Here is a 144,179-nt window from a genome sequence, read left to right as displayed (position 1 = left end):
CAGCATGACAGTGCCCTCCATAGCCATGATGCATTCCAGATGAAGAAGTGACGTGCCACCTACTGAATCACCAACTGTACCTGTTTTCTCCTTGGAGGGTTTCCATCCAAACACAGACCCATCTTGCAATCTAGGGTCTTAGGAGATCATATAGCCCAAGGTAATATGGCTGTCAACCACAACCATGAGAAAATACATTCAGTAGGGCAAGATTCAGATGAGAAGTCTCACTCAGGTTCGTATCTGCTGGTACTAAGATGTGAAGTAGATTATGCTGGGTGCTGGAAGGCATTAGACTACGTTCTATAATCCATTTGCTGCACTTTAATTCATCTCACTCATTCATGTTAACAAAAGAATCAAGGTACTTCTATTTTAGGCAGGTTTTGAAGCAGAAGGTGGCAGGTAACTTCAGTGTAGGGAACCAGGAGTGAACAAATCCATCAAAGCTTCCAAAATATCTTTTAGTTGACCATTAATTTATTAAAGCTTGTCAGACAGAGGATAAAAAGTTTACCAGATTTTCCTCTATGAGTTGTTTGATTCAAGTGATAGTCTCATGGACTTTCTGATAACATCCACACCCTAATAAAGTACTGGTACCACTACAGAAACTGGATTAAGTTTCTGGAAATTTGTGGACTAAGTCTATTATAGAAATAAAACTTTAATGGGCTGATATGACACAACAACAGAATGCATGAAATACATAAGTTTAAAGAAAAGACTTAAAATTTAACTTTTGTTTTAAAAACCTCAGAATTTATATTCTAAAGAAGAGATTTACATTACATACTAGTAAACTGGGCTATTGACTAAGATTGGTGGAACTGAGTTATTTTATTTGAAAAATATTTTTACTATGAACAATACATTTATTTCCCTGCCATACTGGATTACTTTTCTGACAGAGAACTGGACAGAATGAATAGTCAGTCCTCTGCACTTCTGTCAAGTCCAGATCACCTTATATTCCTCTCTCCCACCTGAAGACCAATTATATAAAACTACCTGCCTGGCTGAGGCCTGTTTGGAGCACATCAGTGACAATTACTACATCAACCTGAAGATGTGACCACTGAGCAAAGCAAGGTACTTCAGCCTGTACCAGGGTCAAACAAGTCCACCCCTACATAGTACAAACCATGATCATCAAGCCTCTGGCATTTTTCTGAATTTAAAAAATCCTGAATAAAAGTTTTCCCCAATAGCAAAGTCTCATTTTACTGGCATTTTATTATGAGTTAAAGGGAATTATTGGTTTAGATATAAAAAGTACAACACAAACCATGTATCAGAACTGGTTGCAGCTGCATGCTTCTTAGTTCAAAGCAGTAAAAAATGTTAGTTTCCTATAAGACTTTACTTTTTTCTTATGCTTCAGTAGTCCATGTACATTTTAAATACGGTCTATTTCCAAAGACATCCACTTAGTTAATTACACTCAAATAGAATGCTCTGAGAAGCCAGCCATGAAAGTAGAATGAATAAAAGACTATATTAATACAACATTATGGTTGAGATTTTTGAATATACTATTCTGAAAATATTAAATTATGGCTCCCTCAGTCAGAAAAATGCAACCTCCTTGTGCCTATGGACTATTCGGCCATGTATCCTATTGTGCTCTGCATAGCACAAGGTGAATGATAGATGCCTGTTTACCAGGAGGGGGCTGGAATACTGGCACCTGAACGTTCCACAGCAGTTGAGCCAACCGGATTTGAGGAGCTGGCAGTGACAGCACCACAAGCCTTGGGGATAGCATGGAGCGAGATGGGAGAGAAAGCCAAGATAAAAATAAGGAAAAAACACAGCAGGGTCAGGGACAACACAGAGTTAAAAAATAGAGTGACAGAAGCCAGAGAGAAAAGTAGCAGAGAATGAAAAGCTGACACAGACACCTCCCTGAAAAGGTAAGTGTGGCTTCTGCATAGCCTTGTTCCTGCACTGAGAGGAATAAACAGTTCGAATCCTGACACAGCCACAATTTGTTTATAGGAAAGATGAAGTATTTAATCTGTCAGACTACTCTTCACGTGGTAGTAAAACAGCTCCAGATGACTTTCAGAGGTACTGGGCACCCGCAGCTCCCTGTGAAACCAATGGGATTTACTGGTGCACACCACTTCTACAAAGTCACAACTAATGTTTCACTTTTCCAATAACAGCTATAAACCTATGAAGAAGATTGGTTTTCAATATTAAACACACTACACTCTTGATAATTTCTTTATGGACAATACTTATTTCACCTACTCAACCACAAACAACAGACACTGTACTCAGCTTGTCAGCTGGTAAGAGTTCAGTCATGGTAGATCTATCCTTGACCAAGGGCTTGCTTTCACTGCTACAGTTAACAAGCTACTCTACTCAAGCTAGCCTAGCTCAAAGAGTGGGCACACTGTGAACCACACTCCATCAAACTACACAGAGCAAACAGATTTGCAGAGTGAGAGGATTAGCAGATAATGACTTATACTAACTCTAGCTGTAGCCTGTAGCTGCATCCTCACTGCATTACTAGCTCAAACATCAGCAGCACTTGAGTGTCAACCTTAATGGGCCAGCTAGCTCAAGTAAAGCACGACTTAACTCAAACTAGAGGTGTGTGTATGTGGAGAGGAGTCAGGCTAAGGGTGACCTGAGTTATACCTCGAGTTAACACTGTAGTGAAGCCCTGAAATTAGTTTGATGGTGCTAACTACATGTATATCTATGTTACAATCAAAGATGTAACTGCAGTGCATTCAGACATACCCGAGCTACCTTTAATCTAGCTAGCGCTGATACCAATAGCAGTGAATAGGCAGCACAGGCTTCAGTGTGGGCTAGGCACCCAAGTGCATACCTAGATTTATACATGGGCAGGTAGGCCTCACTGAATCCCATGCTGCCATGGCTTCACTGCTACTGGCACCTGTGCAAGCTAGATTAAAGCTAGCACAGTATGTCTAATCACACAATCCAAATGCAGTGTAGACATATCCTATGTGCTCATAGGCTATGTCCATTGTAGGACTGAGACTATGCTAGCAGCTTTTCTAGGATGAAAACTTGAAAAAGACATCACATACCTTCTGAAAATTTATATGTGCTACAGTTTCAATACCAAATATCACTGTAACTGAACAAAGAAGGCAACAATTATTTCTCTATTTGATCAGTTTGTTTACTTTGTACCATTTACTTCATTATGTACAGTCAGGTCCCATCTCTTCCCACCCAACTAAGTCAGTTTCCCCACTATTGGAAAGCCCAACTCCTAAAAATATATATTTTTTAAATATTCAGAATATACTATTTAAAAAATGCTGCATCGGAAACTGGATATTTTAAATTAGCTAATCACAAAAATTCAGGTTGGCTGGCTCTCTAAACAAAATCACTATTAGCACTGCTTCCCTGACCACTGTGAAGTTCTTGAGTTTCCCACGTTAACTGTTTATATAACCAAGTATATATTCCTGGGGGTTGGGGGGGGAATGGATGGAGAGTTTATCTACAGCATGGTTTTACAGCACACCTATAAAAATCCCTGTGCAGGAAATTCTTAGGCATTCTACATTTCCCTGCCTAAGACCACAGAACAGCAATAATCAGCAAATGATTGAGAAGTTCCCTGTTTTTCTCTGATCTCTTTGGGCTTACAGTCCAGCCTCAGGTTGGCTGCTCTTGCGTAAGGGTCTCCAGCTTCCCATCATACAAAAAGAACTCTCATGAAAGACAGCCAAGGTTCTAATGACCGAAGTGTCAACAGTGCAGCTGAAATTTCTCTCTCTCCATTCCTCTTTTTAGATTAAAAATCTTGTCTCTTCTGCTGCCCATCAGACAGGGAGTCTAACTCAGTGGTTCTCAATCAGGGCTTCAGGGCCCACTAGGGGGCCATGAGCAAGTTTCAGGGGGTCCACCAGGCTGGGCTGGCATTAGACTTGCTGGGACCCAGGGCAGAAAGCCAAAGCCCCACCACCTGGGGCTAAAGCCGAAGCCTGAGCAACTTAGCTTCACAGGGCCCCCTGTGGCATGGGGCCCTGGGCAACTGCCCTGCTTGCTACCCCCTAACGCTGGCCCTGGCCTTTATATGCAGAAAAACAGTTGTTATGGCACAGATGGATCGTGGAATTTTTATAGCATGTTGGGGGGGCCTCAGAAAGAAAAAGGTTAAGAGCTTCTGTTCTAACTCTCACTTTTCATTCTTTCTTGATTTCTGGAATTTTCCACTGGTGCCAAAAGCTCCACCTAGTGGGTGTGTACACTAACTGCACAGTTTGAACAGGAATTAACTATTTCCTTACCAACGGCTACTAAGCATATGTAATGTTGATAACGTTCATGTTTTAGTTTACTGTGCAACATGGCCAAATTTTCATTTATTTGGGAACCGTAACTTTGAATTTGCTGACTTGTGTTTAAAATCCGAACTAAAATGTCACATTAATCTAGGTTTCTTGTTGCTAACCTATTTATTTGACCATGCAAACATTTAAATAGGTCGATTCCTGCTTTGTGTTTTTGATGTGCCTTAGAAACTAATATCAAAAGTTGTCTGGTCTGTACAGCTCAATATAATTAAGTGTACAAGATGTCTAAACTAGAGACACCAATGGCCGAAAAGGTAAGCCACTACACCTAGTAGCCCCTTTAAAAGGAGCATTTGAAATTGCCACGGGTATTTATATATACATACACACACACAAACACACACATATACCAATAGCTGCAGTGAAATCAGTATGTACTGCACATGCTCATTATGTCATTCTCACTTGTCCATGGCTATTTCTTAAAGACTTTTTTGTTCAATGTAATAAAGCCTCAAAAGGGGTCATGATTTTCTTATGTTCAATGAGTAGAAAGAAAGGCTAAATGAATATTCCTCAAGATTTCAAAAGTAATTCTCCTCCGGGATGAAACTAAATATGAAAAATTCCAGAGCAAAATATATTGTTGGACGCTTAATCCCATATAGGGCCCTACCAAATTCATGGTCCATTTTGGTCAATTTCATGGTCATAGGATTTATAAACAAACAAATTTCATTATTTCAGATATTTAAATCTGAAATTTCACCGTGTTGTAATTGTAGGGATCCTGGCCTAAAAAGGAGTGTGTGTGTAGGGGAGGTGTTTGCAAGGTTACTGTAGGAGGAGCTGCGCTACCCTTACTTCTGCACTGCTGCTCACAGCTGCGCTGCCTTCACAGCTAAGCTGCTGGAGAGCAGCGGCTGCTAGCCAGAGGCCCAGCTCTGAAGACAGAGTCATCTCCAGCAGCAGTACAGAAAGGATGGCATAGTATGGTATTGCCACGCTTACTTCTACACTGTTGCTGGCGGGGTGCTGCCTTCAGAGCTGGGTGCTGGGCCAACAGCCACCACACTCTATTTGCCCAGCTCTGAAGTCGGCGCAGAAGTAAGGTGGCAATACCATGATTCTCCTAAAATAATCTTGTGAACCCCTGCAACTTCCTTTTGGGTCAGAACCCTGAATTTGAGAAATGCTGGTCTCCCCCATGAAATCTGTATAGCATAGGGTATAAGCACACAAAAGACCAGATTTCATGGTCCATGATGCATTTTTCATGGCTGTGAATTTGGCAGGGTCCTAATCATGTGGAATCCTGAAGTGCTCTGACCTGCTGTTTGGAGCATTCCAAGAAGCATTCTGACACTTGGTAAGAATCTAAAGAACTTACAAAGAGACATTTATTACTGCACAAAGTGGCACAGAAGTCTTTCTAAATTTAAAATACAGAAACAAAACATGTAAGCTGTACACAGGTGATCTGATGTGCCAAACCAGTAACACACATTGCTAGGGTGTGCGGGTGAATGATGAGTAGCAAAGCACTGCACAAGTGTGCATATATTGATATGCACTCTGGAACATGTTACAATCTACTCCAGCGGTTCTCAAACTGGACATGACTCAATTTTAATGGGGTCGCAAGGGCTGGCTTTAAATTTGCTGAGGCCTGGCCCCGAAGTTGAAGCTTTTGAAGCTCCACTGCCTGGGACCGAAGCCCAAAGGTAACTCAGGTTACAGGTCCCTGGCCTGAGACTTAAGACCTTGGATTTTGACTTTGGCCCCTCTGCCCGGGGCCGGTTTTGGCTCTGGCCCTCCCACCTGGGTCAGCAGGGCTCCAGCCGGCTTCAGTCCCCCCTTCCTGGGGTCATGTAGTAATTTTTGTTGTCAGAAGAGGGTCGCAGTGCAATGAAGTTTGAGAACCCCTGATCTAGTCAATACCCCAGCCAGTGTGTGATATACTCCTCAGACAGTGGAGGTATGGTGTATTAAATTGATAAGACACTAGCCAGTTGGCTAGAACTTAGCTAACAGGCTATTTTTACATTTTAACTGGTTAAATAAGAAACAACTGATTCAGCTCCCCACCCCCCCCTCGCCCCCAATCCCCATATGTATCCCAAACAAAAATGTAACTAGTCTGTGGGGTTGGACAAGACCTTATAAACTGACTCCTCTCTCCACATATTCTTATCTTTCTTCCCTTTTGTACCGAGACAATTCCCAAGCACTCCAACTCCCTGACTAGATTCCAGCACTAATCCACCTCAGCTGCTGTCTTTGGGCTGGCTCATGGACCTTTGATATTCACAAGCCTTCATGGTTGGAGCAGTGGGAATCAAAAACCATACAACACAGTTTTTAGGTATTTAAAGAAAAGCATTTTAAACTTTTCTCTAAGTAACCAAGCGATTTGTTTTAAGGCGTTTTTTTCGTCTTTCTTGCTGTTACTGATCCACATCAATACCAAAAAATGTTAATTGGCTCCACTGCAGCAGCAAAGAACTGCTAGCTCTGGCGTCACGTCAGGAATCAAGCAGCTTAAACAGAACAGGTAAAACTGGGTAAAGGCAAGAGAACAGCTGGAAGTCAGGGGATTGAAGGACAGGAGAACAGCTGAAACAGAACTGAAAGGCCTTGGCTAAAAGCATGCCTCCATATTTAAAATGATTGGCCCAATGAGGCAAAACCACCCACTGACAGTGTTAACTTCCAATGGTTGAGGTAGTTGGAGGGGTTTTATTTTTATTTTTTTAAATAATTAAAGTTTTAAACATTACCTTAGCAGTATTTTATCTTAAAAATACATATTTTGCCAGCTGATCCATTCAATCAAGAACGTATAAGTCCGTTGTGTGCACTGGAACACAATTACACAAGTTTAGAACCCAACAGCCAAAGATCAGTTTTCTTCCAAACCACTTTTAATGCCAAGTTTTTTTTTAAACTAAGGATATAAATGGTGTAACTGACAGTGACTCACTGCAGAAGAATATGGCATTTGTTCCATTCTTATTTAAAACCAAAAAATGTCACACACATCCAAAAAATTCCAATGTACGTGAGGTTAAAGTGATGCCCTCCAAAAGTGGGCCTCACATTTGGGCTTCCAATCTCAATTGCAATGCAGGTGTCAACAATATACATTTTTTTCTGAAAACATGTGCCCTTTGGGCAGGTAAAAAAAACAAACTGGTTTCCTTAATCTGATCTCAAGTACATCTTTAGATATTTTATGTCAAGATGAAGATTTTCTTCAAAGTCCAGAATGAACAATTCCATTTCCCCAAAAGGGTGGGTTTTTTACATCATGTTAGTCCAGTCAAGTTAGATTTTACCTAAACACAAAAGTTGTACCACTTTACCTATACTGGTATCGTTAAAGTGGTACAACCCTCCATACTAGTGTGGACAGTTAGTTTATGTCTACACTGCAGAGCCTATGTTGGCATATTCCCCTAGTGCATAGTATATACAGACAGGAGTTTTTCTGTTTCTGTAGGAACACCGTCTCTCCAGACAATGTCAGGTACGTCAACAGAAGCACTCTTCCACTGATACACCTGTGTCCATGCTGGGGATTTTGTAAGCATAACTATGTTGATCAGGGTCATGGTTTTCTCATACCCCTGACCAATGTAGCTGTGCTGATATCATGCCTTAGGCCTTGTCCATACATAAAACTTTGGTCAACACAGCTATGGCCATCCACTCCCCTGACTGACATAGTTATGCCAGCCTAACCCCCAGCATAGACACACATAGGTCAGCGGAAGAATGCTTCCATCAACCTACCTACCATCACTCAGGAAGGTGCAGTTCCTACAGGAGCAGAAAAATCCCTTCTGTTACTGTAGCCTGTGTCAACTGGGTCACAGCAGCATACCTATGGCACTGTGGCTATGGCACTGTAGCGCAGACATGGCCATATACCTGTATAAATGTGCTTATATTCATATAGCTTATCTTTCCTGAACAGGAAAAAGTTATACCAATATAAATATACATATACCAGTATAACTGTGTCCATGTTAGGCGTTGTACTGGTATAACTGTATCAGTCAGGAGGGGAAAAAACAAATCACACCTGACAATTATACAAGTACAAAATCTATATGTAGACCAGGCCTTAGTTTAATATGCTTTAAAAGCCCTAATGCTTGTTAAGATGTAGGCTAACATGTTTGAAAGCTGAAAGGCCAACTAACATGCCTTCAAACATATTAGCCTGCATCTTAACGAGCATTAAGAGGGCTCAACACAACTGAAATGCCAACTCAACTGAGCTAACAAACAGGGCACAAGTATCCTAAGGGGCCAGTGACTACCAAAGGACATCTCTGGGTAGAGCACATAATAGGTGAACAATTTAAATCAAATAGCTATTCACTACATTTCTCTTTTTTGGGATTTGATTTAAAGTATAAGTCCTAAAGACTTCAGATCCTGATGAGGATGATCATAGTCTAATCTTGATTTGTTCTCTCTTGCAACCTTTGTGCACAAATATTAATGTGAAGATAATTTTCTGTTTTATGAATACATATAAATTGCTAATCTGACTGCTACACTTTGTTCATTTAGAGCTGCTCCAATATAAGTACGTTAGAGTCTTTAGTTCTCATGTCTTTTCTCCTACCCAAATATTTATTCCAATTTCTTCCTTTACACTAATCAAGCCAGATGTCACCTTCCCCATTAAAAACAATAGTCATATAAAATTTATGGTTTAGGCTGTGTACACGTCTTAATTCCAACAATGTGCATGTCGCTGAGATACGGCTATGCATGTCAGAAGTATTGCTTTATAACATTTTTAATAGTAATTTTCAAAGGTTGCAGTTATTCTCATGTACTAAAGCTGGAGGAAACAGCCATCCCTTATTCATGCTGGTGTATGTTGGAAGCACAGCTTACCTTGCACAGAAAGGGCTTATATATGCACTTACTTAGAAATCTAGCTGGCATTCCTCTTCTAATTTAGGAGTCAGTTAATAAAGTGGAGAGTCTAGTACAGTATAATATCACTGAATTACTTCTATGCTCAATTAAAATGCTCTTTTAAGGCACCATTGTAAGTTAATGCAAAATAATATGAGAGTTGGCATCTTCTGACAGTTGGTACCTTCAGTCCTGCATACAGTGAAACGCTTCTGTTATTTGTGTGTCCCTGGATATCACATATAGTAACTTTAGCCATTTTGTTTGCACGCTCATGACCTGCTGAAGTTTGATGCTGCAGAGCACGCTTTTCAAAAGAAACCTAGAAGTTCTTCTAAAATAGGGCTCTTGGCCCCAAACATATTGAGTACGACCACATTCTGTTCTTAATCTACATATCCTTTTTCTTAGAGGAAATACAAGCCACCTTTCATATTTTCCTCATACATATTCAAAAGACTATTTACCTCCCAACATTTAAAACAAATGCTCTTACATTAATTTTTTTTTAAATTCTAGTAGCTTCACCCAATACACATTTAGGCATTAAAGGTAAATTTAGGCATTATGGGGGGAAAAATTTGAAGTTGTTTTCTATAGTTCTTTCTCCTGTCACCAGGACTTTGAGTTATAAATGTGAGTCAGTATTTGAAACACTGGATACTAAACAGTTAAGTGTTTCAGACATGAAAGCAAGATTGCAATAGCTTCTTAAAGCTGACTGTAAACTTTGAAGTGGTTAAACATGTCAATCACTGTTAAATGCTGAAAAGCCAAATATAAAATAAATAAAAATTACTGTGGACAGGTCAAAATCACTTTTAGTAAAGAAGTTAAAACCTGTATAAAGCGTAATAAATTCACAAGTATAAACAATCTTAATATTCTGCTTAAATATTTCTATGTAGGAACATGTTATCAACTATGTGTCAAAAAGACAGCTCCATTCTAAGGCTTATCTTTATGTATACTGGAAGCATCTTCAGCAAAGATTTAACAACCATGTTACAATGAATCAGCCTCAAGTGGCAATTTTTAGTAGCAACAGAATATGTTTCTTTCCATTTCTGTATAATACTCCAACTTCACTACATATTCTAAGGAAGATATTGGTTGGATTTGGTAATCGCTATCCAACGTCTGTAAATATATATTACAAACTGTACAAGGCATTAAATGATCAATTTTGTTTTGTTTTAAAAGCAACTGGTTTTAAGAGGATGGTTCATTTTCCTCATCCGGACGGATGGTAACTGTGATATGAAACCTTGGTAAATCTTCATAGCTGCGACAGTTACTGGTCTCCCCAAGTGAAAGTTCAGTTTTTCCAGACAGTCCAGCTAAGACCCAGGTTACTTGAATGGCATTGCTGCTACCAGGGAGCCAGGCAATTCAATCTGAATGTACTTAAGATGACCATACTGTGCTGCACAAGTAGTGACAATACTTCTTCATCTAAACACCCCCCTTCTGCCCCATCAATGTTCAAATATTAATAAACAAAGTTAATGGAAACATCATGGCATAAACTAAGGAAAGTTCTGTCATTTTTCTAAAAGATGCCAAAGCTCTTAAGTCTGTCAAATATTTTCGTTAAAACCAAGATCACAAGTCAAAATTATAGAAAAATCCCAGTGGTCCAAGCAAAGCATAGCTTACTCAAGCTACAGATAAGGCACTCAATGCTTTAGTAATGCACCATTTTTAAAGTTTCTACATTACTACTGCCATGCATTCAGACTGTGTGAAAAAGCCATGCAAGTTTATAAAGCAGATGGCACCACAAGCCACAATCAAGTTTTCCTACAATTACTACATTCTCCATGGAGGTCCATGTACAGCCTTCCAAAAGGGACAGAAGACATCCACATGCTCTACTTTTCTCATTTTTCCATTTAATCAGTGTGATTTCCGAACACAAGTATTCTGTCAACTTCAAAATGATCTCAGATTATTATAGTGGCAGAGAGTTGATCAAGCCCTATGAACTGAATGAAAGTACATAGTAGTGGTATCGGGAATGGCACTGAGAATTTGATGCCAAGAACACAATTTGGTCACTGTAGTTCCAAAAAACATATTGAAGTGATCAGATTTTTCTCTAAATCACTGCTCTATTCACTAAATCCTTTACTATGCTGCTGTCAGCTCATAAGAGCAACTGAGCACTTAGTGATAGGCCCATTTTCCCAGGTCTGTAGAAGGCGCTGTGTGGCAGCTCCTCTCTATGCATCTGGGGCCCTTCCCCCTCTCTGCAGCAACCTTACCCAGTGCAGAGAATGCGCCCCCTACTGACTTGAACACTCATCTCTCCTTTCCACCGAATTGGCTGCGGTGCATTTTGGGTGGGAGCTGGTATTTTTCTTCCATGGCCATAAACCAGATGCAACAATATAGCTTTAATCCAACCCCAAAACATACAAAAATGGGAGTCACATTCATGTTGGTGCTTTTTTAAAAAAAACAACACACCCCACTTAGACTGCAAACACGAACGAAAAGCAGCATGATGGGGTGGGTGAGGAGGGTGCAACCTACGAACGGCAGAGGCAGTAAGCAACATTTTGTGGCTTAATTTCTCCTGCCTTTGTCTGAGAATGGTTACAGTAGCTATGACCCGGGATGGAGAGAGGAAGAGGCGGGTTAGTGGCTGGGTGAATGTTACTCCAGCCTGCAGCCACTGATCTGCTCAGGGGACCAGTTATGAATCGCGCCTTTTCCAGCAGACAGACACCCCGGCTAGTGGGGGGAGGCTGCTCTAGTCTCCATTCATTGCACCGCAGCCAGCACTGCTTTCCGGCCGCTCTCCAGCGCCAACTCTGCCATTAGGGACCTTCACCAGGCAGGCGGCATGTTAAAGACAGCTCTGAGATGCTAGAGGTGATGGATCCATACATTCACTGATCCATCTCAGCCGCTTCACCCCACCATCCACCGCCGCCAATGCAGAGCGTGCAATGAAAGCCACCCTCGAGGCACATCCATGTGCAGCCCCTACCGCCAGGGGTGAAGAGGGACTGAGGGACGAGGCTGGCGCTACATCTGCCGTGCGGGCCCCGGCAAGGGAGAGGGGAAGCCGGTAGCGGTCCCTGCAGCCGGTTCAGGCGGGAGAACGGGCCAGAGCACAGAGAAAGAACTGGTCTCTTCGGTGCATGCAAGTCTTTGCCACATGTGTGCAGCTGCGGAGAGGGGTGGGAGCTGCACGCAAACTCCGCAGCCCCTGCCTGCAGCGGGCATCGCGCTGGACACTGCACTGTGCGGGGCCGGCACGGGGCTCCTGCCCAGCGGCCGAGGAGAGGGCTGCACGGGGCTCTGCCCCGGTGCTTACGGGTAAAGGCAGCTGCACCGCTGCACGGATCGGGGGGTAGGGATTGCCCCCTCCCGGCTCGGACCCGCGGACTCACCTACCTGCCTGGGGCTCTCCTCAGCAGTGGAGGGCGGGCGCTCCCCCGGCACCTCTGGCTGGGGGTGGGGATGCGCGGAGCTGCCTCCCTGGCGCCGCCCGGGTCCCTGGGCNGTGAGTGTGTGTGGGGGTGGCCTATGGTGAGCAGGTCCCGGGAGCAGGGGGCGGTGGCGGCTCCACTGCGCTTGGTCCCCGGAGGGGGGGTGTCAGGCTCCGGGCCGGGGGGAGGGGGGGGCTCCCTGGGCGCCCTGCAGACAATACAGCCGGGTCCCTCCTGCCCAGAACCTGCCCTGGCCAAGATGGCGGCCGAGAAAGAGCGGAAGTGACGCGAGACTCTCATTAGCATACGGGACTCATTGTCCAGCGGGAGGGGAGGGGGCCGCGCCCCGGGGGGGAGGGGGCCTGAGCCCCAATAGGGCCCTGTTCGCCTAGACCCCATTCCACTTCGGGGTGCGGGTCCTTTAAGGGAAGGGGGAGGGGAATCAGGTTACATAACCCTGCCGATGGAGGGGCTCTCGCGAGAGGGGGAACCGGCGGCGGGATCTGCCCCGGGTCCGCTAGGAGGCGCCGCGCCCTGCGGCTGGGGCCTCAGCGGGGTTTGGCGCCGCCTGCTTATCCTTCCGCCACCCCCCAACCGGGACTACATCCTTCCTGGAGGGGAGGAGAGGGACGTCGCTGCTGTGTCTGGAGCGGGGGCACGAGTATAGTGAGCATACTCCCACGTGACACAGAAGTGACTACATCACGTGACCTCATAATAGTGAGCACACTACCTCGTGCCCTAGTGATGATGTGCACATCTTGCACCAGGGAGCTCTCCCCGTGTCCAGGAGTGGAAGCATCAGGCACAGGGGTTGGCCCCACAAAGACAGAAGCAAGGGAGGCCAGAGATGGCTTTTGGATGTAGGGAGGTGGGCCTCCTGTTTGCATCTCTAGCACATCTAGTGTTATGAAGCACATCTGAAGCAAGCATTGCGCTGAGCAGCCACAATAGAGACCAGGTTGTACAGCATGCATAGGACAGTAATGTACAGCATACACCGAGCAGTAGTTATCACAAGTGAGCTGTGGTGACCACGTACAGAAGTACAATCACACCATGGACAGTGCAAGAGTCACCACACACAGCAGTAGCATTTACACCTCACACCATGGACAGCGCACTAGTGATCACACCGTGCACAGAGCAATAGTAACCACACCCTTTGGCTTTAAAGAGTACAGAATAGAGAAAGATGAGTAGCTAAAATATTTTGAGAGAGTTGGGTGGTTTTGATATTTCTTTTATTATATTGCAATAGTTACCTGTATTTTGTCTGACTTTCGAAAATAGCAACAACACCTTCTTGCAAACTATTCATTTGCCTTGACAGAACTTCCTTTTACACAGTTTGGACTTCTAGGAGTAGGTCACACTTTGATTTGGATAATGAACCTCCCTACTTAAAATTGTCCCTCATGGAAAAAGCCCAGAGGTGATGCAGTTTAAGACTTACGGTTAAATCATAAAGCTGGTTTCAACTGGGACAACTGGAAGAAGGAAGATTTAAAATTAAACTAAGAAAATTGTATATGTCTTATTAACTACATATATTGCAATATCTTTCATTCTAAAAGAGAGAGAGACACTTTAAACATTGCTTCTTTTTTTGCTACTTTCTAAAATTAATTTAGATTTGACAGATTTTGATCTAATGTACAGAAACCAAAGGCTTCTCTGAAACTAAATTAATATTATATTTTGTTTATTACTTAGCAGCTTTTACACAAAAAAGTAAATAAGTTTTATTTTAACAATGTTTAGGTTATATTTCAAAACCATAGTTTCTTGTATTAAAACAAGTGTCATCTCACAAACTAAGTCCCCAGTTGGGGCTACTCATGGTGCATAAACTTAAGCAAAGCATATGCAAGGTCCCTTTGCAGGACTCAGGTCTAATTCAATAACAATGCACAAAGTATCATTAAATGAGATGGGCTGGGAACTTTTATTACTTCAAAATACTGGGATGTTATAGATACAATGTAGCTCAGTTCATTCAGTTCTCAGTGTTCCAAAACGTGTTGATTCAGGATGATGTGTATAACTGTTAGGTCACTAGTATTGTACAAACAAAAGACTAACAAGTTTTTCAAACCATGGTCGGCAGTTTAAGAGCAAGGAAAACTTGTAATAAATTACTTACACTTCACAAAAGTTAAATCCCAAATTTTCAAATGCCTCTAATCTGAAACACACACACCCTTTTTTGGGAGTAGAATTTTGCGATATTTTGTAGAATTTTCTATTTTTTCTCTTGTTTAAGACTTTCACTTGTTCCTCAGATTTTAGAATTTATTCTTTGATTGTCATTTTTTGTGCAAACCATTCCAAACAACTATATGCATTTTCACAGTAAATTCACTTTAGTGGTCATAAGAAACAGTAAGCCATGAAGACAATCCTTCATTTACAATGTCACTGAAATACACAAAACTTACTGAACCCTACAAACAAAAAACAAATTAGCCAGTGCTATTTACCATAAGAGGAACTTCTAGAAAGGTGATATCTAATTGTTCTTTAATTATGTCCCTTCTAGAAAACCTGACAATAATTGTGCAACTTTAAGCAAAGCAAAAAGCTATTTTAAGTTCTTATATAACTTTCATTTGCTTTACAAAGGTAAATATTTTCATTTTATAGTGCAATATAGGAAAAAATGCTGGAAAGCATTTGTGAAGCATAGATGAATGGGTACCATATTCTGAAGCTAACCAGTTAAAAGAAACATTCTACAATGTTTGCATCTCTACAGAGCCCATGGAGGAAGACACTCTTTCCTGAGATACTGCTAAATTGACTAAAACAACAAGGAGTCCTTGTGGCACCTTAGAGACTAACAAATTTATTTGGGCATAAGCTTTCATGGGCTAGAACCCACTTCATCAGATGCATGAAGTGGAAAGTACAGGAGCAGGTATAAATACATGAAAGGATGGGAGTTGCCTTACCAAGTGTGAGATCAGTCTAAGGAGACAATTCACTTAACAGCAGGATACCAAGGGAGGAAAGATAACTTTTGAAGTGGTAATGAGAGTGGTCCATTTCATGACAGTGCAAAGGAGGTGTGAGTTACAGTTAGGGAAGTTCAGTATTGGGGAAAATAGGTTTTAGGTTTTGTAGATGACCAGCAACTTCAGTTTTTATTCAGGCCTATCTAATGATGTCCAGTTTGCAATTAATTCCAGTTCTTCAGTCTTCACGTTGGAGTCTGTTTCTGCATTTGTTGTTGTTGAAGATTGCCACTTTTTAGGTCTGTTATTGATGACCAGAGAAATGACAATATTCTCCTTCTGGTTTTTGATTTGTTATTCCTTGAGGGGTTGTCAGATTTGTATTCCATTTATTCTTTTGCATAGAGACTGGTCCGGTTGGCAAAATATTTTGTACCTTTTATGGGGCAGGAGGGGCATTGCTGGCACATGATGGGCATTATATTCACATTGGTAGATGTGCAGGTGAACAAGCATTTCTGATGGTGTGGCTGATGTTGATTACGTCCCTTGATGGTGTCCCTTGTGAATAGATATGTGGATCAGAGTCGGCACCTGGTTGTGTGCAGGTTTGGTTCCTGGGTTGGTGGTTTGTGGTGTGTGTGTGATGTTATTGTGAGTATTTGCTTCAGATTGCGCGAGCCCCTCTCTGTAAGCGAGGATCTGGCCTTGTTAGCCTAAGTTGTGAGAGTGAGGAGTTTGGACTTCTGTCCTCATCCACAACTAATTCAGATTTGGGACAATTTATACCGTTCGAAGCCAGCAGGACTGCTATGGCTACCTGCATGGCCCGATAGTTATCCAACATTTTTATGCTGACTGTAGAACAACACTCTCAGCTCTTCTTCACACCACCTACTTATTTGCATACATTATAGATCATTGCTTGCATTATCTGGATACCCATCGGGAAAAAGGGGGAGGGGGGGGGCCCCTGAGGGACTTCAGCAAGATTTCAACATTTCCACCCCACCGATCAACTCAGCCTGGACCTTAAGTCCAAACAAGAGGTCCACCTCCTAACACTTACAGTGCTATGGCATCTGTCCTCATGTCACATAAACACCACCCTTTACTGGAAACACGATATACTTCTAACATTCCTTCCATCCTTTCATCCAGACACAATCCGATTTCCGTTTGTCTATAGCATAGCTCTATGATACGACCCCATTTGCTGCAATCTCAGACAGAGACAAAACATCCTACACGATCTCTATCAAGTCATGGCTTAAAACTACAATACCCACTGCTGAGTTGAAGAAACAGAATCTGATAGCGCCAGAAGGGTAGCACAGAAATCACCTACTATCAAGACCAGGCCCAACAAAAAGAATAGTAACAGAATGCCACTAGCCATCACCTACAGCACCAACTAGAAGCCTCTCCTGCGCATCTATCAAGATCTACAACATGATCCTGTAAGGACTATCCCTACCCTCAAAGAACCTTGGTAACAGGCCAGTTCTCACCTTACAGACAGGCCCCACCTGAAGCACATATACTCTGAGCCAGGCAACTACACCCACCAACAAAACACCACCAGAAACCCTAAGCCCTTGCAACAAACCCCTAGGTGGCCAAGCTTCATGTTCTCATATCTACTATCAAAGGGAATCATCAGCTAGAGACTTGTAATTACAAATTGACATCAGGAATCATAACATTCAAAATCCAGTAGGAGAGCACTTCAGTTTCTCTGGTCACTCAATAAAAGACCTAAACATGGCAATTTTTCAACCAAAAAAAATTCAGAACAGACTCCAACATGAAACTGCAGAACTGGAATTAATTTGCAAACTGGACACCATCAAATTAGGCCTGAATAAAGACTGGGAGTGGTTGGGCCATTACCAAGGGTGGCTCTAGGTATTTTGCCGCCCCAAGCACGGCAGGCAGGCTGCCTTTGGCGGCTTGCCTGCGGGAGGTCCCCAGTCCTGCAGATTCGGCAGCACGTCTGTGAGAAGTGCGCCGAAGCCGCGGGACCAGTGGACCCTCTGCAGGCATGCTGCCGAAGGCAACCCGCCTGCTGCCCTCGTGGCGACTGGCAGAGCGCCTCCCATGGCTTGCCGCCTCAGGCACGCGCTTGGCGTGCTGGTGTCTGGAGCCACCCCTGGCCATTACAAAACCTAAACCTATTTTTCCCAATTCTAATTTCCCCTTATTGTTACTCACACCTTCTTGTCAACTGTCTGAAATTGACCACTCCTGTTACCACTTCAAAAGTTATCTTTCCTCCCTTGGTATCCTGCTGTTAAGTGAATTGTCTCCTTAGACTGACCTCACACTTGGTAAGGCAACTCCCGTCCTTTCATGTATTTATACCTTCTCCTGTATTTTCCACTCTATGAAATCTGATGAAGTGGGTTCTAGCCCACGAAAGCTTATGCCCAAATAAATTTGTTACTCTCAAAGGTGCCACAAGGACTCCTGGTTGTTTTTGCTGATACAAACTAACACGGCTACCACTCTGAAACCTGCTAAATTGACTGTACCACAGAGTGAAATATACTAATATGTACTCTACATCCAATTAAATCAATTTGATGGTTGTATATGAAAACAAAAACACCCCCAAACAAGCCTTATGACCTTTCAATTTGATAGATTTGATTTTTCCTCACTCAATCTCTTTTTAGCTATTGCTTATTAATATTGCAGTATAACAGATGCTATTATTTCCCAAACTTGGCTCTATCTGGTCAGAATGTTGGTTTTTCTTTTTATAGTCAATAATGATCTAAGTAGTGGCTTGCCATTTGCAACACATTTAATAGAGTATTGCTAGTCACAATCGTTTTGCTGAAATTAAAAACAGGACAAACTAAGATGATCCAGAGAGGGAAGAACACTGATAGGTGAGCATCAAGGAGGGAAGCACACTTATGGAAGAAAAGAGTACCTTCCATGGTATTGCAGCTAATTGTTTTGGGCTGAAACTCATAAATAGCTGGGATGCTTTACATTGTGTAGACTTGTGTAGTTTCAGATAAGTGAAATAGAAGCCACCAAGAATTAATTTAGATTTGTGATGGTAAGACAGTCCTAAAGGGTATTTGTATGTACTTAGAAGCTGTGGAAGGCAAGGAGGACTATATCAGTATAGTGACTGCTTAACTATTTACTACTATACTGTGGAGCTATGAAATGAGTTTATGACGTGTAGCACAGAAACTTCTGTTTTTATGTTTGTCAGTTTAAGTCAATGGTCAAGTCCAAATACTAACATTTCTTTTTCCAGGGATTTTGAGTGGTATTTCTACCACTTGGAAAAACAAACTGTAAAAAGATTGACACTGTGATTGCGCAAAAGGAGGATAGTACTGTACATTCTAATACTCAGAAAGTCTCTTAGAAATCAGTATTATTATTTATGTAGCAGTCAATGGATACAGCTTTTACAGCAAATAAAATATATAATAAAAAGAAAAAGAAATTCCTTGGTCAGTTTACAGTCTGAAGACATTAACATTTGTTGTAGAAAAGCACACACAGAGAGATATGTGGTCATTAGAGAAGCTAGGCATTATGGAACAAGAGATGAGCAATTTGAAGGAGAAGTAAGATTTCACAAACATGCACATAGAAGGTGACATGAAAATGTGAGCATATGAAGGAAAACAGTAGTCTCAATTCTGAGCTATTCTCTTAGGAGTTATAACCCAGGAGAGGGAGTGATGGGAGATTAATGCCATCTTTGCATCACTCGGGTTCTGTGCTTGGCTAGCAGCATCAGAGCAGCCTCTGAGCCTGCTCTAAATTTTGGTGGCTTCCCACAGGCATCTACAGGACTCTCTGCCAGCCTCTGGAGTGCAGAACGCTCTGAGAATATCCTTCCTGCCCTCAACACCTATGCTATGGAATTCCCGGTTGGAGACTGCTTCCAGTCCCTTTATGCTGCTGACTCATAAACCAGAATTGGGGCCAAAGGGATCAGTATAATGAAAAACTTGGGAAGAGTTTAGGAAAGGGGATTAGGTGTGAGAGGAAATTGTTAGATATGGGCAGAACAGAGCAGCAAACCAAGAGGAAGCTCACAGTCCATGCACCAGATGGAAAACCCATGCAGAGATTTGTGAAGGCAGGGAACACAGAGTCTAAACAACAGGAGAAGAAGATAAATTTGGCAGCTGCATTTTGCGTAGAATAATGCAGGGATGAATGGGAGAGATGACCAGTTCTTGGGCTAAAATTTTGGCAGTAGGAATAGAGACAAAAGGATGGATTTTAGCAATATTGTATAGGAAGCAACAACAACAACATCAAGGGGCTGATCTTGCTCCTATTTAATTCAATGAAAATTTTGACTATTGGCTTCAGTAGTATAACACTGGGTCAAACAGTTGCAAGACAGGAGAGCACAAGGACAGGAGTCAATGAGGACACTAAGGTTGCATGCCTTGGTGCCAGGGTTAATACTGGTGTTAAATATTCTATGATATTCTGTGATGAAAAGTGACCTGCAAAGAGGGGGGGGGGGGGAATGTTGCACCTATTTTTGCTTCTTTGTGATGTGTACAACTGCGGGAACATTTATTTAAAAAAAAATTCCTATTTTTTACAACCAAAATCAAATTTTTTTTCTACTATGAAAGCCTGTGGCAAACAGATAATTAGTGAAATTATGGCATCACACGAAATGAGAGACTGAAAGTTGAGCAACTGAGAGGGAAAGGGATGTTTAGTCATGGCTTGCCTACACACAAAAGATACGTAGGTTCAACTGAAGGTATGTTGTTGTACTGATTTAGTCAAACATTGAGCTGTGGCAAGTTAAACCAATATGAGTGTCCTCATACAAAGTTGCACTGGTTTAACATCTGTGCCATATTTTTATGTTTATTTATTTAGATTTAAAATAATAAGGATGCATATCTAAGGCTTTAGGCACCCCAAAATAATTAATTACCCAATACATACAGTTACATTACATCTCTGCAGCATTAATCATCAGTTCCACAGGAACTCACACAGCCAGCAACCGATCGTCCTTCATCATCTAGAAAGCATATTCAGACATCTCCAAGAAGCTAAACAAGTGGTTGGCTTTTGCAGTGTGCCCAGCAAGTCATCAAATTTGGGCTATTTTAGACCAAAGGAAGCAAATTCCAGAGTCTTAGCACCCACAAAGAGAATGTGCTGCTAACAGCCCTCCCTCTTTTATAATGAGGTGGATCCAGCTCAAGTGCCTCTGCTGAGCACAGTTGTGGCAGTATGGTCTAGGATAGAGATGGGTAAACTACGGCCCGTGGCCCACATGTGGCCTGCGGGACCATCCTGCCTGGCCCTTGAGCTCCTGGCTGGGGATGCTCGCCCCCAGCCCCTCCCCTGTTGTTCTCCCCCCCCTCTCCCAACAGCCTCAGTTCACTATGCCACCAGCGCTCTGGGCGGCAGGGCTGTGAGCTCCTGCTGGGCAGTGCAGTGGTGTGGCTGGCTCCGGCCGGGTGGTGTGGCTGCCAGTCCTGGTCATCTGAGTGGTATGGTAAGGTCATGGGGAGCGTGGTTGGATAAGGGGCAGAGTGTCCCGGGGGGCAGTCAGGGAATAGGGAGCAGCTGGATAGGCATGGGAGTCCCAGGTGGCCTGTCAGGTGCTGGGGGTGTGGATAGGGGTTGGGGCAGTCAGAGGACAGGGAGCGGGGAGAGGGTTAGATGGAGGGTGGGGTTCCTGGGGGGGCAGTTAGGGGCAGGGGGTTCCAGGAGAGGGAAGTCAGGGGACAAGGAGCAGGGAGGGTTGGATGGATCCGAGGTTCTGAGGGGGACAGTCAGGGGGTGGGATGTGGTAGGCAGCAGGGGCCAGGCTGTCTGGGGGAGGCATAGCCTTCCCTAACGGCCTTCCATACAGTTTTGGAACCCCGATGTGGCCCTCAGGCCAAAAAGTTTGCTCACCTCTGGCCTAGGAGGAAAGGTAATTCCTTAGGTAGGTTGGTCCCAGGCCATTCAGGGCTTTTGTAGGTCATAACCAACACCTTAAACTCAACCCACAGACCAAGAAGCGTTCAGTGCAGACCAGTGACCACAAATGTCATATACTTCCAATATGTTGCTCCAGTCAGTAAGTGAGCTCTGCATTCTGCACCAGTTTTCATCTCTGAGTGGTTTTAAGGTGTAGCCTCATGTAGACCAACAAAAAGAGAAGTCAGGTCTCAGCCCTCATAAAAGATATACCTGAAAGTCCAAAATGGCAAACTTCAGTATTTTTATGGCCTTTAAACCAATGTAAAATAATTATTCCTAGATGAGGAACTATTATGTCATGTGCCAGGTCAAACAAGCTCGACACCATAGAACTTTGTGTAAAATCTGACTTTCAGGAAGACTTGGGCTCTTAAGTGCCTATATCACTTTTGAAATGGGACATAAATCACTTAGGGGCTTCTGATAATTTTACCTTTTGACTGGATGAATCATGGGACTGGTAATGGAATAATGAGTCATTTCTAGATCACTTCAACTTAAGATAGTAGTAAAATCCCCTAAGTGCAGTTTGGTGGCCTCAGTCTTCATCCACTTCCTAGTGGACATCACTACTAGTAGTCTCAAAACAGGGACCATGGATTAAATGGGCATAGAAATCTAAGTGTCCTCCTAGAGATAAGGCATACTAGTGAGGAATCTTGTACAGCCATTAACTGAGATAAATCATTTCTGTGTATGCTGCTGAAGTTTCCCCTGTCGTCAATCCAGCACCATTCGTAAATACTGAATTTACTTAGTGAGAAACTTGAATTTAAAAAATATAATTTAAATCCTAACTTCAGTGATTTCATAATTGATCTTTTTTTCATAAATGGATTTTCTCTTTCACATATCATCTGGATCCTTTCTTGCAAATTACTTTGAACAGGGAAAGAAAAAGCACAAAAGATTTTTGGAAACATTAAAATTAACCAAAACAACATGCTTCAATTTTTCAAGCTGGAGTCAGAAGGGGAACTAGGTGCTATTCACAAAATGGAGGTGGAGTTTTGCCATTGAGTTAAATCAGACCACTATTTCACTCTATTATTGATCAGACATGACTAATTTTGTATTGTTATTTAAAAATTTGTACAATCTTGCATTGAATTTTCTAGATACTTCAGTGGATGAGTCAATGTCTGTATGTTGGCAACTAGATATGGTCTGAAGTTTGTGTGTTTTAGACACAGATTAAAGCAGTGGTTCTTAACCTGGGGTGCACGCACCCCCTGGGGATGCAAGATGTCCTTTCTGCGGGTGCGAGACATGTCAGGTTTTTTTAAAAGGTAGATCATAGCAAACACAAATTAACACAGACACGTAAGTACAACTCCTTTGTTTCAACAAACCTATGTATTTATTAACATTATACATTTTTAACTATTACTGTGTTAAATTTTAATTGTGAAATTAAAATAAATAATTTTCTCTCTTTCATTCTATAGTTATGGTATATCTAGGTTTAAAGAACTGACCTACTTCAATGATTTTTGATAAGGGGTGTGAGAACATATTTCTGAAAACCAAAGGAGTGCAGGCTGCAGTGAAGGTTAAGAACCACTGGATTACAGCTATTGTGAAACACCTATTTTTACTAATATGGGGTTATAGTGTAGGTACAAGAGTATAATGCACAAAAGATCAACATTTGGCATTTGAGACTTATGCAAAGGAAACCAAAATAGAAAGGGAATTAATCAGGGCTGTGTACACTGTCCACTAAAAGGGAAGCTCCTGTGAAACCTTTTTGATGCAGTAAGGCATTAAATAATTCTAATTCTCATAGGAATTTGAAGAATTGAAATAAGAAATTTTATTTTTTTGTTAAACAGATTGTTACCTTTTGTGTTTTGAATAGGCATAAAGTTAATAAGACTTAAAAAAAAAAACCCAACAACTTTAAAGTTAAAATGGCATCAGCAATGTCAGCACAGTTTAAGGACTTGCAGGGACAGCAGAGGGAATAAAGACTATTTTATTGTTGCAGAACCCAGTAGTAGTAAGATTTGTATAGTACTTTCTTAAAAATAATGTAGATTTAGGGTCTGATTTTGAGACATAAAATTATGTCTAATTTCCCAGGCATTCAGGCATGCAAATTAGGTAGCTGTATGTGCAAACAACTTTAGCTAATTTGTGAGTGTAATTGTGTGCCCAACCTATTAAAAAAACCCAGGGCCTTATAATCCACAGGATTTTCCACATCTAAAAAATGAATACAAATAATGTTTTTAGGTCCGAACTTTCACCTGCTTCTACGTTTCTTTCAAATGCTATTATAGGTGAGAAATATTCCAAGAAAAAAATTATTCTGGATAGTTATGCCATAATTTTGGTACCATGATTTTATATAATTAAAATATGCTTTATTTATATATTGTGATGGGGCAAGGCCAGATGGCTACAGTAAAGTACTGAGAAACAGGTATGTTAGCCCCAGGCTAAACAAATCCCTAGTACCCTGGTAACCAAATGGCAGTTGCTCCAGGTTAATCAAGGCACCTGGAGCCAATTAAGATCTTTCTAGAAGGCAATAGAGATAGCTACTTTAATTAGAACACCTGCAGCCAATCAAGGCAGGTTAATCAGGGCACCTGGGTTTAAAAAAGAGCTCACTCCAGTCAGGCAGGGAGGAGCTGGGAGCAAAAAGGCAAGGAACTGAGAGTGAACTGCTAGAGGATTGAGGAGGACAAGCGTTATCAGACACCAGGAGGAAGGTCCTGTGGTGAGGATAAAGAAGGTGTTTGGAGGAGGCCATGGGGAAGTAGCCCAGGGAGTTGTAGCTGTCATGCAGTTGTTACAGGAGGCACTATAGACAGCTGTGATCCACAGGGCCCTGGGCCTGGGGTTCGGAGTAGAGGGTGGGCCTGGGTTCCTCCCAACTCCTGATCAGACACAGGAGGAGCTGACCCAGACTGTGGGTTGCACAAGAGGGGAAGATCACTGAGGTGAACAAATCTGCTAATAAGTGCAGGACACACCAAGGTAGAGGAGGAACTTTGTCACAATATGTAAACATAATTGGTAAGTTATTGTTTTAATCATGTACAAACAACTTTCCAGTACATAAGGAATTAGAAATTTGAAGAAGCACTAGCTTAGTTACATTGATTACATAACTCCATGATTTGTTTTTTAATGGAGTGAAGTGATTTGTTTTAGGACAGAGGAAGAAGAATGAGGCGTAGTGGAAGAACTGCTCAAAGAGCAGGTCTAATTTTCACACCAAAATTTAGGGAATTTGAATTTCAGCAAGTGGACAGCCCCCAAACCCTTAAATGTTTTACCACAACTATGTAACTTTGCTTATTTGAACTAAATACCCCAATGACAGGGTTGTACTGGGCTCAGTGTAGCAAGGTGCTGAGCACCGAGCCCCAATCCAGCAACATACTTAAGCACATGCATTAACTTCAGCAACAAGTATTTCTGTAACTTCATTAAAACTACTCACATGCTTGAAGTAAAGCACATGCTTAAGTGGTTCAGTGGATTTTCAGGATTGAGCCTTCTGTGAAAGCCCTAAGGAGAGTCCATTTATTTCCCTTACCCACAGTCAACACGTCTCCATTTTGCAGTTGGCCAGATCTAGAGGCCCTGCATTATATCTGTCAGCTCCCAGTCCATGAGGCCTGACTGCCTCCTGCCTGCTATTGGAGCTAGCCAATCAGCTGTTTAGGGGTGGGGAGTGTCTCTGATAGAAAGTACAAGGCACTTCCTTTCCTTCTTACCGTTAAGCATGCTGAGCCAAATTCATTCCTACTGTAACATCCCTGACTTCACACCAGGACTTAGCATGGCCTGCTGTTCTCACAGGGCTCATGGATTCCTGAGAGCAGGGCAGTCCATAATGTTTATGATGTTGTGGTATATAAATGTAGGCAATGTAATAACACCGGAAAAGCTAAAATGTATGAAATGATAAAACAGATATTGATATCAACACTTGCAGTCGGTTTTACTAAATTTTACCCATCTTCCCCCTCAGGATTTTCAACATAAACCCTGCTGAAAATCATAGTCTTTGCAGGAGTGAACATTCATAAGACTGTAAAACAATTCACATTTTAAGCCCCTCACATGTACGCAGTTTTTTTTTTTCAATCTCCTTTTTGTCTGAAATCTTCAATGATTAGTTTCTAACCAAAAGAGAATTTTTTTAAATAAAGTTAAAAGACAAACCCTTCAAGTATATGACTTACGTAAAGGTTGGGGCGGGGGAAGCGGGGAGGCATTTTCCCATTATAGAAGAAATTATATCTTTATAATTTTGGCCTATCTACCTCAAAAACAGCATACATTTTTAACATTGTTAGTGGCCCTTAATAAAGACTATAAATGGCACTAAAGATGACATATTAGCTTTCTTTTAAAAAAAACATGTCCATTAAAGTTTTGACCAGCTGATCACAACATTGCACTATTTATCATTGACATATTGACTTTAGCGTGCACATCAGTTGCACTTCTATTCCTATCCCCCAGCAGTGCAACCAGTGTCCTTTCACTGCACAGAATGGTGATTTTGGGGTTGGTTGCAGAGCTTGCACTCATGGGGGCTTCCTATGCTGCACAATACAGTGTTTGGGACCTAAGAAGGGTCAGGAGCAGAGGATCCATTGTTGTGAAAAAGTCTTCCAGTCCCAAGAACAGAGGGTATACTAAAATTGGGGAGGCTACTCTAGCCCCTAAGCTGGAGAAGCCTGATTGGAGGGAAAAAAAAAAGGTCCAAGAGGAAGAGAGAAGGTGAGCAGCTGTTCTCCCAACAATGCTTAGGCCAGTTCTAGGACATGGATTTGGGCATGCATTCACAGTAGACAATTCTGTTAGGGTCATCAACTTTCTAATTGCACAAAACCAAACACCCCTGCCCCACCGCTTCAGAGACCCTACCCTCACTTGCTCCATCCCTCCTTCCTCCCTCTCCCCCACCCTCACTCACTTTCAGTAGGCTGGGGCAGGGGGTTGAGGGGTGGGAGGGGGTGAGGGATCTGGCAGGGGGAGCAGGTTCTGAGGTGGGGCCAAGGATGAGAGGTTTGGGATGTGGGAGACGGCTCCAGGCTGGGACAGGAAGTTGGGATGTGGGGAAGGTATGGGCTCCAGACTGGGGGTGCAGGGTCTGAGTGGGGCCAGAAATGAGGGATTCAGGGTGCAGGAGAGGGTTCTGGGCTGGGGCAGAGGGGTGGGGGTGAGGACTCCAGCTAGGGGTGCAGAAGGCTGTGTGTGTCAGCAGGGGGCTGAGGTGGTGTGGGCTCTGTGAGGGAGTTTGGGTGTGGATGGGGACTCTGGGCTGGGGCAGAGGGTTGGGGTGAAAAAGGGATCAGGGTGCTTACCACAGCTGCTGGGAAGTGGCCACCAGGTCCCTGTAGCCCCTAGATCGGGGGTTCTCAAACTGGGGGTCATGAGGTTATTACATGGGGGAGGGGGAGGTCATGAGCTGTCAGCCTCCACTCACAAACCCTGCTTCACCTCTAGCATTTATAATAGTGTTAAATATTTTAAAATGTGTCTTTAAATTTATAAGGGGGGGAGGTCACACTCGGAGGCTTGCAGTGTGAAAGGAGTCATCAATACAAAAGTTTGAGAATCCCTAGATGCATGGGCAGCCAGGGAGACACTGCCCCCGCAGGGGGCCGGCGGCTGCTTCCGGGAGCCATGCAGAGCTAGGGCAGGCAGGGAGTCTGCTTTAGCCCTGAGCCCCCAGTCAGCAGCGCAGCGGACTTTTAACAGCCTGGTCGGCCCCACTGCCATGGTCCCTTTTCAAGTAGGTGTTCCAGTCAAACACTGGACACCTAGCAACCCTACCACGTGTATGCATTTCCAGAGAGAGAGTCTAAGAACAAACATGAGCTGCTTCTTCAGTAGTGCAGGCTTTTAAGACTAGGTTAAAAGGGACTTGATTTTTTTTTTTTTTTTTTTAAACAAAATGAGCTTCTGCTGCCTAATTCTCCCCCTGCACGTGTTTTTTTTTTTTGAAATCTTAGAAATAGCAACAATGGTCATTCTTGTTTTTTTCCTGGAGAACATACTGGATAGCTACAACAACTCTGAGCTGTCACACTTTTAGAAGAGCAGTGGTGTCAAAACATTAACAAAAGTTTTCTCTTTCAAACTGTTATTCACAGTTGTATATAAATGTTAACACACACAACCACTACCCCAATGTTTTGAATAGTGACTTTCCCCCTCTTAATTGCTCCACTTTCACTCTCTTGTCAGTTGACAAGTTGTTGAGTTATCAGAGTGACTTTTATACTAGACAAAAATCAATATTGCTAATGTAAAAGCACTGCAAAATATTTATTTTTAATAGCATTCAGGCCTTTGTTATGAGACATGAAATATTTTTTTCATTCCTTTGCATGTTGCCTCTAAGAGGTAGCAGAAGGGGGCTCTCTCACACAAACCGGTGTTCTCTCCTCACTTCTCAAATTTAGTAGCAGGGCACTGAAAGGATTTTATTACCTTGTCTAATTCTACCATGAAAATGACAACGCTAATACACTATTTATAATACTTTGAAGAACTAACATTGTCTTGTCAACATACAGTGATGCAACCTAAAGGGGGTGGAATAAAAAGTTGTCTGTTTGCAAATCTCCCTTGGGTCTGCTGGTCAACAGTGGGTGACATTCACTCAATACACAAAGAATGAGTGAACAGGCTCCATACAGGATACTCCATCATAGGCAGGAGTGGAAGGAATTCACTTCCCAATTTGTGGACAGGATGCATAGCTGCAATCACTATTTCAGCCCCCAACTTAAATGGGAACCACTACCCCTCCCAACACTCCATTTTACAGGGGCCTGTTCACATTCAGCAGAGAACCCACTCTCTAGCATAGGGATGGTGCAGAGAGCCCCCACAACGTCACTGAGGGATACCATGGGACTCCAGGGGTGCAGGACCCTGGTGAACAGCCCTTCACCAAGGGGTGAATTTCACACTGGTGAAGTTCTATTGTCATTTCAAAAAGGTCACTATCTGCCCACCCACATACGGATACCAGGGGCATTTTAGTTTTTCCTCTGAGGTTTTCTTTGTTCATGCTATTCAATACCACTTTTTGTAAAGGTTAATAAGTAAGAAAAGTTCTCTATATAGATAAATGTTGCTCATGAAGCAGTATTAGAGATTTTGTTCCACCTTTTTAGATCTCTCTGCAAACAAAAACGTGCAGGCACTCGTGTGCCTAATTTGAATACACAATCACCACACTTGCACTGATAATCAATTAAACTGGACAAAGACATGATGAGTTAGACACCTACCTTTCATAAGCAAACTGTAGTAACTGTGTGTACAAGTCAGGTACACATATTTTTTAATCCAGTTACACACATTTGAAAATCTAGGCCACATTGTCTTGCAGTTGGATCACAAATAACTGACTAGTGATCTTACTGCACCCCTATTATACATTTTAGCTCATTTTAAAGCTTTACGGTGACATGGAAACGATATTTTTGGAGTGTAAGATAAAGACCTATAAAAGTAATGAAACATTTTATGTTTTAGGCCCCAATCCTGCAAGTGAGATGTCCATAGGTGGTCCCTATTAATTTCAGACTTCATTGGGCTTGCCCACCTTTGTGTACATTGCAGGATCAGGGCCTTAAGAATGCACCAACTGAAAATATATAAATATGGACATAATTTGTTAGAAATGTGATGTACAGACAAGATATTACAAGGTAGATGGCTAAGTCAAATCCAATTGCAACTAAATTAAAAAAGTTGTGACCACAAATGTTTTTTAAAAAATAACTGATTATTATTTCCTCTGAACACTTACAAAACTTTTAAACTAAGTAAAATATTGGAATATATACAACTTTAAGGAGGCTATGACATCAATAGATGGTAGATGTCCCAGTGATAAAATGCTGCTTAGAAATTGTTTATATTGTAAATATCCCAAGTGTGAACTAATCTAACATTCCTTCTGGTGTTTCATTTTGTTAACCAGAACCATAGATCAGATGTTTATATCTGCCAAGATAAAAGAATGCAAACAATTAAATAAAAATAATTATATTTAATGAAGTGTTATTTCATTCTTTGGCTGCTTTGTCTCCTTGCTGCCCTAATTTTTCTAATGAATGTATTTTTTAAATCAGTACCAGTTATATACTCTATTACAATTCACAACTAGATAGTAATCTATTTTACATGTAATTTGGTATTTGTACTTTACAGCCAATTCTTTTCTGAGGCTGAGACATACTTGTCTTATATTTAAAATTCTTAGAACAACAGCATCCTCTGCTTTCCTCCTCCCCATGGATGTTTGATTGCACACAACAAAATAGGATTATGAAGTTTTCACCACCTATAAGTCATCAGTGAAACATCGAAAAAATATAGAACTATGCTACCTATACTTCATTCGACAGCTTCTAGAACAATTACAACTTCTGCATTGAGAACTATTGGTTAGAGCCCTCCCACATGAAGTCAACATGAGGGGTCTCTACAGATTTCAGAGAGAGTGAACTGTGGCCTATGTCACCATGGGTTTGGGTGGGATGGGTCTCTTTTTTAAAAATAAAAGTTTAAAGAGTATAAGATAGTTGGAAAAAAATGATCTATAATCAGTCACAAAAAACTAGAGTAGTCCACATTTGTATATCTTTGTATTTCTGTTTTAAGGAGGCTTCTGTTTCTATCTAATAGCAGATTTACAAAAAACAAGTCCCTGGAAGCTTTGTATTAGGAAATTCCTAAGCAACCCAACACTGTGTCATTTTACACACAGTCTTACTTTTCTCCAGCTCCACTGTAAGTTTTGGAGAAATGGTCTTTCTGACATTCTATGTAGACTTTTATTGGGAAAAAGAGGGACAGCTATTGGTACAAGTATATATAAAACCCCAATTATCTACAAACCCCAAGGCAAAGATATGATAAATCCTGTGTTTTCTGTCATTACTCTCCTTTTTTTTAAAAAGCCATCTTTAACTTCAACATGAATAAGATTATTAACTTCTAATGTAAGCATGCAACCAAGCTTTACGCAAAAGATTATTTGGATTTATTTGTGCATTATTCTTAACACAGTATGTCTGACTGAAATTTTCAGTATTAGTCTGGAATAAAGACAAAATATTTTGTTAGAATATAATTTAGAAAAAACTACATCTTTCTGTATACAGTAGTATCTTGCTAATTTCAACACTTTATAATTTTCACACACATAAGGTCTCACGACACTTTTCAACAAAAATCTATAGCCCAGAACTGAAGTGTGGTCTAATTTATTAACCCCTCATTATTCGTACAAAAAAACAGTACTGTGTGGGTTTTTGTTATTATACATTGTTCATAAATACACTAGTTCATTTAATTTGAAAATAATATTCTGTGATACAGTTTATTTGCTTTCTTATTGTTGGTTCACTTAATCACAAATAGGTGATGGGTCTCCTGGTAACTAGGCAAAGCAGCAAGCTTGTACAACTGTATGTATTTTAAAAATTACATTTAACTCATGAGAATGCTGCATTTTAAATAAGAATTAACTTAGAGTAAGCTCTTATCATGTAGTTGCAAACAAAGTTAACAGTCCTTTTAAGAAAGACACTATTTCATTGCCTCCCAGTTTAGATTCTCCATAGACACGGTCCACAAATGATATTGGAACCTGTTAAAAAAAACCAAACAACAAAACAAACAAACAAAACAAAAAAGAACAATTTATTCTAATTATTTTAGGAATTTAACTTCATTAATATAAAGAAAACATAGTTTTAAATCTATTATGCATTTTATATTACATTTAGCACAATTAGTACATTCAGAACACAGCATATCAACGTTAAAAAAGTGAAACTATTACAGATTTAAATATGTAGTGTGCTGGTTGTGTTAGCAAAGCTACTGTGCTTTTCCACATGGAGACAAGAATAGAAGACGGGTTCCTCAGGTCGGCAGAGACTTAGCAACAACATCTGTAGTCTCCAAAGATGGATAGAATCTGCATTGGTGGTTCCTAACTTTTGTTGTTGGAGCCTCTCCTAGCAACTGATTTGTGGCTGAATGCCATCTTCTGATGTCCCTGAATGCTGTGCTAGGTATAGTTGTGTCTGGTCTCACTGTACTGCTTATTTTGTCTTCCATTTTTTTCCCCTTTAGCTGTGAGAACATGCTTGTAAGAGAAATGGGGCAAATATCTGGGATCATGCTGCTTTCTTTATCATCACTGTTCTACCCATCAGTCTTAACTGTGCCTCAAGGTTGCGATACTAGAGTGTATGGCTGATCACACCTAGAGACAGGTCTAAAAGATATTATTCTATCGTTAGCCACTGAGTTTTCTGAAAAAAACTGTTCTCAAAGATAGGATCAATGAAATGGACACCCAAGGGTCACAACATGCTGTGAAGTCCCAACCAACCTCCTGCTCTAAATTTCTACTGGATCAGGGCAAAAGTCCATTAGGGTGGTTTAGGCAGAGACTGCCATAACTGGAAGTGGCAGAGTTAAACAAGTACTTGCTTGATGCTCCAACATCAATTCCTCACCGTTGGCAAGAGGGGGATCATGAAGTGGCCTTTTGCTCAACTTTACTGACATAACAGACACAGTACTTGTATTCAATGCACATTTGATATGCAACATCCACTTGGGTCTATGGATCTTCAACAAGCTGTTTATGTTGTTAGAAAAAAAAGTTGCTTAAAATACAGAATTTTTAGTTCCTTCAGATATACAAACTCATTGTCCAAATTCACTTGCTGTTCATGAAGGTTATAAACATATTGCTTCACCTAGTTACTTCTGTCTGTCCATTATTTTGCCAGAATGATACAAATACACTAGAACAAGAGGAAGACCAAGGACTAAGTAGGCCCATTATTCAATGAGGAGGGAACAACAAGAATAGAAAAAATGAAGCAACGGAGGAAGTGTTAAGTGCTTTTTTGTTTCAGTTTTCTCCAAAAAGGGATAGCAGCAATGAGATGACTAATATAGTGAACATCTATGTAACTGGGATAGGATCTGAAGCTAAAGTAGAGAAAGGACAAGTTAAGAATTATTTGCACAAGTTAGATGTCTTCAAATCAGCAGAGTCTAATGGAATACATCCTAGAATACTTAAGGAATTAGCTGAAAAGAATCTAAACCATTAGCAATTTTCTTTGAGAACTTGTGGAGGATGCAAGAGATCGAGGGGAGGGATAGCTCAGTGGTTTGAGCACTGGCCTGCTAAGCCCAGTGTTGTGAGCTCAATCCTTGAGGGGGCCATGTAGGGATCTGGGGGAAAAAAAAAACAACAAAAAAAAAACCCAACTGTCAGAGACAGTACTTGGTCCTGCTAGTGAAGGCAGGTGACTGGACTCGATGACCTTTCAAGGTCCCTTCCAGTTCTATGAGATAGGCATAATCTCCATACATTAAGCAAGATCCCAGAGGACTAGAAAAGGGCAAATATAGTACCTAACCCAGGGAATTATAGACAAGCCAGCTTAACTGTGGTATTCATAAAGATAATGGAACAAATAATCAGTCTGTAAACACCTAGAAGATAACAAGAACAAATCATATCAAACCAACCCAACATCCTTCTTTGACAGGGTAACAACCCTTGTGGATGGGGAGAAGCAGCATATGTGATACATCGTTACTTTAGTAAGGCTTTTGATACTGTTTCACATGACATTCTCATAAGCACACTATGAAAATATAGCGCAGAGGAAGCTATCAAAGTGGGTGCACAACTGGTTGGAAAACAGTGAGAGTATTATCAGTGATCCACAGTCAAGCTGGAAGTGCATATTGAGTAAAGTCTCACAGGGATCTGTCCTGGGCATGGTTCTGTTCAATATCTTTATAAATAATTTGGATAACGGTAAAGAGAGTACATGTAAAAAGTCTGTAGATGGTATCAAGCTGGAAGGGGCTACAAGTGTTTTGCAGAACATGTTTACTATTCAAAATAATCTTGACAAATTGGAGAAATGGTCTGAAATAAACAGGATGAAATCCAGTAAGGATATATGCAAAGTACTACACTTAGGAAGGAATACTCAATGGGAAATGACTGCCTAGGAAGAAGTATGGCAAAAAAGAATCGGGGGGGTATAGCAGATCACAAACTAAATGAGAGTCAAAATATAATAAATACTGTTTCAAAAAAAGCAAACATCATTCTAGGATGTACTAGCAGGCATGTTGTAAACAAGACAAGAAATAATTCTTCCACTCTACTAAGCACTGATAAGTCTTCAGCTGGAGTTCTATGTCCAGTTCTGGGAACCACACTTGGGGAAAGATGTGGATAAAATAGCAGAAAGTCCAGAGGAAAGCAACAAAAATGATTAAAGGTCTAGAAAACATGACCTATGAGGAAAGATTAAAAAAAATAGTGGTTGTTTAGTCTGTAAAAGAGAAGACTGAGAGGAGACAGTCTTCAAGATATGTAAAAGTCTTGTAAAGATTATGGTGATAAATCGTTCTCCTTATCCACTGAGGACAGGACAAGAAGGAATGGGCTTAAATTGCAACAAAGAAGACTAAGGTTGGACATTAGGAAAAAACTTCCTAACTGTCAGGGTAGTTAAGCACTGAAACAAATTATCTAGGGAGGCTGTGGAATCTCCATCATTGGAGATTTTTAAGAACAAGTTAAACAAACACCAGTCAGGGATGGTCTAGATAATACTTAGTCCTGCCTCAGTTCAGGCGACTGGACTAGATGACCTACCGAGGTTCCTTCCTGTCCTACAATTCTATAAGAACTCTTAATATTCTAATACAAAAGCATGTGTTAAATAAGAATACTCCAGGGCCCAAATTCAACAACATTAACTCTGCAGAAGCATATAAAATAAAAAAATTGGATCTGCACTCAACTGGCAGTTTCAATCAGAAATCAGTTGGCATGTGTAATACAAATACACACCACACCCTTGTTATTGTGCCAGAACTGAGTATGTCTCATCTCCAGGCACAGCTGCCTATGCCAAGAGAGGCCAAGGCAATCATCTGGCAGATACAGTTCTACTTCTCACAACAAGAACAGCTAGCCGAAGAAGAACATAAACTAAGACATCCAACAAACTCCCTCAGCTTTCTCACTAGGATCCCTCCGACAACATTGATAAGCACCTCAACAGTTATATTTAGCTGAGCTAGGGAAAAAAAATAAATCAGTAACTCCATGCTGGAGAGGAAGTCAGTGAAAGATGCTTAAAGTGGCATGGCATTCCATGAATAGTGAAAAGAGAACATTTTGTATTCACAAGCCATCCAACTTCACGGTATCTCAGGGCACAACACGCTATCTCAGGGCACAATTTCCTCTACAGAATTAGAATTTACCTCCTAAACTGTTACTGGACTACATCTTCTTGTTCAAGAGCATATAAGTGCCATTACAGGAAGAAATACTGGGCACCAAAGGGCTCTTTAATGTAGTGAGGAAAGGCATAACATGAAAGAACCAATGGCTGCACATTGAGGCCAGACCAATTTAAATTAGAAATTAGGCACAAATTTTTAATAGTGAGGGTGACTAACCACTGGAACAAACTACCAAGGGAAGTGTTATATTCTCCACTTTAAATCAAAACTGAATGTCTTTCTACAAGATATGCTTTAGTCAAACAAGTTATGCTTTAGACAAGTGCAAGTTATTGGGTTCCATATAGAGGTAACTGGATGAAATGTAATGGCCTTTGGTATACAGGAAGTCAGACTAGATGATCCAATTGTCCTTTCTGGCCTTAAACTCTGTGAAAGAGGAAACTGGGACTGTTTAGTCTGCAGAAGAGAAGAATGAGGGGGGATTTGATAGCTGCTTTCAACTACCTGAAAGGGGGTTCCAAAGAGGATGGATCTNAAGGAATGGTTTATATAGGCTGGTAATTAATTTTAACATGAAAACTGATGTTAGATAATGCTTAATAAATGAAAGACAATATTATAACCAAAAGGAGATCGAGTGGTTTATTGTCCATGGGAAAGGCCAGCACAGTCTTTAAATGTAAAGGTACACACCTATGAACTTGGAAGAACTGGCAGCAGTGTTCTATTTGTGGCAAGGAAGGGAAATAGGAAATAGAAGCTAGTGTTCTATTTGTGGCAAGGCCAAAAATTGTCCCAAATTGATACACTGCAGATTTACCCACAGTAGCGTTCCAACTCTGACCTAAGTAGTCCAATTGTCCCAAAGAGATCACATGGTTTTTTCTTGATGTTTTCTTAGCCAGAAAATTACCAGGCATACAAGTTTCTATTCTATTATTAAATATTATTTTGTGATGAGAAGTACTGTTCTGTTTAAAGTACTTATACATCCCCGCATCACTGTTTTATCTTAGTGCCTCACAGCCTTTATTCTCAACATCTTTGGGAGGTAGGGAAGTGCTATCCTAATTTTATAAACGGGGAACAGAGAGGCTAAGTAACTTTCTGTGTGTGAACCTGGCAAGTCTCTGGTGGAGCAGGGAATTAAGGCCGAGTTTCCCAAGTCCTAGGCTATAATGCCTTAACCACTGGACATTATTTCCTTGTCATTTGAGATCTAGTCCTGTTCACATAGATCTGCAATTTAGACTCCCAGGAAGGGGGAGTCCCAAAGATGAAAGACATGATGATTTATCGGTTGAGAGAGCTTTTCTTTGAAATTATTGACAAAAGTTTGAGCAACAATTTTCTTATCTACAAATATATAGGTAAAAATACTAACCTGATTATTTTTCTTTTCAAATCCCAGCCGTACACACCTCCATTTCCTTTATACCGAGTTCCAGACACAATGTCAAAGTTACCTTCTTTTTGCTTTCTTCAGGAAATACAATTTATTTCAAACATGAAAAGTCACTGTATCAGTTTAAAGCAAATATATATTTTATAGACCTTCAAACAAGGTGGGATAGAAGTTGGCATGTAGGCAATAATTATGTTGGTTATAAGCACTATACATTTATATACCTTTTTAAACTACTCTCTTTAAATTCTTATAAAGCAGGACTATTTCAGAGCATCTTGTGATGCTTTTTACCATCTATCTCACAGAACTTCAAAGACTGCTTCATGAATAATTTATCTAGATCTACTTATTTAAAAAAGGCAAAAGAAATTAGACTCCAATGTAAAATGGAGATTTTTTTAAAAAATACATATTAAAATATTTAAATAAAAATACAAACTGACAGTAACAAGGAAATTAAAAGATAAGTCTGACACAATCCTGCACCCCCCACTGTATCTAGCTCTGCAGAATATTATACAGAATCCATTGTTTGAGATCTTCTGCATTACATCCCAGAAAGAGGAAAACTATAAACAGTGACACCCTTAACTTTGAAGGTACTTGCTCCCGATTATTTTTGATACAACTTTAAACGTTAAGAAAAAAAATGTTCCATAATTAGTAAGAGTTAACTCTATTTTGTAACTGAGTACTGCAACTTTTAACAGAGATCCAGAATGAGTCAGTGAAAACTAAACTTTTGTTCAGTGACTGTTATTGTAAAATAAAATCTAATTTTAGTCTTTAATTGTTTTGACTGATCTTTTAACTATACATATACCTCTATTCTCAAAATGATAAATAATAGCTATAACTGTTCTATCTAGCTATCTCACAAAATTTAAAGTCTGATTCTACTCTGATAATTAATAACTGCATTGTGGAGTTGCATGATTATTGTTTATCAGTGACTCCATATCAAATAACCTCAGTTTGCAAGTAAAAAAATGTTTTTTCTTCGAACTGGAAGCACTGCAAAAATCAGCGTAGGATCTCTCCTTGTGCATCATCACTTGGAAACTAAATTCTACCTCAATTAATCTGTGCAACCCCATTGCCTTTAACTAGTTTGCAAAGGTGTAACTTATTAAACACATCTACTGATGATGCACTAGCAGGACTAGAATCCAACTCTCTCTCTCTTCACTATCCTGGCTCCTGCAGGGACAAGAGGAATACGAAGCAGTAAAAAAAACTTAATTTAGTCATTCAACTCAGCATCTCTAATGCTAACTGCACACATGAAGCAGAACTGTAGAGTAAAAAGATACCATTTTTACTAAGTTACTTTTCAAAGTAGAACCAGTTAAAGGAGAAACATTAAGTGCTTAGTCACTCATTCTTTCTTCCTTTAAAGACATGTTCTTGTAGTCCTTAAGCAAATTAAACTTCCATTGAAGTCTACAGGAGTTTTGCCGGAGTTAAGGATTAATGTCTGTGTACTGGTACTTCAGAAATATTTGGGTCTTATTAGAGCCACCCAAATCCTTGCCCTGACTATGTTTCTTGTTGCAGTTGCTGCTTTTTTGATTCAATGAGGTAGCCACATAGTAATGGAAGGTATTCAAATGTTAACATACAACTTCAACAGCTTAAAAGTTATACTCCAAACATTAAAAATGATACTCACTTGATGAACGCTGGAATAAATTTTGGCTGAAAACAGGCAGATGGGTGGGAAAAGAAGAAAATGAAAAAACAAGTCAGTAACAATTAATTAAAAAAAAAAAAAAAAAAGAAGACCACACAAGATATAAACTTACATGGTGCGAGAGGTCCGCATCCATAATAATAATGAAATTCCCTGTGGCATGCTGCATTCCATGAATATAAGCAGTGCCTGGTGAAGACATCATAGAAATAATTTCATCACTATCTTAACATGCACACAGATCTCTAAGCAGATTCAATCTTTCTACAAAGTCTCAAAATTATATTACAAAAGCCGATTAAGTAAATGTTCCTGAGTTTGTTTTTTTAAAATAGGATAGAAAAATCATTTTAAATGTTTGAAGATTGATGTTTCTCCAATAATTTCAGTACTAGATTCCAAAAGTGTAAAACTTTGCAGGACAAACTTCACTGCAGTAGAAATCACCAGAAAAACATCACTTGGTAAATGGATAGCCAATACAGGTAAGATTTTCCACAGTGCCCAAAATACTCAAAAATAGACTTACACACCTAACTCACTCAGCTGCTTTTGAAAATTTTACCACTGATCTTAAAGATATTTCTTATTAACTTCTACTTTGTTCAATCAGTCAACATTTATGACAATGCTCCATCTGATGCCTAAGCTAAAAATCTTTCCTTCCTCAATTTAATTTTTTTTGTTTTAACCACACTATGTGAATCAGTTCATCTATATCAATAAGAGACAGAACAAGTTAAGGTATCCACGTTTTTCCTCAAGAAGGCCACTTTCCGATTTCAGTGATGCTGTTTTAAGTCCACATTTTTTCCAATAACGCTACAATGGCATAACTGAAATCAAAATCTGGCACATGCTCTTCATTACCTCAGATTAACTTTGCTGTCCTCCTAGAAATTTTCCAAAACGTAAATGTCAGTTTTTAAAAAGCATGCATCCAGATGTGGACCTTGGTGCCCATATCAAGCATTTACACAGGGAATTCTACTTCTAGTTAATGAACAGCTCATTGCTTGTCTCTTTCTCATGATGTTTGCAAAATTACAAGCCAGGAATGTTACTGATCCATGCAGTGTATATAACTAGTAAATAAACTTATTACAGGAAAGACAGGGTGCATTAAAAACCCTGAACCAAGCCAATTTTAATAAATATAAATAAATACAGGACTTTGTTCTTTGAAGCGCAGAACAGAGGATCACAACCAAGGTCAGGATAAAAATTAGGTAGAAAATAAAAAGATACCTAGGTTTCTTAGGGCCTCATATCTATATGAGAATATAAAAGGTGAATTTAAATATAGACAATTCAGTATCAAGACTTAGAATTTTGTTCCCCTTTTGGATATTGGCACATACCATAGTTAAACATTTCCTGTGGGACAAGTAGATTAACTGCACAATATTCAATAAACAGGGCACCTGAAATACTTCACCAGCTTGTGCGAGTGGGAGTGTTGAGGTTCAGGAAGTTCAACTGATTTTCATTAAGTTGTGTTCCATTGCTTTTTCCATTTCAGTTATTGGAGGTGAAGAAATCTGGCACGAGTCCGAACAGACTAATCTTCCCCCAGTATGTTTTGTGATAAATGTTTACACTTGAGTAAGAAAATTATCAAATGCTTAATTTTTGCCTTTTTTTTAAGTTAACAATGAAAAACAGACATGGTCTGCATATTCCTTGAGTAGTAGTAATTAGTCAATGGTGGAGCTACAGAAGACCCAATCTTGATCATTTAAATTCACAGCAATCTTAGAACTGATTACAGTGGTTCAGGATTGGCCCCAAAATTAGGACTATATTCTGGTATGTGATAAGCAACTCCGGTAATGTGCCTAAAAGACTTCAAATTCACAATGAACTTAATAGGGAGGATGGTGCTCAACAACTTGCATGACTTGATCCTTAAGGGAAACGTATGATTTGAATTACAGTAGTACCAACATGTCCTGTTAAATTGATCCAAGCCACAATAAGCACTGTACAAACACACAGTAGGAAAGAGTCCCTGCTCTGAAGACCTTAACAAATTAAGGTCCCAGTTCTGCAATTTGCTGCACATGGATAGACCATTACACTTGCGCAGAGCCCTAGTGACTTCACTGAGTCAATGGGGTACCATGTGAGCACAGCAGTCTGCCCTGTACAAATGGCAACCTGTCTAAATTTAAGACCCAACTGCGTAATAAGCAGGTGGAGCAGGGGAAGAAGGATGAGCATAGTAACTGTTTTCCTGCTACTATGTAGACTGGCCAAGACCACAATTGGCAGGTTTGAGGTTGTGGTGAACTTGTTGTAAGTTCACTATAATATAACGTGTGTGGTTTTTTAAATCACTGCACATTTGTTTGCTTATAATTACTTGATGAAAATGTTTATTTTTGTCTGAGGGCTCCACTATGACTCTTCCTATGGAATGTTAAAACTAAAACCCAAACAAAACAGATAGCAGGAAGTTTTACTCTAAACCAGAAGCTTAATGAGTACTTACCCAATCCCAGCTTTTTTGCTCTGGGCCTTAGAAGCTGCAAGATATTTGGGGGGAGGGGGATTAGGCCATAAATTAATAAAGTTATATTAGCTGAGACTACAGTTTCTTTCATTTTCAGTGTCATGCCACCATTATATAGCTCAAGATGTTGAACCAATATTGACAGAGATCCTTTTCCTTTAAATATCCAGATGCTACAGAGAATCAAATTCATCTAAGGAAACACAGGTTCAATGGAAACATTTATATTAACTGGATATATAAACTAGATTAAAATCAATCTATTTTAAATTTGACTGAAGAACTGCTATGTAAGGAAGTCATTTCGGCTGTTTTTTTAAGACTCTCCTCCCTCAATACCCACTGTTTGAAATACTCTCTTACAAAGCTGAATGCACAATTTCCCCCACCAATTTTGTGGGGTGACATATTAAGAGGTAATATCTGAGCAAACTCCTGGAGTGACTAAAGATAGTCAGTACTGAATATACACTTTTTACTCATAAGTGTAATTCAGCTTAATAGTCACTCATCTTACTGAAAATCATCAGTAAGATTTTATTTGGATGACCTACCACCTCCTTGATTCTGTGCTGACCATTCTCAGCTCCCACAGAAGTCAGAGGAAGCTCAGCACTTCACAAGTCTAGATTTCTAGGCCAAAGTGGGTTTTTTTGTGTGTGTGTGTGTGGTTTTTTTTTTAAAAAAAGAGTCTAACATTAGACACTCAACTCTATATTTAGTTTCCTGTCTGATTTTCAAGAGTGCTGAGCACCTCGAAATTCCCACTGACATTAATAAGAGTTGGTGGGTGCTCATTGAAAAGGGTGAACCAAATATGGACTTTGGAGCTTAACTTTAGACTCCTTGATTTGAAAATGTTGGCTTCTTCTGATACATTATAAGCGTCTGTGAGATCATGAACATTAGTGTGAAAACCAAAGGAGGACAAGGATAAACCTCCTGTAAAAAGTCAGTCATCATTAGAGCTTCTATAGAGTGGTTATTTCATTGTCTTTTCTTTTCCCTCAAAATCTTTGTATGATCCTGTGTAGGAATTTCAATTCCTCTGTTTCTCAGCCAATTTTAGTAAATCAAAAGTAGATTCATCAGCATCCAAACTTCTTGATCTTCAGCAATGGAGTTTCCTGAGACCAGGATACAGTTACTACCTAGCAAACAGGAAGCACCATCAAATTATTTAAATACAGACCTTTGTGCATCGGTCAGAACTGATTTTGCTCACTACCCACAATTAATTTCAGGAAGCAAAGAAAACTGGACTACAAAGAAATCATAACTGATTTTTATTGATACTCTCTCATTTTCCTGGTGTTAGATCAGGGTAAGCAGATGCCTATGTCTGCATGGAGTTCCACTGAATTATATGGGGCTCCACGCTGTATCAAGGGTCAGCTCACGTGGCTCCAACTGCAGGATCGGGGGCCTTAGAGACAAATAGTGACCTGCACTTGGTATAACTGTTTTATACAAAGTAGCAATAGAAAATTCAACAAACAACTCCAAACTCCATATACATATGTTTCCTTACACAATCTTTAAAAAGATTATTTTAATTCACTAACACAATCTTAAACTTCAGTCCCGGAAAATGAAATTTACAACTGCCAATTACTGGACCCAGGAGATGGGGTGAAGAGGGAGATAAAACATATTACATTTTTTGTTGCTCAGAACACAATGAAGCTGAACTTCTAGTTCTCAGACCATGGTATGCTTATGTGCTTTTATCACTGAAATGAAGCATCTTTAAATACTCAAACTTTGAATGAATTAAAGGGATATTTACCTCACCATACATACTTCCACACTGTTGTTCTATAGTAGTATAGAGAACAGAAGCCCTTAACAATCCTGTTAGAAGGTTCTTCTAAGTAAATATACTAATTAATACGAAGTAAATTATGAAGAGTAGACTAACGTCTACGTAGTTGCTCACACCTGTAGCCAAAGAAAGTGAAATTCAGCGCTGTCTATTCCTCATCTCTTCTTTTAAATATCCACAGGCCAAGTACAATCATAATTTCTTTGACCAGAATGAAGTATGTGCACAAAATACTGAAAACACTTTGTAAACATAAATTCATGGGGCTTCACAATATTCCCTGTGAGGCTGCTATTATTATTCTCATCACCATTTACCATCATGGCCCCTTAATAGCTCTTCTATTCCTACACTTCTATGATTCTATTGTATGGTAAACTGGGTCACAACAGTTAAACAGATTGCTCAGGGATATAAAAAAGGCCAGGTCTTGCACTCAGAAGCCCCAACTCTAATCCCCCATTCTAACCACTTTAAATACTTCCCAATTCAACAAAAAATAAAAGCAAAGAAAAAAAAACCATACGACTCACAATTTTATCTGAACCATATATCTTTTCCAACTGTTCAGCAACTTCCCGTGTCCCATCTGGGCTTCCATCATCTATGACTATAATTTCAAAGTTGCTTCCACTGAAATGACAATTATTTTTAAATGAACATCTGGGAAGCCAATTTCAGCCAGCTATGTTGTTTCAAAAGGCTTGAAACAGGAGAACAAAATGCAGAGTGGTCCGCTAACAGCTAGAAATACAAAAAGTTGCAGCTTTTAGAGACATGTTTTAAGGTACTCCTGTTTCACTTGCATCTTAAGATACAGTTGCTTCACAGCAAATTGAAACAGTACCAACCTGTTCATCATCTTACTATAAGATTCATTTCTAGTCCCAAGGCTGAGAGAGACTGGATATTAAAATGATCATTGGTTCCTTGATCTAGTAATTTTTCCTCATAGTGGGGCAGGGGTGATTATAAATGCTACATTTGTACTCTGCTTACAGTAATTTTGAAGGAACTCTTCACTGTTAGAAGAAAGGCACAATTAGCTACAGCACTTTCCACTGCTAACAAAAAGATTTTTAGACATTTTCACACCATGAATGACTTTATTATCCCTCTAGGCTGTTGCTAGTACTTTATAAATTCTTATGGACAGGGACCAACTAGTTATATGAATATTTATGCTCAGATTTTCAAAAATCTTGTGTGTGGTGTGTGTGTGCGCGTGTGTAACTATGCAAAAAGCCACAGAGCTCCAAAAAGCAGCCCCAGACTTAATTGTGAGCTTCTTGGGGCAAGCACCGCAGTTTTGTACTACAGGTGTGACCCCAACACAATGGGGGCCTGTGTTAGGCACTACCACAACGAACGGCCATGTTGAAACCTGACCTCCCCTAGGGCCCCGCGAAAAGCGACGCTGGAGAGGTTACTAAGGCGGAGCGCCCGTGTCCACAGGGAGGTTCCGCTCACACCGCAGCAGCTGTCCCGACGGCCGGAGCTTGACGAGCTGTAACGGCGGCCGACCCGCGACCAACCCGGGCTCCGCAGCTCGGCTGGGCTGGCCCGTCCCTGCTGCGAGCGGCCGCACCCTGTCAACGTACGTTCAGCCCCCGGAGGGATCCCGCACAGAGGCGCTGGGTTCCCGGGGGCAGGGACCCGAGCTGAGCGCCGCGACCACGCAGCACCGTTCTGGGGAGGGAGCGCAGGCGGCGGCGCGGCCGGGCCCGTGAGCAGGCGCGGAGTCAGGCCTGGGTGGGCAGGGGAAGCCGGGCCCGGGGTACCTCTCTTGGAAGCTCCGCACCAGCAGCCAGACGATGAGCGGCAGGTTCTCGCGCTCGTTGTAGGTGGGCAGCAGCACCGAGTACTTATCCGGAGCTCGGTTCCCGCTGGTCGCGGCCATGGCGGGGCCACAAACCACCCGGAACTAGGGGAGCGGTTACTACACTCGGGGAATGAGGCAGCCCTTGCGCAGCTACCCCGGCGCGTGGGCACCGACGTGTGCGGAATGGGTCGGGCTGGGCAGCCGCGCTGTCACCGGACTTTTTAGGGTGTTGGACCGGAAGCGGAAGTGTTCCTCAGCTCGCGGCGCTTTGCGGACCGGGGTAGGCGCGCGTGGCTTGGCCCTTCGCTCCGGTCATGGCTCTGAGCGAGGCGGCCAGGCTCCGGGCCGAGATAGGCCGCAGGGAACAGGAGCTGCGCGCCCTGCAGGGGCAGCTGGCCGCCGTCCTGGCGAGAGAGGCCGTTGAGGAGCCGGCGGCGGGGCCAGCGCTGCCCCCCTTGGAGGCGAGGGCCTCCCTCAGCCCGGCGGAGATCCTGCGCTACAGCCGGCAGCTAGTACTTCCCGAGCTGGGAGTGCGAGGGCAGCTGCGCCTGTCCCGCTGCGCCGTGCTGGTGGTGGGTTGCGGCGGGCTGGGCTGCCCCCTGGCCCAGTATTTGGCGGCCGCCGGCATCGGCCGCTTGGGGCTGGTAGATCACGATGTGGTGGAGATGAGCAACCTGCACCGGCAGGTCCTGCACGGGGAAGCTAGGGAAGGGCTGCCTAAGGCCCTGTCTGCAGCTGCCACCCTGCGGCAGCTGAACTCCACGGTGCAGTATGTGCCCTACCACCTGGCCCTGAGCCCAAGCACTGCCCTGGAGCTGGTCCGGCAGTACGACGTGGTGGCCGACTGCTCAGACAATGTCCCCACCAGGTACCTGGTCAGTGATGCCTGTGTTCTCGCTGGGAAGCCGCTTGTATCAGCCAGTGCTCTCCGCCTGGAGGGGCAGCTGGTCGTGTACAACTACCGAGAGGGACCCTGCTACCGCTGTCTCTTCCCAAAGCCTCCTCTACCGGAGACAGTGACCAACTGTGCGGATGGGGGAGTCCTGGGTGTTGTGCCAGGCATCATGGGGTGCATCCAGGCCTTGGAGGTGCTGAAGATAGCTTCAGGGATAGGTTCTACCTTCAACCAGTTCATGCTAATGTTTGATGCCCTTGAAGGCAGATTTCGCAACATCAAGTTAAGACCCAAGAAACCAGACTGTGCCATTTGTGGTGACAAGCCAACTATCACCAGCCTACAGGATTATGAAGCATTCTGTGGTTCATCAGCAACAGACAAATGTAGAACTTTATGCCTACTGCCAAGTGAACAAAGGATATCTGTAGAGGAGTACAAAAAGCTACTGGATGAGCAAGTCCCTCATATACTGGTAGATGTTCGTCCACAGGTAGAAGTGGACATCTGTTATCTTGTACACTCTATCCATATTCCTTTAAGTAAACTAGAAGGAAAAAATGAAGAATGTTTGAAATTTTTAGAAAAAAGAATATGTGAAGAAAAGCAAAGAACTAACGGCAAAATGACTTTCCCCGTATATGTTATTTGCAAACTAGGAAATGACTCCCAGAAGGCTGTGCAAGTTTTACAGGAGTTGTCTGACAAAGAACTTGGTTCGATATTGGCTAAGGATATCAGAGGGGGGCTTATGGCTTGGGCTAGCAAAATCGATCCATCATTTCCCCAGTACTAACATTCTACATATCAGAATAGAAATTATCATAAATTTCTACTGTTAAATGGTCTAGTTTTATACCTGCTCAGTTTAGTGACTACTATGATGCATGTGCAAAATGGGGAGAAGATACCACAAAGTTATGTGTTAAGTGCTTTCCATGTTAACTTCTAAAAATTCTGTATATGTTTGAAATTAATTTCTCTTCGTTAACATTCTAAACATTTGTATAAAAGAAACAATATACTTGGGGTTTTTTGTTTTAGAATTGTGGAAGTTTGGTCTAGTGAATTGAACATGGATGTGGGAACTATTGAGTAGCAATTTTGGTCCTGAAAGTGATGCACTTGTTGCACTTTGAAAATCTTTACCAATTCACTTATTGCTGGTCTAGCACCATTTCAGCTCCCTTGATACTAACAATGGAGAAAGCTTTAAGGGTGCAGTGGTAAAAATTGCACTAGCACTTCCACCATTGATAATATCCAGGCTGATGAATCAGTGATAGACCAGTAAGATGTCACGAAGCTGGAATGGGTTGCAAGCACTTCAGAGAACAGAACTAGAATTCAAAATGATCTTGATAAATTGGAGAATTGGTCTGAAACAACAAGATGAAATTCAATAAAGACAAGTTGAAAGAATTACACTTAAGGAAAAATCAAATCATACAAAAGGGGAAATAACTGGCTAGGCAGCAATGCAGCAGAAAAGGATCTGAGTTTACAGTGAATAACAAACTGAATGAGTTAACAGTGTGATGCTGTTTCAAAAAACACAATCGCTATTCTGGGATGTATCAAAAGGAATGTCCTATGTAAAACATGAGAGGTAACTGTTCTGCTGTGCTCTTTAGTGGTGAGGTCTCAGCTAGAGTATAGTGTCTGGTTTTGGCTGCCAAACTTTTAAGAACAATGGACACATTGGAGAGAGTCCAGAGGAGCAAGACAACAATAAGATGTTTAGAAACCATTACATATGAAGAAAAGTTGAAAGAACTGGGCATGGTTAGCCTAGAAAAGGCTGAGGGGGAACATATGTCTTCAAACATGTGTAAAAGATTGTTGTGAAGAGGATGGTGATCAGTTGAATAGGAATAAGATAGGATAGGATAAGAAATAATAGGCTTAGTTTGCAACAAGGGGGATTTATGTTGGATATTGAGAAAAGCTTTGTATAAGGCTAGTTAAGCACTGGAACAGGTTACCTAGGGAGACTGTGGAATCCCCATCCTTGGAGATTTTTAAGAACAAGGTTAGCCAAAACACCTGTCGGGAATGGTTTAAGTATACTTAATCCTGCCTCAGTGTAGAGGGGATGTACTAGATGACATCTTGACGTCCCTTCTAATGCTATATTTTTATGAAGACCGCTTTAGAAAAGTCACTTAATTTTTTATTTTATTTTTTACTTTTCACACCTATAATATTGCTTCACAGCTGCTGCTCTTTCTAGTGCTGTCTGAAAATGAAAAGTGTGATGAAAGTGTTGAGTATTATGAAAGACAGATTATCACTGCACTAGGGCAAGGACAATAGAGCTACCACACTTGCTGTAACAAAACCACAGAGGATCACTTCCTTGTTCAGAGACTGTTCCTGGAAAGCAGCCAAGTATAAAGCTAAACTCCAGGTGTCATGACATCTCTATAGTACCAACTATACTAGAACATTTGTAGACTGCTCTAGAAGCAGCTTTGAAAAACAACAAACCTCAATGCCAACTCTGCCCACATATTTACACCAGCAACACCATCACAGGACCTAACCAGATCAGCCACATCATCACCGGTTCATTCACCTGCACATCCACTNGGTACTGCTCTGAGCAGGGGGTTGGACTAGATGACCTCCTGAGGTCCCTTCCAACCCTGATATTCTATGATTCTATGATATTTTTAAATGGTGATGATTTACATAGTGCAAAAGCCGTAACCCATATACCACTAAAATGTGCATCCTGTGCATTAAAATGAATTTCACACCTGGTACAAAGGAGAAGCAAAATAAAACAAAGAAGCATAGGAGACCATCCAGTTATGGCATATGCCAACTTTGCTTCACACCACACAACTGTTCTGTTTTGAGTTGGTAGATAACTATTTTTTTCTTTTCATGGCCAAGTTTCATATTAAACTTTGACTACTATTGAATTTTAAAAGCATGCACAGAACTGAAATCCTAATCTTCGTGTGCAGATTCTGCAATGATGTGACCATACACATACATGTGCCTAATTTAGCTCCTAGCATCTGCAATCACCTAATCTGCATGCACATCTATGTGCCTAATTTTTCTGAAAATCAGGGCCTTAAAGATCTGTATCTAGATAAGCATTTCCAGGAAGAATCTATCAGAAACAACAAATATTTGTATAGTTCTAATATATATGATTTAAACTACACTTATACATTTTAAAATGTGTCATGAGCGCATAGAGCTTGAGGATTTATCATTATTAATTTTTGCATTACTGTAGCACCTAGGAGCCTCAACCATGGACCAGGGCCCAACTGTGCTAGGCACTATACAAACTTAGAACACAAGACTATCACCGCCCCAATCTAAGTACAAGACAGGAGGCAGACAGACAGAAGAGGGAAGTACAAGCAAACAAGACGACATTGTTGGTCAGCATAATCAGCAGTTATATCAGTAGCCTAACTGCTGTCAACTATTCTTTAGGCATCCTGGCAAAGGAGAGTTTTAAGAAGATTTTAAAGGAGGACAATGAGGTAACTTTGCAGATGTCTCCCAATCGTGAGAAACTACAAAGAGGTTTGAATATTTAGCAAGTGGACAATGGAAGCTAGGAGTTGGCGCAAGGGAGATGAAGGGATGGGTTGGGGACCCTGGGACAAGTGGAGAGGAGAACGGAAGAGAGCAGATGAGAAACTTCTGCATCTGTCAGGAGAGAAGGAGGAGAGAGAAAGTTACAGAAGGTGAAGGAAAAGCAAACCAAGGGGACAGAGAAGGTAATATCATATTTTGTCAATTTTCTCTTAGAAGAGTTATGCAAGATCCTGCACAGAGAGACAAGTGGAGGCAGGAGGTGAAGGTCTGAACAGTGAGTCAAAGGTAGAAAAAATATCAGCTATGAGCGCAAGTGTGAGATTTAATTACGTTGGAGAAGTAGAGTTGTGTGCATAACCCCCTTAGGCTTATTTGGGAATCCAAGTCTACAGCTGCAATGACACTTCCTATGAGTTCTTGCTCGGTAGTTTCTTTGCTTCTAATAGCCCTTACCCACATTTACAGTATAAAATTGAAATGTGATTTTCTATGCTTTCACTGTACCTCTCCAATAGTGTATCCTAACTGTCTAGCTCGAACAATCATTTCCATCTGGAAGACGTATCCTTTAGAAACACATTTTTCCATTAGTTTCTGCAAGACCTCCTTTCTGTATAACCTGTAAATTAAAATGAAATTGAAACCTGTGGCAAAACTTTGGATTTCAGATACAAAAATAACATGTACATGCATTGTACTTACAGCCTACCCACATTAATACTAAAAATAGTCACTAGAAAGTTTTATGACTCCTATCCATCTTTCTTTACTCTAATAGATTCCATAGTTCCCAACACATATTCTTGGCTAGCAATTAGGAAAATTTTAATACAACTTCATAATTATTTAAAAAAAATAAATAAAAAGAGGCAAGTACCTGAAACTTCCTGTTAAATCTGATGCACCTGGTCTCAACAAAACCTGAGTTACAAAGTTGGCACCACGACTGTCAAAGAGGATAAGCATATCAATAACCACTCAAAACAAAGTTTAGAAAGCACAAGCAGGGTTTCCACAAAAGAATTTACCATTTTAGCATAAAAAAGGCAAGCTTTTATTGCTTTATATGGAAAGTTATATAACTAAATAGGTTCTCACTGCACTAGACTTGATTAGATCAGTAAATACACATTTTGCTTTTCAATTGGAAGTGAATATACAGATAACTGAATATTCTTTAAGAAACAAAATGCTGTTTTAAAAAGCCAGATTTACTATCTTTTTACATGTTTATAGCAGAATTATCATATACAACCACACATTATACTGCACTGTAAAGCAAATTGTAATATAAAATATTTTGCAATATAATTTTAGACAGATTAGTCTTCTGCTTGGATCACGTTCACCTGTAATGGGAGGAGAATGATGGCCTAGCAGACAGGACATTGAACTTAGCTGTAGAAGATCTGTGTTCAGCTCCTGCCTCAGGAAGATTTCCGGTGTGACCATGGGCAAGTCATTTCTAAGGTCTCACAACTGTAAGGGGGCATGACTTCATGTATAACTCTGTAGCTCCAAGCACACTTTGGACTCTAGACAGTAATTCTATATAGCCAAAATATGAACAGAATCAGTACATTCCAATTCCTCCAGGCTTTTGCTCTAGTCAACCTGGTTTGGTTGGCAGGAAGAGGAAGGTAACTCATCTTGCCATTTCTGATTTTTCTTTGATTATCAGAAACTTAATAAGTGAATAGACTGGTGTGAATTGTTTGAAGTGTACAAAAAAAGATTTCCATTTAGTCTAAGGTATCCAACTCTTTCTTTGGGGTTCCCATTTAGTTTTTACCTTATCCAATTAGCTAGCAAGCGAGTAGTCCCTCTCAAAGAATGCAGCTCTTCTCTTCAGATTTAACATTGCTACAATATTATATTGCCCTGAACTCTACCACAGTTTCCTGTCTAAGAATGATTGTTCTATCTTCACCAGTTCCTATGGGGTCCGACTTAAACTCAAGAGGAAAAATCACCCACATCACCTGAAGCTTACAAGGAACTCTGTGTAAGCTCAAAAACATGGCTCTCAGCAACAGAAATTGGTCCAATAAGAGATATTACCTCCCCACCTTTGTCTCTCATAAAAATAAAATAGCATTAAAATAAAAAAACTCTAAACATAATAAGTGTGGTGCCAACTCCTTTTCAAAATTATTACAAGGGCGTCTGCTCCCAATTCTTTTGAGGACCAACAGAGTCAGGCTTGTTTTGAGTGAACAGACCTTAGACAAATTTGAGAAGAGCAAGATTTTATATGGAGAAAAAAAATCTACCCCTATTGATTCAGCCCTCAGTGACTACAAGTCCACCACAGAATTCAGAAGCTGATCTCCATGTATATATGTGACTTACAGCATTTTTATTTTATCTTCTCTTTAGAAAAAAAAAAGATTTCCAATCGTCCATAGTTAGAACTGTATTGGCCTTTCTGGCAAGATCTAAGGAATGGTTTATATAGGCTGGTAATTAATTTTAACATGAAAACTGATGTTAGATAATGCTTAATAAATGAAAGACAATATTATAACCAAAAGGAGATCGAGTGGTTTATTGTCCATGGGAAAGGCCAGCACAGTCTTTAAATGTAAAGGTACACACCTATGAACTTGGAAGAACTGGCAGCAGTGTTCTATTTGTGGCAAGGAAGGGAAATAGGAAATAGAAGCTAGTGTTCTATTTGTGGCAAGGCCAAAAATTGTCCCAAATTGATACACTGCAGATTTACCCACAGTAGCGTTCCAACTCTGACCTAAGTAGTCCAATTGTCCCAAAGAGATCACATGGTTTTTTCTTGATGTTTTCTTAGCCAGAAAATTACCAGGCATACAAGTTTCTATTCTATTATTAAATATTATTTTGTGATGAGAAGTACTGTTCTGTTTAAAGTACTTATACATCCCCGCATCACTGTTTTATCTTAGTGCCTCACAGCCTTTATTCTCAACATCTTTGGGAGGTAGGGAAGTGCTATCCTAATTTTATAAACGGGGAACAGAGAGGCTAAGTAACTTTCTGTGTGTGAACCTGGCAAGTCTCTGGTGGAGCAGGGAATTAAGGCCGAGTTTCCCAAGTCCTAGGCTATAATGCCTTAACCACTGGACATTATTTCCTTGTCATTTGAGATCTAGTCCTGTTCACATAGATCTGCAATTTAGACTCCCAGGAAGGGGGAGTCCCAAAGATGAAAGACATGATGATTTATCGGTTGAGAGAGCTTTTCTTTGAAATTATTGACAAAAGTTTGAGCAACAATTTTCTTATCTACAAATATATAGGTAAAAATACTAACCTGATTATTTTTCTTTNCCTGTAGGAGAACACTTCAATCTCCCTGGACACACAATAGCAAATTTAAAGGTAGCCATCCTGCAGCAAAAGAACTTCAGGACCAGACTTCAAAGAGAAACTGCTGAACTTCAGTTAATTTGTAAACTTGATACCATCAGGTCAGGATTAAACAAGATTAAACAAGGCTAGCCAACTACAAAAGCAGTTTCTCCTTCCTCGATGTTCACACCTCAATGGCTAGAAGAGGGCCTCATCCTCCCTGATTGAACTAACCTCTTATCTGTAGGCTGATTCTTGCCTGCATATTTATATGTGCCTCTGGAAATTTCCACTACTTGCATCTGGCGAAGTGGGTATTCACCCACGAAGTTTATACTCCAATATGTCTGTTAGACTATAAGGTGCCAGAGGACTCTTTGTCGCTTTTTAAAAAACAAACAAATTTCCAATTAAATTGAATAATAGAATCAAATATTTTTTAAGAAATTACACACAGTTGGCCAGAATCAGTCACATATATGCATGCTTATTTGATTTGGGTGGCAATTGTGGTAAGTGTGTGTAGTTTGAAAATTTGTGTAAAGACTATGTAAAAATATAAAATGGTTTGTACACTGATCTAAAAATATTAAGCACTATAGAAGTGCTACATATTGGGGGTTTTGGTCAGTTTAGTTTATGTGGAGTTCTTTTTTCAGATTTCATTCATACATTTGATGATGGCTGATGTTGCCTCTGTATGAATTTGCAGCTGGGGGTATACCCTGAAACTCTTTTGGGTAGCACTGATCTTGCTTCTCTGGGCTGGAAAGAAGAATAGGGTGTTATGAAGGGTAACCAAAAGCTCTAGTTCAAAAAGGGTGCACAACACAGAGCTTGGTAGAAGATGTAAGGAAAGGACCCTAGCGAAGGCTGGGCAGCGCTTTCACAAATTGATAGTGCAGAGTATAGAGAAGATAGAATATGAAACTCCCTTTCCTAGTCGTAGGGCCTCATATTCATTAACATTGAAAATCTCAATAATCTGTCAGCTGTAACAGTAGGTTGTGTGTTCTCTGGAGTGCTGAAGAACTTTAATTGACATGGACAGATATTTGTGTCTGAATAGCTATTCCTGTCTGACAGGGAGAAAAATAACCAACTCTAATAGCGAAGCAGTATGAACCCTCTTCACATGCGCACACAAATTGTCTTTTAAAGATTTTAATTAAGGCATGGATTTCCTTTACACTCTGGGGAGGAAAAAAGCCCACCTGTTGTGACTAATCTTTGCACAAAAGGAAAGAAAAGGAGTACTACCAATATTATAGTTGAAAAGGCATAATTTAATAGCACAAATTGCAATATACCCACACCCTATCTACTTTATTATAAGATGCCCTAGGTCCTAGTACTACAAATCTATATACTCTGTTGTGAAGGAAATGGTTTAATGAATATATAAATACAGGGCCAAACCTCTTTCAATTTAAAATACAATGAAAACTTCTAAGGCCAAGATTTTCAACAGGGATTAGTGATTTTTGGGTTCCCATCTTGAGATATATTAATGGGGTTTAATTTTTCAGAGGCTGGATGAATTCCTGAAAATCAGGCCTCTGGGGGGTGTCAGTTGTTGGGAATCCAAAAACAGAGAAACCCAAAATCGTTAGTCACTGTAATAGCAAGAAGGAAAACATAATCCACACACAAATGTAGAAGATGAGAAGGATAGAGCTTCCTCAGTACCCAAGGTCCTTCTGCATATCAAGCAATTGATTGTGTGACTGGATGCCTGCTTGATGTGAGCAAATAATTTCTCTTCAGTAATCCAAAGGCAATGAAAATCCACTACTCACAGGGTTCTCACTGCAATTCTTTGGTGGAAAATTCTTCTCTGATCTTAAATCTGGTGGTATATTAATGCAGTGCATGAGAATAGGAATTACCATTGTAAAGCACTTTATTAAATTTTCACCTCAATCTGCCATTGCTAGTCGAAATTATACATAAACTGAAAGAAATACAAGCCAAAATCAACCAAATAAAGCCTACCCAATTTGATACAGGAGATCTCTGTAACCAGAGTCTTTGCATCAAATCAGCAAATAGGAAACCAAAATGTAAACATTTGTTCTGTTTTATAGCAAACAATATTATACTTGTGTGCCAAGGCCTGGAGGGCTCCATGTGAAAAAGCAAGGCTTCAGATGAGTAAGAGCCAATCAAAAAATATTGGAACTATCCAAAAACTTAATGCATCAAATCAGCCATATGGGAAATATTGTAAGATACATCATGAAAAGTGGGAATCTTTGCTCCCAAAGACTCATTTAGCAGCCCCTGAATTTCTCTTGATTTTGTGCAGCTCTAACTGAAGAATCTTGACTCAAAAGAACCCTTTATTCCACAATATATGTGTGTGTATATGTATATATATATATGAAAAGTGTGTAGATTAGCAAGTGATCTCTGATTATAGGAAGGCTTCAGGCTTTCAAGGTGTTGTACCTACTCCATTTAGCTTTTCCCCTTATTAATGGGAGGTTGGGGGAGGAGAACATACTACATATCTTCTGAAAGGCCAATCTATCATGTCAGCCCATTGACCTCCAGTTTTTCATGGGATCATCTTAATTCACTATTCTGCTCTTGGATGATATTTCATCCTCTTAAGTGTGAGGTGTGACTCTTCAGCTTCAGTCAGACACCAGTGATTAAAGAAACAACTGCTAAAGGTTATCTGAAAACTTAGGCACTTTTTTAGACACACTAAAAAGATACAGTCTCTGCTCTGATGACTGTACAATCCAAATTTTATACCAGGCAGAGTCTGAGCTTTTTTGAATGCATTTATTGACTATTAGAATGCTGATATTTTCTAGACTGCCAACCAAGACCTGATTTAACAAAACACCTAAATGTGTGCACCTTCAAGCACATGAGTAGTCCCAGCTGAATTCAATGAGACAACTCATATGCTTAAAATTACAGCCTTACTTAACTGGTTTTCTGAATTAAGGCCTAAGTGAATACTTAGGATAACACAAATACATTTTCAGGCTCCAAAAAGTGAATGGCACTTTCTCAAGTTTCATGTGTCCGTTTGAACTTTACAATACTTTCCAGCAATATTACCAAGTAAACTAGACAAGGGCTTATGGGACTGTAACTAGCAACAAAACAGAAGAAAATATACTGCAAAGGGCAGATTTTTCAACTGCAGTTACTTAAGGTGCTCTTGCAAATTCTCCATAAAGGAACAGGATTTATATGAATTATCTAGGCGATTGCATGTAGAAAAGGGTAATTATAACAGCAACCACTGTAAGACTGTTGCATCCTCTCAACTATTATATCTGAATACTCACCACAGGAAAATCCGTGGAATGCTGAGCTTCCCAAATCACACATGGGTCTAGAAGCAAAATTCCTATCTCGCAAAGACAAAACAAGTTTATTAGATATCTTAGTGCCATGCCAAGTCAAAGGAATCTTCCTGTTGTCATCAGGTAAGGTGCTAATACTATTGTGCCTTGATATTGTAGATTTAATCAATTATGAATTCCCTTGGTTTGGGGGTTTATATAGTAAAATTACAATAATGGGATAAATTCTGCCCTGGTTTATAGCCCTACAATACAATTTCATTGAATTTAGTGATGTTATGCTACATATAAGTCAGTGGAGAATTTGGCCTAGTGCTTTCAAAATGTGAATGGTAGAATTTCAGAATCTCTCTGAGAGCTTTATTATTCCACTTATCAATGTAATATCTGATCAAGGTTGCTTTTAAAAATAAATCTTGTACTGGTTGCTTAAAATACATGCTTGCAATATTTTCATTCTCTCTTTTTATTTAGTATAACATTGTAGGCTGCTCCCTTTAAAAGCACATCAGCAAAAATGGATGTTTGTTTTTGCTAGGTGGCACTATAGGTTAATAAACCATTCTCTTATAGAGATTGGAAGTTAGCAGAGCTCAGCAAGAGATGAGATTAATTTGGTTCCTTGTAAAAAAATAGGTCTGGTCACATTTTTTTCAAAACTGTGTTGAGAGAACTTAAAATGCAATGCTGCAATTTGACATTAGATGCAACAGTCCAAGAAAATATAATGAAAACCACCAATTTTATAAAGCACTACATTTGTTTTAGATACCTAACCTGAGACTGTGTGTGCTAAACTTCATCTCTCAGGAAATTTTGTAGTCAAGTTAGAAAAACCTATAAAGGAGAGTTTATTGGAATTACTGGGACAATTTTACCTTTAGAAATTTTAGGCCTTAATTCTGCAGAGCAAAACTACCGGCAGATTTTTAACACATGGAAAGATTTTCAGCTTTAATTGTGTAAGATCAGCACTAATTTGTGTGTTAAAAATAATCCAGAATTGATATTGTGTTTTTTTACAGCATTAAGGGAACAGTTTCTGTAAAATTACAGTTTTCCTACTCGAGTGATAATTTTCTCAGAAATGTGAAACATAAGGAAATATTTATTTAATGAGCTACTGAGAATTCAGGATTTTCAGCCCTGGTTAAGACAGTTTTCTATCCATTTGGAAATGCAAAAAAGATTTCCTTTTTGTGTTCCTCTGTTTTGTAAACCTGGAACTGAAATATTTATTGTAGCCCTCATGCCCTATTTGTTTTTAAATTAAAAAAAACAAACTCAAAAATGGATGTCACTGAACCCGTTCTATTAAACAACAACAAAAAAATAGCAACAGCCCAATGTATGTAAGCAACCCTACAAATCAGTATCACAGCCCAAAATTCATGAGCAATCCTACAGTAACAAGGTAGTTTGTGATCCCCCAACATTCACATGCAACCCCAAAATAATAATCTCTGTGCTCAGACAGGTACTGAGGAAAAACTCTACAGAAGCAAACAAGGGTGCTCAGTCTAGAATTTATGAGTAACTTGATAACAATACATCAGCCCAGAACTCTCAAGAAACTGCAATAAAGCAGTGTGCTCACTCCAGCACTCCATGGAAACACTAGAGTAACAAGCCACTCTGCATATGCAATGAAGCAACAGGGAAAGACCAGTATTCTTGATTTCATATTCAAGTTTCCAAAATGTCATTAAGAGGAGAGTTGGTCTTTAGTTTAGCACATTATTATCATTATTAATAGATACAAATTTAATGACAAATCCTTTGACAATATTTTAAAAATCTTTACATCTTTTCAGACAGTTAGGTTAATGGATGGCTACCTTTCCAAGCTTTGGATACACTATTAATGCTATGATTAAATGTTCACATTACACTGGAGGTAGAGAGCCTGACTCACTTCTCACTTACCTGGGTATAAATCAGAAGTAACTCCATTGCAGTTACACCAAAGCAAAACAGCTGTAATTGGATTCCAGATGTCACCTATATATGCTACTTCCAACAATAGACTATCATGAAGCTGCTTAAACAGCACATATGCTTAAATCTTGTCATAGTTGACTCGGCTTTTTGTTCCTGAAACTGAATCATTCTATGACTAAAGATGATAGGCTCATGTATCACTCTATTTTACAAAAAGTTGAGTCATTACAGACTCAGCTAGAACTTCATTGGTGACACCTGGTTGATAAATGTCTGTGAGACTAACTGTTTCAATAGCTTTTAAACAGAACTGAGAAATCTGAGAGCATGTAGAGTAGCAGGGATGCAACAATGCTTTCACAAAGTTACCAGCTGGGTTCAGATAACCTGTGCAGTCTGCTCTAGAGGTGAAAGAGGGGAACTTGGCATGGGCAAGTTACTTGACATGTGCTTGATCTAGTTTCTCCACTTGAAGAAATGATATAATTGGCTGTCTCACAGGCTGTATACTGTTTCTAAGGACTTTGAACAACTGTGAGGAGATGTGGTACTGTACTGTAGGTCTGTGTAAAATATTATGGAACAGTGATTATCATTCCATAGTGTCAAGTATCAGAGGGGTAGCCGTGTTAGTCTGGATCTGTAAAAGCGGCAAAGAGTCCTGTGGCACGTTGTAGACTAACAAATGTATTGGAGCATGAGCTTTCGTGGGTGACGCATGTCATCCGACGAAATGGGTATTCGCCCACGAAAGCTCATGCTCCAATACGTTTGTTAGTCTATAAGGTGCCACAGAACTCTTTGCCGCTGTCATTCCATAGTTAAGATTCAAACTATCTTCCTGATTTTCAGAATGCCTCATCCATATGAAACAGATCCCTATGAAATTTAATGTGTGTCAGCTTATGCTTGGGTGGAATTGTATCTGTGACTGTGTAGGGGAGAGGAGAACAAGCAACAGGAGCCCATGAACTCTATAGTAGGCCTGGTCTACAACTTAGGTCTATCTAACTATATTGTTTTAGAGGGTGTGAAAAATTCACATCCCCAAGAGACATAGTTAAGACAATCTGTGCCCTGGAATAGACACAGCTAGGTCATCGGAAGAATTATTCCTCCATTCCTTTTGATGGGGTGGATTTACTACAGAAGCAGTAAAAAAGTAGGAAAGAACCCTTATGTTGCTGTTCTACAGTGTTCTACAGTGGAGTAGCTGCTATGCATCAGCTGTGCGACTGTAACACTTGTAGTGTAGACACAGTAAAAATTCTGTTTCATACAAATGTCCTTAGTAAGTAAGAATGCAGTACTGTATCATATCAAAAAGGAGTTAGTTCTAAATGAAAAGTGTTTCAGAGTGTTATGTGAGGTGTCAATAAATCTTTAGAAGATTCAATCAAAATTCATATTTATAACAGATGGCTATTCATTTATAAAAGCACAGTAATTACAAAGCTGTGACTATTCCAATTCAACTTTAATAGCATTTATAGCTAACATGGGTCCTGATAATAGTCTTATTGTTCTGCAAGACAGTTAAAGTAAATAAAATTTCTGGGAGTCCTTGCCTTGAAGGCACTGCCTATTTAAGTCAATGGAAAGATTCTCATTGATTTGAAGGGGCATTGGCTCAGACGTATAATGAGGTTACCAGTTGCCTGATGCTGCAATAGGTATACAGTTAGGCCAGGCATGCCTTCCCATTGTAGACTATGGGGTAATATTTGCATATGCTAATTTAAGTGTGTTGAAATGCAAGTAGGGAGCAAGCCTTTAAGCCTAAAATTTAGGCTGCATATTAGCTAAAGTTAAGCTGTTAGCATAAGTGAATAAGAATTATTAATAGAAGTGACTCAAGGCATAACCTGGGGTCATGTGGCAAACATGCTTTTGTTTTAATGTTTGTAGCCAATGTTGTAGGGGAATTTTTGGATGTTTTTAAATATTGGTAACTGAAGAATTTGCATTGATGCAAATAATAATTAGAATGATGTTTGATATTAAAAGCCAATAAAGAAGTAGAAGATATTTGGATTTTGGGGTATGGAAGAGTAAATGTGGTAATGGAAAAATAAATATGATAAAAAGGGAGATTTATTGTTAATTAGCTTATTTTAATTTACTATAAATAGGATTGCTCCCAAATTATGAGGCGCTTCATACACCATCATGCACAGCTTAAAGGAAGGACCCTACACCCATTTTTTCATCTAGGAACTGATCACCCCTTGGTGTTATTTCATAGAAATATGAGTATAAATGTAGCATTAAATTTTTATGCTGTGATTCTTTTATGCATGCTTGCTTTAGTTTTATAATATAATAAAATTCTGAATTTCATCACTCATTGTGGCACTCAAGGTTCTTTGACCAAATTAAATAAATTACCTGTAACCGAATCAAGGACCGTAACTTGGGCTTATATTATTTTTAAATTTTGCATCAAAACATATTAATGGGAATATCTGAATCAAAGATTACACCCTGTGAAACTGAAAGCATCTGTCTTTTGCTCCTCTGTGATCACTTAATGCTAATGAAATGTGGCAGCTGTTTGCTGTGGGAGAAGGCAAATGGTTTAACTTAAGCAGGTCACATTTGTCTAAGATCATCTGAGAAATGCTCCCTCTGAATGAGAAGAGACTAACGGGGGATAATGCAGTACCATCATTCTTTCATTCACAAATCCTAGTCAGTAAACTGCAGGACGGAAAATTTACCTGCCAAGACTGTATTATATGCAGAGTTGTTGTAGCCTTGCTAGTTCCAGAATATTAGAGAGGCAAGGTCGTTGCGGTAATATATTTATTATGGGACTAACTTCTGTTGGTGAGAGAGACAAGTTTTCAAGCTTACACAGAGCTCTTCACATCTGGTAAACATACTCAGGGCTTGGCTACATTGGCACTTTACAGCGCTGCAATTTTCGTGCTCAGGGGTGTGAAAAAACACGCCCCTGAGCGCTGCAAGATGCAGCGCTGAAAAGTGTCAGTGTAATCAGGGCGGCAGCGCTGGGAGCGTGGCTCCCAGCACTGCACTCTACACCTGTAAGGGATGTGGTTTACAAGCAGCGCTGGGAGAGCTCTCTCCCAGCGCTGCGGCTCTGACTACACTCACACTTCAAAGCGCTGCCGTGGCAGCGCTCCCACAGCACTGCCGGGGCAGCGCTTTGAAATTTCTAATGTAGCCAAGCCCTCAGAACAACTAAATACAAGGTGGAACAGATTGTTTAGCATAAGTAGTTAACACATATTTCAAGGGCACATTCAAGATGAAGTGGCTCATTCACATCCCTCCAGTCATGGTGGTTGGGGGGAAAGAAGAGGGAGGAAGGCAGCCGGAGGTGTTGTTAGTGGGTTATAGGTTGTTATAATAAGCCATAAATCCAGTATCTCTATTCAGTCCATGATTTTTAGTGTCTAGCAAAATTATGAATTTAAGCTCTCAGGTTTCAACTTTTGAAAGTGTTGTGCAGATTTCCTTTAAGGATAAGGACTGATAGGTCAGATACAGAGTGATGGCTTTGTGAAAAGCAAAAATGGAGAATGCAGATTCATCCTCTCTGTTCCACGGCTGTGTGGGCTTCCAAGTAAAATCGAGTTTACAGGGTATAATTCTGCAGTCATAACTCCTCCCTGACACAATGCGAGTTTTGCCTGAATAAGGCTTGTTAGATATATTTTAGATGCAGTAACTATGACAAACTCAGCAGAGACACGAACATGGCTAAACTCCCATGGTTAATGAGGCCTTTAGAGGAAGGGAAGCCACGCCAAAGCATTGAAGCTGTGGGCAGAGATAAATAGCAAGACCAGATTTTGGGCCTTTCTTGTGCTGGCCAGTCTTACGCCCCTTAGCTTCTTTCCTTCCCTTTCAGTGGGATGATGTGTCAGCATAAGTTTCCTCCTCCATTTTCCCACCAGGTGTGGATGAGCTGTCTAGTTGAGCAGTCCTGGGATGACCATCAGAGCAAAGTACTGCCCAATGTGAGTAAGGGTGGTAGAATTTGGGACATATTTATCGGGTGCTAATGCAAACCACAGAAAAGTTATATATACGCTCTGTGGGTTGTGGCATAAACCTTCTGCATTTTTCATTAGCATTAGTTAAATATATCAGGCCACACTGTTTACCTCAGCCTGTAGCTTTGAGAACTTTGTGGTGGGAAATAAATATCATAGTATCATAGAAATGGGCAAGAAGTGACCTCAAGAAGTCATCAAGTCCAGCCCCCTGCACTGAGACCTGGCCAATAAATCTAGACCATCCCTGACAGGTGTTTGTCCAACCTGTTCTTAAAAACCTCCAACTATGGGGATTCCATAACCTCCCTTGGAAGCCTATTGCAGAGTTTATCTACCCTTATAGTTAGGAACTTTTCCTACTATGTAACCTAAATCTCTCTTGATGCAGCTTAAGTTCTTACTTCTTGTCCTGCCATCTGTGGCCATGGAGAACAATTGATCACTGTCCTCTTTATAACAGCCCTTAAAATATTTGAAGACTGTTATCTGTTCTCCCTTCAGTCTTCTTTTCTCAAGTCTAAACATGCCCAGATTTGTTAACCTTTTCTCATAGATCAAGTTTCCTAAACCTTTTATCATTTGTGTTGCTCACCTCTGGGCTCTCTCCAACTTGTCCATCTTTTCTAAAGTGTGGGAAGGGATTTCCATAGCTTCCTGCTCCAAGTAAAGCAGAGTTGCACAAAGAAAGGATGGTTTTGTGGTTAAGGAAATAGACGGAGACAAAAGAGACTGGGTTCTCTTGAGCTGTGTCACAGACTTCCCGTGTGACCTGGGGCATTTCACTTATCTCCTCTATCTATTATATTGTAACAATAAATTCACCAGTGCCTGTGTGGTGGTCAGATATTATGGTGATGGGACCTCAGAGAAGCCTGATTATAAGTGTTATTCTGGAACAGCTCTTAGAACTTGAACAGGTAATATAACTCACATTCTTCATGGTGGGGTCAGATGATGGAATATTGCAGTGACTATGTTGGAAACAGAGATAAGTAGTTGGTGACTTCCAGTGCAGTTGTATATATCCTTTTATTATACAGTCAGTAAGTCTAGTCGCACGTTTGTGTGCTCTTCTTGTCTGTACAGCAACAGAAGAGAGTGCATAACATTCAAGTCCTGAAATCTGGAAGAAGAATGGATTATGTTTGCATCATTTTCAAGATCCTTTATCATCTGGTGCAATGTTTCCCAAACTTGGGAAGCCGCTTGTTTAGGGAACGCCCCTGGCGGGCCTGGCAGGATTGTTAACCTGCTGTGTCCTCAGGTCCTGCCGATCGCAGCTCCCATTGGCCTGGAGCAGTGAACCACAGCCAGTGGGAGCTGCGATCAGCCGGACCTGCAGACGCAGCAGGTAAACAAACCAGCCCGGTCTGCCAAGGGCTTTCCCTAAACAAGTGGTGTCCCAAATTTGGGAAACACTGATCTGGTGGATTAATTTTCTTTACAGTGTTTTTCATTTGATTTGGTTTAGCTGATTGTTAAAACCCATTGAAAGCTATCCATGTCATGGTGCTGCTCTGACCTCTTGGTTCTGTCTATTTTTATTGTAAGGCATTTGCAAGTCTAATATTTCATTCTCATGCCAAAGACTGCAGTGAAGAACAGAAAAATGGCTCGGTGTCAAAATCTATATCTGTCCTATGAATCTAATAAGAAAGGGAAAATGGTGTAAATTTAGCCTATTCCCTTTTCAGTGTTTTAGATTATGAGTATTAGTATTTCTCTAAATGCTGGGTATTTCAATATATGGTTTCAAGCCAACAGTGAGGCTATTTTTTATGTCTTAACAAGCTTGCTTAAAATAAGAGTACCTAATTAAGTCTAGACAGAAGCCATAGCTAAATCTATAGAATAGGGGTCGGCAACCTTTCAGAAGTGGTGTGCCAAGTCTTCATTTATTCACTCTAATTTAAGGTTTCGTGTGCCAGTAATACATTTTAACGTTTTTAGAAGGTCTCTTTCTCTAAGTCTATAATATATAACTAAACTATTGTTGTATATAAAGTAAATAAGGTTTTTAAAATGTTTAAGAAGCTTCATTTAAAATTAAATTAAAATGCAGAGCCCCTCAGACCAGTGGCCAGGACCTGGGCAGTGTGAGTGCCACTGAAAATCAACTTGCGTGCCACCTTCGGCACCTGTGCCATAGGTTGCTTACCCCTGCTATAGAATCACAAAAGCAAGAGATGGAAAGGACCTATCAGATCATCCAAGGCTTGCCCTAGGGCTCAAAATTGTTCCATGCAAAGAATTCTCCAATCCTCTATCCTCTGTCCAGTCCAATTTTAAATATCTCAGTCGTATCTCTCAAAGTGAGACTACTGCACACTCCTTTCTTCTCCTACTCCTCCTTCTCCTTCCCCACCCTGCATCATCTGGGGTTGGGTCATCGTGCAAGCATCCACCATCTTTGTGTGTCTGAGGCGGTACTAAGGTCTATCTGCTTACCATCTTTTTTGATGCAATACATCCATCTCTTCCTATGCTTTCTTCGGGGTCCCTTTCCTACTACCCTCTCCTGCCATCCTACCTTCACCAAGTCCTCTTCATTCCTCCTCTGTAGGTGTCCAAACTAGCGAAGTCATTCTTCCTGGATTTTGTCAGCCACATCACGAATTGTGACTTCCATCCTAATGCTTTCATTTCACAATCTTACAGATTAATCCAAGTCATGGAATATCTTTCCCCCTTCTCTCTCACAAAATACAGACTCTAAGTGCTGGAGAGGAAAGCGACACTTGAAAGTACCTACTTTCTCTTGGTGAAGGAGTTTAATAAAATTCCAACATCATGGGATGTGTAAAAGAAGAGCTGTTATACTTTTAAGATGGGATTTTATAAGCTTTCATCATAGGTCTTACTCTGCTTTCTTTGAAGTCAGTAGTAAAACTTGGACTTCAGCAGGGACAGAATTCAATGGGAGCAGTTAGGCCAGCATGGAGTGCTTTTGAAAATCTCACCTTTAATTCATGAGGTAGGTTCCTTGGGCAGCTTGTGGATTCAAGATACTGCGATGGTTGGTGCATCATAATTGCTTAAATTTGTTAGGATGCACAGTCTGTCTAATCTACCTATGAGACTTTGCAGAATTATCTCTGCAGTTCCCATATTCTTAAATAGGTTTGTGGTCAGAAAATGATCCCTGGTACTGTACCTCTTGGCTGTTACGGATATGGTCAGCCTTAGAGCTGAGTGAATAATTGCAGTAAAAGCAACTGTGATGCTGTAACAACATGTGCAAATTATGCATCCAGTTGCACTTTCCTCTTGTATGTGCATATGTTCAGTTAATACACTAGATCTACCCCTTTAATTCTTTATCTCTGTCAGCAAAGAGAGAAAGCACATATGTTTTCCCTAAAGCATAGAAGGAAATTATTTTCTTTCTAATCAAAATTTATTCCATCTGTGGTGCTTGCTTTCAGTAGTGCATGTTGTCCTAGGAGTTTTCTCTGCAGTAGCTCTTCCATTCTCGTCTGTAACATTTGGTATTCACCCTAGTGTTCTGATCTCTAAACTGCCTTCCTGTGGTGGGGTGTTCCGCCCCTTTAAGAATCAATCTAGAGTTTACAGCCAAGACAGTCTGGGCACAATCCAGAAGCACCCTGCCCTGTCCTTGGGCCAGGGCTATATAAACAGGAAAAGGAAGCTGAGCAAGGAAAGCATGTATGTGTGCGATGGGTGTGGGGTGGACCAGAAGTCATGCTGATGGCTACAGGTTGCAGGCCCGTTCAAGTGCTGGGACGCTGGCACACTGTCGCAGGCAGTCCATTCCCTGTAGAGTTTTGTTTTCTGACTTTAAGGGCTTGTCTACATAGTGTGTAGTCTGCACTACAGGAGTGTATATTTTAGTGCATACTAGTGTGTGTGTAGTAACAGATACATATGGACATGCTGGTGCGCACTAAAAATTCCCTAGTGTGTTTTAAGGTAGTACTGTAATGTAACATACTAGTTACGTAGCATGCTGCATGAGACGACTTCATTAATGTGCATTAGGTAACTTTTAGTGTGCGCCAGCAGGGTCTATGCAGGCCAGTGAATGCACAAATGCACAGAATAGTGCACCGTATAGATAAGCCCTACGTTTGATTGCTCTGGTTCAAGGCTGTGAGTTAAGAGCTTTATGAACTTCATTAAGCTGCTTCTTCCCTGACCTGCTGCTTATGGGAAAGGGAGAAAGTCAGCCTGCCTCCTAAAGCAATAATGGCACAGGGAACTCTGCAGCCGGGGTTGGTTTGGAGGCCTTCTTAAAGGGGCTTGCATTTGTTTATTTTTTAAATCTATGAGTTTGGTTTTGGCCTTCCCAGTCTCAGATCCCTACACTCAGCTTAAGTAAGGAGTCCTGCTCAAAGTCTCCAAACCAACATGTGTGATGCAGAGCCTTTTGTGGGATCCCCTGTAGTACTGGAGAGATCATTTTTCCCTGCATAACCATGACTGGAACAATGAAACTGTTAAGTAGTATAGGGGAGGCTCATCATGAGTTCAGGGAACAGAATTTGCCAATTGGACCTAGTCTATGTCACTCACTCCTGCAAGAGACAAGTACGTCCTTTGATTTATCCCTTCAGAACAAAATGCAAAACTAATTTTTTCAACTTATTGTTGCCTTGATAATTCACACTCAAACACAATACGCTTATAAAAATATATACTCCCTTCCCCCCATCCCCTGAAACTAATCGAACTGTTTTCCCTACAGGCTAGGAAGGAAGGAAGAGAGAAGGTGAGGAGCTCAGTTCTGAGAGTCAGTGATGGGGGAGGCAGGGCAGAGAGGCCCACATATGTGATTGAATTGGGCCTGATTATTATTACATCTTTGGTCACCCACAGGCTCAGTAACAGAATTGTAGTCTAGATTGGATGGTTCCAAAAATATATTTGAAACCTGTAATACACAGTATACATCTTTTGGGAGTGCTTCCTGTACATTCATCTTACATCTGAAAAACTACCCATGATGCCATCATATGTTACCTTAAGTATGTTTGTGTTTGTATGAGAAAAAAATGAAATCCCTTATTGTCCTTTAAAAAGTTAAAACCCTTATCTGCCTTACAGAGAACTAACCATTCCTTAGATGGTGGGGGCAAATACTTTTATCATAAGATCTGGTCTTCTGTTCAGTATTCATGGGCAGGTGAATTCCCCTTTGTGTAGGAGAATTAATTTCCTAGTTAAAGATGGGAGATGAGCCATTTTAAATTTGGAAATATTCTTTCTTCCCAAGCAGAGAGTCAGTCTCCTAGCAACGGCAGGAACACCTTGTGAATAAAACAACAGTGATTTGCACAGAAAGGTTTCATGCCAGGGGCAGGGAGAGCTGCAAGAATGTTCAATTGTCAGTTTCGTCCTTCGGTGATCCATTATGAATGATTTTGTCAGCAAAATCTGTGGCAGATGCACACCTCAGGGACACGGTGAAATAAGGAAGGAAGGGATCTATCTCCTTATAAGTACCTACACGGCCTCTATCACCACAGTATCTGAGCACCTCCCATGCAGTTATAGATCATCAGTAACAACTCTCCCTTCCTTCCTTCCTAGCCTGTAAGGAAAATAGTTTGATTAGTTTCGGGGGGTGGGGGGAAGGGAGTATATATTTTTGTAAGTGTATTGTGTTTGAGTGTGAATTTATCAAGGCAACAATAAGTTGAAGAAATTAGTTTTGCATTTACGCTATTCATGGGAATCTTTTGCAACAGGTGGGCGTTGATGGGAATAGCACTTCGCACTTTTCACTCCAGGATCTCTGAATGTAGACATTGACTGAAGCAGCATCACAACATCCATTGGGAAGTAAAATATTATCTGCAAGGGGGTGTCCACCTCACACAAGTCCTGAATGGGTCAATTAGGCTAATTAACCTTAGGCTGTACCTAGGGAGTGCTAGGGCTGAATTGCAGATGAAGTCCAGCCGGGGGAGGAGCTGGGCAGGGTTTATAAAGAGAGGAAGTTGGTAGACTGCAATGAGGGAGGAAAACCTGCAGTTGCACTTCCTGATACAAGGAGAAAGAGCAGGAAGCTGCCCAGGGAAGGGACAGAGAGAGTAAAAGCCCAGTGCTTCTGGGTTGAGGGGTCCTTGGACTGGAACCTCCCTACTGGTCACTGGGGGAGTGGCACAGACCAAGAGGTAGGGAATGGACTGCCTGCAACAGTTTGCCTCAAACAGCTTGTGATACCCTGGAAGGGGGGAGAATTTTAATATGACTTAGCCAGAGAGCTAAGCTATGAAAAGGACAGTGCTGCTGCCTCCGGTGCATCAGAGGCCATGGAGTAACTGAGGAGAATTACAGACTGAGTAGTCACAAAAAGAACAGGAGTGCTTGTGGCACCTTAGAGACTAACAAATTTATTTCAGCATAAACTTTCGTGAGCCACAGCTCACTTCTTCGGATGCATAAGCTCACAAAAGCTCATGCTGAAATAAATTTGTTAGTCTCTAAGGTGCCACAAGTACTCCTGTTCTTTTTGCGGATACCAACTAACACGGCTGCTGCTCTGAAACCTGAGTAGTCACAGGAAGTGGTGTCAGACCAGGCAGCAGAACTAATTCCCCAGATGAGCCACTAGGCATGATGAGTGGACCAGTCCCCGTCATGTACTCATTTTATAGATGGCTGAACTTGAGCAAAGGGGAGAGGTTATCTTGTGACTTGTCCTGTGTCTCACAATACAGGAGGGTTGATACTGGGAATAGAACCCAAAAGTTGTGCCTCTTAGTTCTAGAATCACTAGATTCGCTCTGACCATAGTAATGGTTTCATTGATACAGGGCAGTTCTACAGGAGTAGTGGACTTGATACAGCATCAGAGGAAGATGCTTTATGTTCACAAGTATCTCATACCTTTGTATTTAGACATAGCGGTTCTGGAGAACCTATTGCTGTTTCACTGGATGTGTTGTTCTACAGGTCCAGGAATTTTTGTTTCTGTGACAGTTTTTTATTTTCCTTTTTTCCCCTCAGAAGGCGTCAGTAATAGGAAGAGGCTGACAACATGCCTTCTGTATCTGTACTGATGTTGCAATGGCCTTGTGCAAGCACGGGCACCAGGTTTGTATAATTTTTGGTGGTGCCCAGAACAGGTCCAAGCAGAGCCATCCCATCCATAGGACAGATCGGGGCAACCGCCCTAGTCCCTGTGCTTTGGGGGGCCCTGTTCTTCAGGGGGATGTGGGGTCCAGGGCGGCCTGGGAGGTTAGTGGGGGGCCTGGCATTACCAGCAGTGAGTGACCGGGCCCTAGCCTGCCCTGCTTCACCCTGCCGGTCCCCATATCCCTTGGGGAGGGGGTAGAAGCCAGAAAGAGGTGGGGCAAAGGCTTGGGGGAAGGGGTGGAAAGGGGCCAGGGATGGGGCAGAGCAGGGGTGGGCTGGGGCCGGATCGCTTGCTGCTGTGAGCGCCAGGCCCCCCTGGACCCAGAGCCATCCTGTCCAGGGGACAACCGCCAGGCCCTGTGCTTTGGGAGGACGTGGCATCCGGGGTGGCCTAGGAGGCTAGTGGGGGGCCTGGCACTGAAAGCAGCAAGCAACCCAGCCCGCCCCTGCTCTGTCCCTCCACGCCCCCATTCCACCCAAGCCCCTGCCCCGCCTCTTTCCAGCTTCCACAGTCTTCCCTGAGTGATGCCGGGAGCCGGTGGGGCAGAGTGGGGCAGGTTGGGGTCGGGTTGCTCACTAAACCCCCAGGCCACCCTGGATTCTGCATCCTGCTGAAGCACGGGTACCCCCAAAGTGCGGTAAGCCCAAACATTGATGGAGCCGGGCCCACATTCCTAAATATTGGTGGAGCACAGGCCCCACGGGCCTATATAACTCGCCATCTATGTGTGCAAGTGCTGCTCACATCACCCACAAACTTCCACTCCACCCCCAAAATTCATTAATCTGCTCCCTTCTCCTCCTCCAGATCTCATTTCTGATGCGATGCTTACAGGGCAGTACCTATCGATTAGGCAGGTGGCAAAGCTGCACTGTGCGCACAGCCAGTCTACAGGAAAGATGCTCGTATTAATTGTTACCTTTTTCTTTTTACCCCAGTGCCACCTGTTTGTTTGTCCCATTTATCTGTTGTGTCTTGTTATTATAAGCTCTTTGGGGTGCAGAGACTGTTTTTAATCCATGCTTGTACAACACCAAAACAATGAGGCAACTTAAATCATAAATAAACTCAAACAACTTCCCAAAGCCTTGCAAATCTTAGGCACAAATAAAAAAAGAGAGTGAGATTTTACACATTGCTCCTTATTGTCCCTAACTCTGCTCCCACTGAGGTCATGGTGGGTTTGCCTATTGACAGAGGGGACAAAGCTAAGGCCACACTGAGCCCGGCCCTTTTGAAAATCTCATCCAGGATGCCTCTCTAAACTCTGAATTTCTGTACTCTTCCTAACAATTCAGAGGGTCACATTTTCAATAGGCAGACAAAAATACTCCTGCAGAATGGAGATATCACTGTGTGTGCATGGCACACACTACATAAAGCACTAGGGCATGCAAATGTAGGATTTCTGTGTGCAGCTAGACATATCCACAAATATTGTGGGTGTTTGGGGAGGGATCCATTGAAAATGTGCCCTGTTGGCCCAAGTTTTCACAATTACACAACAAATTTGCTTATGCGATTACCACAACCCACTCAATCAATTGGGTGCGTATTTTGTGTGTGCTCTTGTGTGCCAAACTTTTCTGAAAATTGAAGTCAGAATGTTATTTTCAGCATGGCTTCTTGTACATTTGTTTTCCAGTCTTCTTCCCTGACAAAGCAGCCAAGCCTCAGTGCTTTGCTTCTCACTGAAGAGAACTAGGGTGACTAGAGAGCAAGTGTGAAAAATCAGGACAGGAGGTAGGGGGGTAATAGGCTCCTATATAAGTCAAAGCCCCAAATATCGGGACTGTCCCTGTAAAATTAGGACATCTGGTCACCCTAAAGAGAACACAATAAACTGCTGATTTATGGATTAGCCCAGTAGGGGGTGCCTTGCTTGCAAGAAGGTAATTTACTGAGGTTTATGATAGGGAAGTTTTGGATACTTTACCTGTTTGGAAAGGTAAAGAGATTGTTGAAGCCTGTCATTGGATCAGCTCCACAAGTGACTGAGATTCATGTGTTCCTCACAAAGAGAAGGGGCCTCATACACAAAAAGCTGGGTTACAAATTTGTGAATTCCTTCCTCAAAGCCTAGGCATTGTTCCCTGGCTGCACTTTGAGATTTATGGAATGCTGTTGCTGAAAGGGCTTTCAGCTCAGGAAGCATCAGTCAGCAGGGCCCTTCCCACCTCCCCCTTTGAAATCTGCCACTTCACAGGTGCACCGTCAGAATGAACAAAGTGCTTGACCTAAGTCTGCTTTATGCAAAGCTGGGCTAATCAGGATGAAAAGTCCTGTTTTCATTTTTCCTCTTCCAATGTTCTAGTTTATTTTGGGTCTGGCTCAGACTGTTCTGTAGCTGTGTGACAGTTCTCTGCCAATATATGTGTACCACTAACCATTTAAATTGACTTCAGGGAGCCTACACTTACGACAGTGCCATTTTTGCTTCCTTCTTCACTTATTTCAATGCTCTACCCTGGCCTTTGGTGATATTAGTAATCAGTTTTGCAATAGATTTTTGAGGTGTCTAGCCATATAGGCTGCATTTGTGGTCTTTTGCAGTTAGCTCAGTTTAGAATCTGTAATGGCTATATTTCAGTTTATGGTGACTTCATTTCCAAACACACTTCCCAAAAGAATAAGCAATTAGGGGATTACCTAACGGTATATAGGGGTTTGTGGGTAAATGCATCTAAAATTTCACTTCAGCCTCCATATGTGAGTAATTAAAGTTATGAAAAGATGCAGAAAACTTTAAAGATCATCTCAAAAGACCATGTCACTTAGTTTGGCAAGGACAAATTTCTTATTGATGGTAGGCTTCAAACTTGCTTAAAAACTTTAAATATATCAATAAAACATTGTATTCAACTGATACTTATATAGCCAGGGAAACTAAAGTTCAGTGTTTCATTTTAATAGCCGAAAAACATGTAGTTTTTTGTTTGTTTGTTTGTTTAAATTCTCTGATTAATCACAGTAAACTAGGATCCTTGCTTATCACTAGGTTACAAACCTCTGGAGTGAAATACCATGAATGGTCTGTAGATGGCAATCTAGGATGCATAAATCTGAATCCTGAATTAGACTCATTCTTAACTCTCCACTGGTGAAGATCATTATCTATATATATCTCTCATACTGAAGCACTGTTGCAGTGTATATCTTAGAAATCACACATCCTCTAGCTTTATGCAGAACTGAACACAGCTGCTCCTGTGGTTTATCATGGATCTTTTGAGGCTGGAACTTTCTAAAATGAGCAGTGTAAACCTGTACAAACACTTACTAGAGTTTCAGCATACAGTGGAAAATTGCCCATTGGTGTTGAATATCAGTGGCATCCACTAAGCCTGTGCGAGCAGCATGGCCTTGTGAGTGTTTATGAGTTGCCTTGGTTTTAAACCAGAGTGACGTCTATAAATGGAAGGCCAGGGAACCAGTAATGGGAGAAAATATGTGTATGGACTCACGGTAGTTCCCACCTGCAGAAAAGGGATATCAGTGCAACTTTTGTGTACAGACAAGGCCCTATGGTGGGGCAAAGTGCTAACCTTAATTTATACTTCTTTTTTTTTTTAGGTGCTCTTTCCATGCTTATACCATGCCCTCTTTTACTGTCACATCCATTTTTCAGTTTATTCTCCCTATTTCCACTGCACCCTACAAGTAAAATAATTTATGACCCATTTACTTTGCCACACAATGCCTCACTGCCTTAAGCTTCCTCACTCCAATGCTCCTCTAAAGTGTACCTGCCCAATTTCTTAAGATACCCTTTATACTACCACAGCATTTGGCCTATTTGCTTTGGGTTAATGCTGCTTTTACCCTCCAAAGTCTATGGCAATTGGTGACTCTTGCAATGAATCATCTTTCCCTTGGATGACCTGATAGATTTCAATGTAAAAGCTGTAGGATGAAATACATCAGACTCTTTTATTAAGTATTTAGCTAATGAAAATATGTATGTACTACTTAGATTCATAGCTTAGCAACTGTATGTCTTAATGTCAAAACACAATATCCAGCTACCATCCCAGTATAATTAAATGTACAGGAAATACATGCATGTCCATATACTTATTGAAGTGCTTATAGCAGAAACATATACTGATCTGTGGAGCAGAAGGGGATATACATCTAAATATGGAAATACTTGCTGACCTGTTGTACTATACTTTACAGAAATTTCAAAAATTGACAACTCTGTAGCCTGGGAAGCAAGCAACCTTGGCTTTTAACTCAGATCTCCAGATGATAGTATGGAATAATACTGTGTATTCCAGGTTAGCCACTTGAGCTTTGGATTTGATGCATGCTAATGGCCAAATTTTCCAACTGTTTTTTGGATTCAAAAAATAAAAGTAGGAACAAAATGATTAACAGAAAAAGAGGCTTCGGTAAGGAGAAGCTGAAAATTTGGCCTTAAGATGCTAAGATTAGTGCCAGAACTAGTTTCAGAGAGTCATATGGGTGTACAAAGCCTATCAGCAGGGCCACAGGGTAACAATGTGGTTGTGGTAGCTTGTATACATGTAACACACATTCTATAATTAGTCTATTTGGGTCTTTGTGTTTCTAGCTAGAAGAGAACTTCATTTCTGTTCAGGTGACATTCATTTCTGGATTAGGTCTTCGAGGCAGAGAGGAGGTAAAATAGCTATTGGATGGGGAGTATGGAAAGATCCGCCAATATCATGTGAGCTTGCTAGCTTTCCTCATCAGTAAGGCCTGTAGCTCATCAGCTGTGCTTTCAGCATAGTTAATGGTGACCATGGTGATATCTGTGGAGGATTTCAGAGAATATGGGATAATGGAGCATTCCAAAGAAAGGCAAAAGAAACGGACACAATAGTAGGAAGTTGATATTTTATTGTTAATTATTTTGGGTCAGATTCTGAACTCCTTCTTTAATCAATACATAGGCAAAATGCCCATTAACTTTAGTGATGATGGTTAAACTTGCATACACTGGGGGGTCAGTGCCAAACAGATAACCAATATTGTCCCAAGGGACAATAACAGTACAAGTCAATACAGAACATTCACAGAGCCTGCATGCTGCAGTGAACTAGGCAGAGTTTTAGAAGTTTCTAAAACTAGTCTCTGTTGCACTCCAGGTTTTCAGACGGCTCATTACCATAGCATCTCAGAAGGCAATGAAGGAACAATGATAAGTAAATGAGCTGGTGGATCTAGCATTAGGCATTTTAAGCATTAGTTTAGAAATATGCCCTTACAGGCTTTTTTCCCACTGGGGGGCAGGATTTATAAATATGACTCTACTTTCGTGCCCTGTGACATTGCCTGGTCTCTGGGAATGGCTCTCTTTGGGTATGTCTACAATGCAATTAGACACCTGCAGCTGACACATACCAGCTGGCTCAAGCTGTTTTAATTGTGGTGTAGCTAGTTGGGCTTAGGCTGCAGCCCAACTCTGGGAAGCTCCCACCTCACAGGGTCCTAGAGTCTGGGCTGCAGCCTGAGCCCGAATGTCTAAACCACAATGTCTAAACCCGAATGTCTAAACACCCTTAGCCTGAGCCCATTAGCCCAAGTCAGCTGGCATGGACCAGCTGTGGGTTTGAAACTGCAGTGTAGCCATACCCTTTGTGATCTCATGACACCTCTGTTGGACCCTCCAAACTCACTGTTCCATAATGCACTCTACATCCTAGTTTTAAACACTGATGGTTTGTATTTCTGAGACAAGAGGCCTAATTCATCTCTGGGATAACTGGATGCTGGAGTCCTACAAAATCCTCCATGGGATAAGCATTGAAAAAGGCTGTTAAAATACAGCAGCTTGGACATCTGTTAATTCAGTCAGTTCCAGGCTGCTGATTAATAGTACAGCTGATTGATTGACTACGTTTATAGTTCATTATTAAAAAGGTTCAGAAGGCCAAATAAACAAGCTTAGCCAAAGTTTATTATCTAAGACAAAGTAGTACAGTATGAAACAGACATACATACCTCTCCTTTTGGGAAGAAATGTTTATCCCACAGCATTTTCACCTTACACAGTAGGTGGTCTTCAAAATATACCTCCAAACTCACTTATATTTATACTACTGTTGCTTGAAAGTTAGAATGCACTTTGTGTCACCTGAGATCCAGCCCACCAGTTTGTCGAGTTCCTTAACTTGTGGTTCTGTACCTTCCCTTATCTCTCTTTTGGACACATTTTAAACCAGTTGCCCATGAAGTTACCAGTACAAGGACATAGAATGAATGTATCTTGCCTTTGACAGCCTTTATATTTGCTAATGGCAAAAGCTACATTTAGCTTTGCAGAGTATGGTGGGATATATATCTCTTGACATAAGTGAGCAAAGTGGAACATGTGCAAAAGACGTAATACAAATTGGTTAACATAACTGCCCACATGCTGGGTATAATATGGTATTTATCTGTTTATGCCCCAGGCCTAACACACATGTGTTGGCTAACAAGGTGTAAATGAAAATGGCCATGTGGACAGTCCCTCCCACAAACCTAGAGCAAACAGTTCAGATTCTAGTTAATACCATTGGCTGATCTGGGCTCAGAGTCTGAGTTTCCTCCTCCCATCTTCTAATTTGTATTGGTCACTCTTCAATCAAAAATGAAATTTAAATATGTTCATTTCAATCTGTACAGATCTGGGAGTATGCTCTCCAGTTTTCAGTCTGTTCTGCTGTGCTAACTTCTACTGGCAAATCTGTGAGTGGGATTTGGTCTTTCTTAGTTTTATCAGAAATATTTATCAGTTTCTTTGTTTTTTAACTCATTAACTCTTTCTTTAAAATGCTCTCTTATAATATAGGGTATAGTTAATGTGTTGGTCAGTCCTGAATCTCTTAGTATCTGTTATCTGCTACTGTGTTATCTAGCTGCTCTGAGCTGATAGAGGCCATCTCCTTTCTGGGCACTACATCTGGATTTAATGGGCGCTATAATGACTAGGATGTGCAGTAAGTAATTGACTGGGGGATGGGGTGGGAACTGGTGGTACTGTACAACTGAAGACTTAAACTGTTGTCCAAGGGTTAGTTCTGCCTCACCTATGATAGGATATTTTTATTAAAGGGTCCTACAAAGACTAACTCTTATCACTAGACAAGAAGAACAGTGGAAAAGAGGTGCTGTTCCACCACAGCAATTTTTGGTTTTACATCAATCTGAACACTCAGTTAAACTCTGCCCACACGTATCATGAGTGTGCAGAACATGCCAGTTTTCCTTCTCAGACACATGTATTAGATGATGCATGAATCTATGACTCAGCTCTGCACAAATGTTTTTTGTTTAATGGGACATAGCCAAAGGTATTGAATATTCACATAGGAAAGACTGAAAGTACAATGGAATGATGGTACAGTGGGACCCAATTCCTACATCTGCCACAAAGGGAGATTTCCCTGAGTAAGGATTGCAAGATATAGTTCATGGTGAAGTGGCATTGAGTAAACCTCTAGTAAGGGAAGTATAATGCAAGTCTCTCATTCTTCCAGATGCATGACAGTGTGCAAACTGCCACTGCAGTCAGTGATCCACATCAAATGATGTTCAGTGAGGGAAAATCAAAGAAAAACTCACTATTTCTTTGTTATAGAAATGTGTTTAAATGATTTTTACACTGATCTGCTGAATTTTATTTTTCACCACTTCTGAGAAAGGTGGGAAAAAAGAAGAGATTTTCAGGAGTGTAATTTAATGTGTTGTCATCCTAACTGGAAATGCAGGTCTCTGCGGGGATTCTTCTCTTCACATGAACTCCCCATCTGCTTCCTATTCATTCCTCCAGTTTCTGTCCCTGATTTCTTCTCTTCCCATTCTTACTTAGTTTTACAAACAGTTTTAAAGCTTATGTCCTGGCTGGCAGGGGCGAATGGGTAAGTTTCTGGCCCTCGGTCCCTGTACTCGAGTTGTTGAATTGGCATTTTGAGCCTAAGGGTGCATGAGAAGTATGTAGGCAGATAGATAAATTTTGACTCCTGACTAAAGCTCTCTTCTGTAGCCAACCTGCTTCAGCTAGTGATGTTCATTGCCCAAGTCCTCTCTCCCAACTGGTAGTCACTTCCTATGTGGGACCTCAAAATGTCAATCACCCATGAAAGTTCTCCCACTTTTGCTTTCTTTGCAGCCTCTTCCATCCCTCCCTTCTTGCATTCAGGCATGAGGAATGTGTCACCAAGAGAGGATAAAGGTAGATGAAAGTCTTTGTCTGCTCTGAAATTTGCTCTACTATTGCATCATCTTCTTGCTCCCCTGATGACGCTTCAGCTGCTTGTGGTAGCCAGCCTGCACTATAAGCAAGCACATGAAAATATAAAGAAAGCCCAACTCTTTATTAATCAAAATTAATATAGCTACTACTGTTCAGTTTGAAACTGTACATACTATTGCTGTATATACCGGATAATACAAATAGCAAGCAAATCCATCTCTAGTAGGATATTTGACAAGTACCACTTTTTATCAGAGGCAATTTAAACAATTCCTATGTACTTGATGAAAGCACAGAGTGTTTTTATAGGAACTTTTTGTTAACTTCACATGCTGTTAAAAAGCAAGAAAGGAAAGATATCAGACTCAGTAGCTGTCAGCTGTGTGGCTAGAAATATTTCAGTCAGCTCTTGAATCAATCTACAATTTAATAAATTTGTCTAAAAATTGAGATAATATACCATAAAGATTTATAATCATTTAAAATCTTCAGCCTTCACAGTAGAAACTGGCACTCAGCATGTGGGTTTAATGCTAATGTTGTATTCCAAAGACATATAGCTGTATTAATTTAGCATAAGAACTACAGCATGTATCACTTTGCTGTAAAACACAAGCAATTTGTTACAATGATTCATAGTACAACATGTTGATACTCTTACAAGTTATTTGTTGCCAAGTGCAAAATTACAATGGGCTACATCCTGAAATCCTTACTTGTTTCTGACTCAGACAAATCCCCTGGCTGGCTTGGTGCTTAGTATCCTTAAGGATTTGACTCAAGGTATGACTTCAGGATTTGGCCATAATTTTGCAACAGAAAAAACAATACCTGAAATACACTTACTTAATGCTGATTTAAACATAAATTGATTACATTAGTCCAAATCCTCAGATGGTGTAAAATGGCATAGCATGTTGCTGAGCTGAGGATGTGGCCCATAATCTCTGGATTTATGTTTATTTTGACATACAGCTTCTCCTTTAGGGCCCAGTCTTGCAAACACATACAAGTAATGCTACTCTTTCAAATAGTCCCATTATCAAATCCTTTTATAATGGATTCTAATACAAAGGAATGAAGATGTGGTGTGCTTGTTGTGGTTAAAGTTACAACTGGTCAAAACATTTGGAATTTAGAATATTTTTGATGCAGAAGGGATTAGTTTTTCATGAAAAAATAGTCCCTGTTTTTTTTCAACTCTAATTAAAATACAAGAATGGGGTTCAGCTAGGAATATAACCCACTTCTGTGTCACACAATTACTGTGACTTTGGGTTACTCATTTGACTCATGATGTCTCAGTTTCATGGGAATATTTACCTATATCACAGCAATTTTGTGAGACTTCATTCATTAGTGTTTGTAAAGTGCTCTAAGAACTCTGGTTAAAAGGTGCTAAGGAGGCTTGAACTATTATTTCTTAGTAGGAAAACATAAGATGTCTATTATAATAATTGTGTATATCTAATATTATTTTATTATTTATAACTTAAACCAGGTCACTGTAACATGGAGACTTAGCCATTCAGTGTAGGTTGATACACTAGGTTTCACCTTTACAGACACAAATTCAAGTGAAGATGAGTTTTGCATTTCATCCCCAACCTCTTTGATATAAATCACAAAACCATCATATAGTTTAGCATGACTGAAAGTCCCTGTTCAAGAGAGATCAGAGACCAGAACAGGGATTCTGAAAAATAGGTTTAAGGAGAGATGGCAGATACGCTGGGAACTTTCATATTTCTTGGCTCATGATAGTTAATGAACAGGAAAGTCACATTGTTCTCTCAAACTGGGAAACTTCACCTAAAGTTAAGATTTTCAACACAATACACTATCACAAAGAGACATATCAACCAATTTGATTTCTTTGTTAAAGTTCTGGACTTTGTCTCTTGAGCTGTCACGTAGCCCAAACCTGCTCTGATTGAAATGAATGGGAAGTTTGTCATTGACTTCTAGGGGAGCCAGATCAGGACCCAGTCCTGAAAGCCTTACTTGCCCACCTGGTCTCATTGACTTAAAGAGAACAACTTGTTTCAGGACTAGTAAAGTAAAAGATGCAGGATTGCACTTCTTTAGTTGCCTTTAAGTTTCCCAAGATAATTTTTCTTCAGTGCTATGATGCCTACTGTATCAGTGAAGGAAGAGCTAATTAGCTGAAAGCTTTACACCTTACAGTCTTGAATCATGGGAGACTGACTTAGTCTCCCATGACTCAACTGATATTATTTCCTTTTTACATCACTGGGAACTTGCTGTAATACTCTTTGCTTTCTTTTTTTTTTTAAAAGAAGCCAGATGCCATACAGCCAATGCACAGCACTAGCATCAACCTGATTAGTAATGCACACTTCATCTAGAAACAGAGTCTTTTTAATTTCTGTTTTCTATCGGGTGTAAAGGGATAATATTGAAACAGACATCATTACTATGATGTTATCATGCACATTCAGTTTAATTTGCAGCTAGATATCTCTTTGTCATCTGTACTGGATGTCATAAAGCTCAAGACCCTCTTACCCATCACTGGGAATATTTTGTTGAACTATATCAGAGCTACGGTATAAGCCCATATAAGTTTAGAAGCTGCTGAGATATAAGTATTTACATCTTCAGCATATGGCTGTCCCAGAGCACCCAGAAACCAATAGCTCCTCTTCACTGTTATTGTTATTTTCAGGAAAGGCTCACAAGGAAAATGTTACGTTTGCCTGCCCTAAATGACACACACCTTGTTTAATTCTCTCTAAGGGCACAATGGGTAATTTACATATTTGGTTAATTCTACTACAGTCAATGGAGGTACACCAGGGATTAATTTAGACTTGAGCTTGTTATCTTTATATTATTTATATACATGAAGAAAATAAAGAACTTATTTAATGATCAAAATTAATACCTACATAATGTCTTGGTTGGAAAATGGTTCATCACACACAGTTTGTGTCAAGTATGTAATTTTACACTGTTCTCATTTCAGTCAGAGAACTCAAATTCCTAATATCCCACTGCATGATCTCATGGGGAAAAACTGTCTTAACTGTACATTTTGTATAAAAGAAAAAAAAGCCTTCAATAATAGGCTTTTAAAACCATATCAGCTTGATGGCTAAAATCCCCTTCTTGCTATTTGTATAAAGATTTCTTTAAATGCTTCCAACGCAAATGGTAAGATGGGATATCTGACTGCATAACTTTGCCCAGTATCAGACAGTTATGGTAACTTAAATTTCAGTCATTTTCCCTAGTCTCAGAAGAGATACTGGGAAATAAAATGTCACTCCTTTGTGATGCATTACTTAGCTGAGACTTAGTTTTTAATAAGAATTGTGCTTTCCTAAACATGATTCTTTCCTGCTCTTGCTTCAGCTCAATGTAGGAGCGTGAAAACGTGTGGAAGATGGAGGTGACTGGAAATGCCATGAGGAGAATGCCACTCAGAATGCTGCTTAAAGCCACCACCTGACCTGGAATGCTTCTGGGAACCATGTCGCCATAGCCTACTGTTGTCATGGTGATTACTGCCCACCAGTAGCATGCAGGGATGCTGGTAAACTCCTGTGAGTCCGCCATCTCATTCTCAATGACATACAAGAGCGGTGCAAAAAGCGCAATGGCCACGCAGAGGAAAAGCAGCAAGAGTCCAAACTCCCGGGTACACCTGCGAGCGGTGAGTCCTAAAGTCTGCAGGCCGAGGGAGTGCCTGGCCAGCCGCATGACATATAGAATCCTCAAGGCACGGAGTATGCGGAGCACCAGACCTACTTTGTCCAGATAGATGTTGCCAGAGGTTGGCTTTTTAAAGCCCACCGAAGTGGTATCTACTAGTAAAGTGATATAATAGGGCAGAATAGCAATAATGTCAATCAGGGTTAATGGTCTCCTCAGAAATACAAATTTGTTCTTTGCCTGAATGAATCTCAGCAGGAATTCCAAGGAGAACCATGCCACACAGACAGACTCCACAATGAAAATATTGTAGCACATCTGGGAGCATTCACCCTAAAAGAAAGAGAAGTTTATACTCAGTAAATAAACATTCACTGTTTTAGTTGGTAAAGTGACAGGAATGATTGTTTTTGATCTTTTAAACCATAATATTTAATGAATTGAAGCTGTATTAAGGGGTAAGCAGTTTGGCAAATCTGCTGAATTACAAGCTAAATACAAAACTTACCAGACGCCCAATACTTGTTTCACTGAAGTCAGTGGCAAAACTCCCATTGACTTCAGAGGCAGTGAGGTCTGGCTCCGACTTCCCGAGTTTCTATTAGTAGTTATGGTGTTCTTAAGTAGTACAAATAAAGCTTCAAAAATTCATGATATGGCTCTCCAGAATAACGCATATTTACAAAATGTTTTTCTCAGAGAAAAGTGTCATTTACAACTTTCAGTATCTTTATCTACAGGCCTTATCCTGCTCACCCTGAAGACAACTACAAAACTCCCACTTGCTTCAATGGGAGCAGGATTAGGCTCTGTATTTGCTTTACTTTTTTGCAGGGAACAATGTTTTACTATCCTGAAAGTCAACTTACTCTCTCCTCCTCCTCTCTTAAGTCGGGCATGGTGCTGATGGATAGATTCACTGCAGTAATGGTCACAAACAATACAGACAGACATGCAAATACTTTCCCAGGAAGCCCAGACTGAGGCCTCTCCACCATGTCTTGTAACTTTTTCATGCACAGGCTGGCTCTTGTCTCCTCCACTGTTTCGCCTGGGTTTTCATTCTCTATGAGGTCATCGTCCTCCCTTTCGTTCATTTCTGTAAACTCCTCCATTTTTTGCAGATACCTCCTCTTGCAGCACCATTCTAGACTGTCCTCCTCAATGCCCCAGTAGAGCAGCTCCTCTTGAAAAGAAAGAGCGCACATCTCTCGCATGAGCCGAAGCTTCCCAACCCGCAAAAATGTCAGGATTGTCCTAAACGCCCCCGGGTTACGGTCGAAAAAGAATTCATTGCACGTCACATCATAATCATCGCAAATGTTTAGAATGTCATCAAAATTATTACAAAATTTCAATTGGCCCAAGCGCGTCAGGGGAAACTCATCAAGTGTGGTCCAGGGCAGCAAGTATTTAATGCCCCCTACATTTATGATGATATGATGCTTCCGGTCCTCAGAGTGAATGCTTTTAAAGAGATCCTCTTCAGGGTGAATTAGCTTGGCTCTTTGGTAAAAGACTCCCTTGAGGGTTTCTGTTTCTGGAAAGAATGTGTGGGTGAAGGAGGTATCTGAAGCACAGCTCAGGGCGCTATAGTCATAATCAGAATTTTCTCCTGTTAAAAGAGTCATCTTGGAAGCTAACTTCACATCCCTTAGACACTCCAGCAAGAGTACTCTGGAACAAAGAAAATACAGATGTTTGGTGTTAGTGCAGGGGTCGGCAACCTCTGGCTCGCAGCTCTCCAGGGTAAGCACGCTGGTGGGTTGGGCCAGTTTGTTTACCTGCTGCGCCGGCAGGTTTGGCTGATCACGGCTCCCACTGGCCGTGGTTCGCTGTCCCAGGCCAATAGGGGTGGCAGGAAGCCGCGGCCAGCACATCCCTCACCCACGCCGCTTCCCACAGCCCCCATTGGTCTGGGACAGCAAACCACGCCCACTGTGAGCCGTGATCAGCCGAACCTGCTGACACGGCAGGTAAACAAACTGGCCTAGCCCACCAGGGTGCTTACCCTGGCAAGCTGCATGCCAGAGGTTGCTGACCCTGTGTTAGTGTATATGTTTGCCCTCTGGATCTGAAACTTGACTATCCATAGGGCTGCTAAAGAGATCACAGGGAAAGCTTGTAAGTGGCTTTATATATTTAGCAAATGCAACTGTAAAAAAGAAGTTATTGCACAAGTTGTTGCACAGACACGAAGAGTTCAAGTGTGTGGTATAGAAAAGGAATTGGAAAAAGGCATTCCAGTTTGTTTACCAAAATCTTCTTAAATATTTTAGTAACAATTAGGTATATACAAAAGAATCTGAAGCTGATAAGGATATTTAGTGAAGTTCATCATAGTCTGTTTAGGCAGTCTTAGACTACTTTCAAGGAAGTCAAATGGAAACAATGTTGACAAAACATTTGTACTGCTATTCAAATATAATGCTCATATGTTGTGTGTAACTGGACATATAAATAGCATGACAGCTTGCTCTCTGGAGCCTTATTCAGAGAAGATAGTTTAATAACTTTATACAAATTTCACACAAATCATATACTATTCTTTGGAGTCAATAATTTTGTCTGACACTGCTCTCACTGTACTGCTAATATATTTAATATAGTTGGAGCAAAGGTACCTTTCTCTGTCATTCTAAGAGTCTCCAAAAGGTTCTTATGATATGGTTCTGAAAATATGAAGGAGCAAATTCTGCTCTTAGTTACACTGGTGTAAATTTGGAGTGACTTCACATAAGGAATGGAGTAATCCTGAGTTTATACCAATATAAAAATTTGGCCCTGAAACTGCTAAACTCTCTCTCTCTCTCTCTCTCTGCCTAACTTGCTGCACTGCAACATTCACTTGAATTATTTTAGAAGGTGGTTGTGGCACAGGAGAGGAATATGCCACGCTGGTTCTCGATTTCTCATCTGTATATTCAGCCACATTTAACATGAATAGCTATTTAATTTGGGGTGGGGGGAGTACACTGAATAACAATTGAGTGTAATAAACAAATAGTAATCACACTTGCTAGTCACTGGCTCACAGAGGGGTATTAAATATTCCATTCTCCTGCCTTACACAACACTATATTTTTGCTGCAAGTGTTTGGGACACTTACTCTCTCTCCTTTAATGGGCGGGGATGGGGACAGCAGCTACAGTAGGCTCCATTAGACACAGAACTACTCTTTTCTGGTGTTAAAGATTATGAATGAAGCCATTTATTTTAAAAGCTTGCATACTTATAGCCTGAAGCACCACAAGTATCAAGCCGCAGAACAGCTGCATTTCAATCTCAGCATGATGGGCTGCTCATGCATGTCCAAATTCTCTGTACATGGCAGACTTTAATGTTACCATTATCTCAACTATTCTGTACGCAGAAGTTTAATCCCCCTTCTGGAGCTAACCTTTTCCTGGTTCCTCAAGGCAGATGGACTTGTGTTCTTGGTGGAGTGATACCTTCATGCCTCTGATACGTCTCAGTATAAAGGAATTCAACAATCACCTCCCCTTAAAGAGAAGATGGAGGATCCTGCGTAAGGAAAACCTTTGTAGAATACACAAATATAGCCAAAGCTTCATTCAACTCCTGATAAAACCAAAGCACTCTTTCCTGGCCTGAGGTAAGCAAAGAGGGCTTTGTCGTCTTGTTTGTATCACAGAGCAGGATCTCCACTGCTGCTTCTCCATGCTCCATGAACACAACTGACAGGAACGGTGCCAAAAACTCCTATACGTTCAACTTTCCCTTATTATACAAACTGTCATTCACAAAACTGAGCTCTAAGTTGTTCTGTCTTGGCCAGGAACCTACATATATGGCAATGCCCAAGGCAAGAGAAATGCATTTCTAAAAAATCTTTGGATCTGAAACGTGGAGCGCAAACAAAGGGCCAAATCCACTGGTCCTTAGGCAAGGTTCTAATGGATTTCAGGAAGTGTTTTGCCTGAATAAAGATGGAGTAATGGGCTATTGATTCACATATCATATTTTCTGCAGAAATATTAACACATGCTCTGGGAAATTCCAGACAATAGTGAGATTATTAGTGAAGCTTCATGACAAGTGATAGTTCTCTGCCATTAAAGCTGCAGAGTCAGATACGCTGATAAGTCCTGTATAGAATGATAGCTATCCCTCAAAAGTTTGCACCTGCAAAGAACAGAGGTCAAGGGGAGCAAATTTAGAGGCCATTTTTCATAGATTGGCTTCAAGGGTAGGTTGGTGTTAGCTTCTAGTTCTCAGAGAAGTGCTTTTACTAACAACCAAACTTGCACTTACCCTGAGATATAGTCCTATCATATAAAGCATTCCCATTGACTTTACAGGTAGTCTACTAGTAAAGTACTCCTGAGATGATGTTCTCTGTGAGAATGATGCCCTGGGGACTTCAGGCTATAGCCTCTGCTGAGATGTGAGAGACCCTGTAAGATGCTGAACTGACACCCACACCCTCTCCTTCAGTGTTCCCCGGTGTTCTGTTTCAAAAAAATGTTTTATTCTTACCAACCTGACTGTGTCTAGTGTGGAGTTGGGCCAAAGTAAATGCTGATACATTTACAGTTCTTGGAAATTGTGAATAACCAGGAGAGGAGTTAAATTAACCATTTCCCCTTCTGCTATATCAGATGATGTGGGTTAATAACAGCTTATGCCCTGAACTGCAGCCAGAAAAAAAATGAGGAGGCAGTTCATCTCTGTAATTGGTTTGATCCCCCAGTACATCCACTAATACAATGTGAGGAATGGGAGAAAAAATGTAAATGTTATGTGTGTATCAGGTTTACACTGTAACCCACAGGCACCAACGGTGAAATCATTAAGCTATAAAAATGTGTTCTTTCATTGCCTTCCCACCTCTGTCTTTGTATTGTGTGCAAGACGATGGGCCAAATTAATCCCTGGTGTAACCCACTGAATGGCTGGGGCTATAAAACGTGGCCATTGGCTACCCTTTTCTTGTGACGAGAGGTTGAGAAGCCTAGACAGTACAATTAGATGCTACAATGGTGGGTGCCTGGTAGATATCCATCTCTATATTCCTTTACCTCACATGCAAAAAGCACAACCTCCTAACCATCCCTATGTCTGGCTGAAGCTGAACACAGGCAAGCCACAGGTGGTAACATTTGGAAGACGGGAAACACTTTGAACAGCTAGCTAGTGTTTACCTTTGGACAGCTAGCTATCACTTTTTATTTACCCTCCATGGAAGGCGTCTACTCCAAGATGGCCAAACTGGTCCATAGCGTAAGGGTCCTCCAGATCTTCTCCATGCTGCTGGGCCACAACAATTATTTTATTTAGGACTAGCCAGAAAACTGCACTCTACCCTCCAAACTAGGCGATTAACACTCATTGTATCTAGGTGTGAATACTCCAACATCAGCAATGCTTCAGTAATTCCAGAACACAGTAGCTTTCTCTTCAGCAACACCAAATTCGCCAGGAGAACTTTGTCCCATCCGTCCCCCCCGTTCCACTCACTACCCTGGTTTCCTGTGGAATACTGGGTCAAATTCAAGATCTCTGAGCTAAGCTTTATGGCCTTACAGGGGTTTGTCCCAAAGTACCCCAGAGAGCGCTGTGACAACACCACCCTCCACAGCTGCTTTCCTCAGGAAATGCAAAACTGTCAACATCCAGGATGGAGCTTGTGAAAGCAGAAGACAGGACATTCTTGGCAACAGGGCCAGGTCTCTGGCACTCCTTGCTGGGGAAGACCAGAATGGCCACATTCAAAACCTTCAAAATGAGGTTTAAAACTCACTCCTTCCACTTGGCATTCCTGGAAATGTGGCAGAACATGGAGAAGAAGGGGGAAAAAAGGGAGGAAAATGAGATGAGAGAATAGAAGAAAATCAAAGATAATATACAAGCCCACAGTCCCTGACTGGGTGAAGCAGGAAGGCAAATGAAACAGTGCAGTGTTAGACTGTGTTGTTTGTATTATTTCTTGGGAGGCACTCCTATACTATGGTGATAGGTGTTGCCAGAAGACCAAGATGGTCAGGAGAAAGATGACCAACTGCAGGTTTCTGTTGCTAAAAAACTCATCAGCAATGAGCAAATTCTATTCACCTCTCAGGGAACTATAAGCCAGTATTAGGACTGTGCTTTTGCTTAAAAGATAGGTAAATTCAGCCCTTGTACTTGTGTAAAGTTTCCATTCAGCAACTTGACTTCTATGCCCTTCTCAAAGAACATGTTAGTTTGAAAAGTAAACATGTTCTGTGGTTATAAGGAAGCTACAGCAAAGCTCAATAAGGACCAAGTTCATCCTTGGGGTAACTCTACTGGTTGCAATGGATTTATACCAGGAATTAACTTATCTCATTTCAGCCCAACCCCAGTAGTGTATAAAAGCAATAAGCTACAACCATATTTTTATGACACACAACAGACCAAGAACCAAGCAGCACTACCATGATAGCAAATCAACCTTGTACCAGTTTCACAAAAGCACCATAAAACATCAATTTCAATTAAGAGATGTTTTAAGTCAGACACTGCATATGAACATTAACCCATTAGACAAACTAGTCAGTCCATATCAGTAATTATTCTGGGTGCTGAGACAGGTCAAGCTCTAAATGAATGCCTTTGCATTAGCCTGCTCTATGGAGACAGCTCTGGGTAATGCACAGTGATAAAAATCCACTGGCTCCTTTCATTGCCTCTGAGACAACACTCTCTCTGCTCTGAGTGGACTGGGACTTGGGAAATGTGGGTCCCGTTCCTGGCGGTGCTGCTGGCCTTTTGTGTGACCATGGGCAAGTCACTTGTCTCTGTGGCTCTCTTCCCTCTTACCCTTTTCTGTCATGTCTATTTAGCTTGTAAGATCACTGGGGGAGGGGTTGTCTCTCACTGTGTTTGTACAGTGTCTAGCACAATGAAAGCTGTGATCTTGTTTGTGACCTCTACGTGCCACTGTTATACAAGTAATACATAATAACAAGTATTCTAGTGTGTGTGGGTGGAGGGGGAAATATCCTTGGTTAACTTCTTTAGGTTGTGTGTGTGTGAGAGAGAGAGAGAGAGACAGACAGACAGACACAACCTCTTCAGAAATATCTCATGCTTAGTTTGTGTGTCCTCATCTAGTATGGTCTGTGAGTAAACCAAGTTAGAAATCCATTTGATTGCTCTGATAATCCCCACAATTGAGGAAGGCTGTCAGACTAATTAAGTTAGGGGGAAGAAATTATTAAGGATGCCCTTCTAAAGCAAACAGAAACAACTAGTTACTTGTTAAAACTCCAGTTCCAATTTTTTCTGAATGTCCTCTGCAGCATTTTGATTTCTGCAGTGCATCTCTGATGTAATCAGAAATCCTGCAAGAAGCCTTCCTACTGTTCTGTTGCAGAGACAAGTCAAAGTTGTGCCTGGATAATAACAACAGCGCGAGGGGGACATAGGTCCCTCAAAGTCTATAAGGTATCTGAATAGCTCCCCAGACTTCTATCCCATGTCTGGTTCCTAGTACATCTTATATTTGCTGCTGTTTACCATTTCCTCTGGTAAAACATGTTCCAGTGCAGTGCGACTACTTATATAATTACGTCTCCAAAAATGGCTCTGACATAAGTTTTCCTGCCATTTAAAAATTATTCCTGTGTTATACTTTTCCAAATGAAAAAAAAAAGTTCCACATGCTTCTCAGGCTGTATTACAAATCCAGCTTGTTATTCTCCAGTATCTGAAGTTCATCTATCCATCATATGCTACTCACACTATAACACCTGTCTGAGGGTACCATGCTGAAATACTTCAGACTGCACTGACACAACTACTTATGTAGTGACAGGGTACTCAAACTTCTGCTCTTCTTACAAACACAGTCTAAATATTGCAACCTAAGGAAACTCCCCAAGGATGTGTTTCCCCCACTAGACTAACTGTTATTACTTATCATCAAAACAAGTCTTGTAAAAGTTAGCGTATGACATTAAAAATCATATTAATAAATATATCCTATGAAAATAAATGATAAGCACATATCTGCTGCTCTGTTTGATTTGGTAAGCAGTTATACTAAAGGCAAGAGCATGTTATGTTATGCCAACCCACAAACTAAATGCTGACTTTCCTTTTATTGGAGCATGTTATTGAGACTAATGCTTCTGTCAATAAACAATAAAAAGAGAAGCAACTTTGCCAAAAAAGAATCCCTGTAGTCCTGGGATTATAACTGATAACTTGCTCTCTTACTTCCAGATAGATTTTTCATTGTAAGCAATTTTAAATGAGATACATTCAATAGAAATTATAGTAAATTTTAAGCGCATTTTAACAAGTAAATGTAGATTTGTGCATCTGAAGAAGTGAGGTTTTTTACCCAGGAAAGCTTATGCCCAAATAAATCTGTTAGTCTTTAAAGTGCCATGGGACTCCTTGTTGTTTTTGAGATCTGTATTATGTTTATATATATAAATATTTAGTACACTTTTTGCCATTGAAATGAAAAGTGAACACTGTTTACTAATAATATGTATAGTAGCTTTCCCCCCAGGATAATCTTTTCCGATCGATAAATAAGACTGAAGCACACTACTTGTGAAGAACAGCTTTTAAGACAGTAAACACAAAACAAAGTCATTACATGAGCAGGATGAAACAGAAAACTTAACATAATTAAAATGAATTGAATTGGCTAAAGGACACTCAAAAGCCCAGACAACCGGCACACGACTCTGAAAGTCAGCGAATCGCACTGGCCAAACAGACAGCTGAGAGAGGGGGAACGGGACACGGAGAAGGAAAGCGGATGTGAATAGAAAGCCGTGTCTAGCTGATGGATTAGCCGAGGCCGCCGTCAGCGAGGCACTCAAAGGCAGGAGGGAAGGAAACAAAAATCGGCTGGAGAGCAGCGAAAGTTCAGGAGCTCCAGGCACTTTCGCTACCTGGATAAGCAACTTTGCTGAGCCAAAGAACCTTTCTTTTAGTTCCAGGGTAGGAAACGGAGGCCGGGTGAAGGGGCAGGATTCCTTCTGTTAGATCCCTGCTATGGGCGAAAACCTGTTGCTTGAACGTGATGTGTACGAGTCTGAAATCATCATACGAATCCGCATCCTTCCGGGGACACAGTCAGAGGCTACAGCCACTGGACAGCCTCCCAGACCTTTCCGGCCGGGCGGGCGGCTCTTGTCCCCCGAGTGTTGGTGACCCAGGGACTGGAGCGAGCAGAAAAAGCAGCTTTGCCCCCACTGATAAACGGCCTGAAAGGGAGCGACCCGGGGAGGGGGGACTCGCACTCAACGCTGCTCCAAGGAGCCGCAGCCCAGGCGCTGCAGCCAGGCAGGGCTCCAGCCCCGGCTGCTCCCCGGGAGGGAGGAAAGTTCGCTAGAAACTTGCCCGGGACGTTCCCGGACGCGGCTGGGCAGGGAGCCGGGGAGCGCAGCGGTGCGGGAGAGGGGCGCCAGGCTGGGCAGGGGTCTCGGGACGCTCTTACTGTGCTGTGGCGGCTCCGGCTGGCTGGGTCCTTCCCCCGAGGAGTTGGGCTGGCGTGGAGGAGCCGGGCAGCGGCGGCTGGGGAGGGAGCTTGAGCTGCACTGAGCAGGGCACAGGCACCGCGCCCAGAGCGCAGGCGGCGGGGCTGAGGCTGCGCCCACAGGACGCTCCCTGCTCCAGTCCCTTTGACGGAGAGGGACAGAGTCATGGTAACCGCGGCTCGCAACCGGCGGCTGCCGCAGCACCCAGGGCCGCCAGGGAGCCACCGGGACGCTCCGGAGAGTCGGGCACCGGACGGGCAGCCGGCACCACCCGCAAGCGACAGGCGCGCACCCGCACATGCAACCTACCGCAGGCATTAGCCCCGCGCACGGGCGACCGGCACGTGTACACTCCTCACATGCAACAGCCCCCCCGCCCCGGCACTATGCAGTACACACACACACACACACACACTGTGAACATCAATTGAGTAGGACAAGCCTACCTGAATCCAGGTGAGGTTCAACATAGACACAGGCAATACAGGCCCACATGTGCAGCAGGCACTGGCATACACCCAGAGTGCACACACTAGACACAGGCATACACCCAACAGACACACAAACACACATTGCTTACCTGCACGCATACTCATGTTGCACAAAAGTACTTCTATGCCCATTGTAAACACCCAGAAGAGATGCACACACTCTGTGCATTATTTATTTGTATAGTGTACTGGTGTTGTGGTAGGTATTTTACACCCAACTATGAAGACAAATTTTGGCCCATTGTAAATAAACGGGTGTATGCTGATTGGAAATAAGCCCATACAACACGCATGTTCTCTGTGTGCACACAGGCGTGTACATGATCCATGTGCAGCATATTTGCACACACTGCCTCATCATGTTAAAACTGCAGAGAAATTGGCCAACCTACCTTCTGAGAATGTGTATTTTGCAGATATTTTTTACAAAGACTTTCAGTTTTTACTTTGCCCACATGCCTTTGAGGTCTGACCCGTCTGGGAGTGAAGGGAGGAGCTGAGCATATCGTTCCACAGAAGCAGTTTGTTGCTACATACATACATGAGATACTTTGCACCTTCTGCACCAAACTATTTCTGGAAGGCAGGTGACTGCCCAGAAGTGTATTAGATTGTTACAGGGATGAGGAATGTCAGGCTGTTCTCCAAGGAAAATCCAGGTCCCACTCAGCTGCCACCTCAAAGGCCTCAGGCTCTCAGTGCTAAACGATGGCAACATTTCATCGTCTCTTCTGCAAAGCCCTGCCTTCGTGGCTCAGGATACGAGAAAGGTCGCGCTGTGCCCTGCAGTTGGGCCGTTGGGCCGCATGGTGTCGCTGCACTGCTGTTTGCTTAACAGGATAACCTCAGATTGATACATTTTTGTGAAGTTGCGGGAGACGGCCGGTGACACATTGGTTGTATCAAATAATAGTATTGATAATAAACCCTTGCTTCCACCCCCCATTCTGTGCCAAGGCACCTGAATGGTATTTAAAAATAATCAGAACAAAGGACAATTAAAAACATAAACCACATCAGATAAACCCAAATAAACCAATAGAAACTAAATGAATATTAATAAATATTATTCCTATGGCAAGTCACAAAATGCTATTAAAACTAATGATCTGCTATTAAAGTTTTGAAAAATACATGACTCACCATCATTGCTATATTTCTCACAAAAGATGTATGGTCTAGCATGTAGGTAAGAATCCTTATACCATATATAGAGATTCATTTGTATGGATTTCATCTTGATTTTAAAGAAGTCTGTCTTTATGTTAAATGTTGGTTAGGTAGTTAGGGAACTGGACTGAGACTTAGGGGATATGGAGTCAGTCCCCAGCTCTGCAACAGACTTGCTGTGTGAGTTTGAGCAAAACACTTAATCTCTCCGTGCCTCAGTTTCCATCTGTAATGGAGATAAGTAGTATTATTTTTGTCCACCATCTGTTTTTCTTGTCTATTTAGGCCTCAATCCTGCAAAGAGACCCATGCAGGCATTCCCTTGGACCCGTGTGGAACTACTTGCAGGACTGGGACCTTAAAATGTAAGCTGCCTCAGGCAGGGACCATCTCTTACTATAAGTATTATGTACTGTGCCAAGCACAGTGGGGCTGTGATCTCTGGTGAGGCCTCTAGCTGCTACTCTAATACAAATAAAAATTAATATTAAAAAATCTCAGTTACAATTGTTTTAAAATATCTTTTTTTTTTAAATTGAAGTGGAGTGGTACTGAAGTTTAGAAGTCTGTGGTCACAGCAGTATAGATATACTTAACCTCTTACTCAACATTTATTAACCAGCAGCTGTGCAGAGGCTGAGAGCTAGGAATCTTGGATTCTATATCTGACTTTGCAAGTCACTTACAATGTGACTTTTAGGAAGTCAAACTTCCCTGTCTCCCAGTTGATCCATTGATAAAATGGAGGTTACTACTGACCGCACTGATGTTTGTAAAATGTTTGGAGCTCCTTGGGTGAAATATGGTAGGCAATTAAAAGTATTATTAATTATGACGTGCAAGTAAACAAACTGCAGCTATCCCTTTAGGAAGAGACATAATAGCATGGTACAGGGGGAGAATTCAGTACATAAGAACATAAAAACAGCTGTACTGGGTCAGACCAAAGGTCCATCTAGCCCAGTATAATCCACATTATGATTTTTTAATGGTCTGTGTAGAAACCTGCATGGAACTTGGAGGGAGGAGCACAGATTGCAGGAGGGAAGAATTTGGAATAGGCACCAGGAAGCCAATCTGGATGCACATATCTGGAATGCTAGCTGCAGTTGCAGCATCTTAGTTCCCTAAATAAGGAGGAAGTTTAGTTTTAGGCTGTGTCTACACTGCCACTTTCAGTGCTAAAACTTTAGTCTTTCAGGACATAGGCGCCGACTTTGTGGGTGCTCTGGGGCTGGAGCATCCATGTGGAAAAATTAGTGGGTGCTGTACACCCACTGGCAGCCAAGCTCCTCTCACCTGCCACCCCACCTCCTCCTCCGCCTTCTTCTCCGCTGGCTCCTCCCCTGAGTGCGCCACGTCCCCGCTCCTCCACCTATCTCCCAGCGCTTCCCACCCAGCCACAGCCAAACCACTGTTTGGTGGTGTTAGCAAACTCCGGGAGGAGCGGGACGTGTGGGAACGTGGCACACTCAGGGGAGGAGGCGGGGAGGAGGTGGGGCCAAGGCGGGGATTTGGGGAAGGGGTTGGAATGGAGGTAGGGAGGGGGCGGAGTCAGGACCGGCACCAGGGTTTCTGGTGCCCTAGGTGCCAGGCCATTTCACCGCCCCGTGCGTGGGTCTCGTGGCTCTGGTGGAGCTGCCACAGGCATGCCTGCGGCAGGTCCACCGGAGCCGTGGGACCAGTGGACCGTCCGCAGAAATGCCTGCGACAGGTCCACCGGAGCCGCGGGACCAGCGGACCGTCCACAGGTACGACTGCGGCAGCTCCACTGGAGCCGCCTGCTGCCCCCCCGGCAAAATGCCGCCCCCCCATAATGCTGGCGCCCTAGGCGACTGCCTAAGTTGCCTAAATGAAAGCGTCGGCCCTGGGCGGAGTTGGGGTGAGGACTTTGGCGAAGGGGTTGGAATGGGAGCGGGGCAGGGGTGGGAAGAGATGGGGCAGGAGCCTCATTGAAGGGGTGGAGTGGGGGCAGGGCCAGGGGCAGAGGCAGGGTCGAGCACCCACAGGAAAGCGGGGAAGTCGGTGCCTATGGTTCATGGGTGTGAAAAAACACTCCCCTGAGTGACAAAAGTTTTAGCGTTGAAAAGCGCCAGTATAGACAGCGCTTTATTTCTGGGATCCATGCTCCCAGCGATAAAGCTACCACCCCTCCTTCAAGGTGGGTTTTTTAATCTCTGGGATAGCTCTCCCCCGGTGATAAAGCATGACTACACTGCCCATGTCACCAAGGCTGTGCTATAACATAAGCATTGTAGACATACCGTTAGAAGCATGAAGTCCTTTCATGTTACCCAGCATGCGGCACATGAAACGTGGTGGCAACAATCAGTCTAGTGAAACTCACAGCAAGGAAGAAAGTGGGATTAACAAGCAAATGAAACAGCATCTAGAAACAGAGCAAACAGGCAGCATCTAGGGACTCAGACGACTGAGAATGCTGGATTTTCAAACAAAAAGCCTTGCACAAACCTGGAAGCAAGAACTGAGTCTGTATACAGAGCTGACCATGGAGGATAAAGATAATAAAATGAAGGTAAAGCTTTTTTACAGTCACACTGGGAAAAAAGGAGGAGAGGTGAGTGAGACACTGGTGCCAGGAATAATGTGAAGCACTAGAACAACTAATCAAGCTGTTTGCTGAGCACTGTGGTCCCAGACAGAATGACACCGTAGAGAGAGACTGTTTTTTTGCCTGAAATCAACAAGCAGAAGAGGGAGTAGAGACTTAGTTTGCAGAGCTGAGAACTCTGGCGTTCACATGTAACTTTGGAGACATAAAATACTTCCTTATTAGAGACAGAATCATTTGTGGGACTCGTGATTCTGGCTTAAAGAAAAGATTGAGAGAAACAGATCTAATCTTAAAGAAATGCCTCCCATAGCAAGGGTAACTAAACTGTGCAGGGAAAGATATACAGGCTCAAGCTAAAGGAATGCAGGAAGCAGGTCAGAGACAAACCCACTGAGGATGCATCATGGTCCATGGAAAGCAACATGAAAGGGAGAAAGAAAAATGCCCAGCGTATGGACAGCTGTTCAAGAGGTGTGGAAAACAGAACTACTTTATGTTGCAATGCTGCAGCTATCCCAGGAAGAAAAAAGTGACACTACATGCAGTGATTGAGGAAGTAGAGACTTCCACTAAAGAGAAGGATATCTGCAGTGTGACTTTAGCAAGTACAAAGACTCTCAGTGTGTATGTACTGCAGAAGAAGGCTTCCAGCCATCCAACTGCCATTTGCATCTAAACTATAAGATCAGCAACCTATTCGATTCCAGCTGGATTGTGGAATCAGCTGCAATGTAATCCCAGCAACGCTGATAAGCAGCAATATTAGTCTGGGGAAGTGCGACCAAATGTAGGTGATGTACAATAAATTCTGAGTCCAGTGAGCAAATGCAGGCTGTAGATAAGAAACCCATGTAACAAGAGATATTATCACTTGGTGTTTATAGTGATTGGCACACAGGAATACCACCCACTACTGGGCAGCAGGGCAGAGCGGGCCAGGATTTGATCACAGTATAACACCACAATATTCTCAATGTGACAAGGAGGGATAACAGTCACCCAGGACCTTGTCTAGCAGTCTAACAGAAGATATGGATTATTTCAAGAAGGTGGATACCTAGAGGCAAGCGTAAACTAGAAATAGAGCCCACATGCAGCCTGTGAGACTACTGAAATGCAGAATACGATGAGGCCTGGTGGAGCCACTGAAGAAGGAACTGGCAAACCTGCCAAGAACAGGCATCATTGCACCCACTGAAATGAGTGCAGAGTGGATCAGCAGCCTAACAATGCTGAGAAAATGTTCAGGTAAACTGAGGATTTGCATGGACCCAAAACCACTGAACAGAGCACTGAAAAGAAGTCACTACCCATTACCAGTAATTGAAGACATACTGTCTAATTTATCCAGACAGTGTGTTCAATTGTGCAGAGTTTGTGATGGAAAGATGAGCCATCCAGCTGCCTGACAAGTTTTTGGCAGGTACTGCTGAATACAAAAACCTATGGGCAGCAGCCCCACCTCAGAGGTGTTCCTAGGTAAACCAAACCAGGCACTTGAAGGACTCCTAGGCATGAAGACTGTAGCTGTTGGCATTCTTATTGTAGTAGATGTCAAGGAAGAGCCAATCCAGGATCATGATATCAATCTGCAACAACTCCTAACAGGTGCCAGGGGTGGAATGTTAGGCTTAATGCAGACACGGTTGGACTGAGGTCCCCTACATTTGATGTCTGTTGACTTCTGTGGGACTCCAGCAGGACACTGAGAAAGTGAGAGTCATTAGGGAAATGCCCAGGCCAGAGGGGAGGGGAGTCCAGCTATTGATAGGGATGGCCATCTATCCTTCCAGATTCTGCACGCACCTATCAGAAGCCTGTGAACTCTTGAGACAGTTAATGTGCCACAATGCAGCTTGGGAAGGGCCAGAGACACAAGAACTGGCATTTGAAAGGAGTAAATAAAATGCAAGGCACTAGTCCTACAGCCTGACAACCTGGAGGAGCAGCTACAGTGTGATGCCTCAGAAGGAGGCCGAGGATCAGTGCTGATGCAAAGCCAGCAGCCCACAGTGGACAGTAAAACAGTTCATACTCCAGAGTTGGCTGTGTCGTAAGGAGTAAGTGCCACACAAGGTCACCCCCTACTACTAGGTTTGGGATGAGCTCTGTATGGAAGACGGGATTGAGGGGTTGGAGAAACAAGACTGCTTCCCTGGTGGGGTAATCTCTTGGAGCCTAGCGGGAGGTCAATACACAGAAGCAGTTAAAAAAATATCAAAGTAGGCAGGCAGCCTGCTACAACAAAAGAGCCAAGAACCTGAGGTCACAATGCACAGGTAAGCAGGTCTGGTTCCAACCTGCCAATAGCCACAGAAAGCAATGGCAAAAAGCAACAGTTCAAGCTGGTCATATGCAGTAGCTACAGACTCAAGACAATGGTGGAAATGAAACGTAAGACAATTGCAAAGTAGCGGTTGGCAGCTGGCACATCTAGTCAGACATGGCCAAGGTCAGGATCAGAAGGATATAGAAACAACCTCAGCCATTAGCTGACCTAACCTAGGAGAGTTAGAAGAAGTGAGGAATATGAGCAATACCGAGGACCAACAGGACACCACCCGACAGAGTGATGATAGCACAAGGATAGAAACCCCACCAATAACAATAACACAAACAAAAAGTGAGAGACTGGTTCAAAGGCTAGCATGATTGAAGGACTCCGAGGCCTAGCAGTAAAGGTCATATCCCTAAGATGGTCTATGTACTAGTAATCTCTGGCCTCAGCAAGTCCGAAAAGGCTTGCATAAAAGACACAACAATAATAAAAATAGTAAAAGGGAATGATGTCGCAACCTGCTTGGAATGATGGAGAGAAGAGCACAGGTTGCAGGAGGGAAGAGTTTGGAGGAGGCACCAGGAAGTCTGTCTGTGTGCACATGGAAGAAATGCTAGCTGCAGTGGCAACATCTCTATGAAAAGTTCCTCTTAATAAAGATCTTGTCTACTTTTAGAAGCAGGGAGTCTTTTAATGTTATTACATAGACATGGCGCATGAAACACTATATTGCTACAATAGTATAATTCAACCATCATTTAAAATAGCTCTATATGCACAAGGGTCTCAGGGTCTGCTGCTCTTTCCCCATCAATCTCTGGCGGTTCGCTTGATCCTTCCCTCCTCCCAGCTGTCAGACTCAGTCCTGCCCCACACCGTAACACACAGCAGAACCAATGAACACGAGTCTCAGGTCTACTTGATCAGGACTGTGAAACTTTAATGGGGTTATGGAGGGAGTGGGGATCAGAGAGACACCATGATTTACTTCCCATGATTTACTTCTTGTCATCTAGATATATCTTTTTCTGGGTTATGTTTGTGCCTTTCTCCACCTCCATCCAGGGTAGGGAAGGTCAGTTATGCAGCAAACCAGAGATGCATTTAAAAAATGCAGTGAATGATTTCTTTTTTTGCACAATATTAACTAATGAAAATAGTTTTTCGTTAGCATCGCAGAAGCATGGAACCTAAACAATTCTTGTTTATTATTATTCCACCACTGAGTGTGTGAACCATTTAGTTATTGTAAGCCTGATGTTGAGTGTTGGGTGCTAACATTAAAGCTTCTGAGAGAAGAAAAAGCATCATAAAGAACTTGAACCCAGGTAAGGAAAACAAGGTAGCTTCTGTTTTGATCTTGTAGCCTGTATATCTGTTCTGTTGGTAAACAGAGGACTTTGGTCTGCAGGGTGTCATGCCAGTATCTTTCATGAGTACTGAATTCATATGTTAAACAAATTCAGATACATGCCCGTGAAGATGATGAATAGAGGGCTAATGTTTATTCTGTAGTAATAAATTGACTGCATGTTTAATTGTCTGGGGATTCCCTGAGAAAACCAAACACTCTGTGCTCCTTGAAGAATTAGCATTGCTGCAGAGAAAAATTTTAATCCCTCTTTCATTACTTTTTGTTGCTTGTGGGCTGCCTTTCCTTCTGTTCCTTTGAATGCTGAAGCTGAAATGCTGTTCTACATTCTCTCTGGCTGCTGCAGATAATTCTAGCATCACTCTGCAGTCAGGGGTGGTGCTACCTGCAAAACAGAGTATTTCAGCTTAATGGCACCTCTGCCTTCTTGCTCCCTAAATAAAATAGGAGAACAAATTCATTTCTTATGAGATAGGATTCGGATATCTGCTAAGTGAAGTAGTTAGGGGTTCCGTTCCAACACCAAGCTACAGAGCAAGAGTTATGCTCAAGAAATTATTCAGCAAACAATTTCAGCTAATGAGCACACTAAGGAAAAATGCCATCTGTTTGAGTGCACCTTTGTAAACAGAGAAGGAGGCAAAACTCTTTGACTAAATTATTCTTTACAAATTATTTACCTGGTCTTAGAAATCCCAATACTTCTGCCTCTAACAGCAATGATGTTCAGTGCATACACCAGATGTTAGGCTGAATGGTTGATTCCGTGGGTAGCACAGCCCACGGTCATTTGGAAGCTTACAACTGAGTCAACCTTTAGCTCACACTCATCAGAATGGATTGGGATTGCACAGGGACAAAGAGTTGCTTTCTTCTAATACTGAGCAAGGGTCAATTATTAGAAATAAGGAAATCTGTCCCTCTATCTCCACGCATCAGAGTTCGTTTCAGAGTCTTCCCTAGGCCCACTGCTTTCTGCTACGGTATTAAAGAAACAGCACACCTATCCTCATGCTTTTAGCCTCTGGGGATGCAACACCTGAGGCACAAGCACCCCTTACAGTCACTGTTGTGTTAAGTGGTGTTCCAGGCTCCAGTGTGTGAACCTGAATGGGATGGAAGGGGGTTAAATGGGGGAAATCAGAATGAAGAGTGGAATTATGACATGCTCTAAAACTCATGAGGCATAGGCTCAAGAAGGGACAGTCTCTCTGACTTACTATTGGCAGCAGAATACAGGGCTTCAGGCAGAGTCTGTTCTTTGGTGGAAGGAATTCACAGGAAACACAATTTAAGAAGCCCTCTAAAGGTCAGTAACAGATGTGCCTTGTACTATTTGAATTAGTGCTCACATAGAACGTTTGTATGAATGAATAAGAGCTACTGATGTGAGTAAAAGTTTCAAAATCTGGCTCCTTAAAATTTCCTCACAAATCTCCTAGTTCTGGTTCGGCAATTCCTTTGTTCTTATGTAACTGGAAGGCATGCAGGGGCCTGGGCCCAACATTTTGGACCTCCAAAAGAACTCCCACAAAACTCCCCACACGACAGGCAGACACTTCCTCCAAGCCCAGAGTTTTTGGGGTGGATTCTCCCTCCCAGCCACCTAGATGCATGCTTATCTTGCATCCTGTCCTGTCTTTCTGGATCTTTCTTTCAGGAGATGCAGCCTGCTCTGCCCCTGAAAGCAGCTAGCCAGACAGAAGCAATCAGCTATACAGGAACTCCTCGCTTAACATTGTAGTTATGTTCCTGAAAAATGCGACTTTAAGCAAAACAATGTTAAGCGAATCCAATTTCTCCATAAGAATTAATGTAAATGGGGGGGGGCTAGGTTCCAAGGAAATTTTTTTAACTTACAAAAAACTATAATATATCTAAAATACATACACACAGTATAAGTTTTAAACAAACAATTTAATACTGTACTCAGCGATGATAATTGTGAAGCTCGGCTGAGGTGGTGAAGTCAGAGGGTGGAAGAGGGTGGGATATTTCCCAGGGAATGCCTTACTGCTAAATGACGAACTAGCATTCGGCTGAGCCCTCAAGGGTTAACACATTGTTGTCAACGTAGCCTCACACTCTACAAGGCAGCAGGAATGGAAAGAGGGGAGACAGCATGGCAGACAGAGACAGAGACACACACTCTGTGTGTGGGAGAGAGAGATGCGCATTGCCCCTTTCAATATGCTGACCCCAGTCTGAGTAAACTGCCTTTTTAAGTATATCAGCAAGTTGAGACAGCAGCTGCTCCTAGCAAGCTCTCTGCCTCCTGAGCCCTGTCTTGTCTTCATCCTGCTCTATATGGAGAAGAGATAAGTGGGGGGCAGGAACAGAGGGGAAGGGGACACCCTGACATTAGCCCCCTTCTTCCTCCCCTTCTTTCCCCCCCACAGCAAGAAGGAGGCTCCAGGAAGCAGCTCCAAGGCAGAGGGCAGGAGCAGCACATGGCAGTGGGGGGAGGGACAACTGAACTGTTGGCAATTGATAGCCTGCTGGGCGGCTGCCACACAGGACATTAGGGGAGCAGGGAGCTGATGGGGGGCTGCCAGTCCACCCTGGTTCCAAGCCCCCACCAGCTAGCTTCAATGGGCTGCTCTTCCTGCAAGCCGTGGACAAAGCAGGCAGCTGCCAAACAACTTCTAAGGAAGCACTGCACAACTTTAAACAAGCATGTTCTCTAATTGATTGCCACATAACAATAAAACAACATAATGACTTTAAGTGAGGAGATACTGTACTGCCTCTGATCCACTGTTCCAAACTTTGACCCGAGGCCTCTGTCTCCAGGATCTACCTGACATAATCCACCAGGAACATATGTGCCAGATAACAAAAGGTCTTCATAATAATTGCGAGCACACTTTGCCTTTTTTAAGTGTCTTTCACTTGAGAAACCCAAAGTGCTTTACAAATATTAGTTCAGCCACCTTGCAAGATACGTGAGTGTCATATCCTCATTTTATAGGTGAGGAGCTGCTGCACCTGAGGGGAAATCACTTGAATAAGCTCACCAGGGTTCAGGAGGAGAACCAGATTTACTGCCTCAGTATCCTGAAACACAATCCCTGCTTTAACTTTTAAATAAAGCTACAGGGGTATTAGTATTGCTGGAATAAACTGTGTAGCTTCTGTTTTTGAACCTTTTCTTTTTTTTCCAGAATTAAACTTTCTTTCTGGCTCCACCTATTTTTGCTGTTGAACAAAATCAGAGTATGATCAGATAAAACTCCTGCTAGAGTTTCCCCACATCTGTATTGTGTTATCTTTGGCACTGATGGAGTACAAAGGTAATGTACTCCTCCTCATTTGTGGTTGCATAATGATTCTGTTTATGTTTTGAAAGTGGCCAATGTGACTGAAATTAATTTACAGACATCTGAGGTCTTTCTCAAATGCTTTATGCTGTTAATCTCCTCCTACCTCCCCAATGCAGATGCACTGATAAATATTCTGCCTATTTTTCTGGCTGAATACTGTGCAGCTGATGGATGTGTCCTAACATGCTGAAGTCTGACACGCTACAAATGAGATGCACATGTGGGTATAAAAATGGAGTCAGTGTAAGCACTCACTTTACAAAGAATGTGGGAAACAGTTTGAAAAACAGCAACCTGGGCACATAATGGCATGTGCAAAATCTCTGCTGAATTTGAATATGCATTTACTGCAACTGGGTATCCCGAGTATCTGTATGTGCAAATAATAATTAGCCATTTGCACATCACTATGCAGGTTTTGTGCACAATCACTGTTATTGCAAGAGCAAATTAAGCACAAATGTTAAACCCACATTTGTAAATAATTAGGCTTCCAGAAGTTCAATACAATAAATATTTCATCTATTTATTTATTGTAAATATTAATGTACATCATGTACAGGAAATAACCAATGAAAGTACTTGCAGAAGAGGAAGGCTATTCAGCCATAATGAGTTTCAGGGAAATGCTGTATAGAGAACTATCAGGGACAGTGTATTGTTTTTCAGTGTCCTGGCAGTGTTAGAAAAAGTCACTCTTTTTTTGGAGCTGCTGAGCTGAAGGAGTATTGCAAGGATCTGCAAATCACTTTTCCATGCATGTGCTTTAGCCTGAGTTTTGTGGGGCTTTGTGAGTTGGACTGGATTAAGTTCCAAATGCTCAGATGCAAAGCTAATCAGTCTGTATGAAATTAAATGAAGAAAATCATTTTCCTTATGATATGTTCGGGCACTATGAAAATACCAGTTTGATACATTTGTCTTTATGACTCTAATGGTTTTTGAATTCGATTGATGCAAATATGGATTTTAATGAGCTGTAGTAAACAATGCTGGATAGATGTGCCTATGTGTCACCCAGGATACAGTTTCCAGCCAATCCCTTCTAGTCACACTCTTAATTAAGGAAGTGAGATGGACTTACATTTGTTTTTCTAAATCTCAGTCATTTTTCAAACTGGTGACTTAATCTTTAAGATTTAATTTATTAATATAATATTTCTTCCTTGACTAGTGAGTTATTTATTTATTTTGCTGCCCTGACATTCAAAATGTACCATATTTTGCAATTCAAAAGAAAATTATTAGGCAAATATGTTCCTCATGATTATTGTAATTGCTGTTCTGAAAAGACATGGGCATACAGTATAATGCATCCTTCAAAGAATTCATATTCTAGTACTCAGAGCCATCCCTAGGGGATGGTGAATCAGGGCAACTGCTCCAGGCCTGGGGCTTTGGGGGGCCCTCTGGGACAGAGCAATTGGCTGGCACTTCATGGGCCATTGGTGAACTGCTGGCTGGGGAAAGCTACCCCCAGCCCCGCCCCTTCTACCCAACGGATAGTGAGTGGGGAGGGAGAACACATGGTGGCAACACAGCCTCCCCAGCCCCAGGAAGGTGAGTGGCATGGCCCCGGCACCCTGGAGCCTAGTGGTGCCACTGAAGCTGGGCCCTGGGGGGGGGGCGGAGTGTGAGTGGCGCCATGCCTGGCTGTTTGGGAAGGCACCGCCTCCCCCGGCCTCCCGTATCCCATCCCCGGCCTGGTCGAACCTGGAAGTGATGTCACTTTTGCCTCGACCCCGCCCTCCCCTAGGGACAGCCCTGCCAATACTTGTTCATGAACAAATACACGTAATTTACATATTCAGTAGCCATGACTGCATGTGCAATTGCACATACAGACAGCATGGTCTACTGTGAATAGGGCATTAGAGTGGGAGTAAAGAGATCTGGTTTCTATTCCTAATTCTGGTCAATACTGGGTAAATCAGGTAATCTCCTGTGGGTCCATTTCCCTCCCAACCTTAGTCTATATCATTTGCTTAAGGGGAAGATTTTTAAAGGCACATAGGGCACATTTATGACTTTAGAAATCTCTCCTCTTAGACTGTAAGTTATTTGGAGGATGGACTGTACAATGCCTAGGTATAATGGGGCCCAATCTCATTGGGGACTGATAGGTTATATTATAATGCAACTAGTTATCATTATTGTTATTAATCAAAGCATCTGACTGGTCATTTGCACACAAATTTAGCCTATGTTCACATACATTATTGTTAATGTTGTGCTCAGATGAGGCAACCAGTGTGTGAATACACTGTGTGTCTGTTTGTTGCATGGAGTTGTGCAAATGGGGAGACTTTCTTTTAATTTTCCTTCATTGTTCATGAACAGTGTTTTGCTGTTTCTATGTGTTTCAATGCTGCTTGTTAAATGTGGCGTATGAATGTTTCATTGTACCTTTCACGTTGTGCTCTGCATTTTTAACTTAAATACATGTTTGATTGGTTGAAGGCTGTGTAGAAAAAATAAATTGCCGTAATTTTGACAGTGGCAAAACAAAGGATTTAGCTGGATAATAATAGGCTAATTCCGTAGATGACATTTCTGAATCTCCACAAATGTTCTGCATATTGTGGCTCAGTGAAAATGAAAATCAGTATTTTAAACACAAAAGGTCAGATTATGAGACTCTAACTTGACAAATAGTCTCATTAACTTCAGTGAGAACGCTCAAGGATAAGGCACTATTCACTGTCTGTCACAGTCAGGCCCACAGGGATCAAACCTGTTCAGCTTACTTACACACTCATGGCTTTGATGGGATTGTGATTACTCACTTGAGTAAAGTAGGTCGGATATGAGGCTTACTCTGGGTTACACCTGAAATAATCTAGATTCTTAGCTGGTGTAAAGCTGTATAGTTCTGTTGACTTCAGTGGAGCCACACCAATTTACACGAACTAAGAATCTGGCTTACTGCCTGCATTTTTATTTCTGTACACCCTTAGAGTGCCCCCTTCATCAGGGCATAGTGTGGCCATTATTCACAGTTCTGGCAGGCCATCTGCCTGTCTCCAAGTGTTCCATGGCTCGGCTCCCTCCTGCCACATTACAAAGTACATCTCCCTTTGTGAATAACTGAAAGGTCCTAATGAAAATCCAACTAATAATTCTTCTGCCTCCTTGTGCTACAGAAATCTTCTGCTTCCACTTGCAAAGCCTCTCTCAGGGCTCTCCCCCACAGGAGCCTACTCTGCTCTCTGTGGGGGTTTTTCCATAGAAGAGTCCTGAGTCCTCTGAAATCTCTTCTTGGGTGTTGCCCCCTTTCCAAGGCCTACCACAGGGATCAGTTCTGTCCCTGTAGCATTCCTTAGTCTGCTTACTTCAGGCCCTTCCAAGAGAGCAAAAAGCACACACTTCCTGCCACTTCTCTCCTGGGCCTTCTCCTCTCAGTTGAGCGCCCTCAGCTCCTTATGCGGTCGGGTGCCTACTGGGTCTTTTGCTAGTTAAATCCCCTCTGAATGGGAGGTAATTGGTTAATCACTCTATGGATGTGGAGTATGACTCTAATTTCCACCCCCCCTTTTCTAGGAGGCAATAGAGGTTCATCACATCAGAGGACCTTCAAACAGATTTAGACTCATGCACATATGTTGTCATAATGTCTCCCATAATTTTCTGGGGCTAAAGATTTTGTTGGTGGGTGGTATGGGGCAGCTGGACTGAAGGAAAGAGCAAGCATTTTTTCTTTCCATTTTTGCATGAATTTAATGAGAACAGACATGCTCTATTTTTTCCTCACATCACAGATTATGGCATTGCAAGCTTCCTGCACATATTACTGCGTCGTTATATCTCAACCTAGAGCTGGAAAAGCCATCTCTAGAGGTGAGTGCAGTCTCCGCTATTCAGTTATTGGCCACTTTGCTGAGACTAGCAGCTCAATGGTCATTGTGATGTGGACATGTGTCAATGTATTTTATGTATGCCACCAGAAGGTGTGGCAATTTTTGGGGGGTACTGGCCTGGGTCATATTTAGACTCAAAGACTTTAAGGTCAGAAGGGACCATTGTGATCATCTAGTCTGACCTCCTGCACAACGTAGGTCACAGAATCTTACCCACCCACTCCTATAACAAACCCCTAACCTATGTCTGAGTTACTGAAGTCCTCAAATTGTGGTTTGAAGACCTCAGGCTGCAGAGAATCTTCCAGCAAGTGACCCGTGCCCCATGCTGCAGGGGAAGGCGAAAAACCTGGCAACTTACATACCAATCACCTGAGCCTTTGGGCTGTACTCAAGTGATTATTTTTTTTTAATTTCATTGCTACTGCAGTTAAGGCCAATGGTGTGGTCTGATATTAGCATAATATTCTAACATTTCAGTCTCAGGCCTGGTCTGCACTATGAAGTTAGGTCGATGTAAGTCAGCTTGCATTGACCGAGTTAGATATGTGATGACCCTAAATACTTTCTCTTGCCGATTTAAGCACCCCTTTACAGCACCATAAAAGGACCTTCTGGTAACCTGCAAGGTTTAGGTCTTGCAGTCCTTGAGATATTTTAACAGCAGCATAGGTATTATCTCAGTCTGTAGAAGGAAGAGTTATAGATAAAGTAATGTACATGTAAGTTAGATAGATCTAATGTGACAGATCTTCAGAGAGCTGTTAACCAGGCTACTCCATGATGAAAGATAGTCATTAGTCATCCAAACATAATCAGAATTTTATCCCATCAGAGGACTATTTGGTTATAATTGATAACCGCAATGCAGAACAATTTTACAGAATCATTGCGCAGGAATACTTGTTTATAATTGATATTTTTGCAGAATGTTTGCAGAACATCTTGGTACAATTGGTGACCCCATTATATAATAATCTAATAACTTTCCTAACAATTGCTTACGTTGCAGCTAGATCCCAGCTACATATCGTATCTTGTAATAAGTCCATCTGTAATGCCTCCCTTTTGTGGCTGGTAATAGCTACTGGCTAAAATCTACCTGTAAGTAGTGTCAAAAATAAATTCCTTTCATGAATTTTCAAATGCTTATCTATGGGTTATTGAAGTGTATGGAAATATTCTTCCTTAGAATATTATTGGGCCTGATTCTGAGAGGTGCTTAGCACATACCTCTTCCATTCACTTTAGAGGCAGTGTGGGTGCTTAGCTCCTTTCGGGATTGGATGAGTTACTGTGATTAAATTAGATATGGACCTTATTAGCAATTATAAAAAATGAAAATACTGGAAAGAATCTTTCCAGCAAACCATGTCAGACAGACCATTAGTGTTCCCTGTGAATGAAGTTAACAGCGGTACTTGGTATATAATTTCAAGTTTAAACAATACATAATTCTTATAATTCAGAAATGGAACCTTATGTTCAAGAAGCAAGACACACATAATGTGATTACTTTACCTAATTATTGTTCAGCCGTACATCTTGCTTACAATAAAATTGCCACAAAATGTAGACCAGCTTTCTGGTTAATAAGATTTATTTTCCTCTTATTAAGTTTACGAAACATTCCTCTAAAATAATTCTTATTTTAGGAATCATAGAAATATAATAAGGTTTCTTATTGGTAATTTACTATGCATTAGTCATTCACATTTACCACATTTTAAAAAGCAAGTATTTATCTAAAAATAAATATCATGGCTTGACATTTCCTGTTAAGTTATGATTGTGCACGTCTTTGTCTTCCACCTAGAAATGCTGCTAGGCAATGCATTTTAGTTGGATACATTTGCAGTTCAGTCACAGGATGATCTTGGAAGGCCTGATTCTGTTCCGATTGAAATCAGTAGCAAAATTCCCTTTGACATCCATAGAAACTCTTATAACTTTCTTGGTCTGGTTAAAGCTCGCCAGTGTGGATATAGTTATAATGGTATTATGGTGCTTTATACTATACCTGTATAGGAAGGGGAATAAGCTGGACCAGTTTAACTGTCCACGTTAGGGTTATACCAATATAACTGTTTTGGTAAAAAAAAATATCACACGCCTAACCTACATAATTATACTGCTACAAAGTCTGTGTTTAGACAAGGCTGGGGCTCTTCCATTGCTTCAGTACCTTCCTTCTGAAGGCAATGAAGGAGAGAATTTAATGATAGCTTTTTTCAGTATCTGAGAAGGTTAGACTTTCTTTCTTCTCAGTCTTTGTTGTTTTGCTGTAAGGCTTATTTGCCAGAAGAAATTAGAGAAACCTATCTGCTTGCTCATTGTTTTCTGAACATAGGAATTTGATAGACTAGCTGGGCCCAGTTCTCCTCCCAGCTATACTGGTATAAATCCAGAGAGAGTAAACTCTATTTTTGTGTTACTCAGAATTTGGCCTTTAGTACCTGGAACAACTGAGATGGGATAGGTATTCTGTTGGATGGTGTAGAATGATCATTGGCTGTGCCAGTGGCTAATACTGCTGTTCGACTCCCAGCTCAAAGGGTGGTGCAGTCTCTCTTTGGCATGCCCTGTGTTCTTAGCAATTGGTGTGGTCCTTTATCTGTTTGGATGGTGACTGAATCCTAACTGCAAATGAATGTCTTCAGCTGCTGTGCTTTGCTGAGTTTCTTTCTTCACCTGAGATGCCTGGAGCTCAGGAATATCTTTGACTGAGTTAGCAGCAGAGAATCCTGTGGCACCTTATAGACTAACAGACGTTTTGGAGCGTGAGCTTTCGTGGGTGAATACCCACTTCGTCAGAAGCAGGTCACCTGCGTCTGACGAAGTGGGTATTCACCCACGAAAGCTCATGCTCCAAAACATCTGTTAGTCTATAAGGTGCCACAGGATTCTCTGCTGCTTTTACAGATCCAGACTAACACGGCTACCTCTCTGATATTTGACTGAGTTGCTAAGCTTAAACATCAGGATTATTGTTGTTTTTCTTAAACATTTGCTGTTTTGGGTGGCAGTGAAACTATGTCCTTCCATCCTGCCAAGTCCTTGGCTGTGCTGCTGAATTCAAAAGAAACACAGAACTTAAAGGAGCTCTATGTAAAGAAGCTGCTTCTACTCATGCTGATGAGCTGTTCCCATAGTCCAAGACTCAGTATTACTAAGATATGCAAAGAAAAACCTGTGGCACTGAATCTCAGAGCTTGGATCAACTGACTTGGGCTCCTGGGGTGGGTCTGGGCTCCAGGGCTAAAAATAACAGTGTAGATATTCCCACTGGGGCTGGAACCTATGGTCCAAGACCCTCCTCATTTGCTGGGTTTCAGAGCCTGGGCTGGAGCCTAAGTGGGACCATCTACACTGCTATTTTTAGCTCTGCAGCTGGAGCCCTGCGAGTAAGCCTGTCAGTCAATTGACCCAGGCTCTGAGACTCTCCACCACCAGTTCTTCTTTGTAGTGTAAACATACCAATAATGACTAGAATGTTGGGGATTTCTTTGTCATGATGAATACAGCAAACCCGCTGTAGAGTTCCAGTTTTCTAGGAAAGCTGGAAGTCTGTTTGTAGCTGAGTGACAAGGAAAATAGAAAACAACTCAACTTTCAATCCAGTATTGACACATTTTGAATTAAACCCTATCTCTCCAATGTCCCCCATTTTGAGGAACATCATTTTCATTAATCCCAGGGTTACCTACATCTCTTATACATGTAGGATCTTCTCACTTTTGCTACTGAAAATTATTTATAACAGAAATAAAAAAGTGAGAGTATAGTTATTTGCACTGAAGAAATTAGTCCCAGAGCTTTTCAGTGTGCTTGCATGAATAATTTATTAGTCTCCCTCATTCTGGGTCTTTGGCATACAGTGCAGCATGTGAGCCTTGGCAGGTAGGAATTAAACTCTTTGGATGAGCAGAGTAGCTGCTTGCCATGGCTCAGAACACTCTGTCTGAATTTTTTTATCAAACTGTGGAATTCTCCTTTATTATGATTTAGATGGCAGGAGGCCAAAAGGATAATATAGGGGGTGAGAAGGGGAAATGAAACTTCATGGAATGTGTGGAAGAAGGTTCAGCAAGTTGGATAGGGGTTAAAACTTTTTGTTTCTTTAGCAAAGTAGTGAAAAATGAAAACTGACCCTGGTATTTTTCAGGGGAGTCTTGTTTATACTCTGTGGTTGATGTAGATCTGCAGATAGATCTGTCTGTGTGCTGTGTTTTGGCTACGAGCAGGGATTTTTTTTAGGCCCAGATTCTTGGGTCCACTTTGTGCCAGGCAGGTGGTATATAGGAGCTGGAGTCTGACCATAAATGGCCAGCAGAGAATTCCTTTAGTGGAGAGGTACTCCCCAACTGGCATAAAGCAGGTGAAATTGACTCTTCCACCAGCTGCTTTGCATTCCTGGCACAGTTGGCATGCTGGAGCATGGTAAGGTGGCTTGTTGGGGCCGTGGCAGAGCATTGTTCTGCCACATTGATCCTTCTTTGAAATAATGTCTTATATGCCAGTGGTATGAGTTAGAGCACACCTCAAGCTAGGGCTAGCCGACACAGAATCAGGGAGCTGGTTATGGCTCCCTGATGTTTCATCCTTTCCTGGGCTGAGCAGAACTCAGTTGGAGAGGAGAATTGAGCCTCTAAAGCAGTGTTTCTCAAACTTGGGATGCCGCTTGTGCAGGGAAACCCCTGGCAGGCCGGTTTGTTTATCTGCCGTGTCAGCAGGTCCGGCTGATCATGGCTCTCACTGGCCGCGGTTCGCTGCTCCAGGCCAATGGGAGCTGCTGGAAGCGGTGCGGGCTGAGGGACGTACTGGCTGTCACTTCCCTCAACTCCCATTGGCCTGGAGCAGCGAACCACGGCCACTGGGAGCCATGAAAGGTGGAACCTGTGGACAGGGCAAGGAAACAACCCTGCCTGGCCTGCCAGGGGCTTTCCCTAAACAAGCAGCATCCCAGTTTGGGAAACACTGCTCTAGAGTCTACATTTAATGAAACATGACCATAGTAATGCAGATAGCATAATCAGTCCAAGTAGGAATGGCTGTTCAGAACAGATGTCCTTTGTGAGGGGAGGAAGCACAGTGGCTGTACTGTACAATCTCACTCAGGCCTATTTATGCAAAATATGATTTAGGGTAAGTTTAGGTCTGAGGAATAAATTACATGGCAGCATCAGAGAAGGAAAGAGGTTTAAATTTTGGGCCAAATTACAGTAATTTGAGGGTAGAATCTGGCCCATAATGTTTTGATAATTTAACCATGTATAGTTTTTAGCAATGTTAGCGTTTATTGTATAGAATGATACTCTGATTAACTAGAATAATGGTTGTAGAATAAATCTAACTTTAAATGCACCAGGTCATTCCTCCATGACCTATGCCCTGGAGTGGAGTGGAGTTCCCACGAGGATGAATTTGGCCCATTGTTTGAGAATAAGCATCAAATATGATAATCACTATCTAAGGAGAAAATGTAAATTCACTGACAAAAGAAAAGGAAAGAAGGAAGGAAAGTGTTTATTGACAACAGTGCTGCTTTAGAGAGTAGAGACATTTTAAAATAGCAATAATAAAAAGATACACGTACTCAATTATCTTTGCTTGGTTCTATCATTGTTAGTCTTGTTACCATCGCTACCTGCTGCATGGGTTCAGAGCAGCACAGGAATTTCTTCAGACACTTATGCTTACAAATAACCCTAGATTTGTGGAGCTTGGAGATTTCATTTTACTTTGACAATGATGTTTCAGTCTGCAGAAAATAGCTTTTCAGTCTCTTTTCAAAACTATAAATTAAAAGAATAGTTTATCATAGAAAAGTAGAAAAATGAGCTCAAATGGCATGAAAGTAACATTTATTTTCCACTGCATAAAAATATACCTCAGATGTTTAAAATAATAATGCAAATGAAAGAGACTGATTTCAGTGCTGCTACATATTACGCATATTCCATGCTATTTTTGTTTTCTTAATGGTGTATAAAGTAAACAGAAATAAAGCAAATGTGGTTCAGATCTTCAAAAAGGCTTTCAGAAATGCTTCTATCAATTCAGTGTATAATATACTTATGTGCAACCCTCTCTCCTTTTTGCTATCATGGCAATTTGGGGACATAATTTCAGATCCCTGTGTGTGAAAATGTATGTTCAAAAACATGAAAGTATTTGAATACCTAGGCACTGCTCCTGCAAAAGCTTGGGCATGCATTTAACTTTATGCATGCATATAGTCTCCCTGAATTTTATAGGGCTACTCATGTGTTTAAAGTTAAGGACACGCTGAAGGCTTTGGAAGATCTGGGTTTTTAATAGTATGTGCATTTAATGCAGTAGTGCATGTACTTATGGTCGGCATGTATATAAAACAGCAGTTAGACTAATAATTTGTCATATGCATGCATATTTTTCCTCACTTGCATGCACAACTGCAATAAATGTAATCACAAACTGGCAAACTTTTGTGCATATGACTTTGAACAAGCAGAGGTCTGAAAAGATGGCTCTTTATGTGCCAGTACCCATGTGCATGACCCAGCATGAGCTGATGCACTTACACCTATAATTAATGCAGTTTTGGAGACCCCACTCGAAATTTGGCCTGTGTAGCAAAATATCACACGTTATTGTTCAATAGAGCTAGTCAATAAAGCAAAAGGTAACAAATTATTTAATCATCAAATATTGCTGCTGTTTAATCAAAATCCATCATTCGACAAATAACTTTTAAGCAGCTGTAGAGCCAGCAATATAATGCAATAAAAAGTATTTTCATATGTTATACTGTATTCACATCTGATATGAGATGAAAATACAGAGTGTCCAATTCTGCATTTCTGGTGCGCACAAAAGTTCCTTGATTTCAGTGGGCACATAAAGGATGCAGTGTGAGGCTTACAGTTTACAAGATATTTGTGTTGACTTGGTATAATATTTCTGAAGCAAATATTTCCCCTTGCTTGAGATGACTTATACAAAACGAAAGCCCTGGTGTAACCGTGCCACTTAATGTCCTTTATGTTCAGGGAATGAAAATGACCCCAAACCATTCAGTGTGTTAAACCTGTCACTGCTCTTTGTAGATTCCAGGACTGGATGTAATAGGGGAGCTATTAGCCTGAGAAAATGATCTGAAAAGAAGTTATAATAAGCATATTACCAGAATAATAAAGGATATCAAGTGGTCCCTGGGGAAGCGGACATGCTTAACATTTTAATTCTCTACCTTATTTTGTTCTTTTTGGGAATGAAGTATTTTTACATTGGGTATCAACTGAATGTCCAGTTTGAGTGGGTTGCTTTCATTACAGGTCTGACTAATGTACTGATAAAACATTTATAGTAATGATTTTTATGCTGGTGTTGGTAGTCTGATGAACGGTCTTAATGTTAGGCGCAGTCTCTAGGCTATCCATGTACATCTACATGAATGCTTTGTTACTGTCACTTCAGACATCAGTGAACTGCCATCAGCTCTAGGGTGGAATGTGGTATCTCATTTAGCAGCAACACTACACAGTTTGGACAGGAAGTGAAGAATACAAAGCAGCTGAAACTATAAAAGAAATGTAGGTAGATTATAATTCCCCAAACTGGAATTTGGCCAGAACTCCATACCCCAAAACTTTATTTTTTTAAACCTGCCAACATGCCTGGCTATAAAGAATTGGCCCTCTTCTGAACAATGGCCTCTCTGGCAGCTCCCTGCTCCCACATACTGTGCTGGGAATTGGTTCAATGGTAACTCACTAGACGGTTTGCCACAGACTGAATTACCAGTAATTGCTCTCTGAGAATTGTGATGGTTTTTGAAGCTCCCTCACCCCAGCAAAGTACTGACTGAACCTGACTCTGCTTAGTTTATGGGATCTGATAGGTCTCATATTTATTTTCAATATACCTTTCTACAAAAATCAGAGTTGGGGTTTCTGTTTAAACTTTCTCAAATGTGTACAGGCTCCGGTAGCTGTTAAATGTTTCACTTGCCTAGAGAAAGACTTGTTAGCCAATCTTTTAATATTGTAAGAATAAAAAAATTTGTATCTAACTGGAGTGGGCTTGCAGGCCATGGTTTAGGCTGGTACGATCATTTGTGGTAGTTTATGAATCCTTTATAAAAGGAATTTGAAGCTTAGTTCAAACCCATTGAAGTTAATGTGAGTTTTTGTCATTGACTTCAATGGGTTTTGGACCAGGCCCATAACAGGAATATTGGCTAAAATTTTCAAAAGAGCCTAAGAGACTCAGGAGCACGGCTCATTTTCAAAAGTGATGTAGGCACTTAGGGCTTGTCTTCACGTACAGCGCTACAGTGGCTGCGTGGCTGTAGCGCTTTAGTAAGGATGCTGACGGGAGAGTGTTTGCCCTGGGCATAGTTAATCCACCTCTCCCATCTACATAGCACTGTCTACACAGGGGTTAGACCGGGATAACTACGTTGCTTAGGGGGTGTGGATTTTTCACGCCCCCAAGCAATGTAGTTATAGCAATATAGGTCTGTGACGTAGACCAGGCCTTACTCCCATTTACTTTTGGGAGTTGGGTCCTCAGGTGCTTTTGAAGATCCCACTAAATGCATAGCTGTATCTTAAGGTGCCTAAATCCCTTTAAAATCGGGCTCTAAGTACCTAATTCACTTTCAACAAAGGGATTTAGGCTCCTAATCACTTAGACACTTTTGAAAAGTTTACCCATTGACTGATTCTTATTCATCATGATAATATTGGTAGCTTTGGATATTATATGTTACTTTAAAAATATCTCAGTTTTCTGGAGATCTTGTATTCGGGGGAGCACGTCATCTGTGATCTGTTCGTATGGGTGTATTGATGAATGAAGAGCTGCATAAAAATTAAACAGTATCCATAAAACAACATTTTGGGTCCATATAAGAAGTAATTTACATTGATCTCTGTTTCTTTTTAATGTGACTATCTTTGTAGCTTGCCATCTAAACTGGAAATTTAGCAAAGAACTGACAGCCAGTTACTCAATTTCAGTTTCTTGTTATCATTGTTAATTAACACTTCAATTTTGAATACACTACTTCATTTATAAATGTCGAGGAGCACTTTGTGTCTTTGAGACGTTCTGATTGCTGGTCTTAGCGAGATGGGTGTGATGTTCGAAGGTACACTGTGAACAGCATCGTATCTGTCATGATGAAAATACTGTATTTATGTTTTGCTGTAATAATTTGCTGGTTTATGGACCTACAGCCCTCCAAGAAGTATCACAAATCCTTATGATGTCCCTGAGAGCTGGATTGTGCATTCAGATCTCTGAGCTAGATGAGAGAATATCATCTGATGCCAGACTGTGCCATTGCAGAGGAAGCTTGAGGCACTAGTTATTATAGTGAGAGTCTGCAATAAATTACACTGGAGAAATAAGCTGCTTTGTTACGGCTGTAGCATACCAATAGCTTGTATCTACAACTAAAGCATCCTCTTGCTCTTGGAGGGAATTAGCAGGATCTTCCCAGTTTTATTCCACATGCCAAGTCAACCTCCTAGGCAAGGCCTGACTCTGATTTAACCAAAAGGAGGTGATAAAGAGCAACACAAAGCAAAAGAAACACATTTCTAGAGGTGTATATTGCCTAGACAGCAGCAGTTTAGTGCCCTCACCCAACTGCCTGTTCATGGGGCTCGGAACCTTATTAGACTTCCCAGCATGGATGCCCTCTAAGGCTTCTAAGGCCTAAATGTGTGACAAAGACTCAGAAGGAGGGACACAAAAAATTATTCATGCAGGAAACTGTGTATGCTGTGGGATTCATTCCTCTTACTATAACCTCAACCTCATTAACTTCATTTCTGCTATAAATTAGACTCAGTGGGATGTGTGGGGCATAGGTAACTTAGGGAGTAAAATGAGTGATCTCTCTCACCCTGGGAGACATCTGAAGGGAATGCCTACTAAACTGTGAGAGACAGACAACTCTTTGGCCCATTTAGATAAGCAATTTCCATTATGGATTAGAAGGGTGGCCCATCTGGTCCGGTATCCTGTCTCCAACAGTTGGATGTTTGGGTTCCCTGTTTAATATCTATTCTGAATCATCTCCTCCAAATATAGTGGTTATAAACCCGCACAATGTGTCCTTTATGAATCACAGCAGTTCAGGCAATAGTGTGTAGCACTCCCCAGGATCACTCCTGGTGTCTTTATAATTTTGTCTCCCGTGAGGGCAGATGGATGGAAACTCATATCAGGCAAGGGTGTTTAACATTGCACAAAAATTAAAAAAACACAGATTGAGCTGTTTCTGTGCAAGTGCACGATGGTCCTGTGAAACAGGGCCCTGGCTCCATTTCGGTTGGGGTCCTGCATGGTTAGAAGTGGCATAATTTAAAAAAAAATTCCTGGGCAGGGACAAATGCTCTATTCTAAACCTACCTTTCCAGATATTATTGGAATTTTGGAAGCTGTCAATGCATGTTGTAAATTAAATCTGAAAAAAGGGCAGCAGCCACTCTGGATAATTGTCAGGTTGAGTTACATGCTCAAAGACACTGGAAATCCAGGGCCAGCTCCAGGGATCTTGCCGCCCCAAGCAGCCAAAAAAATAAAAAAAAAGCTGCAATCACGATCTGCAGCAATTCAGCGGGAGGTCCTTCGCTCTGAGCAGGAGTGAGAGACCCTCCACCGAATTGCCACCAAATCCCTGAAAGTGCCGCCCCACTCCCGAGTTGCTGCCCAAAGCACCTGCTTGATAAGCTGGTGCCTGGAGCTGGCCCTGTGGAAATCAGTGTCAACACTAGCATAGTCTAGTGAACAGGGCACTGGATTGGGAGTCAGAAGACCTGGTTTTTAATCCCATGGTTACCACCAACTTGCTGTATGACATTGGGCAGACACTTCATCTCTCGGTTCTCCTCCCACCCTCCATTTGTTTACACTGTGACCCTTTGTGCAGGGTCTGTCTCTAACTATGTGTGTGTGTGTGTGTGTGTGTGTGTGTGTATCTAGTGTCTAGCATAATGGAGCCTAAATTGTGTCCTCTAGGTGCAATATAGAAATATAGAATATAATCTAACCCCATGGCTAAACAATACACCTGGCTACACTGGTATAAATGACTTGAAACTTTTTTTTTTAACTACAGTCCTGGCTGTTAAATTTCCACTTACTCTTCAGATAGAGAGTGTTATGTTTTTATTTTTAAACAGGACCTCAATGTTATTCAGTGGAGTCCACCCTGAAGGTTAGGATGAGTTTTAAAGGACCAGAACTATGGATCAGATTTGTTTTTTCCTCTGTCCCACCCTAGTTACTTCCATCTTCTCCATAAGTAGTGACTGATGTTATGACATGACCTGAGTTCTCAGAGCATGCTTTCTGACCCTGCTGTACATGATATAACTCTTTAATCAGCAACTCTTTAGAAGCTAGGGAGACTCCCTGGAAATGTGGCCTTTATTCAATTCAATTTAAGACAGATCTTATTAACTCCTTATCCCCCTAGTTTTTCCCATTTCACCCTTCAATCCTCTCTCCCTATTTTGTTTCCAGAATACTTCGGCATCCTTATCCCAAAAAGGGTGAGGTGGTAAGAATGAAAGGTGCATTTTCCAGGCAAAGTCTTAGCTAGATCACAGTAAGAGCCACTTCACTCATGTGATTCTGACATTTCAGCCCATGGCCCTGTACCAAACTGGTTGGTCATAACCCCAGAGAATTCAGTTCCCAGCACTGACTCGCCACCTCCTGGCACAATTAAAAATGAGCCAAAAATGTTTACCAAAAATCATTCATTAAAGAGAGGGGAGAGAGGAAAGAAAGTGACGCATAAAATGTGAAATGAATCAGCAGGTTGATGGAAGCAAACATCTCGCGATGGCATTAAGCCATATAATTGATGTAGCTCTTTGGAAGCTTTGTTAAATACCCTGAAAGAACTAACTAACCAGCAGAGAATCCATGAAGTTGAAATCCTTAATCCTATTAAATACACCAGTGCACAGCTAACCCCATCCTCATTTCATCCCAAGTACTAGCTCTGCATGCGTTATTTAGTAGCAACTGCCTTCCTGAGATACCTCTTTGAGGTATGTGTGTAACTTACATCCATATGGCTGCGTAATATTTGGCATGGTTTTAAGCATTAGGGCAGTGGTTCTCAAACTTTTTTTTTCGTGGACCACTTGAAAATTGCTGAAGGTCGTGGCGGACCACTTAATGATCTTTCCAAATGTTGTTTGTACCATTAGCTAACTATTGTAAAGTGCTTTGGATAAAAGTGCTATATAAAAAAACCTAAATAATAATTAACATGTTTTTGTTCTATAAATAAAAGCACACAATTCATATTTTAATATCAATAGTCTCTCCCCTGCTGTGGCAGCCACTGAGCTGGGCTGGGAAGGAGAAGGTTCTGTCCCTGCAAGCTGCAACCCTGGAGCTGGAGCAAGTCTCCTCTTTCTCTGGCTGCTGCAGCCCTGCACATTCTAAATTCCCCCTACCCCCTCTTCTCACCTCACTGGCTCCCAATCTACCTCTTATTTCCCCTACCTAACCCCACTGGCCCTTCCCACCTATCTCCTGTTCCCCCCAAGGCCACCACCTCAGCTTACATGTGCATCTTCTCCAGGGTCCAGGCACCCAATTAGTGGAGCTACACTTGCGTGGCTCCACTAATAAGGTGGGCGGCCCTTCATTCTCTCGTGTGCAGCCACCCAGGTGCACACCTTAGAAAGAAATATCCGCAGACCACCTGAATGGAGCTTAGACCACAGTTTGAGAACCTCTGCATTAAGGTATGTACTAGATCCAGACACTATAAGATGGTGTAAAGTGATGTAGGACCACTGAAGTCCATGAAACTACCCTGAGTTATACCAACTGGAAATCTGGACCCCTAATTACAGAAAAGGAACAGAAGTGTTTTAGCATATTCAGGAGCTTCATATCTATCTTCAGTGTACTTACTGATTACTTTGGCTAGTAGTTAGAATAGAAGGACTGGGGGTTAGGAATTAGACTGTAAGATTTCTGGGGCAGGGTCTGTCTTCTCATCTGTGTTTGTGCAGAACCTAACACAGTGGGATCCTGGCCTATGAGTGGGGCTCCTACGCATTCCTACAATACAAATCATCATTATTATCATCATCAGTAATTTTTGGTTCTGTTCCCAGTTCTACCATCTCAGCTAAATCACTTCCTGTATCTCTCTTTATGCACATATGTTTTAGCATTCAAGCTTTTAGAGTTCCAGCTCTGCCTTTATATATGTGTTCTTGTCTTTTGATCTGCAGCAGAGGGCATAAAAGGAAGGCAAGAGAAGTGTAGAATAATTCCTTAATTCCTTCCATAAATGGAAATATATAGAAATATTGGGTGCTTTATTATCTCATCATAGTTTGTGCTTTGCTTTGGTTTACAGTTTCTTGGCATGTTTTATAGTGCTGCTGGAAAATCAATTTTTCTTCTCCATGCTACACAACAGTATACGTGTTCTTAAACAAATTACTGCGGTAACAACTAACATGTTTAGTCTTGCTTCCCCTGGCATCACCATTAGGTCCATTCCAGCTCCAGATAGTTTCTATTTTTAGTGCTGCTTTTGGAAATCACATTTAGTTTAAAAATTCTGTCAGATTGTTAGCTCATTATACAATAATACTGGACATATATTTGGAGTTCTATAAAAAGGAGTAGTTGTATTTTAAACACACTTTATAAGCTACAAAATCTCATTGGCTCTTTTCCTCTTATCTATCTATCTATCTATCTATCTAATTAGAAAGTTAACAGTGGGTTAAAAATGAGGCTTATGACTAAATGCTTCTTGCAGCTTTAAGGCCCGATCCTGTGAGCTGATCTATATGGGTTTCATTGGGGCTCTATATGGATGTAAAGACTAATATGGATTGCCTTGTAGGACTGGAGCCTTAACTATGGAATGATATCTATGGTTCCATAATAGGCTTGATCCTGCATTCCTTATATGACCAAAATGCCCACTGACTTTAATGTGAACTGTAGGTTCATGAGGAATACAGGATCAAGCTCACTGTACCTGCTTCTAACTGCTTCTCTTCTGGTGGGCTCCAGTAGCTGCTTTTAAAAAATATCACGGCACTTTCTAGGCTCCTATGTTAATCAACCTGTATAAGAAGACTTGCAAAGGAAGTGTTTGGGACCTGATACCCAACAGGAATCAGAGCCTGGCCGTTCTCCCAAAGAAAATCTCATACTCTCATCTCCAGGATATGGAAGGGGGACAGACACTGATTTGTGTGAACACCAGAATGTAAACATTTGTGCTTATATCCATTCACTGTTGAACGTGAACATTAAGGCCTTCCCAATGTAATGATGTTTGTTGAACCTCATCCTGGTATTGGGAAATCTCAGGGAGAGACTGAGGCTGAGTTGTTGACAAATAGGGGAGATGTCTCGATGGTGGTTTGGAAAAGCTGAACAATTCTGTGTATTGGGAGAGGCAATCAATCTGCCTTTATCTGTGATTCCTTGAAGGAGAGACTAATGTTTCTTGTTTATTTGCAGGCCCGCCGACAGCAATTCCAGGCTCCAGGGCAGAACAGTCAATGGGCCCCCATGCACGCACAAGCTGTGTCTGCGCTTTCCACTGCTTGCTCTCCCCCACCCCAACTCACTTTCACTAGGCTGGGGCAGGAGATTGGGGTGTGGGAGTGGGTGAGGGGTCAGGTTCTGGGAGGGAGTTTGGGTGTGGGAGTGGGTGAGGGGTTGGGCTGTGGGAGGGAGTTTGGGTGCGGGAAGAGGTGAGTGGTTGGGCTCTGAGAGGGAGTTTTGGTTTGCGTGGGGGTGCAGGATGCGAGCTCTGGGAGGGCGTTTGGTGCAGGAGGGAGTAAGGGCTCTGGGAGGAACTTTGGGTGTGGGAGGGGGTTTGGGTTTGGGCTCTGGGAGGGAGTTTGAGTGTGGGAGGGGATGCAGGGTGCCAGCTCTGGGAGGGCATTTGGGTGTGGGGTGCAGGCTCTAGGCTGGGGCAGGGGGTTCAAGTGCAGGAGGGGGACAGGGAATCGGCGCTTACCTCAGGCAGCTCCCGAAAGTGACTGGCACACCCCTCTGGCAGAGGCTCCTAGGTGGTGGGGGCCAGGGGGTTTCTGTGTGCTTCTGACCGCAGGCACTGACCCCGCAACTCCCATTGGCTGCAGTTCCCGGCCAATGGGAGCTGCAGAGTCAGTGCTCGGGGAGGGGACAGCACACAGAGACCCCCTCTCCAGGGGCTGCAGGGACGTGCTGGCTGCTTTGGGAGTGGTGTGGAGTGAGGGCAGGCAGGAAGCTTGTCTTAGCCCCGCTCTACTGCTGGCGGCCGGGGGCCCTCAGACCCTTTTAATTGCCCGGGCCTCTGGGCAATTGTCCCCTGTGTCCCTCCCGTTGGCAGGCCTGTCTATTTGGGAAGGTTTGTTGCCCACTGGTTGGCATGTGATGCCATCTGAGGGTCAGTTAATCAGCCTCCATATAGGCAGACATATCTTTGAGTGGCTTGCTTGCCAGTAAAATGATCATCATTATTATCATTTGATTTTATTCTGGTCTGTGAGGATTAATTTTTTGTTTACTATATTTGTTTTGTAAATGAAGCTTTGTTATTTTATGCTAAGTGATATACCGCTGAGCTTTGTACAAATGGGATAATGAAAGATGCTGATGGATGGATGCCTATATTAATATTAAAGGTTAAACAGAACTTTCTGTGTGTTTGCTTTGTCAGTTAAACCTGCATTTAAGAGTCTCTGCTTCTCCTGCAACAGCAAGGGCAAAATTATGTCTCTACATTGTTAGTGGTGCAGATCCAGGGGGCAGAAAGCCCCCTGAGCTCACCAGCCTGGCTGAGTAATGTGTAAATTTCACCATAGTTTATTTTCCACTGCTGTGCCTGGTTGTCAGAGAGTGAGCTAATGTAAAGGAGAATGGGAACCATAGTTCTAATTCTTCTTTGACTTCCTGGGCACATGTGCAAACCTAATCATTCACTAGCAGCCCGATCTGGACTTCAGTGGTTGTTAGTTCAGGCCCCGAAGGAGCAGTCCCTGCACTCTGCTTGTCCTTTGTCTTTGTGTAGGGGATCAAGAAGTTTTCTTGCGTCCTGGCCGTGCATTTATGCATGGGCTAGTCACAATGTAATTCTAATGGATAGCAATATATAAAGCTGCATTACCAGAATTTCTTGCACTGCTTCAGGTAGCAAGGGTGTATGCAATGCTGTAGGGCCATCCATTCTGAATTCCTGGCCAGGATTTTGTAACAACCAAAGAATAGGCTGACCACAGAGAATCCATCCCAGCTTTACATTGTGCTTGGAGCCTCTAGAACAGGAGTTTTGAAGTTTAATGAGTGCTGTGGGAGTAGGTATGCAGTGCAGATGTGATCAATAAAGCTAATAGCTATAAACCTCACTAGTGAGTCAGAACCTGATTGCTAGCTCCCTTGTGCTGCTGGTCATTTATATTTGTGTCAAGTTAGTGTAAAATACAACTGTCAATGTGTGCATGACTCCATAAAGTACAGAGCAGGAGAGGTTCAGGCCCTTAGAGCCTTGATTTAAAGGCACAACAGTGTGTTAATTGTTATGGGAGAAGCACAAGTCTTGTATTTGGCTGTTGGCAGGTCAGTAGAAGAACAGATTTTCCGACCATTTAGTTCAAAATGTATTTACTCTCCGTCCTCAGTAAGGGTGGAGGATTAGGCCCTAATTGTAACTCAAAACAAATCAGCTAATTTTGGAGCTTAAAAGGATTTTGAAAATGTATTTTGTTGTTGTTGTTGTAGTAATAATAATAAAAAACCTCCCAAACTCTCTTTTATTCACGTTTAAGACAACATGCACCGTTGTTCTCAAATGCAAGATGCAGGGATGGGTGAGCCTTGTTATCTGAGATTTGAAAACTTCTCAAACTAGTTCCGGATTTGCAAAACTTGTTCAGGTTCTTTAACCTGGGAAGTTGCATTCTCCCTAAGAAGGGTGTTTTCAATTAAAAAACAAAACAAAAAACACACAACTCGGTGCATTGCATTTCCTACCCAAAGGGCAACATGTTCTTTGTGTTAATGATAGAAGATCCCCTCCCAAAATGTTGAGCTGCTACAGACATACGTAGGGTACGGATATGCTTCTGTCTCCTGTTTAAAACTTCTCACTTCCCTACTCTGCTTCTTTGCTTTTCCAGTTTCTTTGTAATAATGTTTTGCTCTCTGCTTCACACTGACCCCTACTTCTTAATTTGATTTCCTCCCTTCCCCCTCTGCTACTTTTAATCAGTCTCCCTAACCAGGATGCAAACCCAACAACACTTGAGTTGAGGTTAAACATTTGAGCCCCCAGTGTCTAAGAATGTCTGGAAGTAAGTAAACCAAGTTTATCTATGTTTAATGAACATATCAAGCACTCAAACAAAACTGTTCTGGGAGAAGGGAAAAGAGAGATCTGGGTATGGCTACACTTGAAATTTCAAAGCGCTGCCACGGCAGTGCTTTGAAGTGTGAGTGTGGTTGGAGCGGCCACGCTGGGAGAGAGCTCTCCCAGCGCTGCATGTAAACCACATCCTCTACGGGTGTAGCATGCAGCGCTGGGAGCAGCGCTGCCGCACTGATTACGCTGAGGCTTTACAGCACTGTATCTTGCAGTGCTCAGGGGGGTGTTTTTTCACACCCCTGAGCACGAAAGTTGCAATGCTGTAAGTGCCACTGTAGCCATACCCCCCTGTAAGTCAGTGTTACTATATTCATGGCAACAACTGCTTCTTGCAGGGATGAATTGGTGACGCTGAATGAGGATGATGTGAGGGATGAGGAGTTTGCAAATTCAAGTCTAGACCTGCCATTTGTACTTGCTATGCTGGCAGAATTGTTGATTTCAATGTGACTACTCTCAGCGAATAAAGGTAAGAGTATATACCAGTCTTTGCAGATTTGGGGTTTTAGTAATTTCAAGGAATGTCAGGGGAATCTTGAATGGTGGAAAGCTAAGAATGTGTAGCAATTGTGAACCATGTTGGTAGAAACACTGGGATGTGAAATGGGTCATTTAGTTCCAAAAGACAAAGTAGCATAAAGCGTTGCCCCACAGATGGGCTTTTAGGCAAGCTTCTTATTAAACCAGGCCATTGACTGGACTGAATTCTCTATCCTATTTGTTTCACCTAGGAAACAAGCCGGGTCTCGGTGGCTTGTCTGCAGGTCAACTTCTCAGACAAATTAATTCTCAAGACAAGTAAACATTTGGGTGCAATATAATGATAACATCACAGTTAACAAGATTACAAATAGAAATGAGCCAAACCCACAACCTTAGATCCAGATTCCTTTATCTGGGGTAGTTTCAGATTCAGAATCCCATGTCTGAAAGCCCTTAATGTTTTGATTCTGGGTCTGCTACCCAATCAGAAGTATCCTATTATTGAGAGGTTTTGGCTCAGTCTCAATAGTAGAGATGACTTTGGCCATAAGTCAAGATGTTGGAAATCTTATGTGGTGAGCAGATTTGGCAAAGTTTTTGCTCTTTGAAGCCAAAATCTCATGAGAACAGTTTGGTTAATGCACGGCCTTTAAAAAGGGCCACTTCCCTCCTTTTTAGAGACCTGGGTCCAGCCTGCAGTTCAAGCAGCAATGTTAAGCAGGTAGGTGGTTAGTCAGATCCTGACTATCTACAATTTTATCCAAACTCTCTCTTCAGTTAGCCTTCGAAAGGTACAGAAACAGCTCTTTGGAGCCTGTCAATAGGAAGTGTAATCTTCTTTCTTATTAGTCAGCATGAAGTCTGTTTCTTTATTAAGCATGTAACTTTCTTTCCAGTCTGTGTATTTTAAGTTGTCCCTTTATTTTTAATTTGCTTGCAGGCTGTTTTGTTGGTGTGCAAGCTTGGGAATATGTCACAGTTTGCCACCTTCTGTTTTTGCCATTTGGAAAAGCTATTTTTTGCCACAGGGTTTGCTTCCAGCAACTTGCAATGAGCTGCTGCAGTGATGTACAGCTGATAGGACCCGAACACACTGCTGTGGGACGTGTGAAGTATTTTTTTTCCCTTCTTCCTGGGGAACCCATTCACGGCCAGCCCCAAACTATGCTCTTTTCCTGTGGTGGGTGTCTTCTGCTGCTTCTCAGTGAGTCTCTAACAGCCACTGGTTATTGCCTACTTGAGGACAAGGAGGACTATAATTACTCAGACTCATTTCTCCGATTTAATAAGCAGTGTAAATCAGTGACTGCTTCAGACTTTTGTTGTGTTTCAACAGCAAAAATACTTACCCCTCCCCCCGAAATACTCCAACACTTCTTAAAATTATTTGTGCAGTTGCCATAGAGGAGAAGTTGACTGTAGAAGAAATTAGGTCAGGTGGCAGACTCAGGCCCTATGCCAATGGTCAGCCAAAGGACTTCTAAGTTCCTTGGACTTGAGGTGTGAAAGTCTGAGACCTTCTCCTAGAAGCTGGATGCCACCTCAGGTTGATGAGTCAGCCATTCTATGGCAACATGTGCTTGTGTTATCTGCTGGCATAGAATTTCTTAAGTGGTCTTCTGTTGCTACTGAAGACCTGTCCAGAGCATCTGTCAAGCCCTGGAGATCCTCCAGTGGAAGAGCAGTTAGTAAATGACACAACCTCTATGAGAGACAAGGCATTCGTGGAGTCCATTTTCAGGATTGGGTTGGAAGGACGGAAAGGTGATCTGGATTTTACCTGTGGTTTTCATAGGTGTGGTGAACTGTGAGTTTAAAAAAAAAAAAAGTTTTCCAAATGCTTTAGATGGAGGGGTGTTGTTTCCAGAAGAGGCATGACTATAGGGTTGGGGTAACTCATGTTTTATCTGTGACAGCCAAATATTAAAATATTTGAAACTTAGGAGAGAAATGACCTTGTTCTTTGAGATCAATAGACTATATACAGATTTACAATGGAGTAACTGAAAGTAGGATTTGGCCCAGTGTGTATAACTTACTACATCTACATTGTGACCCCCTCAGCATGGCAATCATCTTAGCTTCACATCTGAATCTGCAGGGCCGCCCAGAGGATTCAGGGGGCCTGGGGCAAAGTGGTGGAGCTGTGACACTTGTACTCACTTGGCGGCGGTCTGGGTATTCAGCGGCATTTTGGCAGCGGGGGGCCATTCAGTTGCTCTACGTCTTCGTCAACACTGAAGGCCCCCCCACCGCCGAAGTGCCGCCGAAGACCTGGACCGCCGCCGGGCCAGGGCTCGCAGGTCATTTCGGAAGTGGGGGGCCCTTCAGTCGCTCTGTGTCTTCAGCAGCACTAAAGGGCCCCCTGCCGGCAAAATGCTGCCGAAGACCTGGACCACCACCGGGCCAGGACTCTCGGGGCCCCTGCGGGGTCTGAGGCCTGGGGAAAATTGCCCCACTTGCCCCCTCCCCGGGCAGACCTGTGAATCTGGCCCATTAGTGGCTGGACTTCAACATGGCAAAAACCAGGTTGGCAACCTGATACGGTGGCCACAACAACACACATTGCTATGTGGAAACCCGTGTTATAGGTAGAGTTAAGCTCATCCAATCCCAACCAATAAACCCCAGTATTTGGTCCTGCCATGAGGGCAAGGGACTGGACTCGATGACCTCTCGAGGTCCCTTCCAGTCCTTGAATCTATGAAAAACCCCAGATCTGAGCATACCTGAATATTGGGGAGGTTTGGGTTTCTTTCCAAACTTGCTGGCTCAGAGTCATTTCTAGTGATGGTGATTCTTACACCAGTTTTTACATGTTTTTAAGGTGAACTTGAATACCAAAATAATTATCCTTAAGAAAAGCTAACACATCTTTCATAGTTTAATTAAAATACAATCCTGAATATTATTAGCATCAAATGTTTGCTCTTGTGATTTCTTTTTCCTGCTTGCCATTTTGGGGAGTCATTTGCTGTGATATGCTGATAAATTGGGAAACTATCCCTTTAAGGGAGGTATAGTTCTTAATTCTGATTCAGGTATGAGTTTTTTATCTTTGTATTGATTAGACCCTATTGATGTCTGACTGAAATAATTCAGATCCCCATAGGAAACTCTAGATGAGAGGTTGTGGCCTCAGGAAAGACTCTGTTACTGAGGAGATCTCCTTGGATTCCTTTTGATCTTATATTCTCTTTCTTTTGGGGGCGTTTATGACCTAATGCATATGTCTGTGCTGTACGGAAAGGCTTTTGTTACTTAAGTGTTCCTAGTGTGCAAATCATGTACCGTTCCTCAGCTCATGGAATATTATAGAAATTTGGAACAGCGTTGAGTAAATAGCAGTATTTGTCAATTAGACATGCACTGATCCGAAAATCTTCGATCTTTATTTTTAAAAAAAGTTCAGCAGGAACCCTGAATCAGATGAACATATATAAAACTCTTGTGGTGTGTGGACGTAATGTCTAATTGGTCTAGGGAGACTTCATATTCCTCTTCTTTAGTGAGGCTATTATAGCTTGTAAGTGCTGTGGGTTTGGATTGGACTCTTCCCTTCCTGGCTTTCTTGTGGGGTTCATTAGACAATCTGTTTGAAATTAAGTCTACGTGAACTTAGAGAGCTGTGGTTGCCTTGGGGTAACTCAGCCAATGAGACCATTCTGCACAGGTCTACTAGGCCCTAGGAGCCAGTGAGATGGAGATTTTGAAAGAGTTAGAAAGAGGAGGGAAAAAACATTTATTATTTATTACAGTAGCACCCAGTGGTGTTATACACCTCACTTGATGTTTATTATATGTCCTGCATGTCATAATTGGATTCTGCAGGATCCAAACTTTCGTTTAAATGCAGAACAAGCTTCTATCCTTCACTGTTGCAAAGATAACTGTTTATGTGTGAACTAAGTGTAAAATGAGATGGTGCTGATTTCCTGAGTCTATAAACCGCTGGAAGCAATGGCAGGTGCGAACAACATCATCCTGCATTCATCTCTTCAGGAGCTTCTCTACAGCCTCACAAAGACACTTTTATTAACTGTTCAACTGCTGATCCATTTTAGCAGACAGAAAAGGGAAGAGATTGAGACTGTAGACCAGGAAGGAAATGAAGAGGGGCGGGTGGGAAAGAAGGAGAGAAACAAAGGCACGGAAGGGACAGAAGAACAAAGAAAGGAGGATTTGGAAAGATGAGAAGCAGAAATAGTAGTTGTTCTAAAGGTGAGTTCATGGGTGCTACTGAATGCAACAATAAGGTACTGAACAAAACAATATCTCATACTATGTAAATATCAAATTGTAGGCTTGATCTTTATGCACACCTTTCGTTGATGTGAGTGGGAGTTCGATGATAGCATATTGTCCAAAACATATGCCCATGAACCATAATTAACAATGGGATTCAGTCCTCTTCGCTGCATGAGTTTTCCTGCCATAACTACTAGCAATGCCTTAACGTTTCTACAAGGTAGAACACAGTCTTGGTTAACTTTTAAAATTTATTATATGGAATTTTTGCCTTTCTGGTTAATATTTAGAGGTGTTCAGCCTGTCAGATAATACCATTTGTTCTACAAAGACTTAGATGCTTCATTATTGTCCTTTTGAGTAATAGCTCCAGTGAGTGCTGGGCTTATTATATGACTCTACTCCAGAAGTACTCCCTTATTCAGAATTGAGTATTTTAGTTACTAAAGAAAGATGTGGAATTGAATTCAAGTGCTACACAGTCAGAATTATATTCTGGGAAATGTTCCGCATACTTAAGTGTTAGAAGAATAATTGAAATTAAGATATCCTAGGTAGAAACTGTGGGTGGAGTAATAGGGGCAAACAGAGCTATTGAGAAATTATTTATTGTACACATTTCTATAATTCTCTGGATCTGTTTCTATAGCAACCCCAATGTGAAATGTGTTGCTAGAAAAGGATTAGTTTCTATAGAAACAGCTTGTTTTATAAGTGAAAAAGTTTACTTTGTCACACACAATACCTAATATTAGTTTTTGGGGTTTTTTTTTAAGCGAAACCACCCACGTATGTATGCTGAATCAATAAACAGAACATTGTACCTTTTCAAAATTGCATAGCTAGAGAGGTATGGAACTTGCTTGTATTTCAAATAAAACCATCTGGTGATTTTTGAAGTCAGATTGACTGACTAGGTAAAATTAAGGTAGTAGAAAACTTGTATTGTGTGTTGGACAAAAGTCCTTTGAAATGCTAATATCTGGAGGTAACTGAAATATAATCTGAAGCTTTCTTTTCTGACTGAATCTTTAGGATTGTGGAAGGTGGTTGTGTTTTGTTTTTAGTATTTTTAAATTGTCTTAAATCCAAGGTGGGGAGAGCATAACTAAGGAAGTATGATCAGCATTCTACAATTTAGAATGGAAACACTTCCATTGACTTAAATGGCCGTTGGATTTGGATCTTGGTCCCCTCAACAATAGATGATCCTGCTTCAAATTGGTTTCATTTTTGTAAAATAAGTAGTTGCTTGGGTAACCCATGCCTGCTTGGTGTGGTGCTCTGCCCCCTCTAGTGGCACCTAGCCCACCTAAAAATTAATGGATCTGCTACAGGCTTGACTAAGAGGCACGTGGCTTTTAGCACATGCGGTAGACACACACACCAAGCTTCAGAAGTCTCAGGTTTGAGCCTTCCTGCCAATGACCGGGGTCTGTGAGAGTTACACTTGGGCCTAGCCACTGAATCTGCAGTACATGGACCAGTTCCTGAAACCTTGCTCATTTTTACCCAGTCCTAAGTCAGGTGGAACTCCTATTAAAATCAATGGGAGTCTTGAATGAGGAGTGGGAAGAAAGGAGCAAGGATTGGAGCAGTCTATTTATCCAGGCATGCCATACAAGTTACTGACCACAGGTGGGGCCTAGCTTCGTTATTCTTATGGGGAGCTTGTATCTAAATGTGAACATTGTGGCTCAGATCAATTTCTGTACAGTGTCTACTATTGGTGTCTCCACTCTGTTAGATTCTTAGGCAGATATCATCACTGTGGTATCTAAGTGCCTTCCAGGATTAAAAATCAAGCATATGATTTACATTTATAAAGTCCAATTTCTCTTGGTTGCATCTATTTTGGAGATTTCTTGCTTTCTTGTCAGAAACCCTAATACAGGGATCAGCAACCTTTGCCAAGCGGCCCGTGAGGTAAATCCACTGGCGGTGGGCCAGGACAGTTTGTTTACCTGCAGCGTCTGCAGGTTCGGCCGATCGGAGCTCCTACTGGCCGCAGTTCGCTGCTCCAGGCCAATGGGGGCTGTGGGAAGTGGCACGGGCTGAGGGATGTGCTGGCCACCGCTTCCCGCAGCTCCCACTGGCCTGGAGTGGCAAACCATGACCAGTGGGAGCCACGATTGGCTGAACCTGTAGACATGGCAGGTAAACAAATTGGCCGGTCCCGCCAGGGGCTTTCGCTGAACAAATGGCGGACTGGCTTTGAGAACCACTGTTCTATAATCCACTTTAGTGCCTTTTTCAATATCTAAACATATGTAGCACAAGCAGTGAATATTCACTGATGTATGACTCAATGAGAGTTTCAAAACCATATCAGCACTGTCAGCTGGACTTTCTCTACCCATACACCACTGTCTGAAACCTTGGGATCTCTGGCATCTTCTCTGTGCCTTAAGGCCTGGTCTATAACGAAAAGTTTCTGCAGCATAGCAATGTCTGCCAGGAGTGTGAAAAATCCGTACCTCTAAACAACAGAACTATGTTGGCCAAAGCCTTAGTGTAGATGCAGTTATACCGCAAAAAAGTCTTTCGTCAGCATAGCTTTTTTTCACTGGGGAGCTAACGGTAGAAGCTATAGTGGCAAAAGCACTCTTTTGCTGGTATAAGCTGTCTTCAGTAGGAGGGTTTACTGGTATAGCTCTTGCTAGTCTAGGCCAGGCCAGAGCTGTCATGGAAGTTGTTTTCTGAGCGGTGTGATGATCTAGTCTCCTATGCAGCTTAATGTGTTATGAAGTGCTGCTAGTGGAGCCCGGCAATGGATTTTTAAATGTCGCCAAGGTAACTATCATTAGTCGCCTAACTGAAGTTCGAGATGTAGGTGAATCCTTTCTGTAAATGTGAGCATATTCTTTGTTGGAAATGAGTCAGAAATTCACATGAGTTGTGATGTAGCAAAGTTTTTATTTATATTACTCTGCAGTGTAGTTGTACATGTTGGGCCTTCTGTTCTGAGTTACACCAGCATACAGCTGGAGCAATTTCCATACAGCTGCGGGGGGGACTTTAAACATAAAAATCCTTTACATTATCATGTTTTAATTTCTAGTTATTCTTGAGTGCTGCACAGCATTTATGTAGTTCCTTTGTCGTTAACAAAAGGACAGTTACCTATCACTTAGTGGTTTTAATGCTTTAGTTGTAATATGCATTTCTATAGCATCATATGATTGTGGATCACTAAGCTTACAAATAAATTCTGATGATGACCCCTGTGAGGCAGGTAAGCCTTGGTTTTATGTTTGAGTAAACTGAGTCCCAGAGAGGTAAACTGGATTACTTAAAGCCACACAGTAAGTTAGCAGTAGACTTGGAATAGAACCTGGTAATTTTGACTCCCAATCTTCTCTGACTGTTTTGAGATTCTGCACCTGGGTTTTCAGAAGGGCTTAGTGCCCTTCTCAATGCCTTTATGTAGGTGATTGGGGCTTGTGAAAATCAAGGCCCTTACATCTGCAAGTGTTAATATAAAACTACCTTCAAATCCTACCAGACTGTATATTTCAGTTCCTGCTTGGAAATGTTCTGGAGAAGAATTTTGGCTTGAAAATCTCTCAAATCTATTATTTCAAGTATGCCATGATATTTCCAGGCTGGAGGCTCTTCTATCTGTAGATCTATACAATGCATCATGTGCTGGAGGTGAGAATTGTCATTTGGTTAGTGGTGTTTTGTGGCAGATAAATGTAAATTAAAAACTTTGAGGAGTTTCATAGAATTGTTAGATCAAGTTCTGCCTGAATTTTATTTGCGAGAATTCTGTGCAACTGTGACACCAGGGGCCACTGGTGCCTTGCTATTCTGTGTCCGTGACTCTTGTCAGGCATGACATACTACACTGTGACATTAAGCACCCCTGTATTCACATCCCTATTGTAATAATCTTTGTACAAGGTCAAGCTGAGAAAGATGGGTCCTTCAACCAAGCAGGACTTGAAGTCTCCGGAACTGAATATAGATAAGAAACTTGCTTTGGCAAAGAAAGATCTTTCACCTAAGATGACAAGGGAAGCCAGCACCTTGTACTTTTGTGAAAGGTCCTGACTGAGGAAAAGTCAGCCATGGCTAAGAAGAAGGATGACTTACTGGTGAGAGAAACCATCTTGAACAAAGCCTGTGTCTTGCTAGATTAAGGTTTAGACTTTTGGATGCGTGTTTTTACTTTTTATTTGCTTGTAACCCTTTGAAACTTTATTCCTTTCACTTAACAATAGGAAATATGTGATGCTAACAAATTTTGTTTTATTTTACGGTGTTGTGTTTAAAGGAAAAGATATATTCACTCCAGTTAAGTTAATAAGCTGTGATGTGTTTTGGTGTCTTTAGGAACAAACAAACCATATTATTTCTCCAAGCTGTCTAGTAGAGGGCTCGACACTGCAGAACACATGGTTCTGGGAAAGTTAGGGACTTGGGAGTGTGTTAACCAAGGCTAGTGGAAGCCACAGTGGGGCTGTAGACAGGCTGGTGGTGTCAGAGGTGCTGAACCAGGGCTTTGTAGCACACAGACCTCAGGGTGTGATCTGCATGCTGGTGGGCTGGCCCCAACATTCTGGTGTCCTCTCCCCTTAAGGGGTACAAACCCAAAGGTTTTATGAAATTTGTCCCTTCCCTCAATGTGGAGGGAGATGCACAACTTCTTGCCCCCTCCCCCCAGTTAGAAATTACATAAACTGGGTTTATAATATAAACAAGAATTAAGTTTATTAACTACAAAAGGTGAATTTCAAGTTAATATAAGAGATAACAGACAGAACAAAGCAGCTTACTGATCCAATAATCCAAAGTACGCCAGCTAAACTCAATATACTTAAGAAACAGGCTACACAGTAGAATTTCTTACCTTAAATGTTGTTTTAGGCAGGTTGCAAAGTTTCTGTGGTTCAGAGTTCGTTATATGTCTTTTCAGACTCGACTCCTGTCTCAGTCTGGACTCTGCACCGGTATCCCTTCAGGTGGCTTTAGCAGTCTTTCTTCTTGGGCAGACAAGCCACAGAGGGGAAGAGTCCTGTTTTCATTCCTCCCCATCCTTAAATAGGATTTACATGAGGCAGGAATCCTTTGTTTCACAAACTTGACCCCCCCCCCGCCCCTTCTCTTACAGTGGAAAGTTACAAGAACTCCCAAGTAATATTTAGTATCAGATGACAAGACCACCTGACCTAGTAGTGTCACAGTTATGTCCCCGGACGCCTCCCAAGAGGGGGAGAGATTAGTATCATCATGGTTTTGTTGTTCCTTTCTGATGGCTCATCCAATTTGATGGCCTGTTGTCTGGTGGATGTCTTCCCAATACACACACAGTTGTAATGGTTACATAGTTCATATTCCTAACTTCAGATATAGACATGAGACACGCATACAAATTGGATAATCACATTCAGTAAATTATAACCTTTCCAATGATATCTTACAAGACCCATCTTGCATTAAGTACATCCCACTTATGTCATATTCCTATCATAAACATATTTTCATAAAGAACATGGAGTGAAATGTCAGTAACCCTTTCTATCTTTTTTCCTTATACTTGATATCACTTAATCCTGTCTTTTTGTTAAATTTGTTTCACTTTTTCACTGTGAACCAGTTTTGTACACTGATTGAAGGGAAGCGTATGCTAATCCCAGGTTGCAGTATACCGTCTCTTTAAAAGAGCAGCAAACTTCTGGGACTGTTCCAGGAGAAAGCTGGACACATTGGCAGACAATTCAGGACTGAGAGGGTGTTGGGGTCACTCATCAAAAAGTGACTGGGTGATAGAAGCCAGGGTTTGACCTGCATGCTTGTATGAGGGCTGTGAGCCCTAGCAGGATAGCATTTTAAGGCAGCCAGCATTGCAGGGAAGGTGGTAACACAACCTCTTACTGGTCTGGGTTGAACCCGAAAGCATCACAGTTGCTTAATGTCTTAAATTATCACATAGAATTAAATTGTGCTTTTTATTTAAAAATTTCTTTAGCTAGGTTTTGTTTTCTTCACCAATGAAAGATCAATGGTTTCTTGAGATTGCATCATGCAAGCCAAAACTATTTTAGAGTCTGTTGTGATGAGAAGGGATAAAATTTGAAACCTTTTATCTTGTATCAGTATGATGGAGTTCTTCTGAATTTTATCCCTGCTCTCAATGGGGGATGTCCTGGCCTTTGTACTATCAAGTTTTATATCTGTAAAGAGAGGCCATCTGTTTCATCTCTGCACAAATGAAAGATGAGAGGTGATCAGAGCTGGGTGAAACTGCATCTGCAGTTGGACTGTCTGTAATTCCACTCATGAGAGCAGTCCTATGAGGCTTTTGCTGCAAGTGAAGAGTGGTAAACAGGGAAAGGTCTGAGGTCTCATAGTGTGGGTATGCTAAGGGGGAAGTAGGAACCTTCGCTTTCTTTTATGCAGGGGCCCAGCAGAGTTGCGATACTTCAGCCCTGCTGAGTGGTGCGGGTATCGCCTTGCTAATACCCTGGAATTGCTAACCACTCTGAAGGAGGTGAGGGGGCACAACTCAAACCCTTCTCTGGAGAAGTACAATGGCTACATTCCCTGGGAGCCATTGTGTCTCTGTAAAAGAGGATGCTACGGGCTAATTTCTGCAATGCACTAAATGTCCGTAGTTCCTGATGAAGAGAGTATGTTTAGCTCCTCTTGGGAGACCTCAGCATCTTTCAGTGTCCTTGACTAACAGAATTCAAAAGGAAAAAGTTAACGGGTACAACTAGTGAGAGCAGATTTGGTCTTCAAATGAGGTGTAGAGTTGGTAAAGACATGAGCTGCAAAGGAGAAGGCTCTTGAACTAACAGAGGCCAGATTGTATGGCAGGCTAGAGCAGAGAAGGCCAATGCTAGAGTGAGTGAAGAGGGGAGTAGAAACATGGGTGGTGGGTGAAACTTTCCCTGTGGGAGGCCATCTCCTTGTCCCACCTCTTCTGCCTATGACCCCTCCTACACTCCACCCCTGCTCTGTCCCAGGCTCTGCTCCCCCCCACTGCTGACTCACCACTCACCTCTCCTTCCCCTCCCCATGAGGTTCCCCCCTCCACTGACCTCCTTCCCCACCCGCCTACTGCTTGCCTCCTCACCCTTCCGCCAACTCTCCCCCCCACGAGACCCACACCCACCTGCTGTGCAGCTGGCTTGCTGCTCACCTCCTCACCCTGCTATTGCCCCCCCTGCCGCCGCTGCTGCACGACCCTGCCCCCTTTTCACTTTAAAGCACTAATAACATTCCTCAAGGGAACTAAACAAACAACAGCTTTAGATCAATTGCCAGATGGATTCTCCTCTGCCTGGCAGGGAGTTCGGTGTATACTGTATAGAGATGAAAAGCCAGGCTACCTGCACCAAACTTAAGCCTAATCTCTCCTTTTGAAAAAAGTGTTTCATACCCTTTCTTACACAGAATCCCCTGCCAGGCTCGTTTTCTTAAACTGGGTTTGTATAAAATGACTAGATCGAGAAATAAACTCACTGTCTATGTCAGCTTCTCCTTGAGCGAGGCTAGTTAAAAGTACTTCTGCTGGGTACAGAGAATAACAGATGAATGGCCCAGGATAGAGGACTCTGGAGATCTGTGGTTGGCGGCCCATACCCCGACTGGGGTGAGTGAGTGGGTGTTCGGAAACTGTTTTTAACCCCAATAACACATTTTCCTACAATATAAAAGCCAGCAGAATGTGGCCAAAAGCTTCCTGGGCATATGGCAAATGCCTGTTTAAACAGCTTTGTTACCACTTTAAGGGCCCTTGAACAGTTCCAGAGATCTGCTACTAGGTCTCTGGTCTGGAAGGCTTTTTCACTGTGTAAAGTTACTCAGGGATCCCCTCCGCTCCTCTCCTCATTTTCTCATCTGCTTCTCGCGTGTGTGTGTGTGTGCATACGTGCGCACACACGCACACAATGCCCCAGGGGAAAGCGGGGAGGAGAGACTCAGCCAGCAGCTGTGGGGACCTCCCAAGGAGGATGGGGGAGAGAAGAGGAGGAAGGCTGACCAGGCAGCAGTGGCAGTCCCTTAGAGCCTCGGGGAAGGGTCAGAGCAGGGAGGGGAAGAGGCAGGGCTGGGGAGCACTATGGCCCAGATGGCAGGGACAGCTGTGCTAGGGGAGGCACCGCCTCTCCTTGCCTTTTATACCCGGTGCCCACGAGTAGAAAGAAGTAAGGTCCTTAAGTCTGAGGCCCATGTTTCTGGAGCCAGTTTTCTTGAATGCTATTCCCCATGATGTGGGTCTTTTAATTTTTTTTTTAATTTTTAGGGCTGACGTTAGTGGTGTCTGTTTGTACACACAGCCATGGATTATCACAGATATATGAATAATGAATGACAGAGACAATCTTTCTAAGTTGTGGTGACCTGAGGTGGTTCTCTAAAAATCCTTCCTATTATAAGGTGACTTGTACATAAGGCTACGATTTAGTCACAGAGGTTGCAGAAGTCACGGAATCTGTGACTTCCAGCGACCGCCGTGACTTCAGCTTCAGGTGGTGGGGAGCTGCAGGGTCCCCCACCGCCCACGAGGGCGGAGAGGTGCAGGGTACTCAGTGCTTCTGGCAGCCCCCGGAGCTTGCAGGGAGCAGGGAACCTCTGGAGCCCCCAGCTGCTGCCCCACTTCAGGCGGTGTGGGGACCTGCAGATCTCCATTTTATCATGGATATTTTTAGTAAAAGTCACAGACAGGTCACGGGCAAAAAAGAAAAATTAATGAAGCTGTGACCTGTCCATGACTTTAACTAAAAATATCCACGACACAATCTTGTGAAGATCTAGGGTCTTTGAAACGCTTCCATTTAGATGTTGGCAGAGAGAGTTCATGTAACTTGACTGTTCCCAATTTTTTTTTATTTGGAGATCATTGTTGTACAAGCTCTCTGCATGGCACTCTGGCTTTCAGCTCATCTCTTGCATTTGCTAGCTCCCTTTAATCAGAGCTGCTTGTGCTGTATAATCACCTGTACATAAATCTCTAACAGTGTCCTTTTGACTTTCAGAACTCCAGACGGCAGTCAGCCTTGCATGTCTTTAAACCTGGAGCTGTGCTGTGGAAAGTTTTTTCCTTTCCATCCTTACAGATGAGGCACTCTGCTCTTGAAGGGATTAGAAAGCAAAAAGATTAGACAGGCCTCAGGTTTTTTCTCTCTGAAGTCTGAAACTCAGGGTGGAAACATGAACACACAAGCTGTTGTTTCTGAAGCTCTTTAAGAGTTTTGTTCTCTTGTTCTTGCCATAGAAGCTTTCCCTTGGATACATTTGCATGGAGCAGCCGTGGCATCGCGTGGTCAGGTCAGTTAGCCACCTGCGTAGTTCCCAGAAGACAGAATCAAAACCAACTGCTCCAGTCTGAAAGCTTGGAGTAAGGCAAATATCATCATCTTTCTGGCTCTGGTGCATCTTGTATTCAAAGGCCTTGGAGTCTTCCTGTCACTCTGATTCCCTTAAAGAAGGCTCTGTTTTGGTGATAGGTGACACAATCCTTGTATTCTGCTTTGTAGATTAGTTTAAGTGATAAAAAGTGCTTAAGGTGCTACATAAGGGCTACATCAGCAGTGGTGTTTGCATGACTGAAGAGGTGAGCAAAAATCTCTCCCCATCCCTTGCCCTCCCTTGGCATGGATGCACAAAGGCATCTCATAGGAGAGCTTCCTGTGCTCTTGGGAGTCCAGGGACTTGCTTGCATCTTCTTCCCCATCCTCCAGGGAGAAAGATCATGAAAAAGGGTCAGAGGAGGTGGAGCCACTCCTTGCCCCCCATTCTGCATGAGGTCACTGCTCCAGGGAGAGATTGTTCACCTTCTGCACATAAGAAGCAGTGCTGAAGAGATTGTTTCTTGGAGCTATAATCTCTTCCACTGTTGCTCTTGTAGTAAAATGGCTCCACAGCACCTCCTAGATGAGCTGCATAAAAGTAGGTTACCTTCTAGAGATGGGTGGCTAAATCTGCTAGCTAATGCCACACTTAGACGTGACCTTTCGTGCAGCAAAATGATATAGGAGTTTCCTTCTTTAAAATATAGCCTGTCTATTATCCTGAAGGGAGACCCCAGAGGCAACTAGTCCCTCTGGTGCTTGTGTGAGGCTTTTCTGTTAAAACAATCCTCTTTGCCCCTCTTATCTCACCAGACTATCACAAGAGAAACTCCGAGAGCCTTCAGAAAGGGAAGCTGAACTGAGTTTTCAAATTTTCGTATGCTCTGTGCTCAAAGGGAGTGGGAGCCCACTAGTAGCTTTTTACTGCCTTCCTAGAAGAAGTAAAAGAAATGAGCACACTTGTAAAGAATGAAGGCTAATGTCCAATGAACACATAAAGAAGCAAGAACCGGAGAGGCAAGCAGTAAATATCACTTAGTTCAGGATGCTGCCAGACTTGCTGAGCAGGGCTGTGTATACAGAATTTTCTACTCTGTTGCTTTTAACCCTCTCTTTGGCGGTCTGGACTTCAGAACTTCTCTGTTGCATTAGGGCTTTCCTGCTTCTTAAGCTACACTTCTACCTCAATATAACGTGGTCCTTGGGAGATAAAAAATCTCACTGCATTATAGGTGAGACTGCTGTTATATCAAACTTGCTTTGGCCCCCCTTGTTCCCTGACCACCCTCTCCAGAGGACCCCCTCCCTAATCACCCCCAGAATCTCACCCCCTACCGAACCCCCCGACTGCTCCGACCTCTATCTACCCCCGCCCCCTGACAGGCACTCACTGGCAGCAATGGGGAAATGGAACAGCCTGGCCCCAGCCTGCTCCACTCTGCCACCTCCCAGCCATGATGCTCTGCTTCCTGCTGCCAGTAAGTGTGGGGAGGTTGGGGAAAGGATGCCCTCCTGCACTCACCTGCAGCGGGAAGCGGAGCGACATGACCCCAGCCCACTCCACTTTCCTTGCCCTTGTCATAAACAGATAGCTAAGGGTTAATGTCTCTTTCACCTGGAAAGGGTTAACAAACAACACCTGACCAGAGGACCAATCAGGAAACAAGATACTTTCAAATCTCAAGGGAGGGAAGCCTTTGTTTGTGGGTTTTGGATTTGGCTTTGTTCTCTCTGGGTCCTGGACAGGACTAGAGGTGCAACCAGGTTTCTGAAATCTCCCTGCTACAGTCTCTTATCTATTCAGAATAGTGAGTAAGTAAAAAGGCGGTTATAGTCTTTTTTCTTTGGTTTTCTTATGTGCAAATGTGTAGTTTGCTGGAAATATTAAAATTGTATTTTTCTGGATAAGGCTGTTTATCCATTTTCTATAAGCTAATAGACCCTGTAATATTTCATCTTGATTACAGAGACAATTTTTTATGTTTTCCTTCTTTTTTAAAGTTTTCTTTTTTTTTGGAAACTAATTGATCTTTTGGTTATCTTGTATAAAACACCAGGGAATTTGTGGGAGAAAGAAAGACAGGGGGGAGGGGAAATATGCTCTCTGTGTTTATCTCTCTCTACGGAAGAAGAGGGGGAAGGGAAGTGGGTTATTTCCCTTTGTTGTGAGCTCAAGGAATCTGAGTCTTGGGTCCCCAGGGAAGGGTTTGGGGAGACCGGAGCTAATCAGGGGCTCCACCCAAAGTCCTGATTGGTGGCAGCACTACAGGATCTAAGCTGGTAATTAAGCTTAGAGGCATTAATGCTAGTATCTCATTTTCTGGACTCTAAGGTTCAGATTTGGGAAAGAATACTATGACAACCCTGGCTCCAGCTGTGTTGCTAGGGGGTGGCTGGGGAAAGGTCCTGCACTCACCTGCGGTGGGAAGTGGAGTGCCATGGCTGGGAGCTGGTGGAGTGGAGCTGACTGGGGCTGGGCTGCTTCACTTCCTGCTTCTGGTGAGTGTGGGGAGGTTGGGGAAAGGAAGCCCTCTGCACTCACCTGCGGTGGGAAGCGGAGTGAGGCGGCCCCAGTCCGCTCCACTCTGCCAGCTCCCAGCCGTGGCGCTCTGCTTCCTGCCACCAGTGAGTGCAGGTAGGTTGGAGAAAGGACGCCCCCTGTACACACCTGTGGCAGGAAGCAGAGTGGAGCAGGCTGGGGCTGGACTGCTCCGCTTCTGCCACTACTGGTGAGTGTGTGGGGGGGATCCCTTCCCCCAAACTTCCTCCCCCGAGTGACACGGCTGGGGCCGGGGCGAGGGAAGCAGAGCAGGCTGCTCCTGACCCCCTGCTAATCCCCCAGGCCATTCTGGGACTGCAGGGTCCCCAAAAGTGCCCTCCCACAGCCCCTGCCCCCTAGACCTAACTGTCCGCGAGACCCTCTGCCTCTTATCGAATCCCTTGGCCCCAGCCTGGCCCGGCACCCTTAACATGCTGCTCAGAGCAGCCTGTCAGAGCTTTACTGCCTTGTATGCGTTATATTGGGGTAGAGGTGTACTTAAGCTCTACACATACTCATAGACTCTAAGGTCAGAAGGGACCATTATGATCTTCTAGTCTGACCTCAGGCCACAGAATCTCACCCACCCACTCCTGTAACAAACCCCTCTTCTTGAGGATCTCAGCCTCTACTTGAAAATGCACAAAATTTCCCACACGCTCCCAGGTGTTAATGCCCCATGCTACACTTTTTTCCAAGGCTTTTAGACAGTGTAAAACCTGCATGTGCTCAGGGCCCAATCCTAATGTGTGCTGAAAAATGCTTGTGAGGTATTGTGGCCTCTACTTTCATTGACGTTGTGGGCACTCAGCACCCTGCAGGATCAGACTCTAACAACTCACTGTGATCAGTAGATTTTTGTGGATGCAACTATGCATGTGCACAAGTTTTGGATAATTTAAAGGGCATGTGCAAGTGTTTAATATTTTTAGCAGGTATTTGCATCTGCAAAGCCCAGGTAATGTGCACACATAAATAAAGGCTGGAAAATATATCACTCAGTACCTTCAGCCTTTTATCCCCTTTACTGTGTGACCAGTCTGTGCTTCTGCAAATTGCTTTCCCTTCACATCCTTGGCCACCCTCATGTCACTTTCATATGAAAGACTGGCCAGTGCACTCAGTGTCTTCAGTTAGTCCCCATCTAAACTCTGTATCTTATGTTTCCTGCAGTGGTGCTGACAATGTGAAGTGCAGGTTAAAAATAGAAATAAAAATGAATCAAGGAAAGCAATCAGAACACCTAAAATCAAGCAGTATCTTTAATCATTAGTAAAAAAAAAAGTATCAAGTGGTGTTTGATCACAATCTAAACAGCCTTTGAATTTGCAAATGACGTGCCACGGGGATATTTTTAGCTTGTGGTGTACCGAATCTGAGCAGGATGTTTTGCGTGTGTGTATTGCAGGTTATCACGTCTCACCTGATAAACTCTAGTTCTGCTTGAAGGTTTCACGGTGTATGGAATTATTATGTATGCAACAAGGTTTCCTCTTGTGGACCTCAGTGGTAGTTTTTATTCAAAGACAGATATTGAGTGATTCTTGGAAAGCTATACTGGAGGAAAATAACATATCTGTTGATTTATGTAGGTGATTAAAATAACCTAATGAAAAGTTTTGAGCTGAGTGCGTTTGCCTTTTTCAGCTGTTCTCGTGGTAATAGTTCCCCCTTAAAATTTGTTCCCAAGCCTAGGGTATTAAAGTTCCAGTGACAGGATGGATGATATTAAATATGAATTTCTATTAAGTGGCAGGCCATAACTTTAACACGCAGTTTGCTAACTGTAGAACAGCTCTATTCCCATCACCATGACTACTTTAGTACATTTAAAAGATGATGGCCCCTCCTCCCTTGGGCCAGCTAAAGATGTACTTACTGGCCAGCTGAACCAGTTAATCACTGCTGCTATCGGACTTGCTTGACCTTCCCTGATAAACATGAGTGAGAGGGGAGCACTTCTAGGCTAAAGACTGAAACAGATATGTCTCCATTTATGTGTGTGATTAGCTGAGACTTAGTCACACACGTCTTTACAAAATAAATTCTGGTTTAGAGCAAGAGCCTGGGATAGTAGGTTTGGAGACAATGCTCCAAATCTAGTATTGGGTTAAATGGGTATAACCACCATTAAATTTGACGGCTCATTTTGCTCAATGGGTGATGAGCCTGCATATGCAGGTGCTGAATCTGACCCAGTGTGTTTGGGTTGGCATAATTCTGCTCCCAGACTGGAAGAGTGAGAGCTTGTCTGTGCCCTAAGATGTGACACCACTGGAGCCAGCATACCAGGCTCAATGTCCTGAAGTTCACAATGCCAAGCTGTGCAGAGAATTGTGTGTTCTGACTTCCTGTCAGTTTCCCCAGTATCTACTGATCTCTAACATCAGTCAAATGAACAGGTAATATCACAGAAAGCCTGATCCTTACACCTACTGAGCAATAACTTACACTACAAGTGGGCTTACTGAAATCAGTGTGAGTTCTTGAGTACTAAGGGTCTGATCCCGTTCCCATTGGTCTCAGCTAGAGTTAGATCAGGCCTTGAAATATTGCCGAATATGAACAAAGGTGTTTAGAACTGGGCTCTGAAGTTAACAAACTGCTTTGATGTTCAGATAGAGCTTTCTCTACCTACATGTCATTTTCAGTTTGATATTTTGGGAGCTCTGACCACATAGTTGTCATAGGAACTATTTTCTAAACAGTATGTTGACTTATTCCGTGAGGCAGCTTATTGTGTTATCAAGTGCTGACAGCAAAATGTGACGAAGGATTTGCAAATCTCATCAAGGTACCTACGGCAGTCACTTAATTACAGTTTCAGATGTAGATGTATTCTCTCTGCGAAAGTGAGTGTGTATTTTGGTTGGGAAAAGATTTCGAGATTAAGATGACTTGTGGTATAGGAAAGATTCCTCTTGCTACTTTATGGGTTTAATTGTACACACCTAAGTTTTATGTGTGAAAAACCAAAAAAACAAACAAACAAAAAACCTTAAAAGTATCCTAGATTATTATTGATGGAGAATTAAAATGCTTTGGTTTATGGGTCGTATTTGCTTTTATATGCCATTTATTTCTTTAAGTTTACAGATCCATAAATAAGGCGTGTCATTTTATAGACAAAAGACAAATCCAGTCTCAGTGGTGCAGTCTAACTCTGATTTAATTGGAATTACTCCAGATTTATACTCACATAGCAGAGAGCAGGGTGCAGATCAGACCATCGTCTGTGCCACAAAGGATTTACAATCTCAGATTGGATTTCACGTGACCAGGAAAGCCAGGGAAAATGTGTTAAAGCTAGTAGAAGAAAGGAGGGCATGAGATATGATAAGGGCTTGTAGTTGTTTCATTTAGTGAGGAACATTCCGAAAGGGCCAGGGCTTTGGGTTTTAAATAGTGGCTGCTTCAGAATATGGATGGTTGATAATGGATTTTTTTTGTGCGCTGGCTTTAGGAGAGGGAAGGAGAAACTGAGGTGGAGAGAGGAGGAAGCCAGCTGTGGGTGGCAGGGAAGGAAAGGGGGAAGGTTGTTGGGAAAGACACGCAAGGAAAGAGAATAAGTATAAACGTGGTGCTAGTGGGGGCAAGGAGAAGGATAGGTAGGTGTGAATGAAGCCAGATAAAGTGCTCATTGCAGCTTGATGTGGTGGGTCCTTGGATGGCAGAAAAGAGGTGGTTGTCCCTTTTAAAGTCCCCTCCCCAGCAATTCGTTCATTGGAGAGGAGCAGGAAATGGCTGGACAAGGTCAGAGGGTGGGGAGAGCACTGCCCATCTTGCTGACGGAAGAGTGGGGGGTATTTTTACCTTGGGGAAGCCCTGTACAGAGGTGTCCTCTCTGATTTAAGGAAAGAATTGATTACCTGGGAAAGAATTGATTACCTAGGCAGCTAAGCATAGTTGCTGGCTCTTCCTTGTGGCAGAAGTCCAGTGCAATCACTTGGTATGGAAGGGGTATGGTTATTGGATAAAATGGATGGAGACTGAGTTTGAAGGGAAGCTTCTCTTAAGGGAGATGAGGAAGGGGTTTGGGGCTCCTATGTCTGGTACAGTGGGGAGCTCGCCCCCTTCTTTTATCGCCCCCTTTCTTATGGCAGGGGAGGGCGGCAGGGTTACTGTAATAAGCCTCTGTCCCAAATCTGGACATTAGCGTCCAAAATCTGGGTGCTTAGCATGAACCTCCAAGCGTAATTACTAGCGTGGATTTATGGCTGCCACCAATCAGGATTCTGAGTCTGATAAACTCTCTGGTCTCCCAAACCTTTCCTGGGGACCCCAAGACTCAGATCCTGGACTCCAACAAAGGGAATAACCCTTCTTTCCTGCTCTTTACTTCCTCCAGATTTTCCCGCCCTGGGATACTAGGAGATTTCCCTGCTTCAATCCCTTGAAACACAAAAACAGAGAGGAGATTTACTTCCCCTCCTTCTTCTCCCTCCTCGTCTTCCCTGAGAGAGACAGTACTCCTGGCACAGAGATTCTATCCCCTTGTTAACTAGAAAAGAAATCCAACAAGTTTTAAAAGAAAGCTTTATTAAAAAGAAAGAAAAAACACATGACATGATCACTGCATCAAGATGACATAACGCAGGTATTGCTTAAAAGAAAATATGAATATATCAGCCTTATTAAAAGATATCAATTAAACATCCAGCAACTCCACACATGTAAATACAAAATACAATATAAACCTATTGCTTTCCTTTGTACTCACAACTTGGGAACAGAAGGGTAGAAAGACTTGGAGATAGAGAAAAAAAAGCTCTTCTCTCATAGCGAGAGAAAAAACAGGCAGACAAAGACAAACACACCAGAAGTCCTCCCTCACTTTGAATCTGGTTTCCTGATTGGTCCTCTGCTCGGTGTTGGGTTCCCTTTGTTAACCTTTACAGGTAAAAGAAACTTAACCCTAGCTATCTGTTTATGACAGTTCAGCAACAGAACAGCTGGCACAGGCTGGAAATTATGGAGGAGATGATGACCTGCACTGTACAATTTATCACTGGCTACTCCCAGATATTTAAGTGAATACAGTTGCAGCCTGATTAAGCTGCATCCCTGGCTCTTCCAGCTGGATAATGGGAGCCATTGGTCTGCTTGCAGTAGTGATCACTGTCCTGGTAGGGAGGGTGTGCAGCACAAGGCACAAAGAGGAGTAAAGCAAGCCTCTGTGAATGCTGGAGATTCAGTACCTAGGTTAGTACTAAAAGACCCTATAACACTCAATCAGACTGTGAATTTTTGAATGAAAAGTTTTACGTTGTTCCTTTCATGAATAGCACGTGAGTTTCACAGAGTAGGAAAGGCTAGCAAATCTATTTTCTCTGTTATTTTTTTTGTTGTCAAAATC

General features: G+C 42.0%; 5 protein-coding genes across 13 annotated transcripts in view; 1 reads left to right on the top strand and 4 right to left on the bottom strand.

Moving 5' to 3' along the window:
* Positions 1-12,948, bottom strand: part of ADNP (activity dependent neuroprotector homeobox) — a 44,254-nt gene extending 31,306 nt beyond the window's left edge. For 2 of the 9 annotated variants that reach the window (XM_075072257.1, XM_032804008.2), the window contains exon 1: positions 12,650-12,948. The gene's annotated coding sequence lies outside the window, so the exon portion shown is untranslated. Of the gene's footprint in view, positions 1-7,111; positions 7,157-12,649 lie in introns of those variants that run through there. The other 7 variants (XM_032804006.2, XM_032804007.2, XM_032804003.2 and 4 more) reach the window with 4 other exon arrangements.
* A 17,714-nt stretch (positions 12,949-30,662) lies between these two features.
* Positions 30,663-51,922, bottom strand: LOC142047727 (dolichol-phosphate mannosyltransferase subunit 1-like). Its single transcript, XM_075072256.1, has 3 exons — positions 49,559-51,922; positions 49,186-49,300; positions 30,663-31,288 (listed from the first exon to the last, which is right to left on the bottom strand). The coding sequence occupies exons 1-3, from the start codon at positions 49,645-49,647 to the stop codon at positions 31,184-31,186; spliced, it is 309 nt and encodes a 102-aa protein (XP_074928357.1). The 5' UTR covers positions 49,648-51,922; the 3' UTR covers positions 30,663-31,183.
* LOC116838673 (dolichol-phosphate mannosyltransferase subunit 1) lies at positions 35,503-44,420 on the bottom strand. The gene is made up of 6 exons (XM_032804049.2): positions 44,176-44,420; positions 42,928-43,027; positions 40,549-40,582; positions 38,167-38,243; positions 38,034-38,059; positions 35,503-36,433 (listed from the first exon to the last, which is right to left on the bottom strand). Exons 1-6 carry the CDS (start codon positions 44,292-44,294, stop codon positions 36,310-36,312), a joined length of 480 nt encoding a protein of 159 aa, XP_032659940.2. The 5' UTR covers positions 44,295-44,420; the 3' UTR covers positions 35,503-36,309.
* On the top strand, positions 44,484-46,157 carry MOCS3 (molybdenum cofactor synthesis 3). Its single transcript, XM_032804013.2, has one exon. The coding sequence runs from the start codon at positions 44,531-44,533 to the stop codon at positions 45,905-45,907; it is 1,377 nt and encodes a 458-aa protein (XP_032659904.1). The 5' UTR covers positions 44,484-44,530; the 3' UTR covers positions 45,908-46,157.
* Positions 51,923-79,704: 27,782 nt separating the features above from the next.
* Positions 79,705-89,810, bottom strand: KCNG1 (potassium voltage-gated channel modifier subfamily G member 1). The gene is made up of 3 exons (XM_032804039.1): positions 89,736-89,810; positions 81,159-81,966; positions 79,705-80,622 (listed from the first exon to the last, which is right to left on the bottom strand). Exons 2-3 carry the CDS (start codon positions 81,918-81,920, stop codon positions 79,852-79,854), a joined length of 1,533 nt encoding a protein of 510 aa, XP_032659930.1. The 5' UTR covers positions 81,921-81,966; positions 89,736-89,810; the 3' UTR covers positions 79,705-79,851.
* Positions 89,811-144,179: the final 54,369 nt, after the last annotated feature.

The sequence above is a fragment of the Chelonoidis abingdonii genome, chromosome 14, assembly GCF_003597395.2.
Source record: "Chelonoidis abingdonii isolate Lonesome George chromosome 14, CheloAbing_2.0, whole genome shotgun sequence".
Taxonomy (NCBI): Eukaryota; Metazoa; Chordata; order Testudines; family Testudinidae; genus Chelonoidis; species Chelonoidis abingdonii.
The sequence above is the reverse complement of the archived record's forward strand: the minus strand, read 5'-3'. Positions and strand labels throughout refer to the sequence as shown.

Coding starts and splice junctions, on each gene's coding strand:
- MOCS3 (XM_032804013.2), top strand. CDS start 44,531: ATGGCTCTGAGCGAGGCGGCCAGGCTCCGGGCCGAGATAGGCCGCAGG.
- LOC116838673 (XM_032804049.2), bottom strand. CDS start 44,294: ATGGCCGCGACCAGCGGGAACCGAGCTCCGGATAAGTACTCGGTGCTG. Junction 38,060..38,166: donor ATGCGGACCTCTCGCACCAT/GTAAGTTTATAT, acceptor GCCTGTTTTCAG/CCAAAATTTATTCCAGCGTT. Junction 36,434..38,033: donor TTTATTCCAGCGTTCATCAA/GTGAGTATCATT, acceptor TATTTCCTGAAG/AAAGCAAAAAGAAGGTAACT.
- KCNG1 (XM_032804039.1), bottom strand. CDS start 81,920: ATGACTCTTTTAACAGGAGAAAATTCTGATTATGACTATAGCGCCCTG. Junction 80,623..81,158: donor TAAGAGAGGAGGAGGAGAGA/GTAAGTTGACTT, acceptor TCTTTCTTTTAG/GGTGAATGCTCCCAGATGTG.
- LOC142047727 (XM_075072256.1), bottom strand. CDS start 49,647: ATGCTTATCCTCTTTGACAGTCGTGGTGCCAACTTTGTAACTCAGGTT. Junction 49,301..49,558: donor GATTTAACAGGAAGTTTCAG/GTACTTGCCTCT, acceptor TTTAATTTACAG/GTTATACAGAAAGGAGGTCT. Junction 31,289..49,185: donor TAGGATACACTATTGGAGAG/GTACAGTGAAAG, acceptor TTTTTTTAACAG/GTTCCAATATCATTTGTGGA.